We start from the raw sequence: 144,179 nt of genomic DNA, 5'->3' as shown, positions 1-144,179 counted from the left end.
ACCGCAGCCATCACGCAGGTTGCAATGGTAATCCAGCCCACGCTCCCACTCTTCTCCGGCTGAGGAGGGCCGAACACTAAGGCCACTGGGATTTGGAGTTCTTGCCCAAACATGAGGGTTGTGGGGTGCAGTTTGTAGAGTCCTGGGCTGCAGTTTGTTATGCCCATAGGACCAGGGCAGATTGTTGTGCCCATAGGACCGGGGGCAGATTGTTATGCCCATAGGACCAGGGGCAGATTGTTACGCCCATAGGACCAGGGGCAGATGCAGGTCCCAGTCACATTGCCGGTGGCTAGTCAGAGTGGCGTGCCGGGTTGCCAGGGTGAGGTTAAACTGTTCCAAAAGTCCATGACTCTGGAGGTGCAATGGGTGGAGTTCCTCGGGTACATCAAAACAGCACACCAAGGGGCTCAGCAGTGGTTGCAGCACTGAGGGCCCAGGACCTCCACAGCCACACACTCCAAATGTCTGGTAATGCCACCACACGCGTACAGTCTTTATCTCTGGCTTTGAAGATGTTGGTGAACTGTTCCAGGAGCTCTTCGCAGCTGGCGTCAGCGGCTCACCCACAGCACCGCAGATCCCGACTTAGCCAGCAGATCCAGGCCAATGATACACAGATCTTGGATGCTGGTCAGCCAGAATGGATGATGCACCGCTTGACTGGCGACCGTTACCTGCAGTGTGTTCTTCCCTTTCATCTTCCATTTGTCCGCTCCCTCGTAACAGTACCGATTCGGAGCTCGTGGCACAGAATGGTGGGTTAAACTCTTCACTTCCTGGCTGCATCCCGGGGCAACATGGAGTCCATGAGCTCGGCCCAAGCGACTGAGCCGCAGCAGTTCAGCTGAGGGGCTGAGCTGCAGGGCGTGGGCTCTCGACAGTGGCGTGCAACGTGTCCAGGTTCCCCGCATCCGTAGCACCCCTCAAAGTGCCCTGCTGTCTTCCAAGGACTACGTTTCAGATGCCAAGGTGCTGCTACTTCTGCCTTATGAGACGCCTCTTCTTCCTCCTCACTTCCTCCGCGGTTCCCAGCTGGCCCTCGGTCGAAGCAGCGGCTGCATCTCCAGGGTCCTGGCGCGCCGGCATCCTCCATTTGCTGCAGGCTCGCTGGCATGCCCGGTCCTCAGTGGGCATGGCTGTAGGTCCTTTCGAGGCACTCCTCGCTTGTCGTACAGGCTGGGGAATGCTGGCTCCATCCACTGCTTCTTCTTGCTGGTTTGGTGTCGGGGACACCACTAGCATTGCCACAAGTTTGCCCAGGTCTGCCTGTGCCACCTAAATCTAAAACTGGCACACCCAACAAGGGGCATTGCGACAGGCCCAAGGGGCACCTGAGAACAGCTGATAACGGAATTGCTGTTGCTGTGGACTAACGTAATCACCATGCAGTATATTTTTTTTGTTATCACAAAAATATTCAGCCAACCAAATTGACAAATAGGCATTTTGATCAGTTTGGTGAGGCACACAAATGACAGCTCACATCTCAGATGTTGCTGATCTCACAGTATACATCTACTCAAAATATTAAAGATGGAGGGATTATCCCATAACAGGAATCCACAATTCCATGATAACACTAATATCCATACATCGAATGATCTTAAAGTTGACTCAGTACATTAAATGATACATTTATATTAGTAGCGTATTATCATTTCTTAACGGTGCTAGTTGTTGATGGAGATAATTTCCAAACACTGTTAATGACTTAAGAATATAATAATCAAGTGCTTTGTATTATTAATTACCTTATATGAATCATGTACTTATGTAAGCAGGAACATGGCTTTTCTGTGTTTCTGCGTGTGTGTAACTTATAATATTAGGTGCCACTTAGTCTGCATATGTACAAGAGCATGTTTAGACCAGAGGTGATAAGAAGGGTCGAACTGTGCTTCTTCCGACCTTGCAAAACTTCCATCCTTGCCTCGGACGTCAGAAATCCACCACGTGGTTATCCCTGTTGAACGCTTAACTTCTGTCTATATAAACCTTGTGTGATGTGTTTAATATAGCTTCACTTTCAGCCTTGTGCTGGGAGTGAGCCCGATTGCAATTGTTGTTTGTCTAATAAATATACTTATATGCAGCTCCGGAATCCTGAGGTAACCAGGGTGAATTTTCACCTAACAGTTGTACAGAAGTTTTTGCCTAATCCTGCTGACAAACAAACAGACAGAAAAACGAACCAAACTGAAAACATAAACTCCTGGGTGGAGTTAATGAAGGCTGCTAGTATTGAAAGTACGTCTCGTATGACATTTTACAAGCTAGAGCTCTTCATTGCTTTTCATAGCGTGGCCTTCAACATAAAACGCACCTCTCCGAGGCACAGTGGGCTTGGGGCGAGCTGATTATGTGAAAGCTGGTGATATCAAATCATTTCATTTAAAGCCTGATCGATGAAGCACACTACTGACCTTGTAAATACGTTTTTATTAGTTGGGTCATTTTATGCATATAACATGTGGTCAAAATGTCACAAAGGTGAAGCAGAAACACACAGGACAGAGCATCCACAGCATAAAGCTGACAGGACTGGCCACTATGGTCCTCCAGTCCTTTCACCGCACATTTCTTGAAGCATTCATCGCAGTAACTTATCGGCAATCATGTGTAAATTCAAAAATGTAGCCAAGGTCATTTATGAAATTACAGACAAAGCCGTATTGAATTAGCAGTTGATAAAACAAAAGCACTTTGATAATACTCATGCTCTGTGGTCTTGTACAGCACAGGAAGGAGCTGAATGTGCAGGTCTGTATTTAGGACGGTTTGTGATCTATGGTCTGTATTTCTGTCTCTGTCTGCTCCCTCAGAGTTGATGTCGTTTCGTCCGCTGCCGAGTTGGTTTGCTGTTTCTCGGCCAACATATCGGTCAGTTTCATGCCCAGTACAGGGTTTCTGTGTTCTGCCGCCACCTGCAGGACATGAGATATTGTACACTTAAGTCAAGATCATATTTACTTATCTGCTATGATATATTTCTGCATATTAACTGAAAGAAATAAGTGATACAAGAACAAGAGAGAGGTCTATTATCTTAAATGGCTTATCCCTTAGCAGATAATTAAACATATTCACACAACAAAATTCAGTTTAGTTAAAAAAATTAAATTGCAAGGTTTCAGGGAATCCTACTGAATATACAATTTGACACAAGAGTAGGTTTGGCTTACATCACACTTTATGACATGAAGAACATGGCACTGCCAACTAATTTGGTTTGTCAACTGTGCATTTGTGTTTGCTGACATCTAGTAGGGCATTACTACTAATAATACAGTACATTTTTGATTTGCGCAGAAATATAACAGACAACAGTATAACTAGAGCTATAAATCAAGCAACGCAAATGGAATATCTTTAAAACTGTCAATAACTCTAAACTTATTTGGGATGCTAGTAGCAAACCCAGGACTCTTAGGTGGTCATATAAACATTAGAAGTATTATCTCTAAATGTGAACAAGTTCAGCATCTCTTACATCGATTATTTAGCGATGTCGGAATCATGATTACATGAAAATTCACCCAATGCAGCCATAAATGTGCCTGGTTTCAAGATTTTTTTTAGAAATGATCGAAAACATGATCGAAAACATGGTAAAGGTGGTGGCGTTTTGTGTTATGTAAAGGATTCAATTAGCTGCAATGAAATATTATTCACAAACTGTGATTTGGAGTGTCTGGGTCTAAATATGGTTCTGTCTCCAGAAATGTCTTTCACTCTAATTGTAATATCCCTCAGCAACTGTTAGTTTTTATGATGAATACAAAGACCTATTACAACAATGTGATTCTAACAAAGAGATAATAATCTGTGGTGACATCAATGCCAACTGGGTAGATAAATCCTCAAGAAAATGTCTTAAACAGGTTACTGTTTTAATTTAACTCAACTGGTTGATGGACCAACCCGTATTACTAATACTTCCTCCACCCAGATAGATTTAATTTTTAGCAACAGACCAGACAGAATAACAAAATCGTATAATCTCATCACTGGACTGTCTGATCACAATTTGATCTTAATGTCGAGAAAAGTGAATGGTGTAAAGCGTTCCATTAATGGTCTAACCTGTCATTCTCTCAAGAACATGGGTGTTTTCCAGAACACTGGAAACCTGCAGTTATAGTTCCTATCTTTAAAAATGGTGATCCTCACTCAGCAGCCAATTACAGACCTATTAGTATACTTCCCATAATGTCCAAAGTTTTGGAAAAATTAGCAGTAGAGCAACTAATGTATCATCTTAACTCTAATCAGCTTTTACACCCCATGCAGCATGGTTTTAGATCAAATCACTCCACCGAGACTGCAACGGTCTATTTTATTGAAAGGGTCAAGTCCCTTATGGATAGAGGAGGAGTTGTGGGTGCAGTATTTCTAGATCTCCGGAAAGCGTTTGACACGGTCAACCACAACATACTTCACTCTAAGTTTGATCAGTTTACTTCTTCTGCATCCAACTGGTTCAAATCATACTTATCAACTCAAACTCAGTGTGTTAAAATAAACAATGTATTATCCGACTTCAAAAATCTGTCTACAGGTGTTCCCCAAGGTTCAATCCTGGGTCCACTTCTTTATATTAACGATTTACCATCCGTATGCCAAGACTGTGAGGTTCTGATTTACGCAGACGACACTATGATCTTTGGGTGGGGTAAGAATCACGTAGAGGTCGCTGCTAGGCTTACAAAGGTCATGGTTGATGTGTCTGACTGGTTAAACAAATGTTGTCTTCAGCTTAACACTTCCAAAACCGTTGCTATGTTTTTATTTCTGATCAGAGAATCAAGATTGTGAAGGAATACAAATATCTTGATTGATAATCAACTTACTTTTAAAAAACATGTTAAAAAATATGCAAACATTTTAAATTCACCAATTGGCCAACTTTAGGCTGCTGTTTAATGTTCAAAATGCGGTTTAACCTGGCCCCCCCACCACTATGCAGCCTAGTCAAGTTTAGAACAGCAGCAACCAGTGCTACTCGAGGGGCAGCAAGAGGAGACTGTGAAATTGTGTATTTGGACTAGGACTGGGCGATATACCAGTATGGTAGTCACAACAGGTATTGTGCTGCGCCATAATATATATGTATATAGCTTATTATAAGTGCAAAAGTGAACAATCGAGGATGAGCGAACACGCAGAAGGTGATGTTAATGTGTGTGAATATGAACTCGTGAATATGAACTCTTTCATACGAAGTTGCATAGGCACCCTAGGTCATACCCTACCTTTTCCCATTATAATTTGATGAGTTAAATCGAGGAGACTATAACATCAGCTAGATAACTAGCTATCATTTCATGCAAATTTAACTCTTCCATTTAAATCGTTTAAGGTTATTAAACGTTTCCTTAGCTAGCACAGCAGCTAGAAAACCATAACAACCAGGAAACACAATTTTAGCTGCAAAGTTTAATTTCTCAAAATCAGTTCACCAATAAAAAGCAGTCTTAGGTTCAAAGTGACTACAACTACTTGTGTGATGGCTTCACATAGACATTAAACAATCCTAAGAGAAATAATGGATAATCGATGGAAAGGGCTTACTCTGATATCAATGTAATGTTAGCGAATATTGCTATTGCTAATATTTAGTCTCCGCTGTTCGTCCAAAGCCAAATCTATTCTTGAGGTTCCAAAACATTTCAAAAGCAATTTGGCTTTGAATGCGAGTAGTCGATCGAGTTATATTTTGTCACGTCCTTTGAAGCAAACCTTTTAGCTCTGGCATTGGTCTCCCATTATTTAACATTTCACGTTTCGATTGAAAGTCCAGTTTCCAGGCTCTTGCACGCCCCCTTCATTGAGGCAGAGTTACTATTAGCCTCCCCTCTGTGCTTTTTCACTGCAGTTTTATGTCAGATCAGCAAGATAAATTAATATTTAATCATTATTTTATTTTTATGATGACATATTTTGCCCTAACTAATGTCATTTAACTAAGAAGGGCTATTAAAATGTGATTCGGATTTTTCCCCCTCATATATCGTGAGATCATATCAATATCGTCTGGACAGTGGAAAATATCGTGATATGAATTTTAGCTCATATCGCCCACCCCTAATTTGGACAGTCAGTTTTCTCAGTTAGGTCAGCCCGGGAATGGAACCATCTCCCACAGAACATTAGAGAATCAACCTCAATCAACTACTTTAAAAGAAATCTCAAAACCAAAAATGTGATCATTAGTTGGTAAAGAGTAGAATTATTTTTGTTTACCACTTGTTTGTATACCCATTGTTCTTTCCCTTCTACCCATGGTTAAGGACTAAGTGGAGCTTGTGTATTGGGATTTTATTTTTGATATATTGTCAATGTTATGTTTGATATATACGTGAATGCCTTTTTTTAGGTTGTATAGCCTTTTTTCACTCTGGCAGGGGGACTGCCAATGGAAACTAGCCTTTTGGCTATAATTGGGTGCATTTACATTTTAATGTTCATGAATGTACACTGTCCCTCTTGATCAAATAAATAAATGAATTGATTGATAACTCACCGTGGGACTACCCTTTCTCCTGAGCAAAAGGCCTTCGGCAAGAAGTGCCTTACTGGTCTCCTCAAAGAGGGCGTCTTCTTCAAAGTCTCCAGTGCTTTGCAGCTCATTGTACTTCTCCACAAACCTACCCACACAATTAGAAGTGAGCAGTGTTCAGTGCATGCAAAAATTCCACTGCAAAGGTTCACTTTGTATAGGGATTACCATCAGTAGGCCTGACATTCAAAAACATTCACTCACAAAACTCAGCATGGAAAACCATGTAAAATCTACGGTCATAATGAACGCTAATCAGGAATGTAATGTAACCTGGTCTGCTTTTTAAGACAGTGCCATGGAATGGAATGGAATAAACGCGTGTAAAAAATATGGTGATGCACTTAATTTGTATTCAAGAACAAAATGTCCTTCATCGATACCTAATATTGAGACATGGCTGTTATACCTTTGACATGTTGACACGAAGTTGGACCTGGATAGGTCGAACGTTCTGGGACCAGTCCCGTATGTGTTATAGAATTTCCTGCAAGTAAAGTTATAATCTGAATGAATACAGATATATCGTTGCACATGTCGCCCATCCAATATCTTAACTATAATGAAAAGCTAGATAAAAATACACTGCTGAAAAATAAAGATCGGTACTTACGATCGGATTACATCCTCTCTGTAGAATATTTCTGGCACTTTATCCTCAGTCTTTGGGAGTGTCTTGGAAAATGGTTTCACGTAGAGCGGGTTTCTCTTAGGTGGGTATGCAGCGTACACATCGTACCAAATCGGTTTGTCTTTCTCTTTGATCACGCCAGCACGCATTAAATCTCTCACTCTAAAGAAAAAAACAAGACATTCGTTAGAGGAGTCAGTTCAAAAATGAACTAGCTAAATGTACGTCACACAACATTTTTAAAATAGTAACAAAAAGCATTTTGTTCATCTATTAGCTAATGTCAAATTGCGTCTTCATGTTAGAAACGTCTATGCCAAACAACTATATACAGACCACAAAAAACATTAAAGCTGTTTCAATTAACGTTAGCTAAGGTTAAATACTGCAAAGGCAACTAAGCTAACGTTACAACACGAATAACCTTGGACGAACCAGCGATAGCCGACTAACCTACCGTGTGAACACGGTGCCGAACTTTTCAAGTCGACTCCCTGCCATGATTCAATTGTTTCATAAATATCTGCAATTGTCACACTGCAGACATGAGAATTATATGGAACTCTTTCAAAATGAACTAACCTACAACTCTATTTACAAGTGTCACTGCCGCGTGCAAGTGCTGACATCCGAACTGATGACGTCGTACGGTTAGTCTGCTCAGACAAACAGTACGGTTTAAATTTTTCAAAATAGTGACTACTTAAAAGTTGTTCTTTTTTTACATGGCAGTTGGCCATTTGGCAGTTGTTTGGTCATAAAAGCCCTTGATATTATGGTATGTATCGTTGCGTGATAAGTTCCTTTTTTGTTCAGCCTAAACAGCAATACACTTCAAACTATTACATTTAATAAACTATTCAATTTCCATAACATATAAATCATAACACTATGTATCTTCTCCTGATCATAACATCAGTATGAAATTAAAAAAATTTAAATCACTTTATAAAGGTGAACTTCTCGAATTAAATTGTACACTCATTCTTGGCTTGACTATGGGTTTGGAAGGTCCATTATAGGACTCCAGTAAATACACATTTTTTCAGTCAAAGCTTGTGCAGACTGGTACTTTCTGATATTCAGAACAGTATTTTAAAGCTGTAACACAAAATAGGTTATTTAGTAAAGAATTGAGCCCATTGGGGAAAAGGTGCATAGTATACCTTTAATAAAAACTCTGCAGTGGTATTTGATGTAACAACATTTTGAGTGTATATCTTAATAAGGAACAAAGTACAGATCCTTCAGACATGTATTTTGGCATATCTTAACATGTTTAAAGTAGGAGAAAAGACCTATCTAGTGGTGTTGAGGAACAATGGACAAATTAATTCAATACAGTTTTACAGAGACAGTATTATGTGTATATTGTGAAAAGCATAGTCCCACACCTCATTTAAACCTACAGCCTTGAGTACAGCAAGAGGGCTTCCTAGGAAGGAGGCTAGAACCCTTATTCCATTATACATGTACCAATTCAACTGTGTGCAATAAGTCTACTGAATAAATGTGCATATGAAGTGTGAAAGTGTGCATAAGAAACTGATGCATGTCTCGCTTTGAGGGAATTCCTCCTTTTGGAAGATTGTGTTTATCCCTTAGGGGAATAACTAGGGTGTGAGCCACCAGTCCACTTTTATTTCTCTTAGGAAATAAAAGTGAAATATCTCAAATTAGAAGTAGCGATTATTGCAATTAAAGCAAATACAATGAAGCTGAATGATGTGGTGAGAACAAACTTAAAAATCAGAAAACAAATAAGAAAGATTGAATAATCGCGTGTCCTTGCCGTACGTGTTAAAAATAGCAATTTGATATCAGTATTTTGACACGGAGGGATGCCCACTCATGGAATGCCTCTTGTCCAATAAGAAATTAATAAATTGTTCCACTGGACATACCTGTTGTATACTGTTGTATAATGTCCAATACACAATTAAGGTATTCAAATACAAATGTTTATCAAGTAATCGTATTAAAAATGCTGTTCAAAGATTGAAAATATATATTAATATCACATAGGTAGAATACATGCACACATTAGCGTACAGGTAGCATACATTTTCATACAAAAAAGAAAAGTATTAAAGTAATGATATAGGTTATATTTATGATATTCAAAGAAGGAATATTTTCCTATTGATTTTCCCAACAGAAGGTCCTCTCACAAATCAACGTTTGTCTGCCGCATTAGTCCGTGCTTCATTAGGGCAGTGTCTGGCAGTGATTACAGTAATGCCCCCCCATCCCCCCCAACAAATCGCACCCTGCCCATAACAACTTCTACAACCAGCCCACACATAACCCTCCACCCTACACATCAATGTGTGCACCTACACATCGCTATTGCTATAACTATCATTTCATACATTTAACCCTATACCCACTCAACATTTACTATGCTGTTGTTACCACCCCTATGTGTTTTTTACCAAAAGAAAAAAAATCATGTATTTTATATATATGTATATATATATATTTGCATTAAATGTTCAACTGTTCAAAATGTAACCTAATAGGGCCTACCGTTAACTTGAAAATAATTAGGCCTATTTATTGCTTGTTTTTTCATGTTTAAAAAAAAAAAAAGAAAACATCCCCCCCTCTGTGACAAATCGCACCCTGGTTATGGGTTAGGGTAGGATGGTGATAATGGGAAGTCATTAGAGTATTTAAAAAGTCCTAGGAATTGTTGTGTGTTATGAAAATGTGAGTCGTTTATGAGGTGGTTATCAAGGCAGATGGGGCATTTGGAGAATGTGATGACAAGTGGTTTGTGTGTTTGTGTGTCTAGGCCCAAATTTGGAAAAAGTATGGCAATAACCACTAAACAATTTCAGGTTCAGTGACATTGCTGCTTGGATCAAGGTAAGACACCAAGTTCACGTCATTTGCATGTTTTGTCCCCAAAGATGTCCTCATGGTACCGCTTCTCACTCTGCAGATAGACAAGGAACAGCTAAAAACAACTTCACCAAACCTTATCTATCTCTGATCAATTTAAAGCTGTCTTTGAAACATCATCTTATTTTTAAGTAAGCTGTACATCTCCTAAGTATCCACACTATTACAGTATTTCATTCAGATGATTACATATTCTAAGTAAAATATAAGTTAATTGTTAAATACAATGTTATAAAATTTTAACAGGAGGAGAAAGCTGTTCACCTTGAGTTGGGACAGGTATTGTGAAGCCTGTGGAGAACTGATGCCAAGCCTGTGTGCTAGGATGCCCTCTATGGTGTGAGCAACATCCCCTGCCATGCTCAGGCTCCCACAGACATAAAGGTGCCCTGCCTGCTGGTGAAGAACTTGTACCACCTCCTCAGCCAAAGTGTCCCTCAGGACATCCTGGACATACATCTAGATGGAACAGATCATAGTTTCAAACATATGCATCTTCAGTGGCTAGAGAGGGTTGAAGGTCCTGCATCTTAACGGGTCGTGTCACGTGCTGAAACACCAAGGTCATGGGTTTGGCACCCAGGGCTCATAGTTTTGCTTGACATGCCCATCCCATACAACTTTAAAATGGCTAGTAGCGCTCACACCACAACTACATGGCATTTAGTTTTTCTGTGACAGGATGATGTAACATTGAATAAACTGAGGTTAATACACGGGTGCGGTCAATGAAGTTTGTTTTATAAAATGACTTAGAATACTGCAGTACGATTTATATACGGTGACATTTATAGTCGGGAAAATACGGCAATGGGGACTTTCCACTAAATATTTCAATCTCATCAACCTCAACCAGGAAGAGCTCACCTTGGCCTGGCTAGGCTGGCGTGAGTAAGCAGTGCTGATGGTTCCTAACACTCCCCTGCGTTTCATCTCCAGCACTTCCTCTTTGTACAGGTGGTCTGACTCTGCACTGCGACAGCCAAACACCAACGTCATGGGCACAGCTGCCAAGCCTGGGAAGAACACAGACCACATGCAAGTGTTCCATCAGAGAATTCCACTTCAAAATTCCACCAATATTTAAATATCATTGGTATTGAACTTTTCTCGGTACCTGACTTTGCCAGATTGCACAGTCGCTGCTGCCAGAAGCTTCGGTATGGTGCAATGCCATTCCCTATTCCAACCAAGATGACAGGTACACGTTGTTCTGTAAGGTGAAAGCCTTCGGAACTACAAACAAGAGATGATGATTTATTACATTGTTGACTTTCAACCTACTCTACCTACTCCACTTGATCTTCTGAGGCTGTGCTTGTATGTCATACATCTCATCTCTTCCAGGTTGGCTTACCAATGTTGAGTATTTTAATGTGTAATATATGAGGTTCAGTTGTTTGTCACAAGCGCCTTCATTTCATACCTGCGAAGGAAGCAAGGAACCAAGCCTCCCTCCTTGATTGTGTTTAGCCAGGTGCTACAAACTCCATGATGTAATGGACCATGTCCATCTTTGAAGAACAAGAAATATGGTTAAAAGCCAAATGTGATTCAATACATTTAATAGAATAAAATAAGTTGATAATTAAGCAAAGCATATTGATGTAGATACTCTACATGTGATGTAGAATGTTTCAAACTAAATTACAGAATGAAGTAAAAGCCTTTGCATATAGTTGCAGTCAATGAGAAACAAGCTATAGGACATAAACTAATGTAAACATCATTCATTGCCTGGAGCAATCTCACCAAAAAGTTTCCAATGCAAGATTAGGATACTAGTAAAAGGTTGCTGGTTATATCTGTTTTAGGCACAGTTCAAAAGGGGCTAGACTGTGGATGTCCATATGATAGATCACAAAGGCGAAATAATTTCAGATGGCAATGGGAACTGTGTCAAAAAGTTCTATTTTGGAATTTATCCTGCCCTGATGGGGTGTGGTGGATTAGTTTCTTTTAAAAATAAAACAGCAGCAGCATGGTTAAAAGCTGTTGAGCCAAGATACCTTGGGTGTGGTAGTTCAACACTGCCACTGTGAGGTGGACCTCATTAGGGCGGAGCTCAGGGGAGGAGCTGATGGAGTAGATGCGTGGCTTCAGCAGAGGTAGCTGACTCAGGAGGAATGTCGCTGTGAGCTCCACAGATGGGAACTGTTGGAGCACCTCTAGAAGAGTGGGCCTGAAGAAGTTTGTCCATTGCACATACTCCTGGTTTACCTGTAATGTACCATACAAGCACATTTTGGGAGGCTAGGCTGACACTGACATGTTAATGATTAAACTACCACTACAACTATGACAATTACTTCAGGCCAGCTACAACAATATCACCTTTCATGGAAAATATGCAGCTCTGAGTACTTTACAGAACACATTATTTTATTTGCCAAGTTTTTAAGCATTACCGTCGCTAGCATTAGCAGGCGCCGCCTGTGGTCCTCTTGGGTGGCGATCTGGGAGAGTTTATAGAGGAGGCGCTGGGAGGGAGGGCTGGTGATGTCCAGCAGATAGGTGAGGGCCTGTGCCAGAGGGCATGCTGGGATACGCCTGTCTTTCTGCCAGAATGTGGTCCCTTCAGAAGTATACACCAGGGAAACAGTCACAAGTTATTTTCCATCCCCAGATAACACAGTTGTAAGCTTTCACAGTTTCAGCACTACGCGATATCAATAGCTGGATTTGACCATTGGAATAGGACATTTTGAATGGAAACACTTGGAATTTGAAAGAAAATATTTTCTTGGTTGAAGAAGAAATGTGGAATGGAATTAAATTCCGGGGTGCATTAAATCCCGATTCACATTAGGTATAATGCGACTGAGGTTCATGGAAATGGGTTTATTCACATTGCATTTGTTGTGATTTTATAGAGTTTCTAATAAAGTTGCCCTGACAACCTTAACTTTTGAACCCACAGCTCTTCACAACTCCTCCGTTGATTGAGAGATTGTCAATTTTTTATTTGCATAACACAGTGAATACAAATGCGTACAGACTTGCATTTTCTTTTGTTGAATTTTCATGAATGTGCTTAAAATATGCAAATGACTTTGATGGAAACCAAGCTATCTTGTTTAGGGCATTCAAGAGAGGAGCAACCAACCTGAGCCAGAGGTGTAAAGAAACTCCAGTTGCAAGCTCTGGTTGATAGGGGGGGCATCGAGGAGCTGCTTCAGAATACCAGCCACGAGTTCTGCTGGGTTTCCTGGGAAAACTCCTGCATGATCACCTGGGGCAAATTGCAAGGGGTCTGCTCCACTGTCTTGCTCGAGTTCCACCAGGATTGTACAGTGACTGAAAATGAAATAAATGACATGGGTTTATTAGAAAGGGAAACTTTTTTCAAATAAATAAGGCCTTGTCAGGACATGAGGTATAAAGGGCACCTTTAGAAGCCATTCATAATGAATGGATGTGACTCAACACACTTGAATATGAAGTCATTTGAGGTTTACAAGGACTTAGATTAATGAATGATGACAGTTACGTGAGTATGAGATCACAAAGGCTACTAAAATCATGTGCCCACCTGGACCAAGCTTTTTGTAAGGGAACCTTCCTCTTCAGTTTCATGGGGATGACAGCTTTAGAGTGAGTCTCTGACAATGCTGTGGTAGAAATGGCAAAAGAGGTCAAGTGAATCACACACACAATACCACACTCATTACTGAAAAGAGAAAGCAAAAGACAGTTACCACTGAGCTGATATATTAACTGTAGGCAGGCATGGACAAACTTTAAGGCCTAAATGAGAAAAAGTAATGTAAATGTGTCTGGGTGATGATTACCTCTAATGCGGTCCAGTGTGCAGTTGTCATTCTGCACTCTGTATCTATGGGGATCCCAGGTGTCAGGTGGTTGCTCGACAACAGAGAGCTGTCCCTGGATTCTGAACTCCTTGCAAGCTTCCTTAAACCATTTGTACACAGATACAATTGGTTCCACAAAGACTTGAACATTTTGAGCCATTCTAATTAGAATTTTTAAAGGCATACATAGCTTCATGGCGTATTTTTTTAATCATTCACCGCCATGTTGAGTCAGAGAAGCTGGTGAATCTTCATGTGAAACCATGCTCTCTCTCCCTTGATGGCAATCATTGTAAATAAAACCTTTTTTTTAATTCTCCTACCATTGATCACTGAGGTCTCCATTCCTTTGGTATAACTATAAATTACCATCATAGAACCTACCTGAAAAGCTGCTTGTGCCCAGGGACTGAACGATTCTTCTTGCCCATTCAGTTCATCTTCCTCCCCAACTGGAAGCAAACACCTGGCCCCCAGCTGTGAGAACCTGGCATCCAAAGCATGGGCGTAGGCACAGAACTGTGGGTACATGCGGGAACCCAGGCCAAACACACAGTACCTGTGCGAAAGAAAGTGAGAAATTACAGTGCTGTTTAGTCAATGTTGTTGAACTGATTAGATTGACACAATGTTTTGACGACATGTGTTATCATTTTTTAATGTTTGATTCAATACAATCCGAAGAAGAATACCTGAATTTGTTTCTGAGGGATTCTAAACTGAAGAGTCCCTTTTTGAAACTCTGTGGAGAAGAGTCATACCATGCAGTCATCTATAATATTCAATATGATATTCTCATGGTAATATCTTGAGTATCTCCAGAGTAATCAGAGAGTCTCTCTTTACCTCTCCATTCGCTGGGCAGTCTCCATTCCCAAAAGTGCTGGTCACCACAATAAGCAGGCGCTCCTTTTCAAGGTCAGTGAGGACATAATCTTCCATGCAAAGTAACTGGAAAGAATTGGGAAGGTAGTTTTAAATAGTTTGAGCAGAGCAGCCTTTTACGGTAAGTGCAGTTATCTGTTAGTACTTGAAATGTTACTTCCTACCCTGGAGTTGAAAGCACAGTTGAGCATGGAGTTTAGCTTTCTGGCCAGAGTCAGTGAGTGCCCTGTTTCTGTGGCATACAACACAGTGCAGCACACACGCCGGGCCATAGCTCCATGCATCAGACGCACAGTGAAGAGTGCCGCCCTGCAGGGGAGTAACATGGCACACTTGTTATCACTGTTTTTCATAAATAACTAAACATGTTCCAATCATATCATGATTCAGTGTGAGTATTATATATACTCCATATATTGAGTGCTGTTTATAAAACATGTTTCATAGTCATAAAAACAACCTAGTTATACCTTAATGTATTTTGACCACAACATATAACAATCCAATTCAACTGAATTTTAACACTTTATATATGAACATATACAAGAAGGCCAAAAATATCACCCTCTTTTTGTAAATGAAAGTCATTTCATTTAATACCAAATGCAAATCTATTTACCAACTCTCATGATGTCATATAACTCCACTGCCTTTTGGCCAACATTGTATCTCAACTGGAGATCAAGCTAAACAAAACAAACAAACAAACAAAACAAATAAGGTCAGAACCTGGCAACAGCACGGAAATGAATTTCTCTCTTCTTCAGTTTTTTCTTCTCATCTCTCCAGACATGAGTTTCCCAGGCCTCAGGCTTTGAACAACAGCAACAAAAACACATGAGTACAGTGTCTTTTATGCTGTCTTACACAAGACTGGAAATCAAGGACATTCCAGACGTCACTATAAAGACATCAATATAATGCTTCACCTCTCAATCTGATCCACAATACTTCCTTACCTGGTAGTAGTAGAAGGGAGAGAGGATGTAGTTGGTCATTTCCTGGTGGAACACAGGTGTGAGAGAGCCTGACATGGGGGGGACCAACCAGACCCAGTCAGCTGGGCAACCTCCACGGAGACGGACCTCGGTCTGCATGTGCTTCATGAATGATTCGGAAGCTGAGTGATGATCTATGATGGTTACTTTATTTTTCTATGACAACAGAGAAGTCGACTCAGAAACATGAATGATCCCCGGAGAGCTTTTAATCTGCATTAGTGTAATGCGAGGGAATCATACCACAAAGTGCAACGAAAAAGTACTATGCAGTACAAGGGAAGTGACCAAACCTGGAAACTGTGAAGAACAGCTACGTTGACAACCAAAAGAGCCTGGTCTTTCCAAAGGGAGGACAGCGTCTGTGTCTCCAAGCCCATCTTACGACCTACTTGCTTCAATGCAAAAAGAGATACAGAAAGCTACACTCAAAGTGAAAGAATATACATTCACAGAATACTTTGGAAATTAAAAAAATGCTTACAAAGATGTCCATGTTATTTGCATTTACACATCATTCATTTCTGCCATAAATCCATACCTCCAGTATATTGTAGCGCTGGGTGTCACAGAAATTCCTGACCCCAATCTCTGTGCCCATGTACCAGCCATTGAAGGGGCAAGCTGTGAACTCAAGTCCTCCAATCTCTAGCATCATGTTGGACACTGCAGGCAGAGCATACCACCTGAGCTGCATGTCCTTGAACCATTCAAACCTATGGAAGAAAAAGCCACATGAGGACAGTGTCACTGGTGTTGTTTCTGTGATGTTGTTCATACATTCAGAATGATATTTCATCAAAACGATCTAATGTTATATTATGAGATGTGGATTGAGCATGTGTAAACTTTGGGAGGCTTCCGTGTTTTTCTCTATGTGATAGGAACATGAAAGCTGAATGTTAGGAGTGTATTTCAGATACATGAAATTCAAAATTCTGGATTACAGGTCAAGAAAGGATTATAATTTGTAATTCAAAGCAGCAATTTATGAAAACTGTAATATTTTAGCAGTCACTTCTGAAGGACAGGAACTCACCATTTTCCAGGACCAATCTCAAAACATTTCAAATGTACATAACATAACTTAATGTTTTGTACATTTCTCTAGTAATAAAATAAAACTAAACATTGTATTAACATTTGAAGAAGCTCATGTTTAACATCTGTTTGTTGTAGGAGTTGTATTTACTTTCTTTTTACTAAAACATTCATACATATGTGTTTTTTTCTCCCCTTCTCTACACACACACACCATCTCTCTTGTGTTCAACACATTATTTCAGCAGAAGACTTGAAATGCTTAATTCGTTTATTCTCAAGGACCTAATTAGCAAAAGTACAGAGGCACGTAAAAGAGGTGGACGACTTCTACTGCTCCTTCACTAAGTATACACTGGGTCAGGGAAACTATTTTATTTTGGTTAAACTTGAAAGAATACAAATAGCAGTCAAACTTGATTGAAGTAAAATACTTGTTCCTCTCAACTCGGACCTTAGTGGACTGAAGAGCCGGCTGATATTAAGGGTTCCTTTTATTCTGTTCTAAGCTCTGTGGAGACCGAGAAATGGTCTGGGTTTGACCAGCCATGGTAACAACAGACGTTCAATTTAATTTAGAACTGAAGTGGAATGCAAATGGCCTCAAAGCTCTTTTGCGAAGCAGCTAAGAGTCTTGTTGAGACTTTGGTATTTTTCTGAAAGTAAACACATGACTGCATACGTAAATACAAGTGTTTAGTAATACAGTGTTGCAGTATAAAATCTATGTGACACATCAAAATAAAGACATGTTACCCAAAAGGAAATAAACACTGAATTAACAGGGAGCAAAACAATGGCAGTGGGACCTACTGTGGGTGCTCCATAGGAATCTCCAAAATCAACTCTGGCGGAAGCTCAAAGATCTCTGGGTCCTCTCCGTTGGCCTGCAAGACCAGTGGTAGCACATCAAAGGCACCATATTTTGGAGTCCACCCAAGTCGAATACAAATCTGTAAAGATCATCCACTTGCTTACTTATTAACCTTACAAACATTAATTACTGAAAACAAAACAGCAATGTTTAATGCATGTAGTAAAAATATCTGTTTAGTACACGCTGACATTGGCACAACTCAATTCACACACATCTCCAAAATCCTGCATTTCTGTGCACATATTCACCTCTGTGAAGTCCAGACTGGCAGGGTCTCCTCGTATGGTTCCGTCTGGCATCTGATACCCAGCATATTTTATAAGTTGGCTATTCCAAACACGAAAGTCATGCTTTCCATCAGTTCTCTGCGGGAAAATTGTGATTGTAGACCTACAAAGGGAGCATGCGCTATGTTGAGAAATAATCTGCAGAGAGGTCTTTCAATGTTTTTTAACGTTAACATTTTTACATTCCATTTCATTTCTACATTCTAAGAAAAATCACAAACTTTAATGCAACCAAAACCCTGTGGAGATGGAAAAGCACCTTATTGCAAGGTGATGCAATCTGTCACTTTATATAGTTATTGGTTTCAACAAGTGCATAGTTCATAGTTTCAGCATTAGATCCCGCCCTTTTTTTATTTCCATAACATGCTTAGTGTCCTAATTTATGGGCAACAGTGTTTAAATGTACAAAACTATGAAATTGTTCAGGGGCAGGCCTCGGTGAACATCACTTCACAAATCTCTAATTTAACTTCAATAATCTCTGATCATTCAAAATGAAATAATATGAGCTTTGACATTAAAAACAAACTATTTAAATGTCAGCATTTAAGAAATTATCAAATGTCAACATAAATAATAGGTTTGACATAACTTTGGACAAAAGCATCTGCTAAATGACTAAATGTAAAATGTAACTGCGGGTGATGTACCTCAGGTTGCCTCCATTTGTGGCAAACTGGAGATGCTCACAAAGGTCATGAAACATGTCCTTACTGCTGCTACACTTTCGGGCATCAAACACCTGTAAAACCACAATCACTATTATTTTTTTCATATGAGACACATACACATTAAATATTAAGATGTACAGATGCATAAAAGATAATTAATCAATTAGTTAAATAACAAACTGATGATATCTGCATTGAGTGTGTTTGGTTATATATGGGGGTGCATCTCACCTGTAAATTGGACCACTGAATCCTGCCAATACACCTGGGTGCATTTCTCCACGCCTGTTTAGCCCCAAAAGCCAGTTCTTCTGAGGTCAACTGGTAAGTCCCAGTAGTGTCAATTTCTGAACTAACCTCCTCAACTCGAGCCAGGTGATCTTCTGTTCTGGAGCTTTAAGATAGACAAGACTTCAAAAAGACTTTGGAGTGTGTGTGTGTGTGTGTGTGTGTGTGTGTGTGTGTGTGTGTGTGTGTGTGTGTAAAATTGACACAAAACAGATTCGCACCTTTTAAATGATTTATAAAACTGGTTGATGAAGTCAACAGCCTGCATCAGAAGATCACTGGCGTCTGAGGCACCGTCGGGAGGAGAGCGCCACAGGGCTTTTGGAGTCATGACGGAGCCATTGCACACTTCTGAGCTGCATGAGTGGTTCTGACACAGATATAAAATATTTACCCCTCATTCAACAAAATAGTATGTATATAAAATATATGATATTGACGAGATACTGTAAATTATAAAGTTGGGCCACACAGTTTACCTTAACAGCCTTGTGATGCTGAGTGTCTTGAAAACCTGAGCCATCCCTGTAATTACACAGCTGCACTGTGGAAGTACACTTGGCTACAACCTTTGACTCTCTGGTCTGTAAGCACAAAATACAAGAGAGTTACAAATATGACACAAAAATCCACAGAAGACAGAAGCTACGAACTAGATTGTCTTACCTTGATGTGTAGGTTCTTGTTTTCCTGTGACAAACCCATCCTTCCCAAATGCAATTTACAATTCCATCAAACAAACAAAAAACACGAGTGACCGTAAGTTAGTTATTAGCAAAGCGACTCGTGTAAAGAAGTAATGTTGATAAATAGAAAGGATAAAATATTGAATCCAAGATTATGTAGTTGCATTCCAGGAGGCAGCTAAGTAAAATAAACCTGTCTTTGTAGAATAAAGTTTTCTTTGCTGTTCGTCGAGCCGAATAAAGCGTGCTGTCGTAAACTCTTACCTTGTCCGGGGCGCAAAAGTGATAGGCTCTAATGACAGGCAGGTATTTATAGGAGGATGGAGAGAGATTTCGGGATACAGGTTAGATACAGGTTTCTGAAGGTATACAGTAATTGCACTGTTGTGACATTCAGCCAACAGATGGAAATCCGCCATACCCACTGCCCACACACACACACAGAGAAGACAACCCATCCAAGCATATTGTTACATTTGCGACGGACTTTGTCAACAGGTAGTTATTAATCGTAGTTAGTTGAAAATCCGTGAGTCTTACGGATAAAACGGGTTGGACAGGTATGCTCATCTGAAACCAGTCGATATGCTCCAGGCGTCCGTTGGCTGACTGAAATATTTAATTAGTTTTGCATCTGTCCTATAGGCCTATCATAAAAACTTGTCATTAATTCAATCATACATATTTATAGTAGCCAAGTAGCCTACAGCTGAAGTGTATTGATACACGGAATGGCCTCGAGTTAAACATCAATTAACCGATTCAACACAGTTTGAATTAATGACATGATTTTATGATTAAAAACAAACTACTCACATTTTTTACAAATTTAACAAATTTGATCAAGTACATCATTTCGCAAACAAATTACTTACCATACAAATTTGACAACTTCAGCATACATAAAATTCTATTCTATTCTGACCAGGCGGAGATCCCGGGGGCAGGGGTGGAGATTCCATTTCTTTGTAGGGGGGGACAATACCTGTTTACATTTACATTTAGTCATTTAGCAGACGCTTTTGTCCAAAGCGACGTACAAGGGAGATAGCCTACCAGTCAAGCTACGAGCGATAGAAACCTAGTGTAACAATAAATACTATTTTGCATAAGAAATAGAAAAAGGAAGAGCAAATTAAGTAGCCTACTAGTCGAAGTGCAAGTTAGGAAGGCCCAGCCCAGTACACGGTCAGATTGTGAGGAAACCAGTTAAACCTCTACAAGTAAAAGCCATTAAATCATTTATCACACTACTTGTCCAACAACAAGCACAAGTTTGTAACATGAAAAGGGACATTTCTCCTGCTTTGTCCAAAAACTAAAACTTGAGCTTGTTGACAATCATTAGCTATCGTGGTAGCTTAACCTGTGTGCTGATTAAAAAGAGGCTGATTTTGGACAAAGCACACACACACACTCTTTTTCCTCCTCTCTCCTCAGTCACTGACGCTATGCTACACGAGGTAAAGAGGTTGACAGACATGGGACCTAATTCTTGAACGCAGTTAAGAACATGTTAAGAAGTTCCCGGGACAATTCTGGCTTTCATGAAAGTTTTCTCATCTCATAGATAGATAGATAGATAGATAGATAGATGGATACTTTATAAATCCTGAGGGAAATTTAGGTAATCCAGTAGCTTATACACATATACACTTATACACCTCACCGACATACATACATACATACATAAATCACATATACATACACATAGGGAGAACATATATACATATGTAGCGCAGTGCTAAAAAGCATTTTAGTTATATATTTAATTAAGTTATAATAACCCATTAGAACTAGGAAATTATCATAAAGTAATCATATATTAGAGATCGCTATTAGGGTAAAGACAAGCCTATATGCCACGGTGAGCTGACGTCCTTCCGCTTAAAATCTCAGCCACCACGTTCACTTCCGCTGCTATGGCATCCATCGCCCATATTGATTGTCCAAAGCTAGTCAAGTGAAGAGAATCGACGAAAAAGTTCAAATATCAGCGAACATATGGTACAACTGCTGAACACTGTTGTGTGCCTTTATGCCAGAATTCAACGTACAAGGGTGTGCTTCCTGTTTTTTTTCACATGGTGTCAGTCAACATGTCAGTCATGGTGTTTTTTCGACATCACATGGTGTCAGTCAACATGCCAAGATATTTGTTTTATTTTCAAAAGTCATGCCAGGTGAATTCTTCTGTGGTTAATATCAGGATAAGGTCTACCGGTACCTGCTATGTTAGTGAAATTCATAACAAAAGATAGTCAGGAATGCATCACATTTGTTTACAACTTAATAAAGGTGAATAACTTTAAAATGGGAATATCTAAGATGCACACATCTCTATTCTGTTTCCCTAGGGTTGCATCACATGACCTGCTCATCCGTCCAGTCAGGCAGATCATCACATCATGAGGCTCAGTGAGGATTTGGATACAAAACATCTGGCCCTGGGTTTTTCTTAGTTTGTGTGTTCCCTCGCTATTCACAATATATGGGCAGTCCACATAACTTGCTACATTCAGGCATTTGACTTCAACAAGTCCAATCACTGGTTCTCCTTTGGGATCAAAGACAATCCCACCAGGGGATGCACCCATCCATGGGGCATCAGGGTGGATAAGGAAACCACATGGATAGTGATTGACTTCTCTTACCCGACAATACTTCGAGGTCCAACCCCCTCTTCATGTTGCTGTCTGGTGGGTAGGTCTTAGAAATCTCCTGGCCAGATTTTCAGCTGAGCTATGTGCCCTGATGTGGCAGACTTCACGGAACTTGGTTGAGGTGATGTGGGACCACCAAAGCTGGTGCCACTCTGCACATGAACTCTGTTCTTTTGTAGCTTGTTCAATTTTGTGGGCTGTCTCCAGAGGTGTTTTAAGGGATGTCATGTGATGGTGTTGTTGCAGTGTGTATAGAGAAAAGAACACGTAGAGGGCCTAAGCCTGTAATCACAGAGTGGCAGCTGTGGAGGTGATGGGGATTCTGAGTGTGGGCAGGTTTCTGGGCACTGCCTTGGTTGGCATTAGGTAAGACGGCACGCTGCCCTCTTTAACAGGCCGAACAAAGAGTCGACCAGCAGCACGTCACAGGAGATTGCCATAGTTGTGATCATGGGCATCAGATAAGCAGGGAGGTCCTGGTAGATAGCCCCAACATTGAGACAAGAGGGTTCAGGCAGAGGTGATGTGACTCCTCTATACAGGTTACTCCTATGATTTATTATTATTATTTAAACTCTTATAAAACCAGAGACTTATTGTTTGTTTTTTATTTATTTATGTTAATTGCGATTGCCAAAGCATGTTTACACAAAATGTACAATGTTGTGTTGTATGCAGTCATGCCAATAAAGCCATTTTAATTTAATTGAAATGTAATTGATTGTGATTCGAGGTTGATACAGTAAGTAACAATACAAACCCTGTGCCTTCATTTAGTCTTCTTTCCCTTGGTTGTAGCCTAACACTGTGTCCATATTTCAAGATAACCCTCACTTAACTCATTCAAGATAAGAGTAGAGAAAGGTAAGTAAGAAGTAAAAGAAAGGGTAGAGAACTCCTGAACGCAATCACATGCGTGAGAAAATTGCACAGATTGGCTCGTTATAATGACATGTTGATCTTAACTGTGATAAATGATAGGCTTAGATGATACACAAACAATACCATGCAACATTGTAAGAAGTCATCTGCATTTATTAGAAATCACAAAGAAATGAGGACATCGTTTGACAGATGAATAAAGACAAGAATAATGACACTGGATGTCACTTCCACCAGCTCCAGAGGTGATCCTTGAGCTGGTTCACTGCCCCTATGGCAACTATGTTTGCCTGCGAGTTTAACCAACTTTGACACTGGTTTTGACAAAATGGGCAAAAACTTGAGGTGGCAACAACTGGTTTATCGTTAAAAACACAATAATCATCCCAACTTTAGAAATTCAGGTCAACCCCAAATTTAATGGCAAAGATGAACAGATACGAGGCTTCGACCCACCACCTAGTAAGCTCAAACACGTCAATACTACTTAAATACAATACTTGAGTTTTCTCAGGAACCTGAACTGAACCTGTGTGGTGGCTTTCCCTTACAGGAGGTTGACTTTTCCTCATTGATCTGTAGCACTGACACCTAATTGTTAGCCCTGTCAGACCCTGGTCTGAAACTGTGATTAACATTAAAATTAGGGTTAAATACATTATATCAATAAGACACAGGAAAAAATACAACAGTAATAAGGATGATTAGTGCAACTGATGTCAATGAACGTTAACGTTAATGTCGTTAGCTACTCGCTAACATAAAACACTTCATTTTAACCTTACCGTCATAATTATGGACATAATTTTAAACGCACAGGTTGAATACTTTGTCGTTTCTTGCGGTGGCTGTGGTTGAATTAGCCTGGATAATTCTGCTCACGTCTGTCACTGATATTGTCGGGAGATCCAGGAGGGAGCAGGTAAAAGACACACAGCCATTGTGGTCGTTGCTAGACAGGAAGTGAACGTGGTGGCTGAGGCCGTGGAGTGGAAGTACGTGGCATAGCCAATTGTAGTGCTCATTTTCTTTCTATTCATTTTGGGTTGAATGCAAGGGATTATGGGAGTTGTAGTTGGATGAGCTACAGTGTTTGCTGATGCGTGTTTCAATTTGTTGTATGAGTTTTGTTTTAAAATATTTCATTGGTAAAGTGAAATGTATTGTGTTACATGCAATAGTTTGATGTTTTAATGTAAAATGTATTTTATTTTATTACTGTTGTATGCACCGAGTAACGTGAGGTGAAAGGTGGAAAACCCCGCGAAAGGGAGAGAAAGATTTAGTTGAAGAGAAGAAGCCACATTAAGAACTGTCTCCGTGTATTTTAAGCGAATGTTTGACATATAGAGTGATAAACAATATATATATATTTGCCAGCCGGACTTTGTCTATGTTTATTAGCGTATTCGGAGTGAACACGCGAAGTTTGAACAGTAAGATAGGACGTTTGTGCAAAAGTTCATCATCTCGCCATCCTGAGGAGAAAACACTTGTCATCGTGTGAGAGACTTCCCTGTCGTTGCTCGACAACAACTCGACGGCAATTCAACGACAGCTCGACACCATTTGACAACAATTGGATTAAGGTATCGTCAGTTTTATTTTCTTGCTCCAAAAAGGAGTGAAGGGGTCTGTTTGTTTTTGGCCACACCGAACACAAGCGACGCTCCAGTACTGCAACGGTTAGCTGCTAGGTAGCCTACTAGCTAATTTGCCGGCTAGGACTGGGGTGGGTGATTCACTGTTGAGAGAGTGAGAGTGCGTGTGCGCGGGTGTGTGGGCCCACGTATGTGATTTGTGCTAATGCTATGTGCTGTGTAATGTTAAATGTTAGCTGAGTGTTAGTTAAAGTAGCCTACTAGCTACTTTTATATGGATGTCTGTTAGGGACTGTATAGTTAACTGTGATTGTTTGATTTGTGTATTCTGTTTTGTTTTCATTAAGAATTTATTACATTGATAATTTTAATATTTATTTTCTAATTCAAATCAGTAAACTATATATTTTTATTTGATAATTGAACAACCTGAGTTTGAGTATTTCATTAGTTTAAGCCACTATTGGGTAATAGAGTGTAGGTTTTAAAAGGGTATTTCATTTAAATAATAGTTACATTAATAGTTTAATGTAAAATCACCAATAGCCATTTAAACAGAAGGTCAGCAAGAATCATATGTATTATATACTTTACTGGGATTAGTTTAGGAACCCAGGAACTGCCCTTTAGTGTCAGGAAATAGGCCTAGGGGGCGCTACACATACACATAGGGAGAACATTTTCACACAGAGTGTTTCCAGATACAGGCCCTATTGTACAGAGTGCAATGATTTTGACAGTGTTGGTGTCCAGGAGGAAAGTGATCTTGTGCAGCTGGTGTGGATAGTGCAAAAAAAAAATATATATAATGTTCTTGTGCTTGTGAGGATGGGTAGTGCACGATAGTGGTCTTGTGCTTGTGTGTGTGTGTGTGTGTGTGTGTGTGTGTGTGTGTTATGAAAGTGCAAAGAGCAAAGTGATAGTGCAGAATATGTAAGTGGTAAAGTCTGTGCATGGGGCTGAGATGAGATGAGAAGGGGAGGGCAGACTAAGGTAGACTCATGCAGAGAAGTCCATCTCCCTCCCCCTCCCCTTCTGTGTGGCATTAAAGCCCCATAATGGAGTTTTTCCCTTGGAGCTCCCCCTTAAGGTTTGGAGGTATTTCACGTTTACTTCAGTGCCGTTAATACCCAGTTACGATAGATGCAGCCTCGCATACACTTGTATTGATGACCAGACGAAGTCAGAAACCAACAAATTATGTCAACCGATAAGGTAAGAATATTCAAAGATTTTACATAAATATGACTGCATAGTTTTATTCATTGTGATATCGGAGATGAATGCTAACATAACCAAATGAATGACAACATTTAGTTTAGATGAAATACCGATCGCGTTTTCAGCCTATACATTGTGATCGAATACAATATTATTGACAACACCAAAACGCTACATATTCATAATTTACATTGGAACGTGTAATTCATTACAAGCTACCGAAGTTAGGTTTCCAAGGTTGCAAACTTCTAAGGCTTACCTTGCGTGTGATTGACTAAGACTAACGTGTGAAATCCTTGGCGTGTGAGACACTGATTTGCATGCTAGTCTGAGACGGTCGATGACTTTTGGCATCTACTAAAATAGGGTGACCAGACGTCCTCTCTTACCCAGACAGGTCCTCTTTCGAGACCTAAAAAATGCGTCCAGCAGGGATTCCAAAAACGTCCGGGATTTTGCCTTGCCGGATATTTGTGTTTATCTGGGTCTTTCACAAACTAGTTATTACGCCCTTACAAGGTTTGGAAAGGGTATTTCCCTTACGTTCCACCTTCTTGCGCGAGCTCTGACTAGAGAGAACTGTCAATGGTCGATAGCCTTGTCAGTGCTGGCAGATGTACGATAATTATCCTCTAAATACGATCATTCTGAGCCTTTGGTAAATTTCGTCGCGGGGGAGGGCTATACACTACCCCCTCCCCCGCAACAAAGTGTCCTTTTTCACAAACTCAAATCTGGTCACCCTAACTAAAACTACATATCTCCGTGAGACAGGGATGACACTGATAAGGCTACAGCCTATTCTTTCATTAATTACATAGGCAGGGATGTACATCACAATACATACATTTTCGTTGTTTTATCGACATAGGACAGATCACAATAGCTAACGTCAAAGACCGTAGAAACAGTTTATTATAACACTGTATTAGCTAAATTCGAAAGGATAATTCATGCATGGCTAATGGTGTATGAGGTTTGGATGTCAACAAGTTTTTTTCTATGGTTTTATTGCAGGAATCAACGTCATTGTCAACATCTGCCTCTTCTGAGGTAGAGACAGGTAGGGACCTTTACATTGGTGCACCTGCAGTAATTGCAGGGAGATGACAACAGACCAAGAAAGGCTCTGCTGCCATCAGGCCCCTGAAAACTGCGTCAGCAGCATGGCACATATGCAGTTTTATGTTCTTGACCCGGGCGTTTTACGGCTGGCACGGGCTGCATGGAACGAAGTGTTTGCTGTTGATGACAAACAGGAACCAGGGGTGAAGCAGCGACAGTACAGACATGCGGCATACCGCCAATTTGTACTGTGGCAGCATGGCCGCTTGGGTAAAGGCAATAGGGTTATTATGCCAAGCTGCTGCGTTTGGAAGATAAGAACTGCATTTCCTGACCCCTTGGGTCAATATGTTGGCTTCAGGGTGCGCCGTTTGGTGTAAATATGTAAATAGTTTTGTTATTTATGTTCAATGTCAAAAAAACATGTACAGTTTGATGTTCGATGTTCATTGTTTTTTATTTACGACTCTTGAATTATTTGCAAATTATTTACATACACAGCTATGAAAGAATGGAATAGTTTAGAATTCACTTTGGGCACCACCCTCTCCCCGTGAAACCTGAGCCGCGACAAGTTCAAATGTGGATGGAGGCTGCGTTGCGGCAAGCAAACCCAAGCGCCTGGGATCATCAGGCCTTAGACCCTGTATTCTGGGAAAGCCCATTCCACTTCCCAGCCTCTCAGCAAGGATGGCCTTCTGCAGGTCTGGAATGTAATGGTAGCCTTTGCTCTCCTTCAACACATATACACTCCAGCGCTTGGACTTCTTGTTGTACTGTCTGTACCTAGTAAAGTAAAGTAATTGCACAATTCCACAACTGTTTAGGTAAGAACTAATTCATTATTTTTGGTAGTACACTACTGTTATAGCAAAGCTTACATTCGGTGTCCATCCTTGCCACGTGCAGGAATGCGGTGGTTGTAATAGTTGTAATCGATTGCTGCAAGCAATGTCTGGGTTTTGTAAACGGGGGCTGTAGGCAAACCGCTTTCCTGCATACATGAGTATGTGGTTTTGGAAATTCTCCAAATCTGAAGTTGTCCTGAAAAACACATACATAACCCGAAAGGCCCAGTCAGTGACACACTTCTCACCACTAGATGCTACTCCATGAAAAGTATCAGATGAGGCTTCATTTCAATTTCAATTCTAATGTGCTTAGCAGTCAGGCCTAAGCAGCTGATTTTGCACACAAAACAAACATGGAAAATCACCCAGAGTTATACAATTATTGTATTTGTAATGGTTCTACAAGACAGACAAAAAAGTTCAGAAATATGATCATAAGTGCTTGTGTGTATGTGCAAATATATGACAAATACAAGCATTTGCATAACTATAGGGGCATACCTGAAACTTTTTGTTGTTCTGGAGTTTCTTGTATGTCCTCACCTGGAGGATTGGGTGTTGCCACATCAAGCACGGCTTTATCCATGCTTATCTCCAGGAGTTGGTTGATGTTGGCAGTCATAGCTGGGGCACTGCAAAGCAGCAAGATATGTACATAGAATCAATTTGAAGGTCAAAAAGGAACAACTGCATCATGTTCACCTAAAACGTTGTCTTCTCCTGAAAGACCAAAATATTTGTGATTGCACCCTTCAACATAGCAGTAGTTCAACCTGAAATGCAACTAGAAACTTCGATCTTCTTCCAAGCCCTTCTGATTAGGATCCTCCCAGCAATCATCCATGTCAATACTGTAAATACAAATTATTTACAAAATACACACACAACACCATAAACTTGAAGCACAAAAGAACACGAACTAAGATGGTTTCATGTGCAAGACTTACATGCTATTCCTCATATAATTCGCCTCCTCCTCATCCAGAGAGTCATGCTGCTCCTCTTCAGCAATGCTCAAGGAGTGCATGCTGTGAATATAAAACGAATCTAAATAAATATATTCATCAACAAAACAATGCATTACAGTCGTAGTTGTAAGACGAACTCACCTAGATTCTAGCACACCAACCGCTTCGGTTTCTTTGCCCAACGGTTGAACACCTTGCATAGCGAATTCTTTGTCCCTGATTCAAAAGATAAATAAGTCAGTCACAACTTACAATGTCCTGCATGGCTGGTTTAGAAACGCAGTTCTAAGATACATACCCATCTCGGTCGGACTCTTCTGAAATACTAGATACAGGCGGCGGTGGTGGTTGTGCATGTCCCTTGCTGGGAGTAGACATTCCCTACCGCTTTTGATAGAAAGAACCAATTCAGTATGTTTGCCGCTACATCTTTATATATGTTTTCACAAATCACGGCATTCAAGTCAGGTAACACACAAGTAGCATACTAAGCTAACGAAACATGAACCACAGACCAACTGGCTGTAAGGGAATGCTAACAGACAAAGTCAACTATCGCTAAATTCCTTGGAAATATCTGGAATATCCTGAGACTAGTGGAGCTTGGGTGGCAAGTTAGCCAGATAGCGATCACAATAACATTACAAAGAAGTGTATACGACGTTATTACTAGCTACTCGATTATTACTAGCATCAATGTCCAAGCGTGTTATAACAAGATGATAGATATCGCTAACGAGATGTCTTGATAGCGGCTAAGCTAGGGTGACCAGACGTCCTCTTTTACCCGGGCGGACACGTCCTCTTTTACCCGGACAAAAAAGAGGACGTAAACCTAACATCAATGTCCAAGCGTGTTATAATAGGGTGACCAGATTTGAGTTTGTGAAAAAGAGGACACTTCGTCGCGGGGGAGGAGGCAGGGTAGGCTAGCGTATAGCATGCTGGACCCCGCACCCTCCCCCAGCGACGAAGTCCTCTTTTTCACAAACTCAAATCTGGTCACCCTAAAGCCTAGCAAAACCTATTGAAATGTGCTTTCCTCGAGTATGACAAACTAGCGAGTCAACAACTTTGATAACACAGTCAAACATCAAGCAAGAGACAGTACAAACTACTTACTAATCCAGCAGAAAGATGGCTAGCTGTGAATCGAACTTTGTATCCAAATGTGTCTTTCAGCTCTCGCCAACGAGTAAAAGCTGTTCCGATTGTGACCCTAGTCCGATCTCTTGCTCTGTCGGCCTCTCTTTTTCTCTTCTTTGCTTCATCAGACATCGTCTTCTTCTGTTTCTTTGGTGCGTTCTCCATGATGAATACTGATGAGACTTCGCTTGCTTCGCCCTAATACTGTAGCTGCGAGCGTGGACTGGCACTATATGACATTGCGTAATCACTGCCAGAAAGCAGGTCGAAGTACATCCGCCCCAGATCGGGCGGCCCCAGAATCCTACATAGCGGAGTTATTTCCCCACAGACCCCCGATGGCAATGGCGGAGGCGCTAATCGCCATATTAAAAGTCATTGTAGCGGCACAATATTTTTCAAGCTGTTATTTTGAGGTACAATTGTTGCATAATGTTACTTTAACACAATGAGTTGTGATAACTTTGATGATAAATAGTATATAATATGATTAGTCAAATAAATCGCTGCAACTGCACGACACTACTGTTGTTTACGTTAGCGTGTTAGCTAATTAATGACCGTTATGTTGTATTTTATAATTCAGCACTTTTTCTACTTTCTGTTTTTATTCCTAGTTTCACTCCATTCAATGTGGTCAATAAAGGAGCAATAAGGTTCATTTTCCTGGCTCTTGAAAAAGGAGTTTGGCTCACTGCTTAATTTATATTAACGCTAGGAAGCATAAACATATAGACAGAGCAGTACAAATATTATTAATATTAATTGAAGTTTTACAGTACAGAACCGACATTGAACGCTCCGAGCGAGCTGTGCTGTGGTAAACATGGAACTTTTCCTTGGCATGAAACGGCAAATAATCAAACCAGTGCATGAAGCTGTTGTAGCCTATCTAGTCTATTTTATTCATGCAATATACAGTCAGTACAGTAACGACTAGCCCACACTAGTAATGTTTCTGTTCAATAAAACTAGAAAATGCATTTCCTGAAAGAAAATACTAGTGCATGAAATGCAAAAGTTAAGAAAGGAAGAAGAAAAGAAAGAAGAGTGAAAGGAAAGAAGAAAAGAAAGAAGTGTGAAAGAAGAAAAGAAAGAAGAGTGAAGAAAGGAAAGAAGAAAGGAAAGAAGAGTGAAGAAAGGAAAGAAGAGTGGAAGAAGAAAAGAAAGAAGTGTGAAAGAAGAAAAGAGTGGAAGAAGGAAAGAAGAGTGGAAGAAAAGAAAGAGTGAAGAAAGGAAAGAAGAGTGGAAGAAGAAAAGAAAGAAGTGTGAAAGAAGGAAAGAAGAGTGGAATAAGGAAAGAAGAGTGGAAGAAAAGAAAGAAGAGCGAAGAAAGGAAAGAAGAGTGGAAAAAGGAAAGAAGAAAAGAAAGAAGATTGAAAGAAGAGTGAAGAAAGGAAAGAAGAGTGAAGAAAGGAAAGAAGAGTAGAAGAAGGAAAGAAGAAAAGAAAGAAGAGTGAAGAAAGGAAAGAGTGGAAAAAGGAAAGAAGAAAAGAAAGAAGATTGAAAGAAGGAAAGAAGAGTAGAAGAAGGAAAGAAGAAAATAAAGAAGAGTGGAAGAAGGAAAGAAGAGTGAAGAAAGCAAAGAAGAGTGGAAGAAGGAAAGAAGAGAGTGAAGAGGGAAAATATTGAAAGGAGTGAAAATGGAGTGAAGCAGAGAGATGGAGAGTGAAAGAAAGTACAGTGAGAGGGATAGAGAGAAAAAAAGTAGAGTATGGATGGTGTCTCTTAATATCCCTAGTTATACAGTTGAATGGAGAGGGACAGAGAGAAGAGGAGCCTTGGAACCTTGGCGCAGGTGTCAGTGAAGCACAGGTGCAAGCCAGTTTAATGACCCTATTATGATGTCATAATGGCCCAATGTAAGTCAATGGGAAAATTTGTATTAGTTTTTCTTTAATATCTTAAAAAGTATAAAGTTTAGAAAAGTGAAAAATACATAGCATAAGTGTCCTTTACAAGACCTACGCGACAAAGTTTTAACGAAGTTTCTACGTTAAGCGGTTCGAGCTGAATTAATCGCAGAAGTCTGTAAGAAGAAGAAGAAGTATAAGAAGCCTAGGAATAACAATACAGGGCATTTAATGCACTGTAATGAGGCACACACTGTTATACAATTCTACGATTCTGTTGGTGACTGTTCGACGACTAGGGATACGGTACCTCGGTTCCAGTGTTTCACAGAACTCCCTGAAGCCTATCCCATCCACCATACTGATCGGCCTCATGCATTAAGTGCAAGAAATAATGAAAAGTAATTTTAAACCGGACACAAGTGCAAATGTAGACAGTGTTCATTTTCAGCAGAGAAGCTATATTAAAAACAAAGAGAAAGTGCGATGGCAACAAGTGTGGTAGGGTGATCCCTGCTAATTAGTAGCTCCACCCATACCTTTCCCGTGTCTCTACTAGCCTGGGCCTATTTAAACACGCATGTGTTTGCAGTTACATCGTCTGCAGCCCAGAGTAGTGTTGGAACGTTGTCTGCTGGTTGAGCTCGTGGGAAAAAGATTGCTTGTGTGGCGTGCGTCTAGTTCGTGGTTCTTGGAAGTCATTAGCGACTAGGAGTTGGATATTGGATTCATCACGTTCCATAACCAGCTCTTATCCAGGACCGCTGCTTGGTTTTACTGCCTGACTGTCACCGCCTGGTTAATCCAACGGAGCTACCCGACGAACTAAACATCTGACGTGCTCCAGGCAGGCTGTATGGTGCAGTTGTGGCGTGTCTGCGGTGTGTTCTGTGTATTGTATGCTTGTGGTGTGTAAGTGCGGGGGCGAGTTCGACCATCAATAAACTTGTTTCGTTCGTATGATCATATGAATCACTGTACTGTTTGACTAACCACACTGTCGAAGACATTTTAGTTTATTTATTTTTGTTGTGTTATCCCGGAGTGATAAGTGTGCTAGGGCCTTGCTGAAATCACTCCAAGCAATATACATTTGCTGACCTAAATAAGATGCTATTTGTTATTACTTGAGGTTATTTCAATAATTGAGAATTTTAAGCTTGGCCTACCATTTTATGGGAGTGATGAAGGACAGGTGGGGCTTGAAAAGGCCCCCTTGTTCAAAGTGGGGAATGACAGAAATTACTGGGTGTGAGCCTCCAGTTCACTTTTATTTCTCTTAGGAAAAGCAAATACAATGAAGCTGAATGATGTGGTGAGAACAAACTTAAAAATCAGAAATCAAATAAGAAAAATTGAATAATCGCATGTCCTTGCCGTACGTGTTAAAAAAAAGCAATTTGATATCAGTATTTTGACACGGAGTGATACCCACTCATGGAATGCCTCTTGTCCAATAAGAAATTAATAAATTGTTACACTGGACATACCTGTTGTATACTGTTGTATAATGTCCAATACACAATTAAGGTATTCAAATACAAATGTTTATCAAGTAATCAAGTAAAAAAATGCTGTTCAAAGATTGAAAATATATATTATCACATAGGGAGGATACACGCACACATTAGCATACAGGTAGCATACATTTTCATACAAAAAAGAAAAGTATTAAAGTAATGATATAGGTTATATTTATGATATTCAAAGAAGGAATATATTCCCCATTGATTTTCCCAACAGAAGGTCTTCTCACAAATCAACTTTTGCCTGCCGCATTAACCCGTGCTTCATTAGGGCAGTGTCTGGCAGTGATTACAGAGATGTGTGCCCACATAGGGGTGGTAACAACAGCATAGTGAATGTCGAGTGGGTATAGGGTTAAATATATGGAATGATAGTTATAGCAATAGCGATGTGTAGGTGCACACATTGATGTGTAGGGAAGTTATGTGTGGGCTGGTTGTAGAAGTTGTTATGGGTAGGGTAGGATGGTGATAATGGGAAGTCATTAGAGTATTTAAAAAGTCCTAGGAATTGTTGTGTGTTATGAAAATGTGAGTCGTTTATGAGGTGGTTAACAAGGCAGATGGGGCATTTGGAGAATGTAATGATGTGGTTTGTGGTTTGTGTGTCTTGGCTCAAATTTTAAAGTATGGCAATAACCACTGAGCAATTTCAGGTTCAGTGACATTGCTGCTTGGATCAAGGTAAGACACCAAGTTCACGTCATTTGCATGTTTTGTCCCCAAAGATGTCCTCATGGTACCGCTTCTCACTCTGCAGATAGACAAGGAACAGCTAAAAACAACTTCACCCAACCTTATCTATCTCTGATCAATTTAAAGCTGTCTTTGAAACATCAGCTTATTTTTAAGTAAGATGTACATCTCCTAAGTATCCACACTATTACAGTATTTCATTCAGATGATTACATATTCCAAGTAAAATATAAGTTCATTGTTAAATGTTGTAAAATATTAACGGCAGGAGAAAGCTGTTCACCTTGAGTCGGGACAGGTATTGTGAAGCCTGTGGAGCACTGATGCCCAGCCTGTGTGCTAGGATGCCCTCTATGGTTCGAGCAACATCCCCTGCCATGCTCAGGCTCCCACAGACATATAGGTGCCCTGCCCGCTGGTGAAGAACTTGTACCACCTCCTCAGCCAAAGTGTTCCTCAGGACATCCTGGACATACATCTAGATGGAACAGATCATAGTTTCAAACATACCGGTATGCATCTTCAGTGGCTAGAGAGGGTTGAAGGTCCTGCATCTTAACAGGTCGTGTCACGTGCTGGAACACCAAGGTCATGGGTTTGGCACCCAGGGCTCATAGTTTTGCTTGACATGCCCATCCCATACAACTTTTAAATGGCTAGTAGCGCTCACACCACAACTACGTGTCATCTAGTTTTCTGTGACAGGATGATGTAACATTGAATAAACTGAGGTTAATACACGGGTGCGGTCAATACAATACAAACATTTCTATCCCCCTTTTTGGTTAGGTTTATTTTAGTGTTACTTATTTTAGCCACTTGGGGGAGTATTGCACTGGGTGTGGCACGTCACTGGGAATTGGGTATAGCTACAGGTGTGATTACTCAATTAGGGAAAGGTGTGGATGGCGGGGAACACACGGTTCTTACCGTAGCCGTGAAACCCACTTCACCGACAGAATCTTGTTTTATAAGCAACCAGCACTGGGTGATAAGACCAATTTTATGTATACATTTTTATCTTTATAATAAACGGGAACACCACCCAAAGAGAGCTCATGCCTGGACAAGGATCATTCGGTACGCGTTGGGAACACTTTGCCGTCCACACTGAGGCTTATAGGATAGCCTCCACAGTTTGTTTTATAAAATTACTTAAAATACTGCAATGAGGTTTATATACGGTGACATTTATTGTCGGGGAAATACGGCACTTTCGGGAAATACGGGACTTTCCACTAAATATTTCAATCTCATCAACCTCAACCAGGAAGAGCTCACCTTGGCCTGGCTAGGCTGGCGTGAGTAAGCAGTGCTGATGGTTCCCAACACTCCCCTGCGTTTCATCTCCAGCACTTCCTCTTTGTACAGGTGGTCTGACTCTGCACTGCGGCAGCCAAATACCAACGTCATGGGCACAGCTGCCAAGCCTGAGAAGAACACAGACCACATGCAAGTGTTCCTTCTGAGAATTCCACTTAAAAATTCCACAAATATTTAAATATCATTGGCATTAAACTTTTCTCGGTACCTGACAGATTGCACAGTCGCTGCTGCCAGAAGCTTCGGTATGGTGCAATGCCACTCCCTACTCCAACCAAGATGACAGGTACACTTTGTTCTGTAAGGTGAAAGCCTTCGGAACTACAAACAAGAGATGATGATTTATTACATTGTTGACTGTTTCAACCTACTCCACTTGATCTTCTGAGGCTGTGCTTGTCTGTCATCAATCTCATCTCTTCCAGGTTGGCTTACCCGTGTTGAGTATTTAAATGTTTAAATATATGAGGTTCAGTTGTTTGTCACAAGGGCCTTCATTCCATACCTGTAAAGGAAGCAGGGAACCAAGTCTCTTTCCTTGATTGTGTTTAGCCAGGTGCTACAAACTCCATGATGTAATGGACCATGTCCATCTTTGAAGAACAAGAAATATGGTTAAAAGCCTTATGTGATTCAATACATTTAATAAAATAAAATAAGTTGATAATTAAGCTAAGTTTATTGATGTAGATACTCTACATGTGATGTAGAATGTTTCAAACTAAATTACAGAATGAAGTAAAAGCCTTTGCATATAGTTGCAGTCAATGAGAAACAAGTTATATGTAGTAGGGTGATCCCTGCTAATTAGTAGCTCCACGGTGCGTTCTGTGTATTGTATGCTTGTGGTGTGTAAGTGCGTGTGCGATTTCGACCATAATTCAATTTGTATTGTTCTCATAATTACATGATTCACTGTACTGTTTGACTAACCATACTGTCGGAGTAATTTTAGTTTATTTAGTAGGATTCCTCCGTCAGGAGGAAACCTATTGTTATTGTAGGTTTTCTTATTATTATGTTTGTACCATGGGAGTCAATGGCAGCCCCTAGAACCGTATGGTAACTTTTTCTGAAATTTGGCACACTCATTAAGGACAGTCCCTTCTTTACTCACACCAAGTTTCATGTCTCCCACTAGACCACGCTAGCGCCACCAACGGGTCAAAGTTGGACTTTTGTTAACACACACAACTTTTGAACCGTTTGACCGATTTTCAAAAATGAGGTACCATTGGATTCCTTGGATCAAGACGAATTCGACGTTCAATGGCGCCAATTTTTGGTTGTATAGATTTTCTGTTATTCCCGGTTTTATCAAAAAACCTTTGAAAGCTTACTCCTCCTACAATTTTGGTCAAATCTTCTTCAAAATCTTCAGACCAAGCCTCACAAAACATATTCATAGAATTTTGATCCTCACAACCGTTTGTCCGGTACAGCCACTCAAATTCAGCAGAAAAGCCGCCAAACAGGAAGTGAAGTAATATCTAAGCAAATCTTTGAGATATTAACCTGGGTGTCAGTGGTACAGGGGTAGAGAAGTCGTTTAGTAATCAGAAGGTTATAAGTTCAATTCCCTGTTGAAGCGTCCTTTAGCAAGACACTTCTTTCTTTTCTTCTTTCCCTTCTTCACTCTTCTTTCCTTCTTTTACTCTTCTTTCCAAAATTGTGAAGAATATACATTTTCCCCTGGTTTCGCAATCTTTGGAGGAATCCGCATCGCTGCTTGCAGCTATATTTTTTGTTGTGTTTGTTATCCCAGAGTGGTAAGTGTACTAGGGCCTTGCTGAGTTTTCCTGCCATTAGTATTATAGTTTTGATGTTTGGTTTTACACCCAAGGATTGTGTTTGGTGATTTGATTTGGCAGCACTGATTTATTTATCATTTGACTTTGGGTTGGATAATATCATTTGCTGTGCTTGTGTGTTTTTGTTTCTGTTTTCTCTTTTTGTTAGGTTAAACTCAGTAGGCCATGGATGCTTAGCTCCTGGAAGGACTGCACATCAAAGCTCTCCTACCAGTACCAGTGCATGTGTAACTGTTGTCCTTTTCCTTTTAAACTTTGCTCAAATATAACCATATGCTTTTGTGGAAACTCCCATCTCTGTCTGTCATTCGGTTGACTGGCCTGTATTACATGACTAGTTAAGCCAGTAGTGGGACTGCACAGGTCTGTAGAGCAGGCTGGTGAGCGGCCTAACCACTGTGCAGTCGGCCCACCACATATAGGACAAAAGTTCCAAAGGGGCTAGACTGTGGATGTCCATATGATAGATCACAAAGGCAAAATTATTTCAAATGGCAATGGGAACTGTGTCAAAAAAATTCTATTTTGGAATTGATCCTGCCCTGAGCTGATGGGGTGTGGTGGATTTGTTTCTTTTAAAAATAAAACAGCAGCAGCATGGTTAAAAGCTGCCAGTGTGTTTTTGTCTGTAATTGTGAAAGCATTTCTCAAACCCAGTTGTGTAAGATGTTGAGCCAAGATACCTTGGGTGTGGTAGTTCACCACTGCCACTGTGAGGTGGACCTCATTAGGGCGAAGCTCATGGGAGGAGCTGATGGAGTACATGCGTGGCTTCAGCAGAGGTAGCTGACTCAGGAGGAATGTCGCTGTGAGCTCCACAGATGGGAACTGTTGGAGCACCTCTAGAAGAGTGGGCCTGAAGAAGTTTGTCCATTGCACATACTCCTGGTTGTCCTGTAATATACCATACAAGCATATTTTGGGAGGCTAGGCTGACACTGACATGTTCATTTTAATGTAATGATTAAACTACCACTACAACTATGACAATTACTGCAAGAACATAGCAAAACGAGGACAAGACCAGCTACAACAATATCACCTTTCATGGCAAATATGCAGCTCTGAGTACTTTACAGAACACATTATTTTATTTGCCAAGTCTTTAAGCATTACCGTCGCTAGCATTAGCAGGCGCTGCCTGTGTTCCTCTTGGGTGGCGATCTGGGAGAGTTTATAGAGGAGGCGCTGGGAGGGAGGGCTGGTGATGTCCAGCAGATAGGTGAGGGCCTGTACCAGAGGGCATGCTGGGATACGCCTGTCTGTCTGCCAGCATGTGGTCCCTTCAGAAGTATACAACAGGGAAACAGTCACAAGTTATTTTCCATTTGCCATTGTGAAAAATGATTTAATAGGAAGGGAACTCTAAAGTTATTCAATCCCCTGATAACACACTTGTAAGCTTTCACAGTTTCAGCACTACACGATATCAATAGCTGGATTTGACCATTGGAATAGGAAATCTTGAATGGAAACAATTTGCAATTTGCAAGAAAATATTCTCGGTCGAAGAAGAAATGTATTCGCTGGAAAGGCCGGATTAAATCCCGATTTACATTAGGTATAATGTGACTGAGGTTCATGGAAATGGGTTTATATTCACATCGCATTTGTTGTGATTTTAGTCTCTAAGTCTCTAATAATAAAGTTGCCCTGACAACCTTAACTTTTGAACCCACAGCTCTTCACAACTCCTCAGTTGATTAAGAGATTGTCAATTTTTTATTTGCATAACACAGTGAATACAAATGCGTTTTCTTTCGTTGAATTTTCATGAATGCGCTTAACATATGCAAATGACTTGGATGGAAACCAAGCTATCTTGTTTAGGGCATTCAAGAGAGGAGCAACCAACCTGAGCCAGAGGTGTAAAGAAACTCCAGTTGCAAGCTCTGGTTGATAGGGGGGGCATCGAGGAGCTGCTTCAGAATACCAGCCACGAGTTCTGCTGGGTTTCCTGGGAAAACTCCCGCATGATCACCTGGGGCAAATTGCAAGGGGTCTGCTCCACTGTCTTGCTCGAGTTCCACCAGGATTGTACAGTGACTGAAAATGAAATAAATGACATGGGATTATTAGAAAGGGAAACTTTTTCAAATAAATAAGGCCTTGTCAGGACATGAGGTATAAAGGGCACCTTTAGAAGCCATTCATAATGAATGGATGTGACTCAACACACTTGAATATGAAGTCATTTGAGGTTTACAAGGACTTAGATTAATGAATGATGACAGTTACGTGAGTATGAGATCACAAAGGCTACTAAAATCATGTGCCTACCTGGACCAAGCTTTTTGTAAGGGAACTTTCCTCTTCAGTTTCATGGGGATGACAGCTTTAGAGTGAGTCTCTGACAATGCTGTGGTAGAAAAGAGGTCAAGTGAATCACACATACAATACCACGCTCATTACTGAAAAGAGAAAGCAAAAGACAGTGACCTGATATATTAACTGTAGGCAGGCATGGACAAACAAAAGAACTGTAAGGCCTTAATGAGAAAAAAGTAATGTAAATGTGTCTGGGTGATGATTACCTCTAATGCGGTCCAGTGTGCAGTTGTCATTCTGCACTCTGTATCTATGGGGATCCCAGGTGTCAGGTGGTCGCTCGACGACAGAGAGCTGTCCCTGGATTCTGAACTCCTTGCAAGCTTCCTTAAACCATTTGTACAAAGATACAAACAACAGCCATTTCAATGTTTCTCTCTCACCCTCTCTTTCTATTTCTTGACTTCAAATGAGCTTAATTTATTCTTTAGCTGAGGCCTTCGGGATTTTAGAACAGTTAAAGCTGGGGTCACTTATTTTAAATTGACCTAAATTGGCTTTGGATGCATTGATATGTGTGTTTCTATGCAAACTGAAAATACCATCACAGAACTATGAATGCAAAGTGTTTGTCAAATGTGTGGTCATTAACTAGTCCCCAGACTTCACTGCCAAATAACGCAATTGGTTCCACAAATGAATATTTTGAGCCATTCTAATTGGAATGGCAAATCAGCTTTTAAAGACATACATAGCTTCATGGCGTACGTTTTTAATTATTCACAGCCATGTTGAGTCAGAGAAGCTGGTGAATCTTCATGTGAAACCATGCTCTCTCTCCCTTCATGGGAATCATACAATTTGTTTCCTTATTTTTCTACCATTGCTCACTGAGGTCTGAAGTCCTGTGGTATCATTAACCATGACAGAACCTGCCCTACTTGTTACTTGCCTCTGATGATTAATATCTCTGGGTGTACACATGAATTAATTTCTTCATTGTTCAACTAACCTGAAAAGCTGTTTGTGCCCAGGCACTGAACGTTTCTTCTTGCCCATTCAGTTCATCTCCCTCCCCAACTGGAAGCAAACACCTGGCCCCCAGCTGTGACAACCTGGCATCCAAAGCATGGGCGTAGGCACAGAACTGTGGGTACATGCGGGAACCCAGGCCAAACACACAGTACCTGTGCGAAAGAAAGTGAGAAATTACAGTGCTGTTTAGTCAATGTTGTTAAACTGATTAGATTGACACAATGTTTTGTCTACATGTGTTATCATTTTTTAATGTTTGATTCAATACAATCCGAAGAAGAATACCTGAATTTGTTTCTGAGGGATTCTAAACTGAAGAGTCCCTTTTTGAAACTCTGTGGAGAAGTCATACCATGCAGTCATCTATAATATTCAATATGATATTCTCATGGTAATATCTTGAGTATCTCCAGAGTATTCAGAGAGTCTGTCTTTACCTCTCCATTCCCTGGGCAGTCTCCATTCCCAAAAGTGCTGGTCACCACAATAAGCAGGCGCTCCTTTTCAAGGTCAGTGAGGACATAATCTTCCATGCAAAGTAACTGGAGAGAATTGGGAAGGTAGTTTTAAATAGTTTTAGCAGAGCAGCCTTGTACGGTAAGTGCAGTTATCTGTTCTAGACTTAGTACTTAAAATGGTACTTCCTACCCTGGAGTTGAAAGCACAGTTGAGCATGGAGTTTAGCTTTCTGGCCAGAGTCAGTGAGTTCCCTGTTTCTGTTGCATACAACACAGTGCAGCGCACGCGCAGGGCCTTAGCTCCATGCATCAGACGCACAGAGAAGAGTGCCGCCCTGCAAGGGAGTAACATGGCACACTTGTTATCACTGTTTTTCATAAAGAACTAAACATGTTCCAATCACATCATAATTCAGTGTGATCCATATATTGAGTGTTGTTTATAAATCATGTTTCATAGTCATAAAAACAACCAATTTATACCTTAATGTATTTTGACCACAACATATAACAATCCAATTCAACTGAATTTTAACACTTTATATATGAACATATACAAGAAGGCCCAAAATATCACCCTCTTTTTGTAAATGAAAGTAATTTCATGTAATACCAAATGCAAATCTATTTACCAACTCTCATGATGTCATATAACTCCACTGCCTTTTGGCCAACATTGTATCTCAACTGGAGATCAAGCTAAACAAAACAAACAAACAAACAAACAAAACAAATAAGGTCAGAACCTGGCAACAGCACGGAAATGAATTTCTCTCGTCTTCAGTTTTTTCTTCTCATCTCTCCAGACATGAGTTTCCCAAGCCTCAGGCTTTGAACAACAGCAACAAAAACACATGAGTACAGTGGGTTTCATGCTGTCTTACACAAGACTGGAAATCAAGGATATATCAGACATCACTATAAAGACATCAATAGAATGCTTCACCTCTCAATCTGATCCACAATACTTCCTTACCTGGTAGTAGTAGAAGGGAGAGAGGATGTAGTTGGTCATTTCCTGGTGGAACACAGGTGTGAGAGAGCCTGACATGGGGGGGACCAACCAGACCCAGTCAGCTGGGCAACCTCCACGGAGATGAAACTCGGTCTTCATGTGCTTCATGAATGATTCAGAAGCTGAGTGATGATCTATGATGGTTACTTTATTTTTCTATGAAAACAGAGAAGTCGACTCAGAAACATGAATGATCCCCGGAGAGCTTTTAAACTGCATTAGCATGTGGAATCATACCACAACGTGCAACGAAAAGTACTATGCAGTACAAGGGAAGTGACCAAACCTGGAAACTGTGAAGAATAGCTACGTTGACAACCACAAGAGCCTGGTCTTTCCAAAGGGAGGACAGCGTCTGTGTCTCCAAGCCCATTTTACGACCAACTTGCTGCAATGCAAAAAGAGATAAAGAAAGCTACACTCAAAGTGAAAGAATATACATTCACATAATACTTTGGAAATTCAAAAAATGCTTACAAAGATGCACATGTTATTTGCATTTACATATCATTAATTTATGCCATAAATCCATACCTCCAGTATATTGTAGCGCTGGGTGTCACAGAAATTCCTGACCCCAATCTCTGTTCCCATGTACCAGCCATTGAAGGGGCAAGCTGTGAACTCAAGTCCTCCAATCTCTAGCATCATGTTGGACACTGCAGGCAGAGCATACCACCTGAGCTGCATGTCCTTGAACCATTCAAACCTATGGAAGAGAAAGCCACATGAGGACAGTGTCACTGGTGTTGTTTCTGTGATGTTGTTCCTACATTCAGAATGACATTTCATCAAAACGATCTAATGTTATATTATGAGATGTGGATTGAGCATGTGTAAACTTTGGGAGGCTTCCGTGTTTTTCTCTATGTGATAGGAACATGAAAGCTGAATGTTAGGAGTGTATTTCAGATACATGACATTCAAAATGCTGGATTACAGGTCAAGAAAGGATTATAATTTGTAATTCAAAGCAGCACTTTATGAAAACTGTAATATTTTAGCAATCACTTCTGAAGGACAGGAACTGACCATTTCCCAGGCCAAGCTCAAAACATTTCAAATGTACATAACTTTACAGCTATGTTCAGGTTTGGATACTGCTGGAGAGCATTATGGTTTAGTGTTTTGTAAATGTTTCCAGTAATAAAATAAAACTAAACATTGTATTAACATTTGAAGAAGCTCATGTTTAACATCTGTTTGTTGTAGGAGTTGTATTTACTTTCTTTTTACTAAAACATTCATGCATACATACCTCTTTTTTCAAAGGGTGTTTTTTTCTCCCTTTCTCTACACACACACACACACACCATCTTTCTGGTATTCAACACGTTATTTCAGCAGAAGACTTGAAATGCTTATTTCGTTTATTCTCAAGGACCTAATTAGCAAAAGTACCTAGGCACGTAAAAGAGGTGGACGACTTCTGCTGCTCCTTCACTAAGTATACACTGGGTCAGGGAAACAATTTTATTTTGGTTAAACTTGAAAGAATACAAATAGCAGTCAAACTTGATTGAACTAAAATACTTGTTCCTCTCAACTCGGACCTTAGTGGACAAGAGCCGGCTGATATTAAGAGTTCCTTTTATTCTGTTCTAAGCTCTGTGGAGACCGAGAAATGGTCTGGGTTTGACAAGCCATGGTGGTAACAGACGTTCAATTTAATTTAGAAATGAAGTGGAATGCAAATGACCTCGAAGCTCTTTTGCAACACAGCTAAGAGTCTTGTTGAGACTTCGTTATTAAACACATGACATTAGTAAACACATGACTGCATACGTAAATACAAGTGTTTAGTAATACAGTGTTGCAGTATAAAATCTATGTGACACATCAACATAAAGACATGTTAAACAAAAGGAAATAAACACTGAATTAACAGGGAGCAAAACAATGGCAGTGGAACCTACTGTGGGTGCTCCATAGGAATCTCCAAAATCAACTCTGGCGGAAGCTCAAAGATCTCTGGGTCCTCTCCGTTGGCCTGCAAGACCAGTGGTAGCACATCAAAGGAACCATATTTTGGAGTCCACCCAAGTCGAATACAAATCTGTAAAGATCATCCACTCGCTTACTTATTAACCTTACCAACATTAATTACTGAAAACAAAACAGCAATTTGTAGTGCATGGCGTGACAAGTAAAAATATCTGTTTAGTATACGCTGACATTGGCACAACTCAATTCACACATATCTCCAAAATCCTGCATTTCTGTGCACATATTCACCTCTGTGAAGTCCAGACTGGCAGGGTCTCCTCGTATGGTTCCGTCTGGCATCTGATACCCAGCATATTTTATAAGTTGGCTATTCCAAACACGAAAGTCATGCTTTCCATCAGTTCTCTGCGGAAACATTGTGATCGTAGACCTACAAAGGGAGCATGCGCTATGTTGAGAAACCGTAGGTTTCAAATAATCTGCAGAGAGGTCTTTCAATGTTATTTAACGTTTTAATTTTTACATTCTATTTCATTTATACATTCTAAGAAAAATCACAAAGTGTAATGCAACCAAAACCATGTGGAGATGGAAAAGCACCTTATTGCAAGGTGATGCAATCTGTCACTTTATTTAGTTATTCGTTTCAACAAGTGCATAGTTTTAGCATTAGGCCCCGCACTTTTTTATTTTCATAACATGCTTAGTGTCCTAATTTATGGGAAAAAGTGTTTAAATGTACAAAACTATGAAATTGTATAGGGGCAGGCCTCTGTGAACTTCACTTCACAAATCTCTGATTTAACTTAAATAATCTCTGATCATTCAAAATGTAATGAAATGAGCTTTGACATTAAAACCAAACTATTTAAATGTCAGCATTTTGATCATGCAAGATTAAAGAATGTATCAAATGACAACATATACTGTATATTAGGTATGACATAACTTTGGACAAAAGCGTCTGCTAAATGACTAAATGTAAAATGTAACTGCGGGTGATGTACCTCAGGTTGCCTCCATTTGTGGCAAACTGGAGATGCTCACAAAGGTCATGAAACATGTCCTTACTGCTGCTACACTTTCGGGCATCAAACACCTGTAAAACCACAATCACTATAATTTTTTTCATATGAGACACATACACATTAAATATTAAGATGTACAGATGCATAATATATGATAAATCAATGAGTTAAATAACAAACTGATGATATCTGATATCTGAAATTGAAATTGAAATTGAATTGATCTGCATTGAGTGTGTTTGGTCATATATGGGGTCCATATATATATCCCACCTGTAAATTGGACCACTGAATCCTGCCAATACACCTGGGTGCATTTCTCCACGCCTGTTTAGCCCCAAAAGCCAGTTCTTCTGAGGTCAACTGGTAAGTCCCAGTAGTGTCAATTTCTGAACTAACTTCCTCAAGTCGAGCCAGGTGATCTTCTGTTCTGGAGCTTTAAGATAGACAAGACTTTAAAAAAGACTTTGGTGTGTGTGTGTGTGTGTGTGTGTGTGTGTGTGTGTGTGTGTGTGTGTGTGTGTGTGTGTGTGTGTGTGTGTGTGTGTTAAAATTGACACAAAACAGAATCGCACATTTTAAATGATTCATAAAACTGGTTGATGAAGTCAACAGCCTGCTTTAGAAGATCACTGGCGTCTGAGGCACCGTCGGGAGGAGAGCGCCACAGGGCTTTTGGAGTCATGATGGAGCCATTGCACACTTCTGAGCTGCATGAGTGGTTCTGATACAGATAATAAATATTTGCCCCTCATTCAACAAAATAGTATGTATATAAAATATATGATATTGACGAGATACTGTAAATTATAAAGTTGGGCAACACAGTTTACCTTAACAGCCTTGTGATGCTGAGTGTCTTGAAAACCTGAGCCATCCCTGTAATTACACAGCCGCACTGTGGAAGTACACTTGGCTACAACCTTTGACTCTCTGGTCTGTAAGCACAAAATACAAGAGAGTTACAAATATGACACAAAAATCCACAGAAGACAGAAGCTACGAACTAGATTGTCTTACCTTGATGTGTAGGTTCTTGTTTTCCTGTGACAAACCCATCCTTCCCAAATGCAATTTACAATTCCATCAAACAAACAAAAAACACGAGTGACTGTAAGTCAGTAGTTATTAGCAAAGTGACTTGTGTAAAGAAGTAATGTTGATAAATAGAAAGGATAAAATATTTAATCCAAGATTATGTAGTTGCATTCCAGGAGGCAGCTAAGTAAAATAAAGCTGTGTCTTTGTAGAATAAAGTTTTCTTTGCTGTTCGTCGAGCCGAATAAAGCGTGCTGTCGTAAACTCTTACCTTGTCCGGGGCGCAAACGCAAAAGTGATAGGCTCTAATGACAGGCAGGTATTTATAGGAGGATGGAGAGAGGTTTCTGAAGGTAAACAGTAAATGCACTGTTGTGACTACTTTCAGCCAACAGAGGAAAATATGTGAGCCATACCCACTTTCCACACACACACACAGAGAAGACAACACATCCAAGCATATTATTACATTTGACACGAGAGTTGCCACAGGTATGTAATCGTATATATATACATGACAAGAGGAATGTTGAAAATCCGTGGTTGGACAGGTATGCTTCCGAAACCAGTCGACATGCTCCAGGCGTCCATTGGCTGACTAAAATATTTAATTTGTTTGCATCTATAGGCCTATCATAAAAATTTGAAAATCATACATATTTATTGAAATTATCCAGTATGTTATACCAAGTCTAATCGAGTAGCCTACTGCTGAAGTGTATTGATACACTGAATGGTCTGGAGTTTAACATCAATTAACCGATTCAACAAAGTTTGAATTAATTACATGATTTTTATGATTAAAAACAACTTTTCACATTTTTTATTTGTTTTACAAATTTGATCAAGTACATCATTCCGCAAACAAATTACTTACCATACAAATTTGACAACTTCAGCATACATAAAACATTTAATAAAAAAAATCTATTCTGACATACAAAGATGGAATGGGTTGCAAATGTCCCTTAAGGGGTTCATTCAATTAAACAGTGCTTCCTCCAGTTTCACTTATTTATTTATTTTTATGATCCCTATAATCACCCCTACACAATTATTACAAATTTATCTGGAGCGGTAATTGAGAGTTTATCATCTTTGCAGCGATGCAATGAACATGGAGCTCTTGCTCTACTGAATTTCTAGTTTTATGAGGCATTAAGAGAGCTTCATACTCTAAAGACTCCATGAAGAGAGATGAAGCTATCTTAAACCCCCATAGGCCAGAAGATTTTACTCTTTACTGAACTTTACTGGTCAGGTGATGCATCTCAGGCTGAGTTACATTATATAAAACTTTTTTATAATACCAGATAGAGAAATGTCATCATGTCATGTCATCTGTTATAACTTGCCAATACCAAAACACACATTCTAGTGGGTTCTTCTTTCCAACCAAATATCTTAGCTTAAGTCATCAGTGCAGGCTAGCTGCTTTATTTGCTGCAGCAAGAAGACCTTGGTAGTTGTAGTTGTTCTAGACTATGTCGATATTGAGCTACATTTAGCTGTGTGATAACAGTTTTATATATACCGCTGGCTGGCATTGTATATGGCTCGGCCCGAGCCACTATATTTGATTCCCATCAATAAAGCCAGGACTGTGTAGAAACACCAGTTTACTTGAGTGCAAACACTGAACGGACAATTAGATGATTGTGTGGGGAGCAATTCACTGAATTTGACATTTTTATAAGATTAGAATTGCAGAATGTGTCTTTAATAGTTTACAAACCAAATTGCTATGTGTTGGCTGTGTGTTAGTATTAGTGCTGTTGTCTATGTTGATGGTTTGTCTGCTAACTGTCACACAGATTTATATTTGGCTAGTTCTTATAGTTCAGACCCCCACCCCCAATCTAAATACTAAAAGTTAATGACTTAAAGGGAAAGGTGTTTAGAGAAGCCTACAGACTACACACGAGAGGATACTCATTGCAGTACTGGAGTTAGATTGTACTATTTTGACCTTTATTTGGTCTAAAAGAAAACCAGCGAGAGGCTTTGTCATGTTCATGTTTAAGTAGGGAAAACAAATCCCCTATTCCTCCCCTTTGTCTGAGAGATTGGTCTTTCTAACCCTACACAGCCAGCCAATTATATCCTTGATCACTTTTGCTTATTTTATAGTGAAAGGCAGTGAATGTGTTACATAATGTGCTGGAATGTAGCGTTCACTAGATTAAACTAGAGTTTAACTACTAGAGCTACTAAAGTAGAGGACTTTTACTTTGAAAGGGTAAATGAAGATTGTGACGGAGGTAAGCGGAAGTTAGTCCTTACATGTAGCTGTGATATCAAGGATATCAGAGAAACAGACAACGTAAAAAGCTAGCAATGCCCCCACTTCCAGGTGCCGAACTGGTCCACACACCAGTCCAACTTTACCGTTACCTTTTGAGATGCTGTAAACTCTTGCCATCAACATCCATGCAACAACACTACCGGCATGCAGCAAGACAAGTGAGCGTGCTTTTCGCAAACGTATTCAGTAACTTATTTTTGAATGTTATCTAATCAATCTACAGACCTGCCCAACAGACCAGTATAGCCCCAAAGCGACGAAACCCGTGTGTCATATAGGCCATTCTCGAGAAATCAAAGGAAAAAGTATTCTCTGAACACTGTAGAGCCGATGCTGTTGGCAATACTCTGGGGCACCATTGCCATTCAACGTCATTGCACTCAGTGCAGTGTAACTTAGCAGTAGGCATCTAGCTTGCAACCTATCCATCTTTTTTTGCAACAAAACCAAAATTACATTTGGCAGGTGCGTTTGAAAGCGACTTGTACTACAGTGCAGATGTTCATCAGCCTTATGTGTGCTCCAAGGAATCAATGACCTTGGTGTCACCGCCTTGCTACAGTTCGTGCACCTGCCAGTGTTGTTGGTCTATGTGTGTTACCTGTAGGTTAACTGAGGTAACGCCTGCTCACCATGTTTACGACACATCAAACATATCTTCACTTGATCTATGCATACTATAGCGTACTTCATTGGCTAGTTAGTTCGGTCAATTCATTTCAAGTGCCCTAATGTTTGTTAATGTCTTACTGTATGGGCACAGATCCTTAAGATATATAACCTGAAATATGTATCTAATGAACATAAAATGACAGATATATAATTTAAGTAGTCTTTCATCTTAGGTCTGCAAAGTCTTACCCAAGGTATTTTGATTATATTAAAAGAATATTAGCTAAACCATGGAGAGTCATTGGACATATGTACTTTTGTATGTCAATTATAATTGTCTGCTGTGGCTCAGTAAAGGTTGAATTCAATACTTAAGATGAGCCACACCTGATAAAAACAGACAAAATCATCACTATTTTTGTGTTAAAGTAACATTATGCAAAAACTTTACCCTTAATAATAAAAAAAATAACAGCTTTAAAATAATTCTGGTGGTACACTGACTTGTAATACTGAGAATGGTGTCTGTGCCACTGCCACAGCACGCCTGGTGCGCCTGGTATTGCACTATGTACAGTAACTTTGGGGTAGAGGGCGCGAGACCTCTCATGTGAACAAACTATGCTTAATGGCACCACCTCACACACCAACAACTAGACCCATGCGCTAGCTATAAGAAGAAGCCATCGCAGAATTCTCTGTATGGACATCATGGCAGAAGCGACAAAGAAACCGAGGGAGACGTTGTCGGAGGATAGGAAGAGAAAAAGAGAGAATAACCGAGATAGAGACCGAACAAGTATCCAAACAAGTCAGAAGGCGAGCTGGCCTTCTTTCTGTTGGACTAGTCAGTAGTAATTTATTACCTGTCTTGCTATGTCTTGTGATGAGCTTTCTTGATGTCTGGCTGTGTTAGCAAAGTTGTCAACTCGCTAGTTTTCATCATAAACATCCCTGCCAATGCTATTTATGAAAGAATTTGACGTAGGCTGTAACTGTAACCGGAATAGGGCTTTAAGTTTTGAAATTGCACAAAATAAATGGAACTGTTTGCTGACATGACTTGCCAAGCCAGAGAAGAGTATGGAATGACATGGCATTTGGTGTGTGTTTCAGAGCTTCAATAGCCATGCTGATGAAGATGATAGAGAGCGGATACAATTTATCATCAAAAGAGCCATTACAGATGCCGACTGGATTCTGGAGAAGGTGGGCTGTCCAATGCAAATATAATGAGATGCGATAATAGTATTGATAACAAGACAGAATACTGTTGACTGTATGTAAAGACTACATTTGGGCAAAGTTGTTAATTAATAAATTGCTACCTTGTAATGTCTTCGATTTGCGCTGGAGTAGAGTAAACGACCATACAAAATAACAGAATTATTAACAGCATTATGATGCCATAATTGGGGTTGCCAGCCAGATATTCAGCACCTAAGTCAGGGTTCGTACGGTCATGAAAAACCTGGAAAAGTCATGGAATTTTAAAATGGTTATTTCCAGGCCTGGAAAAGTGCTTGAAAAAAATGAAATCCCAAAAGTTTTGGAAAAGTCATGGAAATTTGTTCACGGTTATTTACGCTGAGTTTTAAATAATGAATATGCTTTCAAAAGAAATACGCTCAAAATATAAGCAGGCATACGCTCTCATACTAACTGAAAAGTTTGGTGGCCATAGCAACAGTAACTAGCAGTAACTCAGGGAAGCGAACGGGATAATGTCAGGGAAGTGTAGATTTAACCATGCTTGGCTACAAATGGAAAAGTACATGTCATGGGTTAAAACAGACGAAGACCCGGGACGAGCAAAATGTAGGTTGTGTGGTGGCAAAACATTCGACATTTCAAACATGGGAGAGGCGGCATTAACCATTAACGAGCCATGCCAAAGGAAGCAAACAGAGCGCTGCTACTAGCGAAGCTTCAGCAACCCCTATCACCACAGCGAGGGCAACTGCTACGCCAAGCAGCACGTCTCTCTCGTCGGCTACCAAGCAGGCGTCGATAACCGATTCTGTAACGAAAAATGAAGTCCTAACTGCGGAGGTAATGTGGGCACTGAAGGTGGCCAATTCGCATTATTCTTTTGAATCATCCGAAGATGCCAGCCTGCTCTTTCGACGAATGTTCCCCGATAGCCAAATTGCAACACAATTGGGTCAGTCCATGCCAAACGTCCAAATAAAAAAAAAATCTCCCCACTCTACTCCCAATAGTTTTGTCACAAACAAAATGTTTTAGCAACTAAGTATGTGCATTTTCAGACGCTTTTTTTAGCAGCGTTTTCAGAAGAACCATTTTCAAATTGCTATAACTAGAAATGTATTTAAGCTAGCTCCTTCAAACTTTCTAGTCTTAAAATCAGCTACCATTACTTGAAGAATATGGACTTCCAGGTTGTGGCTTGGGTATATCATAGTATTCGGGGTGCTTGAATTTGCGCAAAAGTTGTACTCTACGCTCTGTGGCAGCATCTTTGAAGGCCTGTGGAAAGCTCAATGTTAAAGCTAGAGACTTTATATTATATACAGCCCTTCCTATGTGTGCTCTGTATAAAAACTGTCCCTATGTGATGAGAGCAGCTACCAACATGAAACTAACTGTTTTGGAAAGATTAGATATTTGTTCTTAACATATCACAAATTTGTGATGGTGTTCTGCCTCATTTTCTCAAAATTAATCTTTGAAAATGTGGGATTTTTGTACACGCCCAGCATTCAATGGCCTATGGAAGCATATTAAAATGCTAACAAAATGCACTAAGTTTATGACACAGAGCTTAAACTGCATAGTTTTGTATACTGTATGCTTTGGAATTCTCATTGTTAGTTTGAATACTAAATTGTATCACTTTTTTATGTATACACCGAGATTTCACAAAAAGTTTGGTCATGGAAATTTGGTTTGAAGTCATGGAAAAGTCATGGAAAAGTCATGGAAATCCATTGGTCAAAATGTGTATGAACCCTGCTAAGTGCACATAACATAACATTGAACAGTAACAGGGATGCTTTTGCTGACTTAACCTAAGAGTGTGTCTCTGCATGAACAGTTCATCAGTGTCTTACAAGCTCTTTTTTACTTTTATTTCAGTACACCAAAAAGAAGTGACCCTTTATCTATTGACAAACAGATGGATTCAGACCAAGTGCTTGTGCCATGGTGATCTACACATAAGTTGGCTCCCACCAGCTGAATGAGGGTGATGTCTGTATCACCGCACAGCTTCTCTTAGCTGTGTTTTTCTCTACGAGTTAAATCCAAGATATGTATATATATATATTTTGTAAAAATATGTCAATTTAGCCATTGAGACAGGATTGTATTTATTTGTGTGTATTTTTTGTCTTAAATAGTGTTCACAGATATCACTGTAATCTGACATCACTCATTTGAAATAAACACGGGTCAGAAATAATGATAAAAAGAAAAAAGTCACCTGAAAACAAAAGCCATTGTCTTATTTGTGTTATGAATGTTTCTTATGAATGTTTCTAAGTACAAATACAATATTTTACCAGCACCAATGCAACCCCAGACAATCACATTTACTCTACAGTGTCGCTTGTGTGTGTGAGAGCGTCGCTTGTGTGTGTGAGACAGCGTCGCTTGTATGTGTGAGACAGCGTCGCTTGTGTGTGTGAGAGCGTCGCTTGTGTGTGTGAGACAGCGTCGCTTGTGTGTGTGAGAGCGTCGCTCATGTGTGTGAGACAGCGTCGCTCATGTGTGTGAGACAGCATCGCTCATGTGTGTGAGACAGCGTCGCTTGTGTGTGTGAGACAGCGTCGCTCCTGTGTGTGAGACCGCGTCGCTTGTGTGTGTGAGACAGCGTCGCTCGTGTGTGTGAGAGCGTCGCTCATGTGTGTGAGACAGCGTCGCTTGTGTGTGTGAGACAGCGTCGCTTGTGTGTGTGAGACAGCGTCGCTTGTGTGTGTGAGACAGCGTCGCTCGTGTGTGAGACAGCGTCGCTTGTGTGTGTGAGACAGCGTCGCTCGTGTGTGTGATTATTTGAGGGGTTTTGTGCTTGTTTGTGTGTGATCTGACTTTACTCCTTTGAAATAAACAACGGCTAGAAATCATCTGAAAACAAATGGCGTTGTACTTATGAATGCACATGTTTCTAAGTATTCCTCATTATATCCTTGTTATGCTCTGGTTAGGGAAGGGACTTTTGGTGAAGGTGTTGTTGATTGATATCGAAACTTGGCAGTGGATACGAGTTGACTCATGCCAGCTGAATGAGCGTGATGTCAGTATCACTGAACAACCTCTCTTGAACGCCCAGCGTTCGAGCAATGCAGGATGTTTATTAAGTACAATTATATGTATGTAAAGCACTTTGAACTGCAACTCTTGTACGAAATGTGCTATATAAATAAAGTCTTACTTACTTACTAATTATACTCCTGAGGTAGTCATACATAACACAAAAGAGATAAACCCGCGGGCTCGCACCCAGTGTTACTCGGACCTTCCCCTCTGCCCTGCTTCTCACTGACTTTTCAAACCCTTTGTCTCACTAGTTGCTGCTCAGTGTCAAACGAATCAAACCATTTGCACCTGAGCTTGCAATCAGTGGATGGCCCGACCTCCCTAGTCCCCAGAGCACCCCCCCAGGGTCCCAGAGCCTGCCCAGTATAGGCCTGGTAAAGGGATTCACTAACGTTTAGAACCTAGTGGGACCCCATGAGCAGCTTGGGGTACCACACTTTCTACAGGAGTTAAAGCCAAGATATGTTTTTTTATGTTGACTAATGCTAGATTTATAGTCGTCTGTTTGGACGGAGACGGACACATAGCCACGCCTTGGCAACACCCTTCCCCGTGGTGGAACGCCCATCCGAGCCCTTCGGAGAGCTGGACGGACACCGACGTGCACCTCTCGATTTTTGTAACTTTTTCGGATACGAACGGATAGCGACGGATACCCCCTTGGCTGTGATTGGTCCGCTAACGAAATCATTTCCTAACGACATCATTTCCGGAATCTCACATTTCCTGTTTCATTCCCTATATGTTCCTATTCTGTTAAGAGAGTGGATGAACCCCACTTTTCTGTCAGAGCCAGCCGTGTCCAACAAAGTAGTGCCAGAGCCCAGCACGAGGGTCAGAAATACTGGGAGGGAACTTTCTGGAGTTTATTTCAGCGTGGAGACTCCCTCTAAGCGTGTGACTCAGACAATGGCCTTCCTGACTGTACCATGTGTTGGCATTTATACCATTCAGTCAAGTAGAGTACAGGGGAGGGGGTGAGACCACACCCTACAGGTAATGGCAGGAAGGGGAGACAGTGGGGTGAGGGGTTCACCTGTGGGGTGAGGGGGTGAGAACAGCGGACAAAGGGTGATAGCAGGAAGGAGGCTATCTGGGGGGAAGGGGTTCGGCAGTGGTGTAGTGGTCCCTGGAAAAGTGGGTATACTCTTAATTTTTTTAAGCAGCCCATACAGCACAGGATAAACGCCCTGTTTTGAGAAGTGGGTATACGCAATGCTGACTGAAAAATAAGTGGGTATACTCCGTATACCTGCGTATACCCTGGACTACACCACTGGGGTTCAGATGCTCAATGAGACAGACAGTACACATCCAGGGGTATGACTAACAGATACAAAATAATGCTACACTGAGTTCATGTCTCTTACAACAGTAGAATAGCAATATTTAGTTCCATCACTACCTACCTGTAGTTAGACAGGATAAGGTGGAGGCACGGAAAGAGGGGTAAGGGGAAGCCAGAGACACGTTACATTCAGACAAAATATGTTTTAATGAGCCAACACCCAAACACAACTTGCCGCATGAATATATTGTTTTGTAAGGTTGGTTGCTGTTTAATTCCTTTGTACATAACATGTTGGGAGTGGAATTTCGTGCACATCGGTATGTAGCACGGATGTGCTTGTGCAAAGTTAAGTCTGATGTACCAATTGCTGGAACAGTGGAACAGTCGTCATTAAGAGGCTAATTTAGTGTTTCTGACGAACCTGCAGTCCTGGCGCTATTTTGTTGCCATATACAACATACAGCATATATCACATGCATATATAATATTATCATTATTATTATTATTCATAGAACTAGGAAGTATCATACTAGCAAATAAACTAAATGCTAATCTGACAGAGGTGACATCTATGATGGAGTTGACACGTGTCTGATCTGGGTGACAAAAGTCTGGATTTGTAGTCATTTTAATTGTTTAAAGATTTTAATTAATAGGTTAATGCATTAAAACAAATATAATAGTAAAGAAAATCTGACATCTGATGGTGTTGACAAATTAGGCATTATTTTCACAAAACAAATGGAGTTGATGTAGTAGCTATTTAATTTTTTCTGTTGAAGCTAGCTGCTAACAGAACCTACTTCATAAGAATAAAGTTACCTAAAAAATGTCAAATAACTTCCTTAGAAACCTGAAGACGTTATTGAGATATCATGGTTGTGACAGAGGAGATATTAACATTAAGATTTCAAAATATTCAAAAACTATCGAATTTATCATCTCAAATGTATTGTGAGCCATTCATCTGTTTGATACTGATGTATTCTGAAGAGGTGAAATGTGGCAAGAGGCTGTTGTATCACATTGTCACTAATCATGTCTAGTTTCCAAGTGTTTGTCCCCATACAGATCCTCTGCATGAACAACCGTCCCACGAGCCTGTGGGATAAACATTCAAATGATGTCAACTTGGTAAAATCAGCTCCATCCATTAACCCTTTACAGTCTGGGCCATTTCCCCACGTTTTGGTCTGCCCTTGGTTTTGCTCTATTTTACCAGTCATAAATGTTTCCAGCCCAAGTGTTTGGTTCAATTTATTCAGCAGAACCCCTGCTTTCATCATATGCCATTAATTCTAGATTTCTCCTTGTGCCAACATCAACGACTACCCATATACATCAGTTATTTTGTTCTTTATTTGGGTTTTTATGATTTATTTGTGTTATTTTGTCTTTTATTCCTTCCACTTTTATTTATTTATTGTATTTGTATTTTCATTTGAGCATTGCATCCTGTTGTTTTAAATGATTTATATAAATACCACAGATACAGAATGTAGTATTTTTCAGACTGCAAGACTTACAAATGGCTTATGGGTGAGGCTGTTTAGGAATCAGGCGTCATGCCAGACTTGAGAGAGAGAGAGGTTTCCCGCTGCCAAAGATGGGGGGAACACAAGTTTCTGCGTTTCCTGGGCCTTTTGGAACATGCCTGCACCCTGGGAACTGTTTCTGATGATCCAGCACTTCTTGTAATTGTAGAGACTTCACGTTCAGTGTGTGGCGCAGTACACCAAGTGGGCATGGAAGTACCCCTGGGGTGAGCAGATCAAATGAATGAACTGGTCAATGCTGTAAGGGTCTAAAGTTCCGCAGCCATAAGGATGGCCATGCGCAGATGGTGATGGTTCCTAGTATTGTGATGGATGCTTGAAAGTTTTAAGATCTTTAAAGAATCTTTAAAAAAGGGGAATGATGGAACCAAAGCGTTTTCCTGTTTGCCGTTTTCCCAGTTTCAATGCAAAGACTTGGATTTTCTGAGAACAACAGTACATTAATGGGATTCTTAATCAAGTCCACAAGCCCAAAATTGACCCATTTTAATGCTTCCTTAACAGTTTTCAGCTGCACAAACTTAATTGCAAAAAGGGTTTTCTAATCATGTTTTAGCCTTTTTAATGTAATAATTAGGTAATATCTCACAAAATGCTCCACTGAAACACAATAGTAATGGTTGTAGTAAATTGGCCTTTTAGGCCTACTTAGATATTCCACTAAAAATGGTCTGTTTCCAGCTTTAATTCATTCAGTGTGAATTTCATGTCCTTTTAGTTGAAAAGTGTTTTAAGTGTTTCTAAAGTGTTTAATGGTAGTGTATGAACATCACTGTTGGAAAGCTACAATGAAATTCCTATTTTTTTTTAAACTAGCTCATAGTATCTACAAGGCTTGACTTTTGGCCAGAAGCATAAAAAAGCTAGGAGTATTTTTTGAGAAACATGAATGCTTTTTTGACCCACCTGGTGAAGTCCACCTGTGAAGATGCTAAGCTTTGCTTTTGCTTTTGTTGTGACATGGCACTGACACATACTTCCCAGAATATATGTGTTTGTAGTCATGAAAGGTGAACTAGTTAGGGTGGAGATAACCGGTTTTCTTTTCGATTTCACAGCTCTAAAATGTTCAAAGGATTGAATATGGTATGAATTGTCCGCCTATTCACCAGCAAGGGGGATTTAATGAGCTAGCTGGAAGCCTCACCCACGGTAGCTGATTAAAAATGGTCCGAGTTTTGATGCATAAAGATTTTGGTCACTTTTTCAGTTCTACAGACATTCTACTGACATCTCTGGGCTTCCGTCCTTCTGTTGATTCGACTCAGCACATGACAGCTGGTGTTATGTATCCAGAGGTGCCATGAGTCTTCACTCCCATCCCCTTTTAGATTGTTTTTCCCCCCCATTAATTTCATTATTCATTTTTCAACTAATTGTTGATGGATAATGACTAATGGTTACTAAAAACAATATTGCATCATATTGCTGTCTCTTGCTTTTGCAGCTATCCATAACTAAACATGTTACCAAATATCAACATGACCAGACATTCAGATGAAATCCTAAAAGGTTCCTGAGAAGCAGGACTGGAAGTCCCCCATCTCAGCTACCACAGCATTCTATTCCAGTTTAATAGCTTTTATCAAAGGTGAGGTGCTGAGTGCCAGTCGCGTCCACTGTCTCCGGCCCCGCAGGGTGAATCACACACCTCCAGCTGGTGCGTCACAATCCCCTTGTTTCATGGTGTGGCGAAAGGCTTGGGCCACTGGCGCCAGTGAATGACCTCTTTGTGAGGGCGAGGCGGTGAGAGAAAAAGGGCGATGGTGTGGAGGAGACATGACGCGCTGCACTGTGCCGCTGGGCACCAGCCTCCTCGCATTAGCGTTCCAGAGGACTGACTGGACACTGCTCTCAATCAGCAGTGGCTTATTTCCTCCCCGATCCAACCGCTGATTCCAGTCAGGCCTCTCAGATCAGGAATGGTCAGAGCAAACCCTAAACAGAAATAGCCCAGGACACTCAGATATGACATTTCAGCGTCGCTGAGAACTTTTTCACTGCTGACACAGTACAGGTGTGGGGCTATTTTAGTTGGAAGATAAATGGTAGAAAATCCAAGAGGGCAACAGAACATACTGCTCAAGGAGGTTACTTGTGATTCAGGGAGGGCATGGGTATCCCCCTTATGTACCTCTCTTAATGGATGGCTTAGTGATTGAGGTAACCATTATTACACATCAGAGGTCAGAACAGTGGTCCAGGTAGTGTCTTACTTTAGAACTGATCTACTGTGAACGCAGTGTTTTTCTGCCCTCTCCTGAGGCAAGTGTGTAATGAATTACTAAAATAAATCCCTAGTCCATACCATGCCAACGCCAGTCTTCATCACTGGGATGAACAAGCAACTTTTGAATATTACTTTGTACTGGAAATATCAGATGCTTCAATCTAATCCTACCCGCCTAAATATGAGCTCTCGATTGGAATGGAAAGGGTAGGAGCCCGAGAAGACAAATAAATGCATCCAAAACACAATGCCTAAAGTCTAATAACAGATTTGGCAGTTATTTTATCTAAAAGATACTAGACAGATAACACATATTAGGGGATTTCAACATTATTTCCTAATACATTCTAAATTGTGGTTTTGACTGTTCCATGGTGTAACCTTACCATTTGTCCAAACTACCAGACATTCATGTACTTTATGTTTTGCCTGGTATGGTATTATGTTCTCTCTGCCACTCTCTTCTGAAACCTCAAATTTCATGACCCCTCCCAAAGCAAAACATCTAAATTTAAAGTCTGGATGTTGGAACACCACAATGACATGTCTGTCTGAAACCTCTGAAGCCAGACCTATACGGTTTTGTACATGCCCACGCTAAAAAGAATGACTAGAGACTAGAATCCTAATAATCATAGACACATCCTAAACTCTCCCCAGATAAGATATTGGTGTCAGTGTCTTCCGGGGTTGTAGTCCAATGACTGGATTCACAGACATTTCATGGAGGACTTGTGGCAGTCTCAACAACTCGGTCAGGCCTATTTCACCTGGGTCAGTAGTAATTAGGTTGTGATGATTCGATTATTAAATGTCATATAGCCTATTAGCAACCGGACCTATAATCGAGGCCTACTTGCTCACTTGATGAAGTTGCTTATGCAGGCTTCTTACTACATGAGGGCCTTACATTATTTAAATATATATATTAAGGAAAATAATATTAGCCTTTGTGTTGTAAGCTAAGATGTATGTGTGGTATTTACACAAAGTTGAGTGTATCAATGTATTTACGTGACTGCTTACATACTAGGTATTGTTTGAGAACTGTGTGCGTAATGAACGCTCATAAATTGTGCTTTGAATGCATGTAAGTAGGGGAACCATTATCAGTCATTTACTCCATGGTGCCTTAGACTAAGAGAATCCTGACTCCCTGAGCCCTGATCATTGTGTGGCAAGAGAGAACACATACATATGCTGCGTGGAGTGCTGAGAGAATCATGAGGGCTGTTTCATTATGGGGGCCATCTTAACATTATGGTACTTGTTGAGTTCTCTAGAAGTTGAAGGAAAGAGGTGAAGCAGTCAGAGGGGACATTCATAGCAACTTTCTGGAAATCTGCAATGCTGTGACTGATTCTGTTGAGATGTATTGTGAAGAACTGAAAACAAATCTGAATTAAACAAAACAAAATGATTACCCTTAGTTATCCCATTTGAGGCCTTTTGTAACACTATACTCTGTAGCGCCATATTCAGCCACTAGATGGCGATCTGCCTGCCCATGCTGAGAGATGGGGGAGACAAATTAAGCACATTTCATTCGAAAAAAAATGACAATGGAGAGGGTACAACAGTGTTGTTTTGTCATTTTTTTAAATGTCAACATTTAATGAGCTTGACCACGGTACTTCAAATCTACATTTTTGTTGAGAGACCAAACATGGTTTTATTTTTTAACCCAACGGAAGATTTAAATTCATCTGTCTCCCAGTCCCTCGGTTTGACCATCATAAGCTTTCAGGCAACTAACAGCTCTCTTTAATATATATCGTAAAATGTATTGAAATACCATTACCTCTGAATATAAACTTCAAATGTCTTATAAAAATGCCTGACAGAAGTAGTACCTATTTACCCTTTGATGTCTCTCACACCGCACACTACCATTGTATCTTTTGTTTTCATTTGCATGTTGTCATTTTTACATATCCCCCTGAAAATACAAGCATTACCATGTATTTGTACTTCATTTGAACAAAAACTATCACCTCAATTACTGAAGGTTGACACGTCAAATAGGATTTCTGTGAACTAACAGTCAGAGAATACTTGGCCAAGAATAAGTATGTAATTTTCCAAATAGGAATACAAGGGGCCTCCTCCTCTTAATGTAATCTGAATTTTGATGATGACTTTCATTCCATAGTGGGAGTTTTTTTTACTTGTAGGACTATAAAAACTGGAAGGGACATTCAAGTTTTAAATCTCCACAGAAAATCAAAAATGTGGAGGTAAACAACCAAGTCATTGAGCTCAAGAGGTAGAGACCAACATTGTGAATCCATTATATACATATACACAAATAGTTCAGTGTTTTGTTGTCTAAAGGAGAAAATAATAGTAATAATTAATAATAATAATAATAACAATAATAAAAATTAATAATAATAATAAAAGAGGGCTTCTACTTCGATACTCATATCCACAGCTCTGAAGTACACACAATACACAATTAACATAATTGGCTATGTGTTTTTGCCTGAGTTAATCAGAAATAATAATAATTTGGATTATCTCTGAACACTTTCTTACTGCAGGGGGAGTTAAGAAAAGAGAAAACGAAAACAAAATTATATACAATTATATGTGAGTCTCAGAAAAAAAAGAAAAAAAGAAGAGAGAGGAACACACACAAAAAAAATGTACAGCCCTAAAATGTGCAGGCCTCCCTATCTATACAGCAGTAATGTTGGAGTCTTCCTCAGTTTTTTTTAGGTACTGCAAGTTTTTTTTAATCCACTGTAGAATTCTCTGCCGTTTTATCCTAGTAGCTACTCATGTATTTACATAACATATTCAGTGGGTCATGAGAGCATGCCATTGAAACATTAAAAAGAAATAATAATTAAAAAATCATCTAAAAATATATTAAATAGTTTCTCTCTTTTTTTTCCTGCTTCTAGGTGGGTATGGATAGGTAAGAGAGTGTGGCTATACAGTGTTTGAGTAATGGGGTGCGAATGTTCCTCTGGTTTTATCCTGGGAACGAAAAGCCTACATTAGCGCTCCTCTCTCTCCTGACTGGACGTCAGTGCCTTCTCTGGGGCTGGCAGAGACAAAACAGGCCGACTGAAAGCTAGGGGGCAGCTTTTACAACACATCTGTCCTCTCTCCTGCTCCCACTCTATGGTGGTCCATTTCAGCAGATGAACAAGCGAATGAACAAATCAATGAACAAAGGTTAATACAAGTCTCTAGCATGGTATTTACGCAAGGATGCATACACCACCATTATCCATTTGCTCTCACACACACACATGGAATAAATTAAATATCTTCAAGGAATGGTCTAACAACACCTATGAGCCTCAGTGTCAAGTCAGTCATTTCCTAATGTCTGCTGATTTGCCCCTACTGTTCAACTCGACACTTAAACTTTTTTCTTTTTTTCTTTCTTTCTTTCTTTCTACCTATGTGCCTGTTTGCCTGTGGTCACTGTCCTCATTACAGCAGACAGATGCGCCACGTGATCACATCGGCTGCCAACTCCAAGAGGCCGAGCTGCACCCTCCTTTTGTGCGCTCACCTATCTCTTCCTGAACAGAGACTGCACCCTACTCTTGTGCGCTCACCTATCTCTTCCTGAACAGAGACTGCACCCTCCTCTTGTGCGCTCACCTATCTCTTCCTGAACAGAGACTGCTCAACAAGCACGAGCTCATCTCCTCTGTTCTCAAAAGTTAAGGACCTGGCATGACCAAATCTGCTACGATCAGGTCTATACCATACGCTGGAGACTGTCTCGGACCCACCTTTAAATATCAGATGAGCCATGATCAAAACCAGGAGACGTAAGGGACTACCCCCGCCCCCCCCCCCTAGTCTGTGAAAACACTTCTCTCTCTCTCAGTTTTGTCCACAAGACTTGATCCAGGTGGGACCTCTGGTGATGCCCACCTCTTTTCAGGACGCCCTCAACTGCCCGTTTCCAAGCTTCTCTGCAAGGCCACAGCCTCATTGCTCTGCCGTATGTGCTGTTATAAGCAAACACAGACTCAACACGGACCTAAGAGTTCATCGAATACGCTGACGGGAGGAAAACAAACAAACCAAAAATCAAGTACTGACTGTTTCTACAAAAGTAGGAATGGACAAGGAGGAGACTGAAAGAGATAGAAAGTGAAAGGCAAACACCTAGAAAAAAAAACTAACATACCCTAACTTCTTATTATAATGCTTACACAGTATGAGAGAGTATTAAAAAAAAAAAAAATCACATTCAGGTCATCCTTTCAGTCAAGACAGTTGGAGAGAGTGAGAGGGCATAAGAGAGAGAAGGAGAGAAAAAGAGGACGAAAGCCTGGTGTCTTCTGCTCGCTGCAGAACAGAACAAACAGCCTTCCAACCTCTTGGAGACAAATGAACAAAGAATTATCTACACTACGCATGTGAATGCTCTTCCATCACTTCTTCTTCCTCTTCCTCTTCCTTCCTCTAAGATCTTCGACAGCCACATGTTTCCTTCAACAGGAGGCAGAGAGCCCCAGGCCCAAGTAACACTCTTGTCCACGGTGGGCCAGGGGGCTCCATAAACACACAAACACGTGAACACACACACACACACACACACACACACATACATACAAACCTTAGTGCATGTGTATGTGTGTGTGTGTGTGTGTGTGTGTGTGTGAGAGAGTATTCACAAACTTTATGCTCACCTTAAATACACATGAGCCCTACCCCTCCGTCCCCCATTATATCTAACAAAAGCACACTCTAAATCAGCAGTGGTTGGTACATTAACAAAAAAGAAAACAAACAAAAAAAAAAAGGAAAAAAAATCCATCTTCAGTTAGTATTACAGTTCACAATGTGATCAGAAAACATCTTTCTTTGCTAGTCCTAGACTCCAGTGAAATGCTACGTAGTTTTCTTGGAGATGCCTGGTCCTCTTCAGTAGTTCGGAGTGAGGGGGTTCGTGGTTGGGGTGGGGGTGAGGTTCATGTGGAGGACACTGGGGCGGGGCTGTGGCCACCTGGGGGCTGGAGCTTCCCAGCATTCAGTGGGCTTCACTCCCACACCAGAGGAGATGGGGGCATCTCAGACGGCTGAGCCACCGTGGAGCTGCAGGGAGCGGCACAGAGGATGGATGGATGGATGGAGGGGTGGATGAAGAGAGAGGGTGTGGTGAAGAGAATGGGTTGGGCAGAGGTAGAGAGAGAGGGTGTGGTGAAGAGAATGGGTTGGGCAGAGGTATCGAGAGAGGGTGTGGTGAAGAGAATGGGTTGGGCAGAGGTAGAGAGAGAGGGTATGGTGAAGAGAATGGGTTGGGCAGAGGTAGAGAGAGAGGGTGTGGTGAAGAGAATGGGTTGGGCAGAGGTAGAAAGAGAGGGTATGGTGAAGAGAATGGGTTGGGCAGAGGTAGAGAGAGAGGGTATGGTGAAGAGAATGGGTTGGGCAGAGGTAGAGAGAGAGGGTGTGGTGAAGAGAATGGGTTGGGCAGAGGTAGAGAGAATGAGTGGAGAAGGGAGAGAGAGGACGGGGTCGAAGTAGAGAGAGATTGGAGAAAGAGAGATGATTCATGATTTGTTTGATTGTAATCATTTTAGTATTGAAATTGTGCGTGCAATTCTCACTGTCTCTAATCTAACACACACACACACACACACACACACACACACACACACACACCAGCAACAGCCCATTTTCCTTTGAGTAAATGTAAGTATAAATATCTTCCACGCGCCATGCCCGGCAATGTGGGAGGTTACTCCAGCAGGTGGCACAAGAGGCGGGTGCTGCTGAGGGGACTTGGTGCTCTGGCAGCTGGCAGTGAGCTGAGCTCAGCTCTGAAGGGAGCGTCTTACCTGATGAAGCTTTTGAAAGCGGCAGACTGGGGGTTGATGCAGAGTGGCACCCGGTTTCCCTTCTGCTGCTCCAGTATGAACTGGTGGATGATCTCTGCAAGAGAGAGGGAGAGAAGGAGAGAGAGAGAGAGAGAGAAGGAGAGAAAGAGAGAGAGAGAGAGAGAGAGAGAAAACATTGAGGATTGGGAGATGAGGGGATGATGTGGAAGTGGAACAATGCTAAACCACTTTCAGTCAGCCTTGTTGCCTCAAGCCATCTTTGTACTTTGTCTCCGTGTGAAAGAAAAAATGCAGAGTTTGGTCGAGGGCTGAAGACTGACTGTGCAAGTAAAGCAATGCATACAAACCCTCAGTCTGAGGTTCACATTGTCTATTTATAATTCAGGCATACATTGGAAGTATTTGCATGTTTTGGCCATTTTATTCCTGATTTTGCAAAGCATCTCTCCTTTTCAACTAATCAGTAATGGTTAAAAAGCGAGGAGATACATAAAATCACATTTCCACACTAATCGTAACAAAATTCAATATAGTAGAAAGGAGATGAATGAATTGACAAAAGCTCTGCAAGAACTTGAATTGATGACATGAATTACCTTAATGAACTTTGAGTAGGTAAACAAATTACCTTAATAACACATTTCTAAATTAAAGATTGTCTTTATATCAATGTAAACTCTATTGGGTGAGGGAAATTAATTCGACATAGTTGGCCGTTGGGCAGCTTTGACCAAGAGAGTCTTAAACAAACAAACTAAAAAGTAGCAGAAGAAATCAATTAACAAACTATGCAAAGCAATCTCAGCTGCCATGCCTCACTGTGTTGTGTTATACTATGCAACAGGGTGCTATGCTGCCCCAGGCTCTGCGTGAATAGTTCAGGAAACAACCCCAAGTGGCTCTTCTCAGGGTGGCCTTACTTTAAGAAGCTTTGACTTGCAACGCAGTTGACTACCTCCAATCTGCCTAATCCCTTGAGTGCACACCGGGCAAGGAGCGAGGGGAGCGAGGGGAACGGGGGGAGGGGGGTTTGAGATGAAGAGAAGGAAAAAGTGAAAGCAAGAGAGGAGGCCGATCAAAAAAAGACTGATAGAGAGAGAATAACTGACAACAATCGCGAGAGGTGGGGAGGTTGAGTGAGCCAACGTGAGGGAGTGAGAGAGTATACGCGAGCGTTAAAGAGAAGGAGGAGAATGAGAAAGGAGCAGGTTTATTTCTAGCGCTCCTCTGCGGTAAGCCTGCTTTTAGCCGACAGGCTCCCTAATGCCTGCTGACAGGGCAGGCCACCAGTGATCGAGGGGGGTGTGTGTGTGGTGGTGATGGTGGGGTCTGTGCATGTGTGTGGGAGTCCGTGTGGACGGGGTGGGGGTTTCATTGGAAAGCACGGCGCAGGAATTACAAAAACAACCCTGATGAGGGAAAACCACATAAGTGGATGTAAGAGATCTGATTAAGAGCGCTGGGGGATGAGCGGCCTGATGGCCACATGCTGCTGTGTTCCATCACCATCATCACCACCATCATCATCATCATCGCTGAGCTGAGCAACGTGGGGCCCATGGTGGGTCATGACCACACATCAGGGCTTCACAGCGGGCTTGCTACGTCCTTGATTTATATATATATATATATATATATATATATATATATATATTATATTAAACTTTATTACAGGCTCAAGGCCCACATGGAAGATGCACAATACATATAATCAATAAATTACATATAAATACATACAATCATAAATACATATAAATATACAAGGAAAGAAGGGCTAAAAAAGGCACTCATGCCAGTGTTCCCAGATCTTAGATGTGTACTTGACAGAGCTGCGGCCAGGGTCTGTCATCAGATCAATTATAAAATTTGTAGAGCAGTCCAGCCGACTCATAAACTTAAAAGTAAGGTTCCTCAGCAAGGCCATAAAGGTGGTTATACCCATATTACAGAACAGCTGACTGGCTCTAGTACTCCTGGGTTTCTTCAGGAGTATCCTAAGACAGTCATTATAGGCTACTTTCAATTTACGCAAGCTCTCCTTCTTGTAATTCACCCAGAGTGGAGCTGTATAGAGAGGGGTGCAGTAGGCTCTAAACAAATACATTTGTACAGTGGTGACATTTTCTAACCAACATGTTAGCTTGGACATAGAGCAATCTCCTCTGTCTGAACATGTCGGCATCATCCTCCAACGTGTCTGTGATAATGTGCCCTAAGTATTTGCTACTATTGGACACCCCCAGAGCTTGCCCAGAAAGATGAAAGGCAGGGAACTTAATACCCATGTCCTCCTTAGTTCTACAGACCATTACCACACTCTTCTTGGCATTATATTTAACATCAAAATCGACCCCATAATTAGTGCAGATGTTAAGCAGCTGTTGAAACCCACCTGTACTCGGGGATAGTAAAGCTAGGTCGTCTGCATACATAAAGTGGTTGACCAGGGAATCACCTATCATACAAAATTATTCTGAAGAGGGTGATTGTTAGGGTCTTTCAATGAGCACACATCACTGCAAAAAAGGCTACAGTCATTTAAACGCACTGACGGGAATAAATGTACTCCCGTAGAAAAGCAGCAGGCCTATTTCACAGGACCCCAAACAGGGCTGTGAGAACAAGCCTCTGCAGTTGCTACTGAGTTACCACAGAGGTACTGGCTGAATGACTACCTGAGTTCACGGCTGTCCTCGCCTTGCCTCTTTAACTTAGGTGACCCGGTCAACAGACACTTACCTTTCACCTGCCTGACTGACGTCAGATTCTTCTCAAAGCCGTCGTCAAACTTGGGGTTGGTGACGGGCTCGAAGTCGCTGGTGTAGACGCGGCCCGTGGAGGTGGTGTAGCAGCACTTGCACATGCAGGTGTGGTAGCGCAGGCGGCCCTCGTCCAGGTACGGGTGAGCCAGAGCATCCTTGGCGGAAATCCGCTTTGACTGGCAGAGACGAGGGGGAGAACGAGTTGTGAAAGTTTAATGTAGTGTCACTGTCAGTGAAACGGCTGAAATACTTCCAGGGGAACCCACAAGAGCAGGGACCTTCCTGGGTGAAGATCCACTTTTATTTTTGTAATGGACCACCCCCATGGAACATCTGCTAGTTACACAATTCAACTTTTGAGGCTCATTTAAACAGTTTGTGTTCAAACGGCCATCATAGCCACGATCTCGTCATAGTCACCGTCTATAATCTGAATGCACCAGCGAGTGTGATGACTAGGGTTGGGTACCGAGAACCGGTTCCAATATGGAACCGGTTCCAATACAACCGGTACCTACCCGGACCGAAATGCAACGCAGATTTCGGTGCTTCATTTCGGTGCCTGAGCCAATTGAAAACGGTTGCTAGGCAGATTCCGCGGGGCACATGTAAAACTGCCCCAGCTCCCAATGTAAACTTTGTCCTGTGTCGCTCACGCTCATTGGTGTTTTCATAGCAACAGTCTTATGACAGTGAAGAGCATGTAGCATTTCACAGAGCAAGCACAAACAGAACTAGCCATCAACCTTTTAACAGAGAAAATACTGAAAGGTAAACGGTCAAAAGTGTGGCTGTAACATCGCGACGTGCAGCAAATGCAACAAAACAATTGCGTGAAAAGAGGGGAGAGAAGGCAAGTCAACGGCAGATCAGCAACCGAAGACTGAAAAGTATGATGACAGCTACACTTAGCCTACGGTAATCTCTTAAAGGGGCAGTACACATTTTCTCGTACTCAGTGTGTTCAAGTAACAAGATTAACTATAAACAAGATAGAAAAGATAGGTATAAACAAATCATAAAATGGTGAAATTTCATGAAATAAATGCAAACAAAATAATACATTTTTGACTCCAAAGGCAAATATGCTCATATTTTTGCAAAAGAAGTTTGAAGCTGTTTTTTGTATTTATTTATATTTATTTAAGTATACTATAAACTGTTGTTTACAGTTAATATAATATTCATAGTTTGAAGTTAAAAAGTTTGAAGCTGTAGTTTGAAGCCAAGTGTTTTGTATGTATTTATAATATACTTTAAACAGTTAATATATTGTTCAATTTGAAGAAAAAAAATTGCCTTGGCAATAAAAAAAGCCTTTCTTTAATGTCGTCAATCGTCATTTTTTTATTTTTATTTATAAAAGTATCGGTTCCGGCACCGGTATCGTTTTAAAAGTATCGGTTATGTACCGGTATCGGATAAAAACCAAACGATACCCATCCCTAGTGATGACCCCCACACAAATAAATAAATATATCTCTGCAGCCCCAACATTCTGTATCTTAAGGTCTAGTGTTCTCTGTCTTGGGCTGATTGTCTCGCAGTCTTTTAAATTGACGTCACCCCCACACTGATTCCAGCTGTCAATCTGAAAGCAAGAGTGTTGACAGCAAGTGAAGTGAGACCAGCGCTGCACCAGCTCATGTCTACATTGAGTTAGGCGCAAACCTGGAGTATGAGGTTCCTTCCCAATTAAAGTCATACCGTACAAATATGACTTTTATATCCACTACATATTTAATCAGTACTTCTTCCAACAGGTGAAGTTTCCTTTCAGAGTAAATGTAGTCAGATTATATGAAATCATTCAGAGAATGATCTCATCTATTTGCCTTGGCATACCCTCTGAAAACAGCAGTGTTTTGTAATGTAATGCCATTTCTATTGGAGCAGAACCAGAGGTGGTGGTATTGATGAACTGGTGGTTTGGGTACTCACCGGATCAAACACGAGCATCCTGCAGAGAAGGTGAACGGCTTCATGTGTGGCCTGACTGGACAGTGTGTAGAGGACCGGAAGAGATGGCTGCAGGAGGGAGAGAGAGGGAGAGAGAGAGAGAGGGAGAGAGAGAGAGATTCAGTAGAGGTTAAGGAGCTATTTGCCCCGCGGTAGTGCACATTTTCTTAAGGCATATCAAAACGTGGCAAGCATATCTCCTATCTGAAAAGAGATTACGATCCCTCCATATTCTGCATACCAACGATGCAATCATTGCCTCAAAATCTGTTTCTCTCCCATCAATACTTTATTGATTTAGTCATTTTCGATGACTAAATCGCTTGAGAGTGAAGCCTTGGATATAGACAGAGTAAACCCACAAATTCAAGCTTAGACACACAGAAAATCTGGTTAACACATACTGGCCAACCGTCAGCAATGATGCCACAATTCTTTTCACTTGCTGGAACTGCATGTGTGACACATTCAATTTGGCTTCCTTTCCATCTCCAGTTCTACCACTCGCTCAGAACCTTAATTCAGGTTCAGGTTACTTTCTTTCAGTAAATGAGTAATCATCCCTCTTGACACACATTTCACACAAACAACACAGACAATTGACACATATAATACCAGTATTCAGGGTTCCAATCCTTTGTAAACTACTAAAGAATTAGAGTAAGTAAATAAATTCATGTTGGCTCTATATCATCTGTGCAATGTTGCTACAACTTGTTTATCTGAGTAATGGCTGCTGGAACCAAGCTATTTTTATGCCGCTTTGTTCTGCACTTTGAGACTATAAACCTTTGTCCAAAGGGAAGAGGCTGAAATTCAGTGTGCAAAGGGTGGGAGTCGTCATTTAAAATCGAGCCAGTTATCCGCTTTAACTGTCTGGTGTCCAGGGACACTCAGTTAACCTGTGACTCACCAATCAACCTCCTAGACCATTTAACAATTTAATTCAAAGAGTTTCTGCTTTTCAAGGACAGGTTTCCAAACCATGACACCAAATGAAATAAAAATAAAAAATGAAAATCGATTAAATAAAAGAAAAGTAGAATGAGGTCATCATGGTTTTGTCAGTGTGGTAATAGCACGCTTTCCTCAAACTAAACAAATACTGGCGCTCCTTTCTGCACATGAGTTCATGTGTGTGTGTGTTTGTCATGTCTTTTCAATTATCAATCAATCAATCAAATGAATTCATTATCATGTCTTTAGTCTTAGATGCGTTTAGTTGAACATAGGACTACCCACACCACACCACTGCCGTTGATGACCGGGCATTCAAACTTTATCACTGAAAAAAAAAAATAAAAAAAACAACAACATTTGGCCAGACAGTGATTGTTCTGGAGTCAGAGAAGTGGTGCGGTCAGGTTAATGCCATACTGCATACTCATCCACAGGGTAGTTTCTCCAACTCTATTCTTACAATAAACAAGGTACAATACCAGCTTATGTCATTACGTGCTCATAACGGTTTCATGAGGCTTTGAGGCAATGAGAAATAGTACCTGTCTTGCATTATAACTGTTACACAATCTATAACATACTGCACAATATATAATATTACATTTACCAGCTGTAATGCACTACACAACCTCACACAAATCTTTATGCTTCAACGCAGCCCGGGACTAAAAACACATTGCTACACATCCCACAAAACATAATGGTGTATTCCATTTACGTGGGAAGTCTGAGGTTGAAAGCGGGAATGACGTCACACTCGAGTTGACCGCATACCAGTACAAGTCGGAAAACCAAAACAAACTCTAGCCAGGATAGCTATTGTGAGCCACTGATATCAATACCAGTGGATAACAACACACCATATTTTGCTCATACAAACACTGTAGCAACATGTAGATAGATAAAAGTTGGACAGTGCTGTGTGTATGACTGATTTATAAGACTAGCCCGTTCAAATGGACTGTAAGTACAGTGTGCTGTTACTGGTGTTGGAAGAGGCACTTGGGAACAGGATGAAATCAGAGTCATTTCAAGGAAGCAATCGCTGGGTGACATCTCGTTCTCTCTCTGGCACAGCAAACAGACTGATCTCTCTTAAATGATAGCTGCTGCTTATCTGAGAAGGATGTGGGACAAGCAGAACAATGAGCCCGAGTTATTTTTACACACTGTAATTATCTCTTCTGTCCCCCAACACCACCTCCCCCACCTACTACCTCTGACTGATGCAGCCCTCTCTCTTTCTCTCTCTCCCCCCTCACTCTCTCTCTCTCTCTCTCTCTCTCTCTCTCTCTCTCTCTCTCTCTCTCTCTTTCCCAGCAGAGCAGCAAAGTTGATTGAAAAAGCCCACCGGTAATCGTTTGTTTCCCCCGATTATCCCCCCCCCCCCCCTCCTGTTTTCTGTGCCTAACTGATATGTGCAAGAGTATTCTAGTGTGTGTGTGTCTCTGTGTGTGTGTGTGTGCAAGAGTATTCTAGTGTGTGTGTGTCTCTGTGTGTGTGTGTGTGTGTGTGTGTGTGTGTGTGTGTGTGTGTGTGTGTGTGTGGAGGGGCTGGTTGCCTGCTGATGGCTGACTGGCAGGTTGAATGGAAAGGTAGTAGGCAGACAACTGCTTCACTCTTCTTCATGGGAAGCTCTTTCTTTTCAGAAACATCAGTGAGGATATGGTGAGTTGAGTGGAGAGGGGGACGGAGGAGGATAGCGAATGAGAGAGAGAGGGAGAGAAAGGGAGAGAGACAAAACGAGAGACTAAGTGAGCGAGACGAGTATTTTCTCTGCTTGGGTCTCAGTGGAATTTTGTGAATGCACAATAATGAGCGAGTTTTTCCTCAATGGAGAGTGAAAGAATGAGTAGGGGTGTCATTTTTGTGACTGCCTGTCTGTGAGTGTCTGCTTTGTAAGGGTTCTTTTATTGTGTGTGTCTACTTGTGTGCTTGCGCTGGATGTGTCTGTGTGTTTTTTTTAGCTTGTCTGTGAGAGTGTGTGCTTGCGTGGGAGTGTGGCAGTGAGCACAGTAGCATTAGAGTGCATTAGCCCTGGATTAGCTGGGGATGGTGCGCCAAACAGATGAAGGAGGGGGGGTGGGGGGATGGGGAAAAAGAGAGAGCGACAGAGAGAGAGAGAGAGAGAGAGAGAAGCAGAGTCTGAGTCTGAAAGAGTGAGAGAGAGAAATTGAGAAAGAAAGAAAGAAACTTTTGTCTATCCTACGATGCCCATGTCTGAGATAGTACATATTGACCCAGGACCAAGCAAATGGAATCATCACCAAGCTAACACATTGGTGCCCCAACCCACCACACCAAAATAATGGGGTAGTAAATTCCCTTCATACACTGTGCACTCATGTTGTCTTGAGAGCAGGACATCAGTGATTGTGTGAAGTGCTCTTAAACCTTTCCCATCAGAGGCCACCTACAGCCCCACAGTAAAGACCACAGCTGATTGACCAAGTCGTTACATCACACATGACTTTAACCAATCACAATTGTCCACTGACTTTTCATTACAATTACGATCCGCTGCCTAATTTGAAGCTTAAATCCAAGACCCCATAATTCTCATTAGTGCTTTTAACATGAACAATGGCTGAAGGGCCGACCTGTTGAATGTGTCTGCCACAGCCTGAATGATCTGTCAAAAAAAGCCTAGAGGCTTCTGCGGTTTAAACAAATGTACTTGTGAACCGAGGCCGCCCCACTCGACGGTGCTGTGCACCTTCAACCCCCCAACACTAGAGACAGACAGTGCTTATAAACAGCAGAAGCAGGAAGAAAGGAAAGTTTGCACTCTAGAACGAGGTCAGGGATTTCACAACACGCCACTAACCTCAGCCAAGGCTTTTTTCACACAGTTCTGTTCTGTTCTGTTCTCAAAATGACGGGGCAGCCCTGAGGCGGTCAACAAGACCTGCTGTTGGGATGTTCTTGACCTTTTTTATTAATAATATTAATTAATATTAATTCCATTTATATTCTTTCATATCTTTTAGATTTCATTATTTTCAACCCCATGACCTCTTATCTTGATTGACTGGCTAAAAAGAACCATCAGTGTGCAGCGGTGGGGAGCAGCAAGTGGGCCATGTAATAATCTGAATAAAAACTCAGAAGCGTTTTTCCATTAAAGAAATACACCTGATGGAAAGAGAGAGAGAGAGAGAGAGAGAGAGAGAGGGAGGGAGAGGAGAGGAAATGGAGGAAAGTTACCAAATCTGAACTTGAGTCAGAGCAGAGCCAGTGTTAGGTCAGATCCAGTAAACGTTTGATTAGTCAACAGTGTGTTCCTGGCGTGCAGGCGGAGGCAGGCCGAGCGCTGGGCGTCAGCTCAGGCTTCCTGAGTGCTGCCCGCCCTGGACGACATGTGACCTGCCGTTCCTGGCAGAGGCAAACCCAGAAACCCACCGAGTCCCCTCAGTGAGCCCGGCATGCGTGGGAACGGGTGCAGCCGCAGACCACTGGGGTTCTCCACAGCCCTGCACCCAATCACCCTCCTCTGTCTATGGCAGGGCGCTGAGGACAGGCCTGGGGCTTAGGGCCTCCTCCTCTGCAGGCGCAGGACAAATAAGTTATTCATCACCATCTACTGTGTGACAACAACAACAACAACAACAACAGCAGCAGAGCCTTCCTAAGGCCTCATACCATAACAAAAACCAGAGGCTGGAAAACCATAAAACTAATTTGGGAAAACAGCTTGATGCACTAGCACAGGGTGAAGCAGGAAATCAATGTTTATTTGCCATTAGTAGGCAAATGAATCATGAATGTACAAAATTGATAAACTGATAAACTAAACACAGTAATATTCAAGAGAATGACAAATGACAATCTAAATTTTATGACAGAGAGGGATTGACATTTAGAAGGGCAGATGAAAATGGGAAGAGTGAACGAAAAAGGGCAGACACTGACGCAGGTGTTGGAAAGGAAGAGAGAAGAAAAAGAGGGTGACAAACTGAGGTGTGTGTGTGTGTGTGTGTGTGTGTGTGTGTGTGTGTGTGTCCTAGCCAGAGAGAGAGATCACAGGGAGGGGGGGGGGCGTGAGGTGAGCTGATGAGTGCACCGGAAGCCAATCACAGAAAGAGAGAGAGAGAGAGAGAGAGAGAGAGAAGCCTGAGCCAACTCTCACACTCCTCTAACTCAATGAGGCGGTGAGGAAGTAGCATTTGCCACATCAGCCCACTTCCTGATTCAGTCAAAGCTTCAGCCCTTGTGAGTCAAGTTTCAAAAAGAGAGAAGATCAAAGCCGTGAAAGGCTTTTGGCATCATCTTCGTCTCCCTCATCTTCATCAGTATCAACATCAAGCATTCATTAAAAGCAGCTCATCTCATGGAGTCATATATGAGCATGAGGCATGAGCATTCTCCTGTTGCTCCCTTTATGACACTCAGGTTATTGAAAGATAAAAGAGTTATTTCTATTTATTTATTTAAACTTAGCTTAGCATTAATGAAAAAAGTCTTATCTAAAAAAAAAAACACTTACCATTTTAATTTAGTAAATTGTAAAAAAAAAAAAAAAAATTAAAACACTAAGAATAAAGCAGACATTTTTACATTTTTAATAAAACATATGTTCTAGGATATCTGCATAACAGTTACTGCAGCAGTTAGGAAAATGCTCCCATTTGCATTTGGCTTAGCCAAACGCTGCAAGAAGCCTGCAGACATGCTCGCTCGCTCTGTCTCTCTCTCTCAATGCCTGCTGTCTCCACCCCACCCCACCCCACCCCCCCCACACACACGTGGTGCTGTACAGATAAAGTTATCAATCATTAATGCTGACCCCACAGAAGCGTCACCAAGAGATGCGTGACATGAGGGGGGTGAAACCTGATCTGACCCCACCATGGCCAGATACACATTCACACACGCTACAGGAGAGCCCCATATGAGTACCAACCAAGAGTGCTGGGAACTGGGAACATTTTGTCCTTTTTTAAAGTCTCTCACAATTGAATGCATTCAAATAGGCTTCAATAGAATGACAAAGTATTTTGTGAAGATGAACATCACACACACACTATTCTGCAACCCAAGTGTGAATTAGGGGTGGGGAAAAAAAATCGATTTTTCGATTTCTCTCGATTCTCTTTAGAACGATTCTGTCTCGATTCAGAAAAGTTCATAATCGATTTAAAAAAAAAAAAAATTAAATTTTTTTTTTTTTTTTTGTACACATTCATTTTGTGTTGAAATGCAAGCTGCATCGATTATTGCATTGTTCATAGAAAGTCATAATTGTGACAAGGAAAAACTTTTTCTCTAATAAAAAAATAGATCTGTTGATTTATCAAACACAAAGTAGGAAGTGATTTGAGACTCTAAGTAGCAAACTCAAATGTTTTAAAAAATGAGATGCATCGATAATCGTTTTATCGGTTTAGAATTGATAATCGATAATCGGTTTAGAATCGAGAATCGGTTTAGAATCGAATCGTTGACCTCTGAATCGGAATCGAATCGAATCGTGAGGTGCCAAGAGATTCCCACCCCTAGTGTGAATGCACACCCATATGTCAGTTTATATGTGTCTGATATTCTTGACAAGAATCAGTAGTAGTGTGTTTCTGGATATGCTAAGGGTCTAGGTCAGGTTGCACAGAGCTTGAGCAACTTGCAGTTTCTGCTGAACGCTCTTTTCTTGCAGTCAGCAGGACTAGATTGTTGGAATGATAAAATGAGAGACTTGGTTCACAAATAGCCTACTCCTCCTTGCTGTTTTGGGCCTGTGCCTCTCTCTAACACTGTAAAGCTGTTTTCTGTGTTTTTAACCGTAATTTGGATGTGATCCGACAGAGGTCTTTGTGGCTTCATCATGAATGCCATGAAAGAAAACGGGTCATCACTTAGAGCAACTAAGTGCCTCCCGAGAGAGACCCCTCAAACAGCACATTTGATAAGGCAAACATGTGGAGAACGTCAAAAATTAGCATTTTTTGCTTCACAAAAAATGGGAAAATTGAGCTCTAGCGATACTTCGCGTTTAGCAAGTACGAGAACATCCATATTTAGCCATAATTTCTAAGAATTCCAAGGTTTCAGTTTTAGTCCTACACTGAAATAAGACCCTCAATGTGTGAAACATTGAGGGTCTTATTTCAGTGTAGGACTAAAACTGTACTCTGTTATATTAGGCATAACAAACTCAAATTTGACAAAATCTCTCTTTCTCTCTCTCTCCCTCTCACTGACCTTCCCCTCTGTTTCGTTTCAGGAGGACATCTACTGCAGAGGAGATGAAATGCACTCACCCTCCATCACTGATGCTAAGAGCCTTGCAAAATTAATAGGAGTAATGAGCTCTCATGTGGAGGAAGCAGTCGATCTTTTAAAGTCAGAGCTCTTTTTAGATTCTCTCTATACTCCCTTCCCCCCTCCTCTCTCCCCCTGTCAAACACACAGTCCTGCTTTTCACTCCCTTCTCCTGCTTCTTCCTCTCTCCTCAGCCCTGCAGTGTCTAGAGAGGCAACAGCCATCTCTGCCCCCTGCCCTTTAATCTGACATCTGCAAGCAGAGAAAAAAAATGAAATATAAGAAAGGCAAATTCAGGGGCCTCTGAAGAGCCTGACACTTTTCCATGGCCCCGTCTCTTGTGATTCTGCCCAACGCGAAAGAGGAGCAAGAGGGGGTGAGAGAGAAGCGTAAAGCCCCGTCTTGGCTCCTGCTCCTTGGAGCCTCTCGGGCAGTTTCAGGAGGCCGTTCTGCTGGACCCAAACCCCCTCACTTGCGGCGCCTCTCCACACGCGTGTGCACTTACACCACCACCCACCGTTTAATAAGTCTCAAACCAAATCATCGTTGGTGTCTCAAGACTCAGTACCATCTAAATGAAGCTTGTTTAAGGGACATATGGTGGCCTTGTTATATATTTATTAGTTGCTCATGCTACTGTTTATTTAGCATACAAACTGAATCTCCATGTACAGCCAACCCAGACTGCCAAAACATAAGACCCCGTCCATGCATTTCTCACATACCTCGCCGTTCTCTCTTTCTCAAACAGTGGCCCACAGTTAGCAATGCACAAATGACGTGGAGCCTTAGATTTTTTGTTTCAACCTACCAACATTTCTTGTGAGCATCACAAATTTCAATCCTACCTTTAAACAAGGAAGCCCACGACTCAATCATTCTTCTGGAGGCTACATAGATTCAGAACTGTGATCCGAGTCAGCTTTCACAATCAGTGCTGGAGGCTTGTGCGGCCAAACGCCTTACCCCACTACAATCTCTAAACATCCCACTCGGTAACCTGGACGCCAGTCAATGGTCATGATTAAAACAGCGGGCTTCTAATGGCTAGCCTGGTGGAAACAAAACACACGAAGGAGAGACAGGGGGAGGGAGTAAGGGGCCGAGAAAGACTGAGAGAGAGAGAAAGAGAGAGAGAGAGAGAGAGAGAGGCACTGACTAAAACTGATAAAGAACGGTGGAAGAAAGAGAGAAAGTGTCGAGTGACAAGGTCAGCCAAATGCCAACTTGGAAGAGAGGGGTGTGTGGGGAGAGACACTTGCTCGGGAGCAGGTGGATAGGAAGTGTGTGTCTGTGTGTGGCGTCTGCCCAGCATCTTCCGTAGATGAATGTGAGAGTGAATGGGTGGGGGTTGGGGTGAGTGGTTGCTAGGCAAGTGGCCAGTGAGAGAGCTGTGCATTGTACGAAGTCGATGAGAAGAAGACAGTGAGAGAGAGCACACGCACGCGCACACACACACACACACACACACACACACACACACACACACACACACACACACACACACACACACACACACACACACACACACACACACACACACACACACACACACACACACACACACACACACACACACACACACACAGCTTGCATTGCATTTGTGCTCTTCCTCAGGAGCGGTATTTTGCCTTTTAGGCATTTGCAGAGATAGAGAGCCAACACCCTCATGCCAATCAGGCGCACACGCACACGCAGAAATCCTCTCTGTCTCTCAGACATACACTACCGTTCAAGGTTTGGAATCACCCAGCAAATGAAATTATCCATTTTCAGGGAAAAACTCACATTTCCATCCATCAAATAAGGTACAATATTAATCAAAAAGATTGTCAACATAATCATTTCTGCTTGAAATAATATCCTTGATTTCCAGCCATACACCTCGACAGTTTCCTGACTAACTAAATAAGCCATGCATTATTTGGAGCAATGTTTGGCTCAAGTCAAGTGCAGGGTCTGGCATTGCGATGGAGTTATTGGAACATGTTATAGTTCTAGCCTTCCTTGCTAAAGATTCATTTTACTCTGTACAAATTACATACTCTACCCGCACCAAAGCACCCCCCAGACAATCATATTTGCTCTCCCGTTCTCGAGCGATGCTGTCGAGCACTCCTCCGGCATCCATTCATCTGTTCTGTGTCTCACAAAGTTTCTTCTCCGTGATCCAAACACCTCAACTTAGACTTGTCTGTCTGTAACAGATGTTCAATAATCTCCCACCCAGTATCCGTTTCCTTTGGCCCATTTTAGTCTTTTCTTTTCATTAGCCAGTTCTAAATAGAGCTTTTTCTTTCAATGCCTGCCTAGAAGGCCAGCATTCCAGAGTCTCTCCACCGCTGCTGCTGAGACTGGTATTTCATGGGTACCATTTAGTAAAACGGCAAGCTGAACCCCTGTGAGGCATCTGGTTCTCAAACTAGAGATTCTGATGTTCTTATCCACTTAACAGTTATGCACCGGGGCCTCCTGCTTCTCTTTGTATCCTGATTAAAGACAGCGTGCTGTACGGGATGTGGTGCACACCTTTGGAAGATACCTTCAGTTTCTTGCCAAATTCCTTATTTCCTTAGAACAATTATTGACTGATGCATTTCTGAAGCATGCTCTTTCTTTTTTACTATTTTTAGATCATAACATACATGCATGTCAGCAGAGAGAGTGTACAGGAGAATTTGTCCTGAATCATCAAAAACTGACAATGTTTGTGGCGTTTGTGTGTATGTGAGTATTTGTGTGTGTGTGTGTGTGTGTGTGTGTGTGTGTGTGTGTGTGTGTGTGTGTGTGTGTGTGTGTATGTACAAGTAGATGGTTAATCATGTGATTTGGCCTCACCACAACCAAAGCCCATTACATGACAATTAACACGAGAGAAGAGAAAAACAAGACCATCAAGACTAATTACAACAATCAAAATCCAAAATGATTACAACCCAACCTGTGCACTTGGCAAACTAAACAACAGGGGGAAAAAGGCTCTCGGCAGCCTCTCAGTAAATCAATGAGGTTTGGTTAATGAAGACACACGGGCGGAGAACATGGGGCACCGGGGAGCTCCTGGGGATCAGAAGGAGGCTCTTCTCTGAGCCAGGCTCCTTGCTCGGGCAAAGGAGAAGGAGGAGGAGGTGGAGGTGGAGGTGGAGGTGGAGGAGAAGGAGGTGGAGGAGGAGGAGGTGGAGGAGGAGGAGGTGGAGGTGGAGGTGGAGGAGGAGGTGGAGGAGGAGGGGGAGGTGGAGGAGGAGGAGGAGGGGGAGGAGGAGGTGGAGGTGGAGGTGGAGGTGGAGGAGGAGGTGGAGGAGGAGGGGGAGGAGGAGGGGGAGGTGGAGGTGGAGGTGGAGGAGGTGGAGGTGGAGGAGGAGGAGGAGGTGGAGGTGGAGGAGGAGGTGGAGGTGGAGGTGGAGGTGGAGGAGGAGGAGGAGGTGGAGGAGGAGGGGGAGGTGGAGGTGGTGGACAGCTGGGTTTTTCTCCTCTATCTTGACAGAGGCTCGAGAGGGAGAGACCATAAATAAGCAGACTCAGGCTGATCGATAGCTACTGCCAATCATTATCCTGATGAGGGTCAGTGATGCAGGACAAACTAGAGAAGCATTTCCGCAAGAAAATGGGGAATGTGATTGCTCAACAGCAGCAGAGGATCGCTAAACCTTGCCCAGCAAACAACAGACTATACAGCCCTATCACATGAGCATACAGCACACAGATTATACAGCCCTAACACATGAGCATACAGCACACAGCAAGCTTTATGATGGTCAAATCTTTTTGTGTGTTTTATCAGTCTTCATTTATTGTGTGTAATAAGCTACATAATTTACCCAGATCAAGGCTAAAATTATCATCATCTGTCCATTTAATAAATTCAGTCAAAAGTGTTAAAAGTCGAAAGTGTTACCAAACTCTATGCTTTAAAAGAAACACTATGCAACAATTTGCCACTTTTTTAGGGTATGTCTTTATAAGCAGCTCATTTTGATATAATCTCCAAATTAATTTTGATGCTATATGTTCATGTGACAGACCGATAAAAACACCTGTTGTTTCCACTAACCATCTGGGAATGCACAACATGTAGTTCCGTGTTTAGGAACGGAACACCCCTCGAAAATGTAAGAAGAGCTTTCAATATATGACGTTGCCAACTATATCGCCAAAATACACCATTTAGTATGTTAGCAAGCTTTTATCACTGCCAACTGGGCATGTCTTTTGACTAGTGAATTCATTGGTTTTAGAACAAAAATCCTTATTGTTGCTTTAAGTGAAAAGAGTGTCAATCATACTTAAGATTACTTGCTTTGAAATCCTCAAAGTCAATGTTACGAGGACCAATTAAAAGACTATGTTCTTCTAGGTCCTCTTTGGTAGTACTAAGACAAGGAATGGGCCAAATTAACATTATTTCTATCTGTCTTTGAGGAAGCGGACCACGATCTGTGCTAGTGCACCCACACATAGGGGGAGAAAAAGTCTTAAAAACTTCGAATCGTTAAGCAAACAAGAATAAAAAGCAGAAGATATGATTGGAATGAGAGTTCTCTGTGTGTCAAGAGTGATGTAGCATTCCACAGACACAAACCGCTAAATGTATGACTGCTCTCTAGTCCACTAAAACACTGCAGCTTGGTGTTGAAAGCTATGCACACCTTCATGCTCTAAAGGAGCATCAATCCAAAGGCAGGCAGACTTAACAACCCACCAATGAAAACAGAGATGCTTCAGTGACCTCATACATACACTCATACATCAACCATTTTGAACCGGACTGGGGGTCTGCAGTGAGTAAAAGTGCGGTACCTGTTTGTGGGGTCCCCGCAGGATGTGCGCTCTGGCCCCCTCACACGCAGTCCTCATGGCCTCAAGAGACGGGGTCCCCAGCAGGTCTGTGATCAGGTCCAGCTAGATGAGCACAGACACACAGACACACACAGTTAACAGCATGCACACAAAAATCAGCATGATGAAATCAACAAGATGCTATGCACTCTCTCGCTCACACACACACACACACACACAAACTCTGGAGTATCTCTGTGGCACTGTGTGTGTGAATGCATATACCCACAAATGCACACACACTCAGACACATTTGAAACTCTTCCATTCTGCAAGCCTCACACACAGACTGTTACACAGTATGTTTTCCATTTTCTGTTACTGTATCTCTAATGTGTGAAAACCCATTAAGATCCTGAGGATTCTGAGCACACATGCTGTAAAAGTTCATAACTCTCCTTACTGTAAGTTACTTAAAATAAAAGCATCTGCTAAGTAAATGGATGTAAACAATCCTTATTTTTCTGGTTACTGGACAATTTTATGTTTGCAAGAGGTTTTTTAACTTAACCTTGAATGAACCCTCTTAGAACTGCTTGTATCCTCAAACTCAATCCCACCCTCACTGACAAACACAGAGCAGACCTGATACCCACATGCATCTTAAAAAGCCCATTAGTATCTAAGCCCACACAGCACTAAAATATTATCACAACGTGACAGAATCCTGTGTGGGTTTTTCCCAAGAGAAAGCCGCCGCAGATCCCTTTAAATTCTGCCTACTACTATCCATCTTGAGCCTTAAAGGGATTGGACTGTGTTTGCGGTGGCTGAGTGCATTCTAAGGCCTTGAGGAACAGCAGTCAGCCAGAGCCTTCAGGGCTTTTCAGGCATCCCACCGCCTGGGCCTCCTTTGGGTTGGGTCCCCGCCCCCCGGGGGGTGAGGGGAATAACAACGGAGAGCAGAGAGGTTTTATCTCCCCCCCCCCCTGCATCCAATAAATAAATAAAACACCACAACAACATATCTGCACAGGTGTCCCCCCCAGGGGTGATGGTATATGTGTGCTTATCTAAGCCCCCTAACTATCGCACAAGCATTGGCATGCTTTCAGGGGAGGGCCAGAGGATGCGAGATCACAGGTGGAGACCTCGGAACTACGTTGTTCTAGATCACCTAGAACACAAGCTGGACTATCATCTTTACCTCACTCACACAGGAGTTTGCTTCACAGGATTAGGCTTAAACAATTTTTTTTAAATCACAAGAAAATGAACCGCCTGCTTCAAATTAATTGAGAGCGGAACCTTACGTAAATAACTGTTTCCGTGTGAGTGGAGCTCTAATAATAACTGCAGGGCCTATATTCTGTAATGGGCACCCAGCTGAGTGAGACTCAATGACAAAAACAACTGGAACACCTGCTGTACATTACCTTAACAATGCATACACCAACTTAAACCCTAGCAGTAGCAGTACCAAAAACCTAATGTTGACATAAATTAGTTTGCATTTTTCTTAGTACATACTATTCCATACTATAAATACATATTAACAATATTAAATAAGACATTATTAACAACTATAAATAAGTAATAACTAATAACAGTGTCTGATGTCACCTGAGTAGAGTTAACCATAGTAACTCTGGTCTGGGTGGTGCTGAGGTAGAGAGAAGTGTGGCTGTACCCTTTAAAAGCATTAGTAGCTGGGTCCAGTGGTAGAGAGAAGTGTGGCTGTACCCTTTAAAAGCATTAGTAACTGGGTCCAGTGGTAGAGAGAAGTATGGCTGTACCAGGGGCGTATCTAGAGCCCCCTCAAAAGTTTCCTTAGCCCCCCCAAAAATATATTTTTATTTTTATGTTGAGACACACCTAACAACCGATTTAGTGAAATTATTTTGTTTCATTTTTAGAGTTAGGAATAATATAGGCTCGAGTAGCACAGGATTCCCGCCTGTGTGAGACTGTGGTGTCAAGCGCACGGCTCTGTTTGGTCGTGAGTGAGTGAGCCTCGCGAGCGTGCAGACAGACGGTGATAACGTCTAGTTAACAGACTTGGAGCGACTGTCCGACCCAAGCTGGTGAAAGCTGCCATAATCAGCTGCTGGATATAAAGGTATAGCACATGGAGTTTAAAATAGTAAAAGAAACGAAATGGTTAAATCATCACGAGTTAATTATAGATGTCGTGGCTCTCTTTTATCATGCTGGTTCATTGATCCTGTGGGTATGCTACCCTTCACAGTAGCTCCGCCAGCTATAACTAGCTAGTGAACTCTAGCCCACAATGTTAACCTACTCACTTGAGCTGCAAATCCCTACCATGCTACAGTATAACTAACAGTACACCTATCTCAGCAGATGTCTTCAATATGTTTATTGTTGTGCCATATTTTAAATCTGAATTTGTTAATTTCTCTTCCTAAAACCCACTAGAGGACACTATTTAAAAAGGATATTTTCAAAAATGTCTTATAGGGGAGCATGCCCCCAGACCCCCCTAGTTTTGCAGGGTGACAGGAAAAATAATAGCTTTTTATCTAGGGGCTTAGCCCCCCCAAAAGTGGGAACCTAGATTCGCCCCTGGGCTGTACCCTTTAAAAGCATTAGTAACTGGGTCCAGTGGTAGAGAGAGCCCTGTGATGCAGCCCCTGTGTTTCTTCAGTGCAGTCACCCGTGCAGGCTTCGCTTAACTGCTTTCATTAGCACCAGTGTGTGAGGCACTTTAAAATGTGACACCATTCCACTTATGTAGCCTTCTAATATTAGTTACATCAAATAGCACTGACCAAGGGCAGGTGGAAATGGGACTATATGAGCAGGAAGTGTCACGGAGGTCATCTCTTGCAAAGGCATGTCTCGCCAGTGAGGGTCCTTCATTACTGAATTTTGTCACAGTGTCATACTTAAAAAGTCATTCTGCACCCCGGTAATAAATTAGCAATGAAAGGATGCTTGCCTTGATTCTGTTAAAGAGAAATTTCGGGACTTGTCAGCCTGGGCCCTATTTTTTTAGATCCTTTGGGGTCCAAACTTTTACTTAGGACAATTAACTCCAGTATTGAGTTGGAATGCTATAACCGGCAACTGAAAAACAGCTATGCTGTGGAATCCCACAGGGACAAAGCACCTGCATCAAAGTAAACTCCTTGTTTCCGCCACTGACAGGCTCATAAATGTTACTATAAGTGTCTGACAATATGGAAAGGATACCTACAGAGAACCAATCCCTGTACCAATAACTGTAAAGAAACGTCATTTAATGTCATTTAACAGTCGTTTCCTACAGAAACACAAACTGAAATTTAAACTACAGAAACTGTAGAAACATATAGCAGAACAGCTATACCATTGTATAGCTGTTTTACGGTTGCCGGTTCTAGCGTTCTAACCCAATACTGGACCGATTTCGATCATTACTAGCAATACTGCTATCGTTATTACTGAATGGCAACTGAAACGCATGTCTGTCATGTCTGCCTTGAGGAATCTAGTACCTGCTGGATGGGACTCTGTGCCTGGAAGAGGATTCGTCGCCCGAGCAGCTCGGCGAAAATGCAGCCGACGGACCAGATGTCAATGGCATTGGAGTAGTGCCGACTGCCCATGAGAATCTCCGGGGCACGGTAGTACTGCGTCACCACCTCCTGAGTCATGTGACGAGACTCGTCTAGCTCCTCCACTCGTGCCAGGCCAAAGTCGCAGATCTACGAAGAGTGAAAGGTGAAATGGCAATGTTAGAACAACTCAATGTCAAATGCAGTTGATGATGACATGCAAACGATGCACCCTATAGGGTATAAAGTCTGGTGAATACAGGCTGCATTTACGTACTGAAACACCAGAGTGATGATGAGTGATTCTAACTGTTGAAGCAATAGCTACTGATTAGGCTGCCACCTGAGGACCTCATACACACAACTGAATGTCAAGGAGAACATGCAACACAGCTGGAGTCTCTGTTTACATGTGGGTAATGTCAAGGTTTTCTTCCATCTCAGTACACATGGAACACAGTGTTCTTTAGTGTAGGCTATAAAAATGAATTATTGAAAGCACACCAGACGACAAAGAGAAATATGTGAATATTTTCATTATAACATCCTAAAAAGCACTGCTACAAATAGACTCAGGGACAATATGGCCCATCAGTGTGATTTCCTGCCACAGGGGAGGGGGTATAAAAGCTCACCCAGTGCATCACTAATGACACTCCTCCAATGGAAACAAGGCTCCATTTATTACCCTTAAGACCTCCTCAGTCACACTCTCAGCAGACACGCGAAAACTCCAGCAGCCCAGGGCTAAAGCTGCCATGACTGTGGGCTAAGGAGCAGAGCCGTTCCCTAACACCCCCCCCCCCTTTCTCCCCTCCTTGTCCCACTTTGCTAAATATAAATTCTGGACAGACAGAATGACAGGAAGCAAAGGAGTGGGAGATCTAGGGGAGGGTTGGGGCAAATTAGCATAATGCTGCGTTGTGACAGGCTTCATGTTACTCAAGAGTGATTTCGGACGCCGGCTCCAAACTGCCCCTCAGTGTTACGACACGCAGGCAGGGTGCGTCTCCGAGGAAGGGTGGCGACCGATGGCAGAGATGTGAATGTGAAACAATGACAAATGAAACGCTGTCTAAAGAGCAGACACACATGACAAATGAAAGTCTCCTTGAAGCCACTCAGTTCCAACCTCACCAATCTATGCAACTGAATGTGCACACATGCATGTCCACGCACACACACACACACACGCGCACACACACACTTGCACCATATTCACTTGATGAAGCACCATTCTGTCCCAGCAGCATATCAGATCATATCATTCTGTCTCTCTCTCTTTACCGTTGTCTCTCACTTGTGCTAATCTGTGTGGGGCTCAATTTGTGTGTGGTTGGAGAGAGAAGTCTCCACCTGACACACACACACACACACACACACACACACACACACACACACACACACACACACACACACACACACACACACACACACACACACACACACACACACACACACACACACACACACACACACACACACACACACACACACTTCCAGGTCATGATATACATGTGAACCCTTAACCATATTATGGTATATTGGTGAGCTACATTATTAACTTTAATTCAGTATGCTCCTACAGAATGTCAAGTAATTAAACCAAACCGCACTGGCAGCTTGACAATTCTTCTATATGCAATTGACATAATTCTTTCTAATTTCATACCAAATGTTTCATTACTTTCATTCTCCTATTAGCCCTAATCATGAGTATTGACACACCACAACAATGGAATAAGGCAGCAGCAGTAATGGTTGTGCCGTGTGTTAATGAGGGTCTATAAAACCATATCCTCCCAGGAAGATTAGAGAGAAAGCTTCAGGCTTAAGTTGCTTGTGTCAAGAAGCACACATTTTTAATCGGGGTCTGGTGACGTACCTTAAGGACACAGTTGCTGTTGACCAGAAGGTTCCCAGGCTTAATGTCTCGATGAAGAATGCCAGCTGAGTGCAGGTACTTCAGCCCTGGAGGACACAAGAAACAAACTCAGTCTGAAGGCCAGGCTCCCACCTCTTCACGAACACAATCCCTCTCCCAGCATTTACTGCTTTCTAATTAATATGATTAATGAACCACCATGTGCATGTAATTATTAGGGGAGGTACATTGTTATTCTGTGTAAACACATTTTTCAAAACTGAAAGGGTCTCTCTGTATATTGCGCAGTCTAAGAAAATAACTATGTACACTTTTTGTATTGAGAAATGCATGAAAATGCAGAAATTAAATTGTAATGTCTCCTAAAATTTAGTTGACACGGAGAGGAAAGTCAAGAAGAAACTGGTTTAAAGGCCTTAGAGAATCAAATGCAGACCAGTGTTAGCTTTCCCATCTCAGCAGCTAAATGGAGTGAGTTACTCAAACGTGAACACACTGCCTGTCAAGAGCCCTGGGGCTCAACATCTGAATAACCATGACCAGCGCAGCAAGATCAAACAACTGCTGCTGTTGGTGCGGTGGTGTTTTTATGTGTTAATGTTAGCAGATTAAAGAATAACACTTTGTTGTACTTCCAATTTATTTTTCTAACACCGTGTGTGTGTGTGTGTGTGTGTGTGTGTGCAAGTGTGTGTATATGTGTATACACACACAAGTGAATGTATCTGCTTACATGCATCCATGAGCATGCTATCTTAGCAACCTTAGAGACATGCGCATGTGGCTCAGTGGCTTAAAGCGGGAGAGCGCATGTGTGTGTGTGTGAGTGTAAGCTTGTGAGAGGGAGACAGTGTGTGCAATAAGAAGTTATGTGTCTGTCTGTCTGTGTGTCTGTGTGTGTGTGTGTGTGTGTGTGTGTGTGTGAGACAACCTGGCAAACTCACCTCTCAGTATCTGGTAAAGAAAGACTTTGACGTGGTCAGAGCTGAGGGGCTGAGGGGACACGATGATCTTGTGAAGGTCGCTCTGCATCAGCTCTGTCACCACGTAGCTGCACGAGGGGCCTCAGTCAAGGGAAACCAAACAAAAACATGCGAGAGGCACCACAAGCATCACAGCACAGAACACAGAGGGAGGGGAGAGAGAGAGAGAGAGAGAGAGAGAGGGGGAGAGAGAAAGAGAGAGAGATAGAGAGAGAGAGAATACAGAAGAGGGAGAGAAAGATAGAAACGAAAAAGAAAGAAAGATACCACATCGCAACATCTACATTTAAAGGACAGTATGACTATGCTTGTTAATGTGCACTAAATATGAAGTGCACAGTGTAAACTGTAACTAACAAAGGGCAGGAGAGCCCCAAAACCAGTGTGAAAACCAAACTCATATAGCCCTAAAACATTATCACTTCTCAGAAACCAAACTCATATAGCCCTAAAACATTATCATTTCTCAGAAAACCTCTTTTGCTGACTCGCTCTCAGGCAATTCAGCCCTTCTCCGAGCTAATTTTTCACTTCACTGCAGTCAATGATTGAGCAGCCTTATTATTCCATTACCAGATTGATTGGATACGGCTATTGACTGTAAATGATTACAAATGGCTCGACTGCCAAACCTTTGGCCACATAACCCATAGTTACATTCAGGTGGAAGGGTGCGAGTCAAATGTGTGTCAGTAATAGCTGGTGAACACCACACACTCAGTCACCTATCTAATATAATTAGGCCCCGGCACGTGATCGGCATGCTTGATTGCTTCAGCTATATGAAAAAGCACATCTCCCTAGAGTCACTGTTCTCTGGTGACGAGAGAGGTAGCACTGGTAGGAATAGACTTGAAAAACACATACACTCTGCTCACACGCACATGAGGACACCCCCCCCCCCCACACACACACACACGCAGGACCTGACAGATTGGACAAGCCAGCAGAGGAGGAGCACGATGAAGAAGTGTCGTGCTTCAGGACTACTACTCCCATGATATCGGTGAGTGCTAATAAACAAAAAAAAACATACACCTGAGCAAGAACACCATCCAGTCTCCAGAGATGCCACTTCCTCGGGGGACCAACCTTTCAAATATCACAGCATTCACAGTGAAAGAACTAATAACTATTAACGAACCCATCTGGGTTATGGCCCTTATCTACCAACCTAACCTTTAGTCTACCAAAAGCTACATATATATTATATTTATAGCTAAGTATATTTTACATAACTGGACAAGTGGTGTCCTCAAGACAATTATCTTTCCTTCCTCATGTTCCTGCCAGTCTCCAGTCTCATTAGCACATTGGAAGGATGGGGATTGCTAGCCAAAGGTACATTTTGAACCTTGGCCCTTGAAAAATCCCATATCCAGTCCCCTGAATAAACACACACACATACACAATCTATTGTTCCTATAAGAGGCATAGTTCTAAGCCATTTCATTGCTCGGTTACCCCCTTCATGGCCGACTTTGTGTCATAACTGGTGTGAAGTGGAAAGGGACCATCAAGTCAGGTAACCATCCTGAAATGTTTCAAATGTGACACAGGTATTACAACGCGCTGCAGTCTGCCAGCTGCCCAGAGATACCTGACAGAAAATGTCATTTCAGCGATGAACTAAACAAGGGAATCCACTCGTTTTTGACCTCGGAGTGACCAGGATTAAGTTGAGTGTGGTATGTACATACTAATATATAATATCTGCTGAATGAATAAATCTAAATAATAATTAAAAAGATTTTCACTGCTGTACATCTTAAATCCTTTAATCTTTAATGTATTATTCCTATAGACCTGTCATTAGTAAACTCATATAGCAATAGGTATTACCGGTAGTATAATTATTAGTAAACTCAATAGGTATTCAACAGCAAAAGGTATTAGTATAAGTATGAGTAAACTCAAATAACAGCGAGGGAGTCGTTGAATGCAATTCAATTGTTTATGGACAAACCGTGCATTCAGACAACTCAGGGCCAGTGCTCATAAGCCTTCCCATTCACAGGCCAACTTCAAAGGAAGCCACCTCTGACACACGATGGAGAGAAGCACCAGCCCCTCAGAATGAAACACTGAGTCATCAGGGTACACTTTTGAAGGGGACATGCTGCTAGGTCAGCACCTGGAGGCAAACCCCTCTATTGTACATCCATCCATTATTTTCGGACTCTCCCACATTTGGGGTATTTATCCATATTGCTAGAACAGGATCTGGTCACCCTGGCTACAGTATGGCTAAGTAAGTCCATTCAAGGAGTCAATGCTAACAATGAAGGGAGGAGATGGGAGAGTGAGTGAGTGTGTGGGAATAACAACATTAATGAAGTGCTCTTAGTATTGGCTAAACACTGGACATAAGAAAGACAACAATGCACAAGTGGTTTAGAGACTGGTAACTTCACTGTACCCGGTCAAAATGAAATCTAAATGTTGAGTACTGTAAAAATCTTCTGGGGCAAACAATACAGTATCTGGGAAAAACACACAAGAAAAGTGTCAGAACAAAAAAAAACTTGCATGACTGGCAAAAAGTCTTGTTAGGGGCTCCATAGCCTGTGCTCTTCCTGCCTAAAAAGAACCCAGTGTGGTCAGTGGTGCCGTACGGCTCTCTGAACGCAGGCCTCTCCACCTCCACACGCATAGCTTTCCACGAGGGGGCTGTGGCTGACCCGCTGAGGGGCCACCAGAATGTCAACGCTTTTCTTCCCTTGCGGACAGTGGCCTAACTGCGAGAGAAAGCGAGGTAAATGAAGCTTGCTGCGGAGCCTGATTATAAACGCCCACCTCTTCATGAGGTCCTTCGGCACAACAACACACAGCACATTCATCTTCCCGCTCTGACAGCCCAGTGACGCGCACAGGAGGCCCACACCCGCCCTCACTCACTCGAAGTGCGTGCGTACGTGCGTGCGTGTGTGTGTGTGTTTGCGTGTGTGTGCGCGTGAGCGTGTGTGTGTGCAAGTGTGTGTCACAGATGAACCTTCAGTTCTTTTTGGTGTGTGTAAAGACTAACATGTTTGAAAACTAAAACAAATACAGGGTGGGGATGTTTACTACCGAGTTTTAGCCACTTTTCAGACTAAACTACCCATATACCCTCTGACCATTTTCTAACTCTTTATTTATTACCTCCTGACAACATAACATACATATTTTACATACAACAGAAATCATTTTTGTGTTGGCCTGCATTTCTATTAAAAAAAAAAGTTCTACTGAAACTTACGACCATCCTTGGAGTAATAAACTTAAAGTGTACAGTACCTCTTTAATAACTCTTTAAAGATGCATGGGTTGTCAGTGCTGCAGCTGGCTGAACTGTTTTGGCAGGCAGGCAGGCGGTTTAAACAGGCAACGTGACAATAAAGAGCTAAATATAGCGAGTGATTACATCAGTGTGTTTGCAGTGTTTTCGTGAGGTCACTGTTCACCTTATTGCAGAGTTGTTGATATACTGGAGGACAAGAGTGTGTTTGGGGTTGAGACTATCTGTGGCCCTAGGGGGTATATGAAGGCAGAGGGGAGAGGAGGATTGTCATGGGTCAATGAGGTGGAGAAGAACTCCCAGGGTGCACTGCAAGAGCTGCCAATGCGGGGCCCATACGCAGAGAGACAGGTTTGGACACACACATTCCTACAGTGAGGGACAGAGAATGTGAAAGAATGTAGCAAAATACTTGAATAATAAAATCACTCTGATTAAAATGGTATATAGTCATTTTACCCTCCTACAGACAGATCAGTGAGTCTGACTAAAAGCCAGTCTGACTAGTGTGACTGTACAGGCCTCCTCTGTTCAAAAACCCAGGACTCTGTGCTCGGTGTGAAGTCTTTTCTGCGCGCATGTTTATGTCACGGTAGCCAGGCGGGCGCACAACACATCGTACCCTCTGGCTACTGCTACATTTACAAAATATGCAACCAACGCCAAACAAACAGTCATGCCTTAGAAGTCAAACTAATCCCAGTCCTGACTCTGCTCCCACACTGACGCCAGACACCCCACAGCAACATCCAGGTCAGCCAATCCAGAGAGACCTCTCCCCTTGGTTACTGCCCCTCAGCAGTGCACCGCTGGTCATCAGACAGAGACACCATCAAGCCGCACGAGCAACGGCTCCCCTCCTCCCCACCAGCACACCCCTGGGCCGCAGCCTGGCTCTCTCTCTCACACACACACACACACACACAAAGTACACCTGTGACAGGGGGCTACTTCATTCAGGCTGTAATTTGCCAGAGAAAAAAAAAAGAATGTAAAGGAGAAATAACACATCGATAGCACTTTCCACCAATGCTCCCTGGGCTTAAGAGCACCATCAGCCATGCCATCAAATGAAAGTACATATTTTATTAGCCGATCCGCTGAGGAGAAGAGAGGAAGGGCATCGTAGCTCTGTGGAATGAAAGAGGAGGGAGGGAGGGGGCGGCGGCTGCTCTTTTCTTCTCTTCCACTCGTCTGGCTCACATGATGGCAGCCAGCTCTCACTGCTGCTGCTGCTGCAGGCGGGGCTCACAGACACTGCTTTCTTGGGCGCAGCGCAGTGCATGGCCTCCCCCTCTCCCTCTGTCTGTCTCCATTACTTCTCCCCCCTCCTCCTCCTCTTTTAGGCGCATCTCTCTCTCTCCATCTCTCTCTTGTTGTCTTAACCTCCTTCTCTGTTTTATCTCAATCCTGTCATTTCTGTCTACTCTTCTGTTTCACTCTCTTCCTCTGCCTCCCTAGATCTCTCCCTCTCTCTCTCTCTACCTCCCTCTTGTTCTCTCACTCTCTCCCTCACTCTCTCTTGTCCTCTCACTCTCTCTCCGTCTTGTTCTCTCCCTCTCATTCTCCGCCGTTCCCAGAACTGACACACTTCCTGTGATACCTTTTAGTCCAGAAAGCGTCATCATCGTCTCCCCACTCGCTGGACTAACCCGTCCCCTGCTGCTACAGTAACCATGAGATTTCCATCGCACATCAAAGCCTCCTCCACAGTCTGACAGTTCAATATGGCAGCATTCCCGCTATGCGCTCATAAAGCGGGAGAAATGTACACATACTGAGACCCTCTATACAGTGTGTCGTTCTCCTTTGTTGATGCCGTCCTTAAAAATCAAATGGCTTTTGTGTTAATGCTCCGAGATGAAATGGTTTTTGAATTGCTTTCATGTGCATCCAAAACGCAAGCGAGCAAGCAAGCAAAAACAACGTACAGTTGCAAGCCTGCACAGCAGGCTCACCAAATAACTAAAAATAAAGAAGTTAAAATAAATCCCCAGGTTTGTTCAGACAAAGGGCTTCTTGTTCTGCCTTTTAGAACTAAAATTCACCATTTTTCAGAACTGTGGCTGACCAGGTTTGAAGAAAAAGAAAAGCCCTCACTGGTATTTTCAAGATCTTAAAAAATACTGAACCAAGAAGCTGTAGCTCATATATCAAATGTCCCTGAGGCATTGGGAAATGGGGGGCCATGTAATTTGAATGATTAAATTATATGCCAGATTATGGAGCACCAGGATGCCTTTCAGCTGGTTCCCTGCTATTTCGGCCAATTTAGTAAATATGAGCGGACTGGGAGGGTATTAACATAAACAGACGGCATCAGGATTTTTTCTGGTGGTGCTCAAACAATTAAAAAAGGACAACACCATCTACTATAAAAGGATTTGTTCAAACCACTATTTACATAATGAGTCACAAAAAACCTGTTCCTCTGCTCCTGATGTGGGATGGAAGGTTGGTAGATAGGGCACAGCACCTCACCCACAACCCTCCATGTACTCAGCTCAAACCACTGTGTGTGTGTGTGTGTGTGTGTGTGTGTGTGTGTGTGTGTGTGTGTGTGTGTGTGTGTGTGTGTGTGTGTGTGTGTGTGTGTATTCAAATCTACCAGCATGACATCTCCCAAAACAAATGTTTTCCAACCTCTGATCCATTGGTCATATTACTTCTTACACCCATGGTGCCAGGCAGAAGCTTCCCGTGTTTCTGTCTCCACAGCAGAAAATTCTTCTGCTTAATGAAGTGTCCTTTGGAACCCCATTTTAAGTATCTGTGTTAACCGCCACTTTTTTATGTGGTGAAGGTAACGACCACATCATGACACAAAAGCAACAATCTGGTTTGATGGACTAATTAGTTGACTACAACTAATCACCAGTATGCGTATGTGAGTATGTGACATACTATAGTGCAGTAGGGGCTGTCTATGTTAACTGCTGTTTTCAACTTTGAGCTTTTTCAGCCAACAATACTTTTTCATGCGGTGAAGGTAATGACCACATTGTGACACAAAAGCAACAATCTGGTTTGATGGACTACTACTAAATCACCAGTATGTGTATGTGAGTATGTGAGTATGTGATTATGTGACACACAACAGCGCAGCGGGGGCTGGAGAGTGCCAGAGCTCTCGTTCATGTCATTCACTGGGCGGCTACCGCTGGCCATCTCAGGCCTGAATCAGCTAAATGCAAAATCACATCTCCATGCACAGCCCCCACCGCAAAACTGCCACCGCTCCGAGACTAATGTGAATGGCTGGGGTCAGCCAGCAACCCACAGCACGGCCTCTCTATCGCACCACCCTAGCACCACGTGGTCCGAGCCCAGCCGAGATTCCCCTTGGTCAGTGAATCAGAAGAGAGAGAGGGGGGGGGGGGGAGAGAGAGGGGGGGAGAGAGAGAGAGAGAGAGAGAGAGAGAGAGAGAGCGAGAGCGAGAGCGAGAGTAGGGAGGGACAAAGAGTATGCCAGAGAGAAAAAAACCCACATGCTGGTCCTCACAGGGGACCCATGTCATTAGCAACGTATGAGCTTATGAGGCTCCATAACTGCAATGACACACAGTGTCAGTTCAAAAATCTAGTCCCGAATGCTGAGTTCACTCAACGAAAGAGGAGATAAAAGCAATAGTCTCCCAGAAGACAGAAAGCAAACTCTGATTTTCTGGTGAAAGAATCTGGCCTTCTGTGCAAGCAGCTCTGAGCTCATCAAGAGACCCTTGTGGACTGGCAGCGTCTAGCCTCCTAAGCCCGCAAGTGCTCACAGAAGAGCATCTCCCATCCTGACAGACCAGAAACATCCCGCTTGTTTAACGCATTTTTGAAGCTTGTTTTTTTTTTTCACTGAAATTTCGACGCAACCGTGATCTAATCTACAGGCAGCCTCTCTGTTTTTCATGCTTCAGCGCAGTCGGATCGCTGATGGCAGGCAGACTCAACCCATTTACCAGCAGCACCACAGACACTGCTGGCATTCTGCTCCTCTCCACAACAACCACACACACACACACACACACACAAAAACAAAAACAGGTCAGATCTGAATCAGAGCTGAAACACATCTGACACACTCCGGGCCCATCCTCCCAGCTTGTTTCTGGAATGAGCAGACAGATTAAATTCCTGATAGCCATCACTGCACGGACCACTAACAGAATGCGGCTCAAAGGAAAGACAGAGAAAAAGACAGGGAGGTAAATACATACCACGCCAAAGGTCACAGCACTACCAATACCATCTATTTTCCGTCCACAAATTAAGCTTGTGTATTTTTGGGAATCACCTGCTCTTGTCAGTTTTAAAAGAAACATGTTTGTTCTGTGCCTGTTTGATGTTAAAGGGTAGTAGCGTGACTATATTTCCAGTATGTTGCTTGTCCCCTACAAGAGTGATGGAAGAGTGCACGATCATTCTAGCATTGCCTGGTCAGTGGCTAAGCGGTACAGGATACATTTCCTCGAAGTAGTCGATATGAGGAGGCTGCAGAATGTCAAGAGCTGACAGGACCTGCAGAGAAAGAGAGAGAGAGAGAGAGAAGGGGGGGGGGGGAGAGAGAGATAAAGTGAAAGTGGGGAGGGAGAGAAAGAGGACAAGGTCAGCACTGTCAGCACTGGGAGATTGTGGGTGATGACATCAGTCTTTAACATAAACATCCCAGTTTAGTGGAGGCATGGACCCCGGTGAGGTAATATAGCTGCTGAGAGCAAAACAAGAGCAGAGGACAGAGGTGGTGTGGTACACATTTTCCTCACATTGTCATGCTTGAAGAAACAGAGCATCTTCAGCTCGCGGAAGACCCTCTTGCAGGAAACAAGGTTCTGGAAGACGTTGGGCATCTTTTTGAGGGCGACCCGTTTGCCATCTCTTGGATCTGTCACTGACCTGAAGAGAAAAAAAGAAAGAAAGAGAAAAACACACATGAGAAACCACCCATCCATTCAAAGAACAATACAATCAGAAACACACTACAGTGATTTTGTCGTGATTATGAGCAAAAATACTATTTACTTGAGTGTTCACCAATTACCGACAACCAAGAAGAACAAAGACCTGCACTACCATCCCAAATAAGCAAAAGCCCTGACAAAAAATAAATAAAAAAACACCAACAGCCCTTTGCCCAGTGTGAGATGGCTAAGGGCTTAAGAGAAACCACTTTCCCAAATCCCCATTAACGGGGAACAGAAGGCCCTGGATACAGCACGGCAGTCATTACTGAGTTCCCTACAAGACGCGCTAATTGGAGCACAAAAGCGCGGAGTCCCCGATGCGCCACATCTCCAGCAGGATGAAACATGTCAACGCCAGGACCCCAGACACCCCGACATGCACTGTGACGCCAACAGACACCCGCCATGTGCACCGTGACGCCAGCAGTGAAGGATTATCTAGTTCCTCTGTCGTGCGTGTGCAATGTTACGGGAGTGATTACACAGAGGAGGAGCTGAGATGCCATTTCCACCTCCACTGGAAACCGTTCGGGACAAAAACACACACACACACACACACACACACACACACACACACACACACACACACACACACACACACACACACACACACACACACACACACACACACACACACACACACACACACACACAAACCACAGCCATCTTGAGAAATGCACTCGCACATGGCACTTCATCAGTAAAAGTGTTCATGGACAAAGCAGACAAACACATTTGTCCCTCTCTGCTCACTGACAGTTCAAGATATAAGGAATGGACCACATGGGTCAGTCAGTGGTCTTTAGGACAACGATCAAGCAGAAATACCAATAACCAATAATATCAACAACATGCGAATGTAATCATGAACATACAACTTGAGCATCCATCAACTCCAAGCACCTGCTCATAGACACACATGAAGCAAGTTCTCTCATCACTACAGAGACTCGGGGATCGCCCTCGGAGGTAAACCAGTGGTCTAATTGAAGTGAGAGCTGCGGGTAGAAGGCAGCTGAGGGAAGGTATATTATTTATTCATTTATTTATAATGTGTTTATTTTTGGATCAGAATGCATCAGTCGAGTGGATAACACGGGCGTAACGGAGGGGTGCAGGGTGTATTGGAGAACTATGTATTAAACATAAATGTCTTCCTTTAAGCACCAGTGCAGAGAAGGTTAAACAGAGCCCAGCGAGGGTTTCTAAGTGCTGGCGGACAAAAACAAAAACAAGATCAGGGCAACAGGCTGAATCTCTAAAGAAAATGTCTTGAGTTGTCAGCGTGGAGGGGTGATCTACTTCAGCAGCCCAAAGAGTCAGGACAAGAGCTGATGTTCTATTTATTTAATCTCTCAGTCATCCAGCCATCTCCAGATGGATCATTAACAGACAGGGGCCTCTCATCTCTACAATGTGTACCCAAGAGAGAGAGAGAGAGAGAGAGAGAGAGAGAGAGAGAGAGAGAGAGAAAGAGAGACAAAGAGAATATGTCAGATAGAACAGTGAGAGAGATGTAAGACATAAGCCTGTAAAATAATGAGATAGACAGACAGGGGAAAAGGTGGCGTCAAGAAATATACAAAGGAAAGCCAGAGAGAGAGAGAGAGAGAGAGAGAGAGAGAGAGAGAGAGAGAGAGAGAGAGAGAGAGAGAGAGAGAGCGAGTGAAGGTGAGGGGGGCGGGGGGGGGGGGGTAGAGAGAGAGAGAGAGAGGGCGGTTTGGTCATGTGATCATGAGTAGGATTAGAAACTACGCACGAGAGAGGCAGGAGAGAAGGGAAAACAGGAGAGAAAGAGAGAGAAAGAAAGAAAGAAAGAAAGAAAGAAAGAGAGAGAGAGAGAGAGATGTTACATGACATGACATGATGATAAAGTGAGACTAAAGTAACTAAACAGCTTTCAAAAATTCTCATTTGATGAGAGAGGAGCTAATAGAAGTGTAAAGGGAAATACAGTCTAGACTCCAAGCTTTGGGATTAGCACTAGCCACCTCTCTACAGTGACATCGGCTTCAAAGCCACGTGAAAGACAGTCCCTGACCTCTGGTCATCCAATCACTCTTAAGAACACGGACACAGAGGACACACACACACACACACACACACACACACACACACACACACACACACACACACCTAAAAGATAAGAGAACAAAACTTCCCTCAAAACTTTTCCTCCCCCATCTCCTTCTCGGTTTCTGTCTCTGTCTCTCTCAAACAAGCATAATCACCACGCAGTTCCCTCCCATGTCTCAGATTTTAATCAACTCTATTTAGCTCTAGTGCAGAATTTGTTATGATGTGCACACGTCATTCTGTCTTTGCACTCTATATGCCTTGCGTTGGCTGTAAAAAGACAACATCTTTACTGCAGTAGGTACGGACACCCACAGATATAGGAAAATATTCTATTTAGAAAAAGGAATGTAGATGCTGCTTCACTTTTAAGCCCCTTCTCACTAAAGCATTAACCAGATGTAAATATTGTTTCTCATTTCTGGAGACGTTCAGGGATGGAGGGGAATAGAAGGACGAGAAGCTGGACAACATTCATCTCTGAAGGCAGTGGGCTCTACACTAATGTGGTGTACAGATCTAAGGACGGCAGCATGGTTACGACTTTGATGTTTCATATTAGCCAGCATGAGCACACAACTCTCCAACATTACACTCCTGGAGAACATGAGAGGGAGATAGGGGGAGGGAGAGACAGACTGTGTTTTATGAAAGACTCGCACAGGGCAAAAAACAGACGGTCATCCAAGAGGAACCCCTAACGAATAACACAGGAACTACACTCTTTCACCTCGGCAAAATCATACAGGACCGCTCACATTCTTGCGCTCTCAAAAAGCGTATCGATTTTGTATGGATAACCATGTGTGGGCTCAGCCAACAGTATGGATAACCATGTGTGGGCTCGGCCAGCACCGCTGGTCAATGGTGCGCCTGTCCACCGATGCGACATAGGTTGGGAGCGGATGCAGCAGGGGAATAAGCACTGAACACAAAGCATGCTGCATCCCTTTGCTGGCATCCCTGTGCTGCATCCCTGTGCTGGCATCCCTGTGCTGCATCCCTGTGCTGGCATCCCTGTGCTGGCATCCCTGTGCTCGCCCCTCACCCCAGCAGCCCTGCCCTGGCCATGGCCGAGCTCCTCTCGTGATTGAAATGGCTGCCCTGTGATAATGCGGCGTGGGTTTTTCATTTTTACCCAACCCCAGCATGATCCACCATCCAAGTGGGAGACAACGAAAAAACCTGTCTGAAAATTAGAAACGATTAATTTTGTCCCTCATTAATATTTCAAACACTGGAATGTTTGAGAGAGAAAAAAAAAAAAAAAAAAAAAAAAGAGTAAAAGGCAGATTGATTCAAAAAGGGACAAAGCCATGTTTGAAATGTCAATACTTTTGTATTTTTAGATCACTTAAATGTTATCTTGGGAGTCTCGCAAGTCTTTTTATACATTTTATTTCCATCCAGTAAGCACAAAGATATGCATTTTTAAAAAGCTCATTTAGGGAGAAAGAGAAGAGAGCAGGCTGCGATGTAGGGCGGTATGATTCCCTCTCTCTAATATTCATTCATATAGTTTCTGAAATCTTCTCACATAGGGTGGATGGGACTAGGCCGTGATCTGGCACGGAGCCAGTGGATCTGTGTAAGGTCAGAGTCGGATCCGTTAAAGATTCTGCCTGGATCTCGGTTGCCATGCTGACGGGGCACGAGCGGCCAGAGCCAAGCCCTGTATTCCTGCAGCCCTCTCCCCTTCACTGCGACACAGCAGCTGTGACAGGCCCAGCACAAACACTGGCCTTGTGCGATTCTCAATGAACACAGGAACGCCTTTATTATCTGTAGCTCAACACGGGGTTGGCGAAGAACCAGAGGGAGGGAGAGAGAGAGAGAGAGAGAGAGAGAGAGAGATAGAGAGAGGGAGGGAGAGAGGGAGAGAGAGGGGGAGGGAGATAGGAAGAGAGATTGGCCTTCGGTGGTGAGCGCAGCTTCTACACAACAGCAGTGCTTAAGGAGTGACTGAATGGAATACTGGAACTAGTGGTATACATTCAACATTGGAGTAAAAAACAGATAAACAATTACTTTCAAATATTGTTAAGTAAGTTTAATTTCAACTAAATATGTCAGATTTGTGCCATTTGGAGACACTTACCATGTCAGGGTTCATGGAGAGCTTTTTTATTCACAAAGAGTAATGCACTGTGTCCCCATAGAACTGCAGGCTTCACATCATATACTATGAGCAACTCCACTGACTGAACAGGACCTTGAACAGGAAGGGCTTTCTCTGCCTGTGTTGATGTAGGACATGATCGGCAGTAGAATCATGGATGACTGCAGCAACATCAACTGGCTGGCATACTGATCAATACGTGGTTTAGGTCTCTCTCTCTACCCTCTCTCTCTCTCTTTCTCTCTCCCTCTCTTGGAAGCTCATCAGTTAAAACAAATGACACACTTCATGTTATCAGATGACTCGCCCAGTAATATCCACCCAAGCTCTGTTTAAATATTTGCCATGGTATTGTTATGATGTATCCAGATTTAAAATGTCATCCTCAACATGTCATGCGGGTACAACCGACTGATATCCTCACAATGCAGAGCGAACAGGAAGATGAACTGCAGTTCCATGGGAGTAACTCTATACATGATCAACATGGGATTGTTTGGCCACGCATGGGAAGACTGAGTCAACAAGAATTAATTGATACTACACACAAATATTGAACATAGATATTTCACCTGAATAATGCTACTGTATTGAGTGATAGGGTTTCAGAGGCATTTTGCTGTACCATCCCAGTCAATGAAATTTCATGACCTCCAACTGCACATGGCCTAGAGCAAGCTTGCCGAAAAGGAGAGATTCACTCAACAAAAAGTACAACTAAAAACTGAACGCTTTTGTGAGGACAAGAATACCTGCAGAAAAACAAAGAGGCCCTGTAACGCAACTGAGGTCGCTATCTGTGCGGCGTACCGCAGCCTTGGCTGCTTGCGAGGAGCTCAGGAAGTAAAGAGCTGCCAAAGAGAGGTGAAGGAAATACGGGCACAGACGGCACATAGCCATCAGACGGACTCAGACACACCACACACACCACACACACACACACACACGCCCCAAAGGCAAGCATGTACAGATTACGCAACAATCACACCCCATCCTGCATGTCCATGTTTAGCTCGAGTGTCGCCATTAAACATGCACATCCAATCTGTGAACATGTGTTGCTTTCAAACTGATGGAGGAAGGTGAGAATCTTTGGGACGTCTGCCAGCGCACTCCTTCTCTCTACTGTGTTCAAAGAGAGAGGCCATGAAGGAAATGAATAAATGAACGCGGCTATGCTTGAGACGGTTGGATTAACTGTGCAAGGTGATTACATTTTCACTTCAGTATTCTTTTTTTTCGACTCATGCCATTTCAACGCCCACTGAAAATCTTTTGATAGCACTTTGCTCATCATTTTTAGCACTGCTGTGCTACGATTTCATTTCATCCTAATCTTCATTAGGCATGAAACTACACACGGCTGGGTGGCCATAAGACAATGCAGAGATTAGTACCTCTCCATCCATCAAGATTTACATGGGCTTTAAAGTGTGAGGTCAATAACCTAAAACAAAAACCCTGGCACAACCCTAGCATTTCAGACTGACCAGGAAGCTGTTTAAGAGCTGTGTAAACCTTTACATGAAGAAAAACATCTTTACCTTCTTGGCTGAGATGAATGTGTATGTGCACTGGGGAACTAAATGGCACTTTAGAGCACTTCACTGTGGTGGTTAACCACCCTGTATAAACCACCAAGATAAATAAGGATAGGGTATATATATAATATATACCACACACAAAGTCATACAAACCCTTCAGTATATGGTAAATATTTGTATACGTCACTTGTTACTTTGTATGTTGTTATGCTTGGCATGTGCACCACCAACCAGTATTTTCACCGGCCCTGCTGCCAGACAAGTCTTCCTGCTATCCCTTCACACGGAGCACCATGATGGAAATCCATTTTAAACTCTATTGTGTTATCCTTATCAACAGACTCACTGATTATCAAACTGGTGCAAAACCAAGACGTTGTTGATGTTTCCAAAGAACTGCAATTCTGTTCAAATGGCTCCTGATAAGATTAAGAAATAAAGAATAATTTATCGGTTGCATACTAGTGAACTGAACCTTCCTCTGGGATGTAATTTACTCTCACTAGATTATACCCCGGCAAAGAATGCAGGTGTTGAGATTGCTTGTTTGGCCTGGATTAGTAATAAGCAAGATGCTGAACGTGGCCTAAAGGTCATGAAGGGTATATCTGGCTTCATGTTATTGCCTCTTAATATTTGAGGAATTTAAGGTTAATACTCCAGATCAGATCCCCTGACATGTGTAATACATTAGCTTGATAATAAAAATTAAATAAAAAAAAAAAGACTTAAATCCTCCCAAGACGTTGCACTGGAATGGTCTGAAACTCTAAACTGTTAGCATAGCCAAGCTGTCACTGCTAGGATAAATAATAACTCTGACATAGTGTGTATTTTCTGCTGCCAGAGACAAGCTGGTCAAATATCTATTTTATCACATATGGTAAGAGAGCATTTGCGTCATTCCTGTAATAGCCAATTCCATTTTAAAACCTGGAATTCCACTTGGCGCAGGGGGTGACGAGACGATAGGTTGAAATTAGCAATGCCCGAATTAGCATACAGACTCCTACAAGTTGGCTAGGCATCTAGGAGAACTCACACGCCTATAAAGGGGAACAGAATTAATGAGAATTAATGAGCTCAGACAGTCACATAGTCAGGCAGATCTACTGTTGTCCTGTGACAGAGAGAAGAGATATTTATGGACAAAAAGGAGAGTTCGTCGCTTTATGCTACTGGTGTTTGTACTTTCAAAAGGAGCATGTCATTAAATGTCAGTCATTAGAATAATTCTGAGATTACTAGAAGAAAAACCTGATCAAAGTAAGTGACAGTGAGTTCTAAATGGCCAACTTCATTCCTCTAAGCATAGCCTGTGCATTTTATTCAATGACCATAATCTCCACTGTGGCCAACCCTGAGCCTTGTGACAGTGACAGTATGCCTCAACTACACTTAGTGACGAGGACGCCATGAAAAGCTGTGACTGATTCTGTTCTGAAAAAGCCAGAGGGGGGTGGGGGTGAGGGCATGACAGGAAATTTGGTTTGGTGGTTTAGTGTGTGTGTGTGTGTGTGTGTGTGTGTGTGTGTGTGTGTGTGTGTAGGGGAGCAATAAGACGAGATGATTTTAAATCATTTCAAGGCGATCTGATCAATGAACTGCCTTACGTAACCATGGCAGAAATCATCAGAATGCGTCAACATGACACATTTCTCTGTAGCAGAGGACAGAGGAGGAGAGATCTGTTCTTTTACAAAAATTGGTAAGAGTAGATTTCAGCCATTGGAAGCATTCCCATCATTCTCATCATCATCATCATCATCATCATTAGGAGACAGATGGGACAGTGTTGCTCAAGTCAGTACATCTGGCTGGTGTTTCCTGGCACTCAAAGGGAAGGGGGGGGGGGGGCTAGAATGGATCTAGTGGCTTTGCTTCGACCAATCATTTCCTGGGCTTGCTGCAGATTTGGGTTGATGACCTAGTTATTCCCGAATTAAAAAGCGTAACAGGAACATAGCATGCCCTGAGCAGAGACAGGAGATACGAAAGACGGGGGGAAAAAGAGATTTTAAGAAATTGTTCTGGTGGAGGCGAGCGTAGCTCAAATGACTCACTTTCTCATATCTAATCTCACCAGGGAATCAGATTAAAGGGATACATTTGGTGACGGAGACAGTTATTAAAACGCTGTGGATGCCTGCAAGACTACAAAGCTGGCTGGATTTTTTTTTTTTTTATTCTATCTGACCTGTTTACCCAGACCTATTCTTTATAAGAATTGTCATACCATTTTCCACTAAAACACAAAAATGGACAAATTGATCAAAACAATGGCTCTGAACGTTTGATTTAAGCCACAGCTTCATACAGTATCATTTTGCACTGGATGACACACAGTCCACACCCAGAGTAAGCTGCTAAAAACAACAAGTCATGGGTTCGATACCCAGGGAGCACACACACACTGATGAAAATGTAGATCTGCACTGTCCTGTAATTTGCTGTAGATAAATAAGTCTGCTAAATGAGAAAATGTAAACGGAATAAATGTAAATGTCTTGTTATAGGTAAAATGTGTAGCGTGATGCACAAGTTGGTTCACAAATGAACCAGCACATACAATAGGTACAAATAGAGTTCAGCTAAACAACACAGGATGATGATGAGCCCAGAGATAGTAAAACAAACCAAATACCAAATCAAAGATGCTACAAATTGAATGAAAAAGGAAATATCAAGCGATACAAATAAAATTATATTAGGGCAAAAATACTGTTAAACAGTGTACATAAAGAACCGGAAAAATCAAATCATCAAAATGTCAACTAGCAAGCACACATATGCAAACACTCTGTGGAGTGAAAGGCATGGGACAGAACCAAGATAATAATTTCTTATTGGACTTGGTCTAACCAAGAAAAGGGCAACTCCACCGAGCTATGCCTCTTGGATGGCTTCAATCATCCTGTAGCTTCAGAGGAGGCACTTCTAAAAGCACGTCACAGACCCACAGATGTCTAGAAGAGAGGGACGTGGGGAGGACACAGAGAGAAGGAGAATGAACTGGGGAAGAGAGAGATAGAGGGAGGCCTAGTCATTGGTCAAACACAGGCAGAGATCATCTGTATCTTGTGTGTCACTCTGGCACCATGGTCACTATGCATAAGAGAGGAGGGAGACTGTGCACATGGGTGCAGCAGATTTATGTCTCCTTGATATCAGCACCGCAAAAGGCTCTCTCTCTCTCTCTCTCTCTCTCTCTCTCTCTCTCTCTCTCTCTCTCTCTCTCTCTCTCTCTCTCTCTCTCTCTCTCTCTCTCTCTCTCTCTCTCTCTCTCTCTCTCTCATTGCCGGGAAAATTGATTGGGAGAAAAGCAAATGTAGAGAGAGTTTGGGAATGACAAGAAGAGGAAAAAATGAAAGTGGTAGAGATCGTGCAAACAGTTCACTTCCCAATATTTCACTTCCCCATCTCCTGTCGTGGTCCAGCTCAGGTGCATACTGCATGGGAGCGATAGGCCTAACGCTGCTAATTGGTTGTCACTGCTCTTTCTAGTTTCACACACACACCAGCAAAGCCATAACTGCCAGACACCACAAAAATATTCAAAATCTATAAATATATTGTGAAAAGAAAAGGGAGCTGCATGCAGCCAAAGTGGACTCAAGACATAATCCCTCATTACAAACCACAGAGCCCACACAATACATGGAGAACTGCTGAAAGAGAATAGATTTCAGCTGTTTCCCTGAATCAATTGTTCTAGATTATACATTTAGGGCCAGTAGAACTCCTACAACTCACAACACTGGCGGCATTCTCAAGAAGTCACCAACCGAAGGCCACATTTGCTTGCACACCACCCCTCCTCCTTAACGCGGTCATTACTGGAACATCAGTGCAAGCAAATTTACATCACATTCAAATGTAATTGTGTAGACGCTGGAGAGTGATGTATTTTATCTCTTAACCCTCTCATTTGATCTTTGCCCGAGCCAAACACACTGAAGACCACTAGAGGGTTGAAGAGAGGGAGCTGACGAGTAAAAAAAAAAAAAAAGGATTTGATTTTCGTTTTTATTTCATGGGTGTGCTCCTCATTTAAAGCAATTACTGGCACGAGGAAGCTATATGAGATTATGTAGGCTAGATAGGAACAGAGAGAGAGAGAGAGAGAAGGAGGGAGGAGGAGAGAGAACGACTGCATGACACGACTACATTCTGATTGCGTGATGACAGGGAGGAGAGAAAAGAAGAGATAATCAGGATATATCCTGGTTGGGTGAAGGTTGTATCTACCCGCTTTCATCAGACAGGTACATAGTACACACGCAAAAGTATTTCTTGATTAAGGCTACGATGCGTGAGATTAGATAGAAAAAAGGGAAAAGGAAGAATAAGATGCAAAACAGACTATTTTTAGTAATTACAAAAATGGAAAGTGGTCCTCCGGGAGAGAGAAAGAGAGAGAGAGAGAAAGAGAAAGAGAGAGAGAGAGAAAGAGAAAGAGAAAGAGAAGAGAGACCATAAAGACTTGCACACAGACAAACATGACCCCTCAGATACACAGCAGCCCTCCCCACACACACACACAGACACACACACGCATATGCTCCAACTGAGCGCTGTCAGAATCGATCAGTCTCGGCCAGTGGAGGCCTGAAGGGGATGATGGCCAATAATGGATTATCAGTGGAGCTCTTCTGGGTCCTACTGGCCACACCAACTGTGTGGAGTGGAGGAGCTAGACCCTGGAAGCGCCCGCTAACCCTGCACCTCTGGGTTCATGGCCAAGGTGTGTGTTAATGATAAGTGCTAGCTACCAACACAAAAACATTCTGTGTGATTGTCATAAGACACACCTAAAGGATGAAACCCTGTTCTTGATCTATTGGGAATCCTCCATCTCCACTTCATTCTCCTCTCTCAGATTGTTTTGCCTTGACAGACAGCCCAATTTGGACATTTGTCTCCTTCAAAACACAAGCTTTTCCTACACACCTTCTACTGCACCAATTTGTGTTTGTGTCAGACTTAGAAAAAAAGGGTTCAATGACCTACAGGTTCTAGCTGGTAATCGTTGCACGTGCGCGCGTGTGTGTGTGTGTGTGTGTCTGTGTGTACACATATATGCGTATGTGACAGGGAGCGCGGGGGTGGGGGTGGGGGCTGTTGGACTGTGGCATGCTGGGCAGGGAGGTAAAGCCTGCTGCCCCCGGGGCCAAAGCCAAGCATGCGCCATTAGCCTGAGCACATTCCAAACCTTCCTCACACCCCCCCCCCCCCCCCCCCCACCCCCCAAGCACACACAATACGCACAAACCAACCAACGCACTCACACCACCCCAAGGCAAAGCCCTCACACAAATAGGATCAGCAAAGGGTGCCATATGGTAGCCCTAACAACGTAGCTAATTTGTAGGAGAGGGATTTTCTGCGATGGGAAGGTAAGAGAAAGTGTGTGAGTATGTGTGTGTGTGTAGCAGAGAGGAGGGGTGGCAGAAAACATGTACCGGTATATGCCAGCAAAACATCATCTCAGCATGTTTGAAGAAAGAAAAACTACACACCCCTCGTCGAGCAAAACCAGCGCAAAACAACAAGGCGGCAGAGACGAGCCAACATGAGCTACAGCTGGTCAGGGCAAGAGGGAGAACTGGTCCTGAGCCTAGTGCGAAATCAGCAAAGAAAAAAAGTGATCTGATGACTGGCAATATAAAGCACAAAAGGTTTGGGATAGCCTCATGTTCACAACAGACATGATAACAGCCGAAACGGTTGAGTAGTGGTTATGTTCAGCTGTTCTATGTTCAGCTTCTTCGAGGGCTGGCCTTACCAGCCAGCTTTGCCCAATTTCATTTTAGAGCTCGACAGGGTTTCTTGTAGATACTGGAGAACATGCACGTTATCAGAATAGCTAGAAGCACCATAATGTCCAGCTCGTAATGTAACACGCACATGCTATCAGCCAGGCCCAGTGGTACAGTAGACTGCAGATGGGTGGTTGGGGAAAGGTGCTCCGTGCTGATAACAGCTTATGGGTCATGTTGACGTGTGATGCAACGAGACCACTCCCTGCCAATAAACTCACAGCATAGGAGTCAGATCATCAGAAAACCCCTTTTCTCTGAGGGTGTACAGAATACATTCCCCATGCGTGATATTATACTGTACGTGAATGCGATAAACAGATATTAAAATATGTTTTTAAAACAATCGTGTTTAGAGGGTGAGGTCACATATGAATGCTAAACTCAAGCCCACTTTCCGAATGAATTAGCCTGGTAGCCATGATAAAAAGGGAAATGAAAAAAGCCAACTTAGTAGTTATCTCAAGTTTATAGCTTTTTTGTCTTCCAGCTTTGTATAAAACTTCATATGCTCGAAAAGAATCTTCATTTTCCAATTGAAAGTTCTGCTAAACGGAACTTAACTAAACAGTTCTTAGCTAAGATGTTGATTGTCGACATGAAACAAGACAGGAATTGCTGAGAGTCCTGAATTAAAAGGTAAAGGCAGTCTTGACCTTGCCACTATGGATGACATCCAACGGTCTGTTTTCATTAATCATATAATATTTGTTTTAAAAGTAATCTGTTTTAGCCCATATTTGCGGTTCACACTCCAAACTACATTTAGGTCACAAAAACACACGCAAAAAGTTACATGGAGAATGATTATATACCATACCATGTGAGAGACAGGCTTTTTAAATTCCAAAGTAGATTTCAACAAGAAATTAGTTATTTGTTTGCTGATAAGCATTGAAAAAACAAGGAAGAAAAAGACAAGAATATGGGTGAGAGAACAGGCTTCCCCTAGTCAGGCCCATATCAACACACTGTGTATCACTGGTAGGTATGATCATATATGCACACAGAAGAAACACACAACAGAAACAGCAAAAGGTATATTTTTACTTTGAAGCTATTTCATTTGAAATAAATGTGTGTACAAAACTACACCAGTGAAATATCTTTGTGCCTAGTTGTCCATCTGAATCATATAGGGCCTATTGTTTCTCTTCATAGAATGTGTGTTCGACAAACCCAATGTCTTAGTTTCGGCACCAAGACTGCAGAGATTTATTGCCATGACAACATAAAAACAATAGCCTAAAATGCGTTGCAGATGTGGACCTTGATAAGTGTGAAGGACTACAATGTGACTTAAACGGAGTGAGTAAATGAACACTAAGTGGCGGTTCTCCCCCAAGAGCTCTCCAATGGAGAGGCACAATTCACGAAACCACACACTAATGGTCCCTCTTGCTGGGCAAAATCATACTGCATTGTGTTAGGCAGGCACAGCTAGTAAGTTCCAATTCTGTTCTGAGATATAGAAGAAAGAAAGGAGGAATACAAAAGCTATAGTTTAAATAATGATGGTTTTAGCTTCGTATTGTGTACTGAGCCCCTTATTAGGGGCCAAACAATGCTTCCGACAATGAAGTCTGGCGTCCAGGGACTGTTCAAGCTGGAGATATTACAGTAATGGCGGATGCCCGTGAGGCTGTTTCCCCATCAGCCACAGTAAGAGACTCCATCTAACCCGTGTTGATGGAGGAGGATGAAAATGGCATGTTTTTCTTCTTCAGCTAACTCCTCTCTGATGATGGGAAAAGGGAGGAGGAGAAGAAGAGCAGGGGAAATGGGATGCTGCTGTTTATAAATGAGAGGAGTGGACAGTTCTGCTTGCTGAAGAAGCAAAAGGGACACTCACTCACTCACTCACTCCCCTCCCCCCCACGCAATTCAGGCTTCCTGTTCAGTGCTGTCCTAATCAATGTCGTTTCCCACCACAGCACACAAACACACACACACACACACACACACACACACACACACACACACACACACACACACACACACACACACAAACATCCCCTCCCTCCATTTCCTGAGGATGTTCTAATCAGCTCCGGCTTTGAAAATAACTTTTCACTCTCTCGACTTCTCTTCTTTCCCGTCTTCTTCGTATTGTTTTCACCCGTCACCGCCTGTGTTCCACAGCGAGAACGTGCCTGAGTGTGCATGTGTGTGGGTGAACTTTGATGGGCATTCCTGGCAGTGCTCGACCTCCAAACACACGTCAGAGGAGGAGTTGTGAGCTAAACACTGATTCACACCGGCCACTTGGGCCTTGAGCTCCATGACCGCTGGTGGGATTACGTGCACGGAGTGCTTGGAATTGTGTGGTGCTTAGTCATTGGCGCAACCATGAGCTCCTCTGCAGTTAGCGTGCTGAGGGAAGATCTCTAGAGGCCATGATAATGCTCAGCCTCTTCTTAATGGACCATCCCCAATGTTTACAGGGTGGTTGGACAAGGAGTATGTACCAACACTACAAAGTTCCCTACATAGAGTGTAGGTCTATGTTCCCTACATAGACTCCCTACGTAGAGTGTGTGTGCATGTATGTCAAGGGAGGGGAGGTGTTGACATAACTTGACTGTCTTCATATGTTCCTGTTTTCTGTGTGTGTGTGTGTGTGTGTGTGTGTGTGTGTGTGTGTGTGTGTGTGTGTGTGTGTGTGTGTGTGTGTGTGGGAGAGAATGAGCATTTGACTATTACCAGCGCCCTCCACGACTAAGCATTTCAACACAGTTTGCGAAGGGTGTGGCACGAGACACAAGCAATTCATCCTCATTCTCATGCTCACTCACTCACTCTAAATAGAAGCTCAATGGTAGCCAGACGTGAGGACAGACATATTCAAATGCCCTTGCAAACAGCCATACCTGTTTGTGGGTGTGGTAGCCCGCATGCAAAACCATTGGCCCAAGGGGACTCTAAAACAAGCACCGAGGCGGCTGGTAACAATGGCAAAGGCAGAGTGAGACATTTTTCAAATTCTAAATGACATTAGCAACAGGCCATCTGCCCTATTCATAAAGGGATTATTTTTGTCAAACTACACGTACTGCATATGACCGAAGTTAGAGAATTAGCAAGAATGAAGTAAAATTGGGTATTTTCTGTTCCAAGAAAAGTGTGTTAAGAACAATGGTTTGGGGATGTGACCTGTCTAGTGAATATGACTATACCAGATATATTCTTGTGCTAAATTTGAGCATTTTGTAAAATGTACATGTATACATAAGCAACAATATGAGCTTCATTGTATAACTGTACTAGACAATGTTTTGTAAAATATGCATGCATATACAAAACGTAGGGTTATAAGTTGAAGGCAAGAATATGTTTGAAAACAATATTAAATGTAACGTATCGACATTGAACATAAAAATTAGTTTAAATATAGCTGCAAGCAGTGATCATTGGGGGTCCAAACAGATTGTGTGATGTAGCCAAGTATCCAAATTTGAGCTTAAGCGGTTCTTGAGATATTGAGGAGACGCAGTAAACAAAGAGCTAGGCAGGGAGAAACAAAGAAAGAAAATAAAAGAACAGTGGGGCTGAGAGGAGGATTGCCAGATTGATGTAAGAGGAGAGACTTTGACTTTTAAAAAAAACCTCTTTAATATATCATTAACTCAGAGCACTTTACATCAGTAATGACTGCACAGAAACAATATCCGATCAAAAGTGAAACACATAGAAGAGATAGAGACCTAAAGTAAGACACTGCTGTCAGCCCCAACTGATGATTCTGCCTCAGCTCAGAACAATCAGACACCTTAAAATAACCTGACAAAGCCATGTGTCAAAGGGGTTAATAGGTATGCCTTCTCCCTCCCAACACCAAAAACACCCTCCACCAATCAAACACACACCGACTTCAAAGGTAAGCCTTTACTCTCCTCTTGGCCTGTACATCTGCCAAATGCAGGCCTCTTAAGAGCTGCTTTTGACTGCTGTGGCTGCTGAAAAAAACCCAGACCCCGGCTCTGGGCCTTTTATGCTGCAGGCACTAAAAGCTTGCAGCCATCAGTGCCAATATAATGGCCCTTTAAAATGAGACAAAGAGCGATCAGGGCAAGAAAAAAAACAAAAACAAATACATAATAATGTATGAGGGGCCGAAACACAGAGGGCATGGCTAACCGGGAAGGAAAACAGGAAGTAGGAGGAATCCAGGCAAAACCCAGGAGGAGTGTCAGGGTGCAAGGGCAGCAGCACCAGCAGCAGCATGCACAGAATGCAGCAGGGTCAACGACCTCTAGTTGGGTCTCACCACCAACAGCTGCATTCGTGGATATATGTCTTCTGCTGATAAGTCAAGGGTTTGGCAGACTGCGGTCAATATTCAAACTGATAACAGAACAGTGTTTATTTTTTTTAACAAATGTTTCTCAGAAGGCGTTACAAACCTGATCACACCAATCCCTGATTAATTACATTATGCAGTGTATATTTTCACGCTGCATACACCGAAATGTTTACCTGAAAGCAGATATAAACCTGTAATGTGTTTACATTTAATCACTCACAGCAATAAAAACTGCATTTTCAAGACCCCTGTGGACCGCTCTACAACACGTGTGACCTACTTGTGGTGACATTCAAAAAATGCCATGCTTTCGCTTTCAGTTCAGCTGACAGCCAATAATAAGGGGTGTTATGCATCATAAAAAGCAGCATGTAAACAGGCATGTCCGTGGGCCAGTTCGTATTTCACTGAGGGTGTTCTCACAGTAGAGCGTGTGGTCCGGACCCCGAGTCCATTTAGGATGCTTCCACACTAAAACCAGGGTACGCTTAAGCCGTTAGACCAGTTTGATCGTTAATGTGAAGTTCGTTTTCAACTTAGGTGCACACCTAGGGACCGTACCAGAGTCATCTGGGGTCTGGGGTACGGTTTACCTGGACTTTTCGTGTGAAAGCCATCTAATCGAAAACGAGGAAGTAGACACTATTTATCACTGCTGATGGCTCCAAATTCTCCCACAATAAATCAGGTTAAAGGTTAAATTATTTATTAACATGCAATTTTCTAAGACGCTAACAATTTTTAAATAGTGACTGGATGACAGCTGCATGGCAATTCATGCTTGTGGGTAACTTGAGTGTATGCTCTGTAAATGAATCTCGCTTTGGTGCCGGTCTCTGCAAAAAAATTCATCCAAAATAAAAAAATTACAAAAAGAAGAAAAAAACATCTATTGAGTACAGCCCTCCATTTTCCTTCTCTTACTTTGCGTGGTTGCCTCGAGACATTGATAAATAAAAGCTGCACATTCCTTATGTGTTTTCATAAACGGACCATGGCTCACAACTAAATTATGTAATGTGAAAAGAAACCAGCAGAGGCAGGGGAGGAGGGAATAATTATAACTGCGTTCGGACCAGAAAAACGTACCAAGTATGAAAACAGCCTGAATTTTATTTTGTTTTTAATTTTTTCTCAGCTCTTCTAAATCTGTGGCTACACTATTCACCAAGTCTGCCAAAAACCAAAGTCCGTGGCCAGCTTCAAGGAAGCACCTCCACACGGGTCAAACTGCTGTAGAAACCCTCACTCTCAGCACCTCCTGAATATAAAAACGACATTGACCTAATATCCACTGCGTTTTTCTTTCTATATTCAGCTACCCATCGCTGCACCCGAGACTTTTCTTAATAAGACCTGACCGTATCCTCATTTATATGATAAGCTTCCCACAGACTTCCTTTCAATCAGCAAGCAATATCATGTGAAACTGCAATGCAATTCAGTGAAAAGTGTCTGACGTCTGTGGATGTGCCCCTCTATGCCCACCTCGCTGTTCCAATGTAAATGTTAGGGGGTATCTGCCCGACAGAAGCCACTTGATTCTAAAAAAATATATACCATTAATAGCAATCTCAAGAACATACAGTACATCATATTCCCTGCTCTTTGTCTTTATTTGTGGATGGACAATATTTCACCGTGGAGGCCATACCCTTGAAAGGGTGAAGTAATACTCTGCAATCATGACTCAGTGGGGATAAGGATGGTGGAGGACATGTTTAGAGAGGACAGTGTTGGAGGATTTTCAGAATGGTTAAACACACAATGGCAAACGGAAACCAGACATAAATTCTCATTCCCTCCAAGTAACCGCTCCCCCCACCCTGCCTCACCATTTTAGGCATGAGGCCAAGGTCATATGATAGGTAACAGGGCCTTACATCAAGTCACTGGGGGAAGAGAGTGCCTGCATGTGTGTGACTGACCACGTAAACATTCCATCCCATGATCAAAAGCCCCTGCACTGGACACTTCTGTTATGAGTGGTGGAATCGCCCTGAGGGTCCTTCTTGACAAATAAAAAACACATAATTTCCTCCAGAAGGGAAAGTGAAAAAGATAACACAGACAGCTGGGCAAACAGCTCGGGCCATCTTAGGTCAGAAACACTCTCCTAAAGAAGTACAGAAACATGATTTCAAACTGCTCTGGGTTAGCTGGTGGATGAAGAATATGAATGACAGTAGTTTTGCCAAAAATCAGATGCTGTCTAATGCAGATCCTGGAAGCCATCTTCATACAGCAAAGATGTGAATTATGTTCCCAGGGGAATGGCAGAATGATCCCACCGTTGTCATGTCTTCAATATGTGGGTGGACTTAAAAACACAAAGATCAACCCCAAACCAAATCCTGACCATTTAACAAATATAAATGACTAGATTAAAAAATCCTGACAATGAACATCCCGACACACAAACACACACACACACACTTTTCCTGCAGTTTATAAGCCAGCTAAATAAAGGATGATTTATCCATCACTGTGTCTAAATATACACCATCCTCACGAATGAGGACACAACTTGTGCCTTAACAAGATGCCTAGCAAATAGGTTAGGCCCAGATACTTTGTCTTATTACTCAAAGAAAAACAAAACAATAACGAATAGATGGCAATGACAAACGATATTTTCAGCCATGCACATTACATATTTAATTGGTGTGTGTGTGTGCACGAGCACACGTATGTGCGTGTGTGTGTGTGTATATATGTGTGGCTTATGGATCACACCACCCACCTGCATTAAGATGTTACACTGAATTTTTAATGTTGGCAAATGTGGGTGTCCATACTGTAAAATATGGTGAAATGGTGAAGAAAACCTTAAACTTGATACGTCCATCTGGGGCCGAACACAGATCAGCACGACATGCATTCTCTGCTGGGGCCTAAGCCAATTTAGTCCACATTTCACCACTGCATGCATCAGCAAGCACTTACTGTACTCTAGTGCAGTCTGCCAAAAGCCAATCTCCACAGAAAATGTCCCAACTAGATCTTAGTTTCTTGCTTGGCACTCTACAGTTATTTAGACCTGTTTACGGCAGCTGCAGCGCAATCACCCACCTTAGTCATTAGCTTGCTACAAACCATCTAATGTCAGGCTGAGGGTTTTGAAGAGAGAAGCACTACCCTACACATTGCTCAATCTTGTGAAATCAGTCAGAGAAGGTCAGGCAGTCAACACGAGTCAACATGCCCCACCTCCCCCTAGCACACACTCCAAGTCCACGGAGAGCAACTTAAAACAACCCCTCTGTCTCTTTTTTCCCCCTTTTTATCACTTCCAGTTTTTTTTCTCACCTATCTCTGTCTTTCCTCACCATGCTCCCTAGCTCGCACCATTTCTCTTCTCTCCTCACTCTCTCCTTTCATCCCTCCTCCCCTTATCTCTTCCAGTCTGTCCCTTGTTTTCTCCATCTCTCTGACCCACCGCCCCATGCACACACTGTTCCGGGGTGCTCCGGTGCCATCTCTCTGCCTCCAGTGATGGGCTATAAATACCTAGTCAAGCAGCGGCGCAGATTAAAAGCAGACAATGAGCAACAGGAAGCGATTTTGAAGAAAGGTCAGGGTGAGATTACAGTGGCGACAGTGAGTGCTGGGGCCTGCACTGTGCTGACGCAGATATGAGGGGAAGAGCCAAGAGAAGGGCAGCCCCAGAGTCTTTGCTCCAAGCACGCATACACAGAAACACACACTCACACACACACACACACACACACACACACACTCCTTGAAGACCAAGGAGGCCATACAACATACTCTAACCCTAACGAACCTTTTGTAACACCCGTAATGCACTTATTACTAACCTGTGTTTTCATGAGCTTGCTTACTCTGTCATGTCCTGTAAGCTTATCACCCTTTGTATTAGTCTCTTGACAAATACAAATTGTCAACTGTCAAAAAAACATACATTCTTTAACATATCATCTCCTACATCCCTTCAAACTTCCTTGCTGTTTGCTAATACCATACCGCAACAGCGTGAAAAAACAAAACAACTAGAAACAGCCCAGATATGAATGCAGAAAGCACTAACATCGGCCAAGTAAACAAGCTATTAAGCTGTTTCTACACAAAACAGAGATAATGCCAAATAAACATGAGGGAACTAATTTGTACTCGAAACCATGTCATCAAACCCTCCACTTCAAATGTGGAAGCCAGTGCTTTTCTATGAGCAATAGCTGCCGCCACAGAGCCAACTCGGGGAAGACGCATTTAATCTCAATTTGAACTTTAAAATATTGAAATAAAAACTGCTAAAGATTTGTATTCATTACTTATCATATGCCATATGACATAATGGCAATATTATAAATGCAGGCCCATACACTCAACCCAAAAAATAATCAACACTAGATACATGCAGGCAATGCTCTGCAGAAAGTTGTGAATACAAGCTCAGCTACTGTTCTGAGTTATAGGTGATTAGATCCAGACGCCCACCAACAATAGGCCCTCAATGAGAGGTCACAATGAACAAACAATACAATATCAGTAGTGCACGGAACTTCTGTTGAGATCTCTCCTTCAAGAACAGAGAAACTGATTTAATCTGAGTCTTTAAAAGAGCTTATCAGGACTCACAAGGTGCTGCCAGATAAAGCAATGTGCCAAAAAGTTTATTTTTTAAAAACGCAACAAAGAAAAACAGTATACGCTAAAGACAGGCTAAATCCTCTTTCAATTGTATTTTCCAGAGAGGAATGTCAGACGTGATAGGTCACAAACGGCGCCGAGAAGTTTTGAACGCGCACATCCTTAACTTTGTGGACTGTTAAATTATTCTCAAGCAAATCAATTATCTGTCGGGCCAACTTGACTCATCAAACGGACAAGCCTACTTCAGTCCACAAGCAGAAAATATCTGTTCCCAGAAAAACTCGAACCCAAATAAGTACTTTGACAGGTAATGGTAACTTACCAAACCACTCCAAACGCTCCGTATCCAATGGGCCTGTCTGGTTCTATGTCCAGCTGTTGTTGTAAATGATGCGAATGCTGATGGTGGTGGTGGTGGTGAGCTTTGACAGCCGCGGCAGCTTGAACCTGGGCTGGTGCAGCAGCCGCTGCCGGGCCCGGAGCTTGTCCAGGAGCTGGCGAGGGAAAGTACGGTTGCTGCTGGCTCGGGTTCAGCATCACCGCCGCCGCAGCAGCGGCCGCGGCTGCCGCAGCCGTAGAGGCGTGCTGTTGAACGGGATGGACGGCGGCGGCCGAGCCAGGATGCTGCAGATGATGTTGTCCGGGGTGGTGGTGGTGGTGGAGGTGAGGAGGTGGAAGGTGCGGTAGTTGGTGGTGATGGTGCGGGTGGTGTGCCGCCACTGCTGAGGCACCACCGTTGTACGCGGCCATCATCTTTGCGGCATTAGTTGCCGTTGTTCCGCAGAGAGCCATCCACTCAAAACAAAAACAAGGGGAGGAAAAGAACTGGAGCAAAAATGGGTCCCTAGTGAGATCTCACGGTGAACAGACTAGATATGTGACTTGTCAAGCTAGAGGCAGTGGTTTTCAAACTGTCATTTGGCTGTCATATGTAACGATATAAAAACCAAAATCAAAGCAAAAGTATCTGACATGAGAAGGAAATAAATGTGTCAGTTGTCATAATTATCCCACTCTCACTGAGCCTCCAGGTTTATCATTCTACGAATCTGACCTAGTTCTGAAAATGGACCCTTACTATTGCGTGCAAAATGCTAACGACTAATGCAATATTAAGCTTCTTAAAGAATTTCTGTAGAAGAATCTGCTTGCTTTACAGAATAAACTGAACAGGCTAAAATGTTGATGCCACAAAAATAAATCCCGCTCCCCCCACAATAAATAAATGTTACACAGCCTTAAATCTCCCGCATGTTGGAAGTGACGAGCAACTCTCCTCACCCCAAATTCGATTTGATTTCCCCCTTTTTGGAAAGAAAAGGGAAATCGATGTGCATTTACATAGAACACAGTGCGTTCATCTTTTCAATTTCCTCATGTTTGCCATATTGTCTGATCCAGCACCGACGCTGTTCCCACTGCCAGTGCTGCATTCAGTTTGCAGAAGTTAGCTGGGTCTAAATCAGGCCACGCTCGCTAGCTTGTCACTTGCTAGCTTACTTGTATTTGGCTTTTCACGCAGGCAAAAAGCCTCTCGTCAAACAAATCTTTACCTATGTAACGTTGCCGTGTAACACATTTTCAAGCAGCGTCGCGCGGAAATGTGACCATCGATATACGGCGTTTAGGATATTGACGTTCGTGCAGTGTTCACAAAATGTGGGTCGCTGTCTTCCTCTGAATGTCACTACTCCCGCACTCCCTTGATTCTTGAAATCCGAATCATTTTGATAAAATGAGCTCTCCTCTTCCTTGGAACGAGGAAAACAAAATTCTTCCACGGGCAGTCAACTTATTTTTTCCATCGATACCGACGTCGTGGATTGCCGCTTTGCTGCTTTGTCCCTGTTGGCAGTGCGCCCATGTACATCCAGAAAAAATGGAAATGGAAATGAAAATAAAAATAAAAACATCCACTGTTCCTTTGCAGTGACAAAACAAGAGTGCCAGAGTCCTCTCCCTCCAGCCGGATGGCGCTGCCAGGACCTGGGGAAGCACACGCGCAACCGAAGCTTCTTGGGTACCCGTCGAATCCCTTTGTGATTGAAGGGTTCTCCACCAATCAGAGTGCTGAATCCGCGTTTTTGATGTTTCTAAGCCAATTACACGAGGCGAGACAGGAACTGAAAGGCTTACCAAAATAAACAGGAATTGATGTGCTTGAAACTGCCGCCATTATGGCTCCTGTCGCCCGTGCAAAGAAATAGAGAACAAGTAGAGATATTGAGCCCAAATGGCGTGGTAGCGTTGCCACTTGCTCAAAAAGATTACGCGAGTAATGTGAACCAATCGTCTTACGACATGAAAGAACTTCCTCAGTCCGAAATGATTGCTATGGAATACTTACTTACATGTATAATGATATGTAGGGGTTATGTTAAGGGCAAATGTGCAGGCTAATTTGTTGTCACGTTTTTTTAGGCAATGTGTTTTTGTTTGTGCACAGGCTAAAACCCACCGCCCTGATTAGCCGTCTACTACAATCTTTTTATGAAGTTAAAATAGCGTTAATTTTCGTTTGGCATGCTTTTTTCCAAGTAGGCAAGCATACTTCATGTATAAGTCCAAGTCATATCCTACGTCTACGTAGATAATTCGTGTTTTTATATTCCAGATATTCAAGAATAAACTATGGGAATTGTTTTTTTTTTTTTTAATGCATCTCAAGCTAAGATGTGTTGGAAGTATGCCTATTACAAAATACTAAACCACCTACATGTGACCATGGCCTATATTGTCAAATCATTTGCATCAAGAAAGATATCAAGTGCTCGGCTTGTTGTGGCGTGGTATTTCCTGTTGTGCGTAATTCTGTACTGCACTACATCCATTTTGCCGTTAGCTGTGGGATGATAACATCTTTTTCTTAAATCAATGTAGACTTACGGCACAACTTTAAATGACTATCAGTGAAGCCATGGCCTAACATTTTTTTTAACCTTTCCCCTGTCACTTGGTTACATTTGTAGTTGTAATGCTTGAGTGAATTGCAGCCTGAAACTTTAATGATTAATGACCAGCGGAATGTAGAGATTCACTGTATTGGTGATACAATGCATTTTTACTTCATGTAATTGAAGTAATCATAACTGACTCAAAATGGTAGAACGTTATTGGACAAACATTGCCTGAACACAAAGAGGCACAGGTGATGCTGTAACAACCTGCTGAATGTGCAGACTGTATGTCTCTTAGTAATTGAACCTACTGTAAGTTGGTCACAGCTCGGTGAAAGAGCTAGGAGAAGGCAGATTTCACATCTTCTTTCTGTCACGTTTCAAGGTGCAAGGTGGGTTGTTACAGAGACTTGCAACCTACATAGCTGCAGTATCTAATTATGTATTGGCACTATTTAAGACAGAAAGATTAGTCCCTTGGCTTGGAGTAAAAACACTGATGCCCTCCTTAACGTCTACAACCTAGATCTTATGGATGACTGAGACCCAAATGTCCCAAATTCACTCATTCTGTGGTCATTTGGGAGGCAGGGCCTATATATTGTAGCATGTTGGGGGTGGGTGTATAGAACTTCTGGGCGGGACACTGTTGCATAACCCCTCAGCATTCATTGGGTATTGTGTGGTGTCGGTTGTGCTGTAGTGGTCAGGTTGTGTATCTCTTGTGTATCCCTTTTCTCTCTAGTCAAAGTGTGTGCGATTGTTTAAAATTCACCTGTTTAATTCCGCTGGTAATCTCTTATGTTTTATGTTTATGGTAACCTCTGGTCCTGTTGTGCCACTAATCTATGTGTAATTATGGTTTAGCAGGTGTCATAATAAAAGGCTTCCAACCAAATCGAAAGCAACACTGCCGAGTTGTCACTTCAGAAGAACCCAAAGGCACTACACTGGTGTCAGAAGTGCTGGAGATGACGACACTGGAGAAGATTGAGGAGCTCATCGGTGTTGACAGGACCTGGGCCAGATTTCAGCTGCGTTCCCAGCCTGCCAGGAGCTGCCATGGACCTCAGGACCAGCCGCCAACTTCTCCGCGGGTCACCCAATTCAACATGTGGTCGGCAGATTAAACAGGGGTCCAGGTCGTCCTCGTTCTGGACCATACGAACAGACTATACCTGGACTTCAACATTGATGGCACCCTGTGCAGAGTCTTGGTGGTCCACCATTTTGCTGGTCAACCCGGGAACCCTGCCTGGGACGGGTGGCCCAAGACCACGGAGTTGGAGATCCACCACGGTCCACATCACCACGGTCATTGGCGAATTCTCCAAGATGCAGGTAAGAAAATCACTGCCGGTAAATGATGCCAGCCACATGATTGACCATCCATTTTGGTTGTCTAACATACACCTTAAATCATTGTGCTGGACCCATTGGCCAGGTTTGAGGCCGCTGTGGATGTTCCCGGAGCCGTGCTCTATCTGGGTGCTGAAGCTTTGGCACTCCACGCTGCCGGCATAGAGGGCCTCCAACAGACCTCCACATCACTGCTGCCACCGCGCCATCACCAGCCAGAAGGGCCACCACACCCCCGCTGCCTGCCAGAAGGACCGCCGCAGACTCACCACCACCAGCCAGGGGATCCTCCACATTGCCACTGCTGGTAGCCGGAGGGTCCTCACGTCATCACCTCCCTGACCCCTGAGACTAGAACCCTCTACTTCCAGTGGCCTAGCCTCTCCAACACCTCAGGGACTGCAGCTGTTTTCCTGCCTTCAATGAGCCTCCGCCGTTGCCAAGGCTTGTGGTGGTGATGGGGGCGACCATGTCCTGATCGCTTTCCCACCGCCTCTGGGACCTTGTTAGTAGGGAGAGCTAACTACTTTGGTGGGTTGTGTAGCCATGGTCAATGTACAGTGCAGGTCCCAACACTTTCTTAACCACATAAGTGTGTTAATCACAATAACAAATACTTGACAAATACCTGAAGTGCTTAGTTTATAAATGAACTTACAGTGTCACCAGTCAGGTGACACACCAGTGTTTGGTGATAAGTCCTTAATGGGAGCATTGGTGAGTAATAAGGTTCAGAGAAATACTGCTGTTTACAATATGCATTCCCGGAGAAGTAAACAGTACATATCCGATTCTACTCTATTGGAGAAGCAATCAGTATATATAGAGTGGTGGAGTCTATCTGTTCCCACTACATCCTGACAAGTCTACCACATAACGAAGTAATGGCAAAAGTGGGTAGAGCAAAAGTGGGTAGAGCAACAGCATATAGAATAGAAATCAAACACAGAGGTCTTTACTTTGTTGATAACCCTTTGCATTTGAGCTTTTTATGTGTGGTTCTGTGGCCTGTGATTGGGTTGTAGGGGTCCTGCCTAGCTGGTTCCTGGTTGAGGAATTACATTCTCATTCAAGTGTACTCACTTTAAAGCAGCTCCATGTGACTGTGACAGAGAGAGAGCTAAAAACAATAAAGGCGGTGGAGGAGAGAACAAGCTGAACAGACAAGGAGCCGCCTGTTTGTAAATGAACCCAAAAATGAGTTGTGATGACAAGATTCATATCGGGAACGATAAATAGAGTCTCAATACATACCAACATGGATCACAGGATAAAGGTTATTATTACATTATGTGAGGCAGTGGATAGTGCTGCGGTTGGTGAGGGGCATACAATCCGATCTGCGATACACAAGATCTGAGGTCTTTTGCTGTGATGAATGATTTAGAGGTTGCATAATCTATGTTGTTCTTTGCAAATGCATAATATATGCTTGTGGAAGTGTTTGTTCATTGGTTGGTCAGGAAGCTTAAGTGTTCTTTGCTGATTGTGTACGCATTTGTTGGATGTTAAATAACCTGTATTTTGCTACTTAGAAACATTACTCACCAGAAGTGAATCATGCATAGGGCAAATACTGCATGGGTCATCAGACCAGGCGTTAAGATCCTGAAGTTATACAATATGACAATCAATGAAGTATCCATGGAGATTAGTGGTGGAATGTATGCTTACAGCAGGTTTCCCGCTGTAGAACACCAGACAAAAAATGGGTACCATGGTTTCTTCTTTTGCTTCGAGATATCACCCAGCCAGATTTGGGGTGACAGATGTATGTAGATTTGGACCGCTAGTCAGTGGCCCAGTTCGGTCTACACAGAGACTGAGCGTTGCTCCAGGCACTTCAAAAGTGGGGGTGGAGGAGGTGTGTGTGTGTGTGTGTGTTTGTTTGTGTTTGTGTGTGTGTGTGTGTGTGTGTGTGTGTGTGTGTGTGTGTGTGTGTGTGTGAGTGTGTATTAAGAGTGTTGGGGGAGGTGGTATTAGGGCAGTGGAATGTTGAGTGGAATAAGTCCAGGCAGAACTGAAGCTATCATAGTTTGTATTCAGAGCTGTGGTTTGTAGTGCATAACCGGAGGTTCAACCAGGCAGGCATGAAAGGTAAACTATTAGAGAATAAACTGACCAACCTCAAAGTGTGTTTTGGTCCATATTCCTGCATTTCTGTCCAACTGCAACTGGGGCAACAGGCAAATTCCTGCAATATAAACAGACTTCATTTCTCTTGGTTCTTTAATGAAGCACAGATGCGGCATCAATATTTCCCAGATTAATACTCGTTCACATGGGTCATTCCTCTCACATGATCTGGGGTCTTCCACATTTTGAAATGAATTGTGAAACAGCCGATGACTCCTGAAGTAAGGAGTTTGTGCAAAATGCCAAATGTTGATTAAAGGGATTTTTCCCCCTAAACTCACATTGGGGGTCAGTTTTATCTGTGCTTTGTTGAAATACATTTTGGGTTTCCCAAAAATGTACAGCAGTGTTCACAATGCAGTTGGAAATGAGGGAGTAAACGTACAAGAGCCAGTGTGTTAACAAATGCAATAACAGTACCGCTCCGATCACACTTCACCACATGATAAAGAGCACCAGAATGTACAGTTATTAAATTGCAACCATAGCAACCATAGCCACACAGTGTCCCTCTAAGAGCTATGGTGTGAACGTGGCGTGCAGGGCCAGCAATACAATGAGTCTCACTGACCTCTCACTCATGTAGCTCAGTCTATTTAAAGCACTGAGAATCATTTGGAAGACTGTTTTTAGAAACATGTCATGTGCCTCTCTGCCGGCAGGAAATGAAATGCTCGGATGACCACAGCTATTTTTTTTTTCTCTCTGTCTTTTTTTTTCTCGCCTCTTAATTTAAAGGGAGTCTACATTTTTTCTCAATTTTGTACATGCCCCACATTTATTAGTTGTAGCGGGTCACATGTTCCGGGACCTCTTTGCATTAAGTGTGTTTTAATGGAACGTGGAAGAATTCAGCGGGCGATAACGACACGGCCGAGACATCCCAGAGTGGTCCTGGAAAGGTGCGTGTGAGATTTCCTATCTGTGCTGCTCCACTTTCCGTCATTTAAAAGATATCCAGAAGGGGATGCTCCAGCCTTGGAGTCCAGGGACACCCATCCAGCCATCATTAATGCATCTCTGGGCCCCTTGGTTTCCTCCACAGAAAGGCGGAGAAGCAGCAGGGGCAGAGCAGCTTCCTTTCATGTCAGCCCTGTCATGTTTTATGGATGCTGCCTTATTCTTTTTAACTCGGTAAATAAGATATAGTGAAGCAGGGACTGTGTTGAGAGTGGAGCGGGAGTAGGCTGGACATGAATTGAAATGGAAAGGACAAACTAAATAAATAAATAAATAAAAAAGACATACAGTGGATGGTACTGCGGGTGAGAAATGCAGAATTCCATTGAAAAGTCTGATAATTCTTTCACATGTACGGATGGAGTACCAGAACACACATTTCAAAGCAACCCATATTTAAGTGGACAGGCAAATTTATGTCATTAAATCTAGAGCCCCCTTTTGAAGAGGGAAGCCTCATGAAATTAGACTTCAAAGGCATAAAATGGAAAATGCAGATTTACACCGTGAAAAGAATATGTTTGCATAATAGTGATAATGCACCAAAGCTGAAAGTAACAACCAAGGCTCTCTATTAAAGATGAGATATCACCGTGGAGACCTACCACTATTTAACAGGACTAGCATGATATTACAAACGGAAACATACTGTTTTTTTTGCATTATGAACACATACATTTTTGATAATTGTGTGCTTAATGGTAAATTTTCTTGTTTCAGCAATATTACAGCTTGGCAAAGTGTGTTACTACTGACACTGTTTTATAGATACACTTGGACAGACTTGGTGCATACACCAATGTGTGCATGTCATCAAAATGGGATAATATGGAAAAGAGCAACTAAACTGCGAACCTGCATATCATAAATGGTGAGAGGAAAGGAATTAAATGTCTTTTTCCAAAAACTGTGTAACATTGCATGAATACAGTGCAGTGAAAATAGGCATAGAACAGATATGCGAGAACAGAGGCAACTGATGCGTTGGACAGGGGTAACAATTGTCCTAAGGATTTCATTAAGGAATAAAATGCATTGCTTTCAAAAGACTTGATAGAATTAGTGCGCTAGTATATGGCTCCTGTAAACGTCAAAGGCAATCTCTAAAGCAAAGACACTAGTGTGAGTGCAAAATCCCTTTTCAGAAGCAATGCTCAACATGACAATGTTTTTTGCATACATTTGTCAAGTAGTACAATGGCGTCCTCTGCTGATGAAAAACCCAAATTACAGACAAATAAACCAAATTCAGATAGGAATAATAATTTCAGTCTACCTCCTGTTTGATCATGACGTCCATCAGTCACACCAAGTGTACTTGTCCATTTTAAATAATATGAAATTCTCCTTTACAATGTATTGAGAGATAGTACAATTCCACTGATATTAACCAACTGCTAAGAACTTATTGTGCCATTTCCATGTGTGCCTAACAGAAAAAGATGTTCAGCATGCAATAAAAATGGTCAATGGAAACAAGAGGCATGCACATTTCCTGACCTCAGAATTGACCCCTTGTCCAAGTTTAGCTGCAGCCCTTTCATCTGCTCTGTCCCCCAGTGAGTCACTTGCACTGGATGGCAGCCAGGTCCCGGGGGTGGTGGCGGGGACTTTCCCAAGGGAAACGCACTTGTGTGTGAGTATTCAGCTCATTTCAATGTTAAGTGTGGCAGCAAGCGCTCCTGAAACTCACACACTCACACACATACTCAAATGGCACAGGCATAGGAAGTTGGAGTTAGAGATTTATCTAACACACATCCCAATGACACATTGACATATATCTAATGGTGCAGATAAGTCAGTAGTACGATGGACCCATTTCAGGAGTCCTAGCCTGCACTCTGTTAAGAGGTACAGCAACCCGGAAATGCCACATTTTGGACTTTAGCACCTTACCAACCTCCTATCTACTTTCACCATTGGTCACTTGTGTTTCGTAGCCTACAACTGAAACTTAACCTGGCTACGTCTGACAGATATAAGTGCATTCACATTCACTGAATAAATTAACAAGATACAGGTTGTAGAACCATCACTTGATTGGTAATTGGTTAAATATGCTGTTAAGACATAATGGAACTAAGAGATTTGTTGATTTTTAGGCACAGAAAGGGCTCTTATAAGTCTGTGTAATGACCTCTGAAATTCCATCTATGTTCAGGTATCTAAGCAAGTAAATGTGACTGCTCTGATGGCCTTTCGATCTCATTACCGAAGTCCTGGTTCTCCCTCACATGGACGACATCGATCTCATTACCGAAGTCCTGGTTCTCCCTCACATGGACGACATCGATCTCCCAGAAAAGAGCATCAAAACATTGAATGTTGAATGAGTGTCATCTTTGGAGGAGTCATTTCAATCAATCTTTCACCTGAATTTAACCCATATCAAGCGAAAACCTATTACTTTCTATTAACAGAAATTAGAAATATGATTTACTAAAAAGTTGTATAGGACGGTGTTATGGGTAGCTTGACAAAAACAAAAACAAATGAGAATAAAGGCTTTTTTCTCCAACAACTTTATTAGCAGTGACACTAAGATATTTTAAAACAAAATGCTCATCTCCCTCCCTCCCTCCCTTCCCCCCCATCCCATCAAGAACGGCAGGATATGGAAAGAGTGACACGAAGATGAGATTTTAATTAAAATGTTTTAACAGTCAAAACATGGCACAAAATTTAAGAGTGGGGAGATAAGGGGAAAAAAATGCAAGAAAGTTATTCATACATGTTTGGATGATTATCAAGTGATTCCCATTTCAAATTTCTTTTCAGCACAGGCACCCTGAATCTTTTATTTTTTTATATATTTTTTTTTCCTTTTTTGACAATTCTCAAACATTACACTTTGCATAACATTGTGAGCAAGAATGAAGACACTGGCCCTCACTAACACACAGACAAACACACATAAACACACACACACTCATTTATTCACTTGCAGAGCTGAAGGCCCCAGCGAAACAGGAAACCAAGACCAGGGGTTTAATCCTAGAATAGGACGGAGAAAATATCCAGGCGAGCATGTTAGGACTCTGGTGTTAAATGCAGGTGAACAAGCACTTTTATCAGCCACGTTCCCAGTCCAATTCCGATCATGCGCCCTTCTCTCCACTATTCTGGGATGACACAACAGCTCAGCAACAAACTACACTACAGTCCAGATGATGAAAGCAGGAAGTAATGTCACCAGATTAGCGTTCACAATGAATACTAATCGAACAAGTGCTTTTATTTGTTTTTGCTTTTTTTTTTTTTTTTGGCCTGGGAGATTGGGAGGGATTGGACGAAATCACATAGGTTTCAGATCTATGATCCCCAAGCAGCACACTTTGGGAAAGTTTCAAACACAAGACTGTGGCACATACCATATGACTGAGAATCTGGCTGTTCCAAAAGAGTCTCTGCTTACTGGCCTGTTCGCATTAAGCACGGCTACGCACCACAGTCACATCTTTGAACTCCACCAATTCTTTGATTGTAAACTGCTCTGCGCACAAAGTCAATGTGTCTGGGCACGGAAGAGGAAGGCCCCTCGAGGAACCCACCAATCTCAAGAGGTCCAGAGTTTCCCCACTCATTTAGTTCTAAAGTGACATACATATAAAAGGGCATGAGGGGCCAGGCAGAGGTTTTTTCTCATATAGGTATGCACAAAATTAGAGTCTTTTGTGACAGTGTCAGATGAATGAGTTTTTTTTTTTTTTTTTTTTGAGGTGCAAGTCCATCTTATAAGCTGTTATTTCTGTCCTCAGGTCCATTTTTAGGCATTGTTTTTCCAACAACAAAAAGAAAGAGAACATTAATGAGACGACTGTCTCATTTTGCATGATTCTAAGAGAATGCAGTTATATCTGATAGAACCTTGCACAAAGTAAATTAACACTACAACCAAGGTGTTGATTCCTGCTTTGACAGAAGCTGTTAAGACAGGTTTAAAATTTGAAACAACCGGTATGTCTCAAAAGAGAAGAACAAAACAAATTGAGAAGAACTTTCTCTACACAGCATGGAACAGCTCTTTGGACGTTAGTTTTCAGTTTAAAATGAGGAAAAAAGCTGAAGTTATTACAAAAATGAAAAACAAAAGCATTAAATAAAACAAAGAATTGCAATGTCATGCTACTTAAAATGGTGCATTTACTGATGGCGAAAATGTGACAAGAAACAGGTTGAAATCCCTTTGTCTGAAAATTAGATTGCCTACAACAGCGCATCAGGAAACAAAAGTAACAGCAGTGAACTACTGATGAACTCCCTGGAAACAGATACAAATTACTAGATCATGTGACTGGATCATGTGGTGCACGACTGAAAACTGACAAGGGCCTCCTTCCTGGATGCGAGTCAAGCTTTATCGAAGTCTAGAAGTTTAAAACGGTTTCACATAATGGTAACTAAAGACACTTTTATTGTGATGCTTGAAACCAACACTAAAATATGTTGATACAAATGAAAAATTCTAAAATCAGACGGTTTACTTGAGGTAAGGCTTCACCCTTGTCTGAAACCAGCATGACCAACATGGAATACACATATGATCAGACCCAACTTGACTACGTCAAACAAGGCCAGATGGGTCACTGGAGGAGGCTGAGGCTCAAAAAGTGGGAGAACTCAACACAGTGTTGGTGAGGCCATTTAAAAAAAAAAAAAAAAAAAAAAAAAAACACACAACCTTTGAACAGCTAAAATAGTATGGATTATCAGGTTTCAATTCACCTCTCCACCCTGGTTTCACAGACGTCGAGTACTGAGACACAAACATCATCGAGACACCTTGAGGATTAAACCATTGAAAATAAGAGTAAACTAAAAATAACAAAAACAGCCCATATGTCTTCTCTCCCAACATAGCCATGTAAAACTGTGACACAGAGAGAAACCTAAACCCCGCTCTGCCTCTCCGACTCTAAATGATGGGGCATAAAGGGCTTGGCCTCGAGCAGGTGCAGGTGGACACAAGGAAGAAGACACAGTAAAGGAGAGGCTTTGTCAATCTTGTCTTCAGTTTGGTCAATAACACTGGTGGTAAATTAAGTTAAATTACAATTAAGTCCTAAGCCTACCTGAGTGACCGATTTTTTACGTTTATATGCGTTAAAGCACAGACAGCCAGAGGCTACTGTTAAGTTAGTATATTTTATTCTCTAGAAATCTTTCCGTCATGTAGTGATATGTCTACTTTAAAACGGCAACTGAAGTTAAAGATTAGATAAAGTGCTAATAATTTCTTATACTCAATTAACTTAATGGGTAAGGGAGGGAGAGAAAGACAGAGAAAGATACATTTTTAGTATTCGTTCTTTGATATTACTTAACAGCAAGAAATACTGAACTAATTTTTCTCTCTCCTCTCTTTTTCCAATAGGGAAGACCTTTGAACATTAACCTATCCTATGAGGACAGCAGAGGGAAGGGGGAGGAGCATACAGTCAACCTAGGATACACCGGCCATAAAGATGGGTGACAAAAATAAAGCCCTGTCTACTGTGATAAACACCCCAACAGCAGGCTGAACACAGGAACTAAGGCTTCCGAAGAAACACCCTTCCCCACACATACAAACACACACTGCCAACCTCAGGCTTTAGAAAGAGTAGATCCTGATCTAATGCTCTAACCCTCCCTAAACTCAACAGTAGTAGCTGCTGCTCACTCTGTGCAAAATTACTTGCAGAAAAGAAATATATAGAAGCAACTGAGACTAAGCAGCAGCTCTATTAGACCAGGAAAGAAACAGTAAATTCTGCATATAATGAGGGACATACAAAAACGAAAGACACAGCCTAACAAACAAAAAAAAAAAAAACGTAGGAAGTACAACCTTCTGAGCATTGGGGTAAACAAAATTATGAACATACGACACAGCATCAAATCGATTCTGATTTTAGGAGGAGCAAACAGTCCATAAAAACAACGTGAAGTTAAGTCAAGAATCCCGCATAGAAGGAAAAAAAACACACACACACACACAGATAAAACAGCATAGGCTTTGCCACGGTTACCACAGCTACATATTGTGCAGCGGCAACACCTGTCTGGTGGTATCAGAGGGATTGATAAGACAACTGAAACAATAGCACTTTGAGATCTGTCCAATGGGAGAATGCCTGTGACACTGTGCTTGCCCACAAAGGAGACCTGGGAGGGGATGGGGGTCCAATTTGGACTTTGATCTGTCGTGCTTTATGGATATCCAAGAATGTTCTCCTTGTCCACGGAACAGAAACAACAGGCAAGCTAACGAACAAATAAAACAAAACATAAAAACTTCAGTTATGTGTTCACCAACAAATGTAGGACCCCCATCTTAATCAAAAACTAACATTAAGACAATTATTTGCGCCCACAAGGCTTAGTGTAATTTGTTGTCGCCCCAACACATCTAAACAGTATCCGTTTTTCTCAGATTAACCTGAATCTCGAGCAAGACACAAATTCCCTCTGATGTCAGTGTTTTCTCTCTCTTTCCCTCCCGTTCAAAAGTCATGAGGGCAGTCATTTGAGACACTCACGTCTCCCAGTTTTTTTTTTTTTTTTTACGTCTGCATGAATTCCAGGACGTGTCCAAACTGTTCAGAAGTCTTCTGACCGGTCTGAATTCGCACAGAAAAAAAAATCAAAAATAGAGGCATCTAAAGAAGGACTGCAACTGCTCTTCCCTTCAGAGGAAGGAGTGAAAGAAGGAGTCTGACGCATTTCCTCCAGTTTATGAAACTCAGTGGCTTCAACATAGCGCCTTGACCATAACGGTATTTTTTTGTTGTTGTTGTTGTTCAGAAAGTGTTTATGTGCATGTGTGTTTGTTTAAGGGTTGTCCAGAGTGTGTTTTTTGTTGTTGTTGTTGTTGTAGTAGTTTTGTTCTTTGAAATCAAGGACACACCATCCACAGTCTCATCTGACTGCTTCTCCACTGACAACAGACAGCATTTCTGACCACTTTTATCAAGCTTTGTTGAGGAGGTCAAGGAGGAACAACCGCGCCACAGTTCACGACTCAAGTCATCCATTTCTAAGATTGTCTCGCAGTTTCTTCCGGCTGCCTCCTTAACCCCTCAGACTCCCCACACAGCCATCCAGGCTTTCCCCCACACATTTTGCTATTGCTGACTAACCACACTTGGGTTTGTGTTGACAAGCTTCCCACACAACTTCTCCATCACACTCTCAAGATTCAGCTCAAAAATCAACAATGTTTTTTTGTTTAGCAAGAGCAGCCGTGTTCATTTCACACAGCACATACTCCTCTTTGTTGTTGATGTTTTTTTTTTTTTTTTTTTGTTTCGTTTCGTTTCATTTCTGCCAGCTGAAGACGTTTAGTGTTCTCCAGGTTGTCACTTCACTGGTTAGGTCTGTCCTTTGTGTCTCTGTAGAGGACGACTCTTTTTGGATCTGAGGAAGGAGAGAGGAGGACAAGGAGGATTTAGGTCATGTGACCAACATGACTCAGGATTTCAGTCTGGGTTTAAGGTTAAAATATAAACTCCACAAAAACACAAGACTTCAGAAGTAGTGTCTCGGAGCAGAACTGAGTAGTAGAAAGATATAGAGCTTCTAGAGGTTACCTTTAGAACAACGGAGGAGCTATGAATAATTACACTGTTGAGATGGATGATGCATTGTAATGACGTTGAGGATTTGCCTCCGGCAAACTCACTTAACCAACATTTCGTCAAAGACAAACACATCATTTTGAGGACCAGCAAATGCCAAATATAATTGCACACACAAAATTGTCTTGGACAAAAAAAAGTAATAAATAAATCAATAAAACCTCTGCTTACCTTGTTTTTGTAAATTCAGAATATATTCCATTTCTGAAAAAGAGCAATACATCAAATAAATACCCATGAGAAGATGTCATAAAGAGCACTCAGTTGTAACAGAACTGTTACTGATCTTAGTTTAAGGAAACAGAAATAGATTACGATACAGTTTGAAACATTAGGTTGAAATAGTAATGAATCATAGGTGGCTGATTTAAATGGAACAAAGAGTAGCAGCCCAGGAACAGACAGCTGAAGATGGCTGCTGGCTAAACTGTCACATTTACATTAGCAGTATCTTAAAATAACACATCAGGAATTAGGCATGACCAAAACCTACTTTTTGTTCCCTCGTTGGTTTAATACACTAAAATATGAACTTTATATTCAAATTCCCTACACTGACCACTACAATATTTCAGCCTTTCCAGTAAAAAAAAAAAAATGCTCTGCAGCACAATTACCTTTAGTGTGATAAATTACAGCAGCTTTTAAATCAAACATCCCCCAGCTAGATCTCCGCTCAAAGCCCTTAGTATGGCCCTGCTCTCTGGCCAAGGCCAGCACAGGGGCAGTGTTTGTTGGGGAAGCCTGAAGCAGATCTATCCCCAGGTCCTTAGCAGAGGAAGAGCTGAACACTATTGCACTGAGGTTCCTGGGCTCATCTTTAGGGGCTCCAGAGGGAAGGGATGGGGTCTGCAGCAAGCCTCCCTCCTGAGCCAGAGGCCCGGGAGAGGAGCGGAGGGTGACCACTCTGCTGGAAGAGAGGGGGCTAGTCCGCTTGTCCAGCTCATAGGCCTTGGGGAAAGGGGGGTGCTCCTGTCTATGAGGAGAAGTGGTGGAGCCCTGTGGAGGCAGAGGACCGGAGGGGAACCCCCCTTGGAAGGTCACCACCGTGGGCTTGGCCCTACCCTCTGTCCGGCTGGCAGCGTCGGCGCCACCAGCACTGCTCCCGCTGTCAGGTCCAGCACTGGGCTCATTGATGAAAGACAACCCCCACTGATTCTGAAAGATTTCCCCCAGAGACTTCTGATGTGTTGGTGCAGTGGAAGCGGGGTTAGAGGCAGGTCCTGACGCAATGGAGGAGGAGGAGGAAGTGGGTGCCGGGTCAGCTTGGCGGCCGCTGGGGAGCGACAGTTGCATATTAGACGGGGGTCCGGCGGCATGCGGGTAAACAAAAAGGTTGGGCTTCCGGGGCTCCGCCACCACAGATATGCCGCCCATGCCAGGGGTGGATGAGGGGGATGCTACATTCTCACCTGCCTGGATGGGAGAGACTAGCATGGACGCAGTACCAGAAGCAGCAGGGGTGTTAAAGGGAGCACCAGGTAGGGGGCAGCCATTGTTGCTGCCCTCTGCTGACGGTAGAGGGCCATTAGTAAAGCTGGTAGAGGTGATGGTCTTCACAGCAGACATGGGCACCTGTGAGAGTTTGCCCGGCATCTGCGGGGTTGGGGGAGGAAGGAGTGGGTCCCTCTCAGCAGCTGAGCATGCTTGGGCTGAGGCCCGGTTGAGGTTCTCCTTCACTTTGCTTGCATAACTAATCTTAGGCACTATCTTAGCACTGCTGTTGTCCACAGGAAAGACTGGTGGTGGCTTGAACAACGACCACGAGTCGTCTTTAGCCGCAGCAGAAGCGGCAGCAGTGACCACCTTGGCTTTGACGGGTCGCTCCTCAAATTTTTTACCAGCTGCCTTGTTTTCAGAGTTCTTCCGCGGAAACTCGCCAGGGGGAAGGACAGGAGCCGAGGGGGTGACTGGTGTTTCTCGAATCCTGCCATTGCCGCTCCCCACAGAGGATGGGTGTTTGTCGGCAGACTCGACAGAAAGAGGCGGTTCTGGCTGCTGCTTGCCTGCAGTCGGATGCATGGCCTTTGCAGTCTGTGCCACGATCACAAGGTCCCCGGCTGCAGTTTTGGCACTTCGCTGACCGTTCCGACGCTTCTTGGGTGTGGTGTAGCCGTTCTCTGATCCGCTACCGTCGTTGTCCGTCAGGGCCCCTAGTTTCCCAGGATAACCATTGGAGAGTTGGCTGGAACTGGTACAAGAGGCCACAATGCCATTGAGTGATACTAGAGCCTCCTTCTTAACCTCCAGCGTTTTAAAGTCAGGTGGGCGGTCATTCGGACAGTCCATGTTGCTATTGGGGTCACCACTGCTGCCGCCTTCTCCTCCTCTACGTTCCACTGCCCCGTGGAAAGCAGCCGTCTTTGAGGAAGGTCTGGGTTTCAAGGGGTGTCTGTCGTCATGGCCGCTGTGTATAGGATGATGGATGCTGTTTGGATTCAAGGCAGTGGCAATCTGCTCTCCCTCCCTAGTGACTCCGTTTACTTTCCCATAACCTGCCAAAGACAAAAGAAAGACCAAACCTAGTTAAAGTGCCACCGGGGCACCAGTAAAATAAACATCACGTTACAGGCAGCACCTGCTGTCAACACTCTAGACTATTTGCTCTACAGTGTTAAAACAGAATGGATGCATGCTTGAGTGTCAGACAAGCAGGCTGGCAACACTAGAAGCAAAGAGGGTGTTTCAAGTGGCCAAATGCCAGGTCCACCTGAAGATTCCGCTCAGGTTAAAACTTGGCTTGAGAAAGGAAGTCATCTCAACGCTGCTTACAAACACACATGCAGATACAGAACCGATACTAAGCAAGTATATGTAATACACTGTTTATTATGAAATTATTTCATATACGCTTTTGACAATTCATTTCAATACGACACTATTCTTCAAATAATAAATCAAAGAAAATTTAAAATAGTGTATAACGACACAACATCCTTATTGGGACAAACTTATCTTACTGTTTACCAGTTCTTTAAATAGTTGCAACCCAAATGACCACGTCAGGAGAAATATAATATGGCGCGGTAACTACTGGGCTAATCTCTGACATGGTATTCTGACACCTAAGCACTCTGACGCTGAAAATATTGGTTAAAAAAAAATGTATGGACATGCAAATAATAGACTTCACAGGCGCGTGGATGTGGACTCCCTTGGGCAACACTGACGTGTACATCCAATGACCTAGCGAAATGTATACTAACATGTAACGTTTTAGATTTACATCTATCATTGATCGGGTAATTTGAGTGCCTCTGGTGACGGTAACGGTTGTTAACTAACCATCCAACGTTAGTTTACTAGTTTTACACATGGGAGGCACTTAATACAAACATTTTTCCGCGCTAGCATTTCTGCGTTGAGAAAACGATCTAGTCGTATGCTTCACTCAAAACACATATTGCAAGCTAGGCAAGTAGACTTCGGTGGTCATTATGTTAACTATCCTAGTGTGTATAGTACACGCAAAATTAGCAAGCCAAGTTGCCTGAAAGCCTAGTACTGGTCTTTATGTTGGGTCGTTGAAGTCAAATGTACTGAATTACACTAGCCTAATAATCTGGTCAGTTTTGCTTTCTTAGGTTGCAACTACCCCCAATTCGGTAACGTCGGCCAAATTGCTAGCTAACTAACGTTAGCTTGGTTGCTAGGTCTGTAACTTATTTTTACCAAGTTAGCGTAAAACCGATCGAGAAATATACAAGAAAGAACGACGACTATATGCTCAGTTGTATGACCATTTCCTTACTTTTGCTCTTTGGTGTGTAACTGTAGTTAATCTTACACTGCTAAGGTTATATATTTCCAGTAAACCTCGTCTGTCTAAAATTCTTGACAGGCCTGCTCACATGACTGACAGAGTGACACGAGAGCAACAGGCCCTGAAGACCGACTCGCCAGTTAGCAAGCAAGCAAGCGATGTAGCCTTTCTAGCCACCTAGCTGGCTAACCTAGAAACAGTTGGAGTTTGACAATCATTTGATTAACATATCTAGTTGACATCGACGTTATTAGTATCAATCGTGTGTCAACTTTAAAACTTAAGTACTTGTATGTATATTTTCGAACGGGTTTATGCCATTTTCGCACCCAACATGGCGGACAGGAAATAGCAACAGTACAGGCGAGCGAGCAAGAACATTCCAAGAGAGCCGGTTCGAGTTGCTGGGGAAGCGACTGAGCTAGCTAGTTAAGAAAGCTAGGTATCGGAGTCGTCTCCAAAGTCTTTTCAAGTGCAAACGAATAACACACTATGTCAGCCTCTTCTATCATTGTAAATGTCGATAACGAACACATAACAATCTAAAGTTAGCTAATAGTGTTACAGCTCTAAGATGAATGGGCAGAAACCGGTGCACAAGGTCAATGTCCACACATGCTAGTAGATAGCAAGGCGCTAATATTAGCTATATGCTAACTTAAGTATCTCAACATCGACACCTAAGACACTCCCTTGTAACTTTCACTGATAGATTCCACTAGCTAGCTAGCATTAGCTAGAACAACATGATCTGGACCCTAGCAAGGTCTTCGCCTGAAGTTTGAGATGGTTCCTTCAACTGACCAGTTTTCTTCGTCGACGTTTCCTCGTCCTGGTGCTGGCCGTGGCACTGATCATTATTCACCAATTTGTTCAATCGATCAGGGTTGTTTTCCGCTTCTCCATGATTAGAATATCTCCCGAGTGCCCCTTCGTTGGGCCGTTCCTCCATTGAACTGTGGTGCGAGTGTCAGTGAGAGCACTGGGGGCTCACCGAATGACTAGACATTTGTATTGCCCAATCAACGGCAGCGTTTTCAGGGATGCCACTGCAACGGAATCATGTCTTCCTGCCTATACGGAGGCCCGGAGATGCGGCCGTCGGCGGCAACGAAAATATTTGAAAATAATATCCTAGAATCTGCTGCGCCCTCTAGTACCTCTCAGATTTCTGAACATGCGCATGACTTCTGGCCCTTCGGTCAATCAGAGAGCTGGGGCGGTCTCAGGTTTGTAGAGTAGCCTAGGCTATGTGGCGGATGTTTTTGTTCTCGGCCTTATTCTTGTATTATTTGCTATGGAAACCTTTACGATAAACAGGCTATATGCCCGGCTGATACTGGTAAGAAAAAAACAGTTGAGAACACGATGGCAACATATGGGATAGCCCTTTCTATTCAACTCAATTTCAGTTGACCTTTTGAGCTCCCAACCAAATCCTGTACCACACACAGAGACACACACGTGTAGCTTAACAGCGTTACGTAACACGTATTTAGAATACAAAATGTGATTATCCTAACTCTGAACAGATACAGTTACAATTTCAGAATACAGTTACATTGGTCACGGAGGAATAAGACTACATTCTAAATGTTCTCGTGTAGTCTATTCGCTCTAAAATTAAAATGATCACAATTAATTAATTAATTCAACATTCGTTCCATAAACCAGAATTTACCTTAAACCAGCGTCTCTTAAACCACCGTCGGTCCACGACGAGGAAACTGCCAGTTCGCAGAGGCCTGTCTCTGCCATACTCTGATCGTTGCTTCTGTCACTCGCCGGGTCTCCACACAGTTGACTGAACTGCTTGCTTCGTAACGTTTTATTCCTGCTACCTGAGTTATTGTTCAGTAATTGTACAATGGTATGATGTGAACTAGCTCTGTTAGACCAGACAGCAACGACGCCGTGTATTCTTCAGCAGCACACGTACTTTATTAACTATACCCAGCTTCGTACATCAGTCATTACTCAATGGTCAAGCGCACCCTATTCCACTACAGTCATGGCATGTTCAAAACAAGATAAAGTTTTGGTACCATCCTCAAATTAATTTTGATAACATATGGTCATGTGAAGGACAGATAAACGCCTGTGTATTTCCCAATAGCCATCCAGGATATGCCTTATGGTTCTGTATACCGGTGTAACAGGCCAAATTACCCCCCGCCCAGATTAAACCTGGCTATACTTTGGCCCAGGCCAGAGTATACCCCGGGGATAAACTGTCCTAGGCCAAACTATACCCGGAGGTGTAAAATAGCCTAGGCCCTAGGACATACTATACCACTCCAGGCCAGAGTATACCCCAGGGGATAAACTGTCCTAGGCCAAACTATACCCGGGGGTGTAAAATAGCCTAGGCCAGACTATACCCCTCCAGGCAGGGCCGGTCCTTCCTATATGCGACAAAGGCGGTTGCCTAGAGCGCCACCTAGAGGGGGGCACCAAAAACTGCGCCTAGCATCTTGAATATCGCCTCTTGAATATCGTGAAAAATATCTAAAATAAGAAAAATATGTCAATCTAAATAGTCTGAATAGCCAACTCGCATTGCCTGTATAATTTCACATATTTAAGTGTTATAGGCAGAATATGTGTGCGGGGGGAGGGGGCGTGGCGGTGGCGGTTACAAACACGCATGCACGCGCGCACAGGCACATCAGTGGGCCGCAAATTACTTTCTAGTCAGAATGGTGGTCCCTGGGACAAAACCAGTTGAAAACCCCTGCGTTAGATAATGGCTGAAATTCAAGCACTCTGGACTCTGGTACTGGAGGAAAAAGAATAGATATTTTTTAGTGCTGTCAAACGATTAAAATATTTAATCGCGATTAATCGCATTTTTGTCATAGTTAACTCAAAATTAATCGCGATTAATCGCAAATTTGTATCTATTCTAAATGTCCCTTCGTTTATTTATTTTTTCCATCATTTTATTTTTATTTTAATGCCCTTATCAACATGGAAAAGTGGATTGGCTTGCTTTAAGCAAATGTTTTATTTTATTGAAAACCAACATTGTCAAACAGGGCGGTACAAAATAAAATTATAAAGTGCACATTTCAGGTAAACAAGGACTCAGCCTATAGTGCAGTTAAACCATGGCTTAATATTTTCTCTGTTTCAAGTTTGCTGGGAACATAGCAGTCATGCCTCTTATTTCAGAAACAATGAACCATAACAGTTAGGTTACCAATAAAAGGTAAGCCTACTACTTCTTTGATTTCAGCCAGCTGCCTGTTGACATTTTCAGACAACAGTGAAGCTCGCTTCTTTTGCACAACACAACTTTTAAAAGTAAACTTTAAATTCAAAAGCTTTCTATCATCCATTTCGCCGTATCGCGCTCACCATTCACTCAAACCGTAACGTTAGCCTACTACACAGTTTGCGAGGCCAAAAAGAACGTTAATCTAAAAAAAAAAAAAATGTAAAAAAAAAATTATAAAAAAAGAAATCGCGTTAATCTCGCGATAAAAAAATTAACGGCGTTAAAATGGGTTTGCGTTAACGCCGTTAATAACGCGTTAAACTGACAGCACTAATATTTTTTTATTATAACTTGACAGAAAATAAAATACAACGCACTGCAATAACAGGAGAGAAACCATGTGGCTTAAAAATAGGTTGGAAGAACACACCAAACCTTAAGAGGCACCTGAAAGCGCACAACCCTGTAATTTATGCTAAGGTAAATTAGCTAGTAACTGTCAATGATTATGTTATGTGATGATGTTGGCCCCAGAGTATAAATTGGCCTTGGCCATAATATACCCGTGTATAATCTAGCCTAGGTTTAACCCCAGGTATAGTCCGGACTGGGGGTATACTATGGCCTGTTACACCTGTTCTCAGTTGCAAATGTTCTGGGCTATGGTGTTTGTTTATGCGTTTATTTGAAAAGGGACAGTGTACATTGATAAACATTTCCCAGAAAAATTTAAATGCACCGGAATTAGCTAGGTTAGCTAGTTTTCATCCATTTAAGATCTACCAGTAGATACCCGTGGGGCATCACAGAGGCATCCTTGTAGCATTCCAGAAAAAGGTTTGCTAAAAGTTGTTGGTGCCTCTGAGCCAACTCTGTGAACAACCCAAAAACCTCAGGACGTTGACCGGCAGACATTAGTACATCATCCAGAATGATGAGGTGAGGTTTTCCTGGAGAAAAGAGAGCTTAATGAGTCAGATAATCAGGTATGTGTGGCAAAGCCCCAATTTTGTCTTTTATTTACTACCACAGACCTCTTTTCCAGTGGTCTGGTTTCTGAGAAAAAGCCTCTATTTTTCCTGACGACGGGATGTTTGAATCGTCTCAGATCTTTAAGGGTGCTGAAGAAACCTTGAAGAAACCACCAACTCTTTTACAGAAGATGTGGAAACAGCCTGGACTTTCTTTAATGATGGTTTTATGCAAATTGTAAACACACATGCCCCATTCAAGAGATACAGGGTAAAAGGGCGTGATAACCCGTGGTTTTCCTCTGAGCTAGCAGATACTATTCACGAGCGTAACTTGGCTTGGGCTAAGGCAAGGACAACAGGTTCTACCGCTGATTGGCTGGTTTTTAAACAACTAAGAAACAAATGTTCCTCTTTTATCAAAAAAGCCAAATCAGTTCTGCGTCTGTGAAACCCTGTACTGACATTCCAGTGTATACTGGTCAGTCCTTTAACTTCGTACCATTCTCTGTTCAAGAAGTTCATAAAGCCCTAAAAACATTAGATCCTAGAAAACCCTCAGGACCTGATTTTATTGATCCTTACTTTTTGCAATTGGCAGCTGATTTTGTAGCAGGGCCTCTTGCTTATCTTTTTAACCTTACAGTGGAGAATAAGGAAATTCCTAGGATATGGAAATCTGCTTTTGTTCTCCCTTTATTAAAAGGGGGTGATTCAGCTATTTTAAACAACTATAGGCCAATATCTAATTTATCGGTACTTGCTAAAACTCTTGAAACTCTTGTGAGTGTTCAATTAAAGGAGTTTCTATACACAAGTGACATTTTGTCAACATATCAATCAGGTTTTAGGAAAAAACATAGTACCATCACAGCTGCACTGAAGGTGGTAAATTACATTTCTGTTGCACTGGACAAGAAACAACATTGTGTATCACTCTTTATTGATCTGTCCAAAGCGTTCGACACAGTTGATCATGACGTTTTAAAACTTAGACTTCTTAACTCAGGACTCTCGGAGCAAGCAGTCGCTTGGTTTTCAAACTACCTTAGTAATAGGTCTCAGTGCATTAAACATGATGGTTTATGTTCTGATATTGCATCTATCTACAAGGGTGTTCCACAAGGCTCTGTATTAGGTCCACTTTTATTCACTATTTATATTAATAATCTGGGTCAAAACATGTCAGATGCAAATTTTCATTTTATGCTGATGACACTGTTATTGTCAGGTTCCTGCGGAGCTCCGCTCCGGCCACGCCCCCTTCAACTCACTAACTCTCCCAGCTGCCTGTCTCGCCTCAGTCACCGAAGTACTGATCACTTACACCTGTCCTCACTCACCTGCACCGCGTTTACACTCACCTGGTTCCTAATCACCCACACCTGTCACAGCCCCTACATATACCTCACTCTCCCTTCACGCGGTGTCTGGTATCGCACTTCAAACGGAAGCACTCCCATTGGATTTCCCGCGACCTGGCTTTCCCAAGGATTACGTTCTCTGCAATCATTGTTAGTTTCAGTTTAGTTCCTCTCTTTAGTTCCTATTTTGAGTACAACCTTAGTTATAGTTTCGTTAAGTGTCTTGCCGAGTGTGACTCGTGTTTTGTTTGCCGCAACGGCTTGTTCTTTTATGGTTTGTTCGTTCAGAGGTTGCCTCTGCTTTAATTAGTTCGGCGATTAGATCGCGAGTGCCACCAGTGCCCAGCAGAGCTACGCACCTGCGCCCCTCCGAGGGTTGAGACTGTGTTGAGGATTCTCCCGCAGCCTCTCTGTGTTTGTATCAGCATCTCTGTGTCTGCAACCTGTTGTCTGTCCTGTGTGTTCCTGGCTGTCTCCGTTTGCAATAAACTCTGTTCCAATCATCCCATTCTCGAAGTCTGTTCGTTCCGTGACAGAATACTAGACCGAAAAAAAGAGACGGATGGATTCAGCCAGCTCTGCCACCCCCTTCTGCCCTCGGGCTGGAGCGGCGGTCCGACCAACCCCATACTCCGGACCCACATCAGCTCGGTCTCCGCTTTCTGCTCCAAGTAAGGACAAGGTGGATACAGTCACAGCCACAGGCCCCTCTCCCTTTTCCTTTTCCGATGCACGTGAGGACTGTTGGGTTTTTGTCCTCGACTGTGCCATCGCCCTGTTGAGGCTGAAGCAGCAGTATCCCACCGAGAGATCCCGTGTGGCCTACGTCGTCCTCCGCCTTCAGGGACAGGCGCTACTATGGGCAGCAGCTGTGTGGGGAGGGCCAGTAACTGAGGCGCTCGACACCTTCCTCGCACATCTACAGGCGAAGTTTGGTTGCCCTGCAGGGGACCCAGCGACCCAGGCGACCCGCCTAGGACTCCACCAGCAGCTCATGGAGGAGCTTCGTCGGTGCCTGGTCGACGCAGATCCGCCTCCTACGATGGCCACTGTTCCCTCACCCACTCCGCTGAGGGTGACCACCCCAGCTCCCACTCCTACTCCGCCCAGGACCCATGAGGTTGGGATCCTACCTGAGATCGTCGGTAGGGAGGAGGACACTATCCGTGAGGCATATTTCCAGGGATACACCGCCTACCCCTATGGCTATGACTCTGAAGATGAGGATGTTTGGGATAGCACCATTCGTGAGGAGTTACGGTATGCTTACTATGAGTCTGAGGAAGAGAATGATGTCGAAGAGGAGGAGGATATCCGTGTGTGGATTGATGGGGACTTCATCTTGGGGGATCGGTTCTTCGCGAGGTCAGCCTACAAAGAGATGGACCCAAACCCCGCTCCTGCTCAGAAGACGATGGCCGTGGCCTCCGCGGTGCCCACAGCAACCGCTGTGGCTCGTGATGCTCCGGTACCGCCTACGTCTTCATTGCCAGCCTCTCCCACACCAGTGCCAGTGCCAGCATCTTGCCGGAGGTCGGTTCCAGCACTCCGGCTTACCCCAGCTCCAGAGCCTGCACCTCGTCGGGCTCGACGTCGGAGAGATCGGGCTCGACGTGGAGCACCCCGGTTTACCTCAGGACCAAGGCCTGCCCCTCGCCAGGCTCCTGCTGCAGCAGCGGTGTTGGCAACTCCTGTGGCCACAGCCAGGGGCCTCACTCCTGCTCCGGGCTGGGCATCTGCCTCTGCCCCGGTTGAGCCCGCAGCTGCCTCTGCTGAACCTGCAGCTGCCGCTGCTGAGACTGCAGCTGCCTCAGCCTCTGCTGAGCTGACCGCTTCCTCTGCGGAGCTCGCAGCCACCTCTGCTGAGACTGCAGCTGCCTCAGCCTCTGCTGAGCTGACCGCTTCCTCTGCGGAGCTCGCAGCCACCTCTGCTGAGACTGCAGCTGCCTCAGCCTCTGCTGAGCTGACCGCTTCCTCTGCATCTGCTGAGCCCGCAGCGGTCCCTGCCGAGTCTGCAACCGAGCCCGCCAGAGCCTCTACCTCCACGTGGCCTGCTGCATCCGCCGCCGCTGCTGAGCATGCAGCAGTCCTTGCCGCCGCTGAACCTGGAGCAGTCGCTGCCTCAGGGGAGAGCGCAGCGGCAGCTGTCGTAGTCCCGGAGGGCGCAGCGGCCGTTGTCTCTGTCCCGGACAGCGCGGAGACCGCTGTCTCCGTCCCAGAGCACGCAGCCTTCCCCGCTGCCACCGCCCACTCTGCAACCGCCGTTGGGGTCCCGTCTCCGCCGAGAACGGCAGCCGAGAGGTCCTCTCCTCCTGCCACGACTACAGCTCCCGTTACTCCTCCCGCTTCCATGGCTCTTCCGGCCACAAATACAGTCCCCGCAGCTGCCACTGCGGATGCTTCCACAGCGTCCACAGTCACTAATCCTGCTGGTGACCCAGCACCCCCAACGGCCTTTGCTGAACTTGCAGCCCCAGCCGCAGCTGACCCTGCAGACCCAGCCGTCGCTGACTCTGCAGACCCAGCCGTCGCTGACCCTGCAGACCCAGCCGTCGCTGACCCTGCAGACCCAGCCGTCGCTGACCCTGCAGACCCAGCCGCCGCAGACCCTGCAGACCCAGCTGGCGCTCATCCAGCAGATCCAGCCGGCGCATACCCTGCAGACCCAGCCGTCGCTGACCCTGCAGACCCAGCCGTCGCTGACCCTGCAGCCCCAGCCGCAGCTGACCCTGCAGACCCAGCCGTCGATGACCCTGCAGACCCAGCCGCCGCAGACCCTGCAGACACAGCCGCCGCAGACCCTGCCACCCTGGCCGTCGTCGACCCTGCAGACACAGCTGCCGCAGACCCTGCCGACCAGGCCGTCGTCGACCCTGCAGACTTGGCCGTCGCAGACCCGGCAGACGCAGTCGCCGCCGACCCGGCAGACTCAGTCGCTGCAGTCCAAGGCACCCCCGTTCCTGTAGTCCCAGGCACCCCAGTTCGTACAGTCCCAGGTGCCCCAGGCATCCCTGTCCCAGGTGTCCTAGTCCCAGTAATCCCAGGTGTCCCAGTCCCAGGTGTCTCAGGTGTCCCGGTCCCAGGTATCACAGGTGTCCCCGGCCCAGGTGTCCCTAGTTTCCTGATCCCAGTTGTCCTAGTCCCAGGTATCCCAGTCCCAGGTTTCTCAGGTGTTCCAGTCCCCGGTATCACGGGTGTCCCCAGCCCAGGTGTCCCTAGTTTCCTGATCCCAGGTATCCCAGGTGTTCCTGTCCCCGTTCCCTTTGACATCTGGTCCCTTCCACTCACCTGGTTCCTAATCACCCACACCTGTCACAGCCCCTACATATACCTCACTCTCCCTTCACGCGGTGTCTGGTATCGCACTTCAAACGGAAGCACTCCCATTGGATTTCCCGCGATCTGGCTTTCCCAAGGATTACGTTCTCTGCAATCATTGTTAGTTTCAGTTTAGTTCCTCTCCTTAGTTCCTATTTTGAGTACAACCTTAGTTATAGTTTCGTTAAGTGTCTTGCCGAGTGTGACTCGTGTTTTGTTTGCCGCAACGGCTTGTTCTTTTATAGTTTGTTCGTCCAGAGGTTGCCTCTGCTTTAATTAGTTCGGCGATTAGATCGCGAGTGCCACCAGTGCCCAGCAGAGCTACGCGCCTGCGCCCCTCCGAGGGTTGAGACTGTGTTGAGGATTCTCCCACAGCCTCTCTGTGTTCGTATCAGCATCTCTGTGTCTGCAACCTGTTGTCTGTCCTGTGTGTTCCTGGCTGTCTCCGTTTGCAATAAACTCTGTTCCAATCATCCCATTCTCGAAGTCTGTTCGTTCCGTGACAGTTATATACTGCTGTGCGTCAACTCTTGCAAAGGCCACTGAATACTAGCATCAAGCTTTTGTAAGCTGGAGCATTTTCTATTATGTTGG

The 144,179-nt window shown here is 42.8% G+C and overlaps 6 protein-coding genes across 6 annotated transcripts; 1 reads left to right on the top strand and 5 right to left on the bottom strand.

Annotated features, from left to right (window-relative positions):
- Positions 1-2,422: 2,422 nt before the first annotated feature.
- mrps23 (mitochondrial ribosomal protein S23) lies at positions 2,423-7,844 on the bottom strand. Its single transcript, XM_012830468.2, has 5 exons — positions 7,651-7,844; positions 7,176-7,355; positions 6,972-7,049; positions 6,527-6,650; positions 2,423-2,927 (listed from the first exon to the last, which is right to left on the bottom strand). Exons 1-5 carry the CDS (start codon positions 7,692-7,694, stop codon positions 2,772-2,774), a joined length of 582 nt encoding a protein of 193 aa, XP_012685922.1. The 5' UTR covers positions 7,695-7,844; the 3' UTR covers positions 2,423-2,771.
- Positions 7,845-8,379: 535 nt separating this feature from the next.
- On the bottom strand, positions 8,380-19,667 carry LOC105902791 (nitric oxide synthase, inducible-like). Its single transcript, XM_031572884.2, has 25 exons — positions 19,629-19,667; positions 19,442-19,546; positions 19,184-19,332; positions 18,906-19,068; positions 18,654-18,745; positions 17,962-18,103; positions 17,650-17,789; positions 16,337-16,511; positions 16,089-16,190; positions 15,757-15,951; positions 15,527-15,609; positions 14,962-15,106; positions 14,759-14,863; positions 14,605-14,654; positions 14,297-14,471; positions 13,892-14,012; positions 13,633-13,711; positions 13,207-13,397; positions 12,509-12,675; positions 12,110-12,320; positions 11,527-11,614; positions 11,218-11,336; positions 10,968-11,116; positions 10,365-10,559; positions 8,380-10,134 (listed from the first exon to the last, which is right to left on the bottom strand). Exons 1-25 carry the CDS (start codon positions 19,665-19,667, stop codon positions 10,084-10,086), a joined length of 3,231 nt encoding a protein of 1,076 aa, XP_031428744.1. The 3' UTR covers positions 8,380-10,083.
- A 13,854-nt stretch (positions 19,668-33,521) lies between these two features.
- On the bottom strand, positions 33,522-46,064 carry LOC105902790 (nitric oxide synthase, inducible-like). Its single transcript, XM_031572882.1, has 25 exons — positions 46,026-46,064; positions 45,839-45,943; positions 45,581-45,729; positions 45,279-45,441; positions 44,985-45,076; positions 44,266-44,407; positions 43,947-44,086; positions 42,565-42,739; positions 42,317-42,418; positions 41,992-42,186; positions 41,762-41,844; positions 41,206-41,350; positions 40,995-41,099; positions 40,843-40,892; positions 40,535-40,709; positions 39,789-39,909; positions 39,535-39,613; positions 39,110-39,300; positions 38,371-38,537; positions 37,938-38,148; positions 35,949-36,036; positions 35,652-35,764; positions 35,402-35,550; positions 34,404-34,598; positions 33,522-34,178 (listed from the first exon to the last, which is right to left on the bottom strand). Exons 1-25 carry the CDS (start codon positions 46,062-46,064, stop codon positions 34,128-34,130), a joined length of 3,225 nt encoding a protein of 1,074 aa, XP_031428742.1. The 3' UTR covers positions 33,522-34,127.
- A 2,257-nt stretch (positions 46,065-48,321) lies between these two features.
- Positions 48,322-52,440, top strand: lyrm9 (LYR motif containing 9). Its single transcript, XM_012830471.3, has 3 exons — positions 48,322-48,506; positions 50,077-50,169; positions 52,060-52,440. Exons 1-3 carry the CDS (start codon positions 48,381-48,383, stop codon positions 52,075-52,077), a joined length of 237 nt encoding a protein of 78 aa, XP_012685925.1. The 5' UTR covers positions 48,322-48,380; the 3' UTR covers positions 52,078-52,440.
- Positions 52,441-59,897: 7,457 nt separating this feature from the next.
- nlk2 (nemo-like kinase, type 2) lies at positions 59,898-118,003 on the bottom strand. The gene is made up of 11 exons (XM_012830492.3): positions 116,298-118,003; positions 95,300-95,429; positions 94,999-95,054; positions 87,233-87,339; positions 86,289-86,374; positions 84,344-84,553; positions 80,865-80,966; positions 68,835-68,921; positions 66,871-67,069; positions 64,132-64,225; positions 59,898-63,388 (listed from the first exon to the last, which is right to left on the bottom strand). The coding sequence occupies exons 1-11, from the start codon at positions 116,765-116,767 to the stop codon at positions 63,334-63,336; spliced, it is 1,596 nt and encodes a 531-aa protein (XP_012685946.1). The 5' UTR covers positions 116,768-118,003; the 3' UTR covers positions 59,898-63,333.
- A 7,951-nt stretch (positions 118,004-125,954) lies between these two features.
- On the bottom strand, positions 125,955-135,910 carry nufip2 (nuclear FMR1 interacting protein 2). Its single transcript, XM_012830490.3, has 4 exons — positions 135,517-135,910; positions 131,567-133,444; positions 131,121-131,153; positions 125,955-130,728 (listed from the first exon to the last, which is right to left on the bottom strand). The coding sequence occupies exons 1-4, from the start codon at positions 135,662-135,664 to the stop codon at positions 130,676-130,678; spliced, it is 2,112 nt and encodes a 703-aa protein (XP_012685944.1). The 5' UTR covers positions 135,665-135,910; the 3' UTR covers positions 125,955-130,675.
- Positions 135,911-144,179: the final 8,269 nt, after the last annotated feature.

The sequence above is a fragment of the Clupea harengus genome, chromosome 9 (genome assembly GCF_900700415.2).
Source record: "Clupea harengus chromosome 9, Ch_v2.0.2, whole genome shotgun sequence".
Taxonomy (NCBI): Eukaryota; Metazoa; Chordata; class Actinopteri; order Clupeiformes; family Clupeidae; genus Clupea; species Clupea harengus.
The sequence above is the reverse complement of the archived record's forward strand: the minus strand, read 5'-3'. Positions and strand labels throughout refer to the sequence as shown.

Coding starts and splice junctions, on each gene's coding strand:
- mrps23 (XM_012830468.2), bottom strand. CDS start 7,694: ATGGCAGGGAGTCGACTTGAAAAGTTCGGCACCGTGTTCACACG. Junction 7,050..7,175: donor AGAGAGGATGTAATCCGATC/GTAAGTACCGAT, acceptor CTTTACTTGCAG/GAAATTCTATAACACATACG. Junction 2,928..6,526: donor GGAGAAAGGGTAGTCCCACG/GTGAGTTATCAA, acceptor CATGTCCTGCAG/GTGGCGGCAGAACACAGAAA.
- LOC105902791 (XM_031572884.2), bottom strand. CDS start 19,667: ATGGGTTTGTCACAGGAAAACAAGAACCTACACATCAAG. Junction 19,547..19,628: donor ACAAGAACCTACACATCAAG/GTAAGACAATCT, acceptor TTGTGCTTACAG/ACCAGAGAGTCAAAGGTTGT. Junction 18,746..18,905: donor TTCAGTGGTCCAATTTACAG/GTGAGATGCACC, acceptor GTGGTTTTACAG/GTGTTTGATGCCCGAAAGTG.
- LOC105902790 (XM_031572882.1), bottom strand. CDS start 46,064: ATGGGTTTGTCACAGGAAAACAAGAACCTACACATCAAG. Junction 44,087..44,265: donor CCAGTCTGGACTTCACAGAG/GTGAATATGTGC, acceptor TGATCTTTACAG/ATTTGTATTCGACTTGGGTG. Junction 39,301..39,534: donor TTACAAAAAGCTTGGTCCAG/GTAGGCACATGA, acceptor TTTCATTTTCAG/TCACTGTACAATCCTGGTGG.
- lyrm9 (XM_012830471.3), top strand. CDS start 48,381: ATGCCCCCACTTCCAGGTGCCGAACTGGTCCACACACCAGTCCAACTT. Junction 48,507..50,076: donor ACCGGCATGCAGCAAGACAA/GTGAGCGTGCTT, acceptor TGTGTGTTTCAG/AGCTTCAATAGCCATGCTGA.
- nlk2 (XM_012830492.3), bottom strand. CDS start 116,767: ATGGCTCTCTGCGGAACAACGGCAACTAATGCCGCAAAGATGATGGCC. Junction 64,226..66,870: donor GTCAGTCAGGCAGGTGAAAG/GTAAGTGTCTGT, acceptor TCTCTCTTGCAG/AGATCATCCACCAGTTCATA. Junction 63,389..64,131: donor GCTTTCAAAAGCTTCATCAG/GTAAGACGCTCC, acceptor CGCTCCCTGCAG/CTCCACGGTGGCTCAGCCGT.
- nufip2 (XM_012830490.3), bottom strand. CDS start 135,664: ATGGAGGAACGGCCCAACGAAGGGGCACTCGGGAGATATTCTAATCAT. Junction 133,445..135,516: donor AACGTCGACGAAGAAAACTG/GTCAGTTGAAGG, acceptor TGTCTTTGGCAG/GTTATGGGAAAGTAAACGGA. Junction 131,154..131,566: donor TGTAATTTATCACACTAAAG/GTAATTGTGCTG, acceptor GCTCTTTTTCAG/AAATGGAATATATTCTGAAT.